Source organism: Mustela lutreola, chromosome 3, assembly GCF_030435805.1.
Source record: "Mustela lutreola isolate mMusLut2 chromosome 3, mMusLut2.pri, whole genome shotgun sequence".
Classification (NCBI taxonomy): Eukaryota; Metazoa; Chordata; class Mammalia; order Carnivora; family Mustelidae; genus Mustela; species Mustela lutreola.
Genome location: NC_081292.1, coordinates 84,018,897 through 84,163,075, shown reverse-complemented (window position 1 = coordinate 84,163,075; position 144,179 = coordinate 84,018,897). Strand labels below are relative to the sequence as shown.

Here is a 144,179-nt window from a genome sequence, read left to right as displayed (position 1 = left end):
TTATTCTCATGTTGCTTATTTTTCAGTTATATTTCCCTGCCTAATTTCTAGTTTAACCTTCATGTTCAGGTTTCAATCATCAGAATTCTTTAAAAATGAAGTCTCCACATGTACTTGGAAAGAATTTGTATTCTATTGGGTATAAACATCTATAAATATCAGTTAAGTCAAGTGAACTGATTGTATTGTTCAAGCCTATACATCCTTACTGAATCTCTATTTTTTCTATCAATTACTGAAAGAAAGAATGTTGACATTTTCAGTGATGATTGTAGGTATGTCTGTTTCCTTTTACTTCTATACTTTTTGCTTCATGTATTTTGAAACTCTATTATAATGTACAGCATTTAGGGCTGTTAGGTGCTTGTTCTGAATTGATGCATTTATCATATTAAATCGTCCCTTTTTATTCCTTTCTTTTGAATGGCATTTGTCTAATCTACCTTCTTGCATCCTTTTCTTTTAACTTATATGTATCTTAATATTTAGAGTATCAATTAAAGTCTTGCTTCTCTTGCATTCAATTTGACAATATCTACCTGTTAAGTTAGGTTTTTAGGCCTTACATATTTATCACAACTTGTGTTTATAAATTGAGTTTTAATGTGCCATATTGATATTTGTTTTATTCTCTTGTTATTTGTTGAATTATTGTAATTTTATTTCTATGTATGCTACAAACCTCACAATATGTTATTTTACCTTTGTTAGGTTCCACCATTTTTTATCAAGTGCTTACTACATAGCAGACACTTTGCTAGGGGTTTTCCGTGCTATGTCAATCAGTTTTTTTATACTTACATATAACTGACATGTAACACTGTAATAGTTTTGGGTGTACAACTAAATGATTTGACATTTGTATATATTACAAAATGGTTACCACAATGTCTAGTAAGCATTGATCACCATACATAGCTACATTTTTTCCCCATGATGAGTACTTTTAAGATCTACTCTCTCAGCACATTTCAAATGTGCAATGCAGTATTATTAACTATAGTCACTACACTGTATATTACATCCCCACAACTAATTTATTTTGTAACTGAAATTTTATATGTTTTGATTTCCTCCACCCATTTGTCATCCTCCCCATGCCCTGCCTCTGGAACAGTCTGTTCCTTGTACTATACATACTTGGTTATTTTTTGTTTGTTTCCACATATTGAGATCATAAATTCCACATATAAGTAAGATCATACAATATTTGTTTTTCTCTGACTTATTTCACTTAACATAATGCCTTCAGCATCCATTCATGTTGTCACAAATGGCAAGATTTCATTCTTTTTATGGCATATAAAATTTGTCAATTCAGTGTATACTTAGGTTGCTTCCATTCTTGGCTATTGTAAATTGTATTGCAATGAACATGAGGACACAGATATCTTTTGAAATTAGTATTTTTATTTCTTTGGATAAATGCCCAGAAGTGGAATTGCTGAATATATGATAGTTCTATTTTAAATACTTTGAGGAACGACTATACTGTTTTCCATTACAGCTGTACCAATTTATATTCCCACCAACAGGGCACAGGGACTCCCATTTCTCCACATCTTCACCAGCAGGGGCTATTTCTTACCTTTTTGACAATAGTTATTCTAACAAATGTGAGGTCATATTTCTTTTTTATATTATTTGTATTTCCCTGATGAATATTGATGTTGAATATCTTTTCATGTACCTGTTGGCCATTTGTATGTCTTCTTTTGAATAAAGTCTAGTCAGATCCTCTGCCCATTTTTTAATCAGATTGTTTTTTGTTGTTGAGTTATATGAATTCTTTATATATTTTGGATATTTACCTCTTATCAAATATATGATTTGCAAATATTTTCTACCATTTGATTCTCTCATCAAATATCTTCATGTGTTGACTTTTCATTTTGTTAATGGTTTTCTTTCACATGTTTATTTTGGTTTTTGTTGCTTTTGCTTTTGAATTCAGATCCAAAAAATTATCTCCCAGACTTATGTCACGGAGGTTACTGCCTATGTTTTCTTCCAGGAATTTTTTGGTTTCAGGCTTTACATTAACGTCTTCAATCCATCTTGAGTTGATTTTTGTGTGTGGTGCAAAATAGAGGTTTAGTTTCATTCTTTTGCATGTAGCTGACCAGTTTTCCCAAAACCACTTATTGACGAGACTGTCCTTTCCTGTTGTCTATTTTTGGGTCCTATGTCATAAATTAATTTACCATATATACTGATCTGTCTGTTTTTATGCCAATAATGTACTGTTTTGATTACTAAGATTTTGTAGTTTGAAATCAGAGAGCATGATACCTCTAGCCTTATTCTTTCTCAGGATTGCTTTGGCTATTTGTTATCTTTTGTGGTTTCATATAAATTTTATGATTTTTGTTCTATTTCTATGGAAATTGCTATTGGAATTTTGATAGGAATTGCATTAACTCTGTAGATTGCCTTAGATAGTATGGACATCTTTACACTACTACATCTTCTAATTCACAAGCATGGGGTATCTTTCCATTTACTTGTGTCTTCTTCAATTTCTTTCATCAGTGTCTTATAATTTTCAGTGTACCGGTCTTTTACCTTCTTGATTAAATTCATTCCTAGATGTTTTATTCTTTTTGATGCAATTCACTTAACTTTTTTTTTTTTTTTGAATGGCATTTGTGCTGTGCATAGAATTTTATGTTGGCAGTAATTTTATTTCTCAGTTACAAACTGAGGGTTTTGTGGGTTGGGGGGGGTTGAGTGAGCCTGGTGGTGGGTATTATGGAGGGCATGTATTGCATGGAGCACTGGGTGTATAACAATGTATTAACAATGAATTTTGGAACACTGGAGAAATTTTTTTAATTGTCTTTTTTTTAAACAGAGAAAAATAAACAACTATTATGTTGCTATTTTCATTTTTAATATATCAATCGAAACCTAATCTTTACTAGTACAACAGACATATTATTGAAATAATGACCAATGACAATTCAAGAGAAAAGAAATAAGAAGGCTGGTAGAAGGGAGAACTCAGAAGACTCAATAAATCAAAATCTTTTAAGATTTAAGAACAGATCTAAGGAATCAGATAAGCAAAAGAGTTGAAAGGATGGAAATTTGCAATCAGAGAGTGGAATTCTGGAATTGGTGATTTTTGAAATGTTACAATTTTGAGTAAAGTGGCCATTCCATGGAAGCGGTGCATGAGCATTCCTTAAAAAAATGAGAGGTTGGTGTGTAGGTAGGTTTCATATGCAGCAATAAATAATGAATACAAGAATGAAAAACAATTTAAAGATTTCAAAATTTTGATTCTCTTGCTATTTATTATTTTGTATAAGAATTATAGTATACTGTATATACACTATCAGGCAGACATTTCAATAGATTTGATTTTATGTCGTTACTTATTTTTTTTCTTTTGTTAAGTTGGTTGCTTCACTGATTATTTTTCAAAAAATCTACCCTTACAGATCATAATGTTCTCAAGGGAATGGCTGTAAACTAATTATTGCTGACAGAGTTACATTTCCTATTTAAAAATATATATATATATATATTTTTAGAAGGAGACACCTAGAAGTGACAATACAGGTACTATCTATCTTTTCATAGATGTAAGTAGCTTTTTAAAAACAGCTTTATTGAGGTATATTTCATATTTTATAAAATTAATTACCTTAAAATGTATGAGTCAATGATTTTTAGAAACTTTACTGAGTGCTACAATGATAACTGTAAATCAGTGTTAGAACATTTCTATTCCCCGTAACAAGATCTCTCATGTTAATGTACAGGTACTATCTGTTTGTATTCCTCTCCCCAAGCAATCATTAATCTACTTTTGGTCTCTGTAAATCTTCATTTATGGACATTTCATTTAAGTGGACTCATACCATATGTTGTTTCTTGTATCTGGTTTCAGTCACTTCACCTAAATGATTTAGAAGTTCATCAATCTTATAGCATGCAGCAGTACTTTATTTCTTTTTAAAGAAATATATAATATTTCATTATATAACATTTCATTATAATGATATAACACAATTTATTTAGCCATTCATCAATATTCTAAAGGGGGCAGATTATTGATTTGAGATCTTTCTTCATTTCTAATATAGACATTTAAAGCATTTTAGAAAAACTAATCCTGCTTCAGCCATATACCCTAAATGTTGATTTGTTGTATTTTGCTCCTATTTAAATAAAAGCTTCTTATCTAGCTGGCAATTTCTTCTTTCACTCATGTGTGGTTTGTGTTGCTTAGAAAACTACTGTTTAATTTCCAAACATATATGCTCTCCCCAAATTGTCCTCTGTTATTGATTTCTAATTTAATTTTATTAGAATATATTTATATATTTTGTATAATTTCAATCCTTTTACCTGTATTAGGACTTGGTTTATGGCTTAGTTGAATGGTCTATACTGGGACTATTCCATGTGTACTAGAAAATATTATATACCCTGCTACTGGCGGAGAGCCCTAAGGTGTTTATTAGTTCATGCTGGTTTATAATATTCTCCTTTTACATCTTTGCCAACTACCACTGTTGCTCTCTGGAAGCCATAATGTCTATTTCTTTGTGTGTCTTAAAATATTTTGTTGAAAATTGGACATTTAGATAACAATGTTGTAACTCTGGAAATTAAATTCTCATACACCTCTTCCCCACAAACACACACACATACCCCTGCAGGATTTGTGGTTATTGCTGTTTTATTACTTTTCTTTATTGACTTTCTTGGGTTAAGTCTATGATGTCTGCATTCCCTGTCTTATGTGATCACTCACATCTGCTCAGTTAGTCTCATTTTTAGTTAATGATTGCTCAGTGATTTCCTTAGATGCCTAGGGCCAGTGAGTCTTCCACTCCTTTCCAAGGTGGTGTGAGTGTGCGTGTGTGTGTTTGAGACAGAGCTAGAGTTCTAACATTCAAGTACTTTTGACAATTACTCCTTAACTTTCAAGTTTGCTTAAACCAAGCCTCAAGGTCAGCTAGAGGTGACAGGGGCTGCTCAGGACTTTCTTGTATATGCACATGGCCTTCTATACCCCAGGAATGTATTTGCATTTTAAAAAGCCCTCTTTGAACATCTCTTTCCCCAGATCATTTTTTAAAAATTTTGGCTGTGCACTTGTTTGCACAAACTGGTATTGGCCTTAGGCAGCTGCCAGTGTTAAACAATTGCAGCTGAATATTTTCAAAAACTGCCCCAGGGACAAAGCTTTTCAAAAGGCCAAAATCTGAGTCAGATCAAATAATGAAAACACTATGTGAATGTAGCTTTTCTAAGGAGCTTCAACAGGTCAAATAGTAGCAATACTCTGGGGATAGGGGTTTTCAAGTGTTCCAGGCCTGGCCTGTCCCATCCTGTGCTACCAGGCTCCTAGTTCTTAAGACAGCTAAGGAGCAGGGAGAGGAGGAATGGAAAGTGAACAATTAAAATGCTATGAACCTCCCTGTTGCTACTGAGGTTTGGTAGTTTTTCCTCAATAAATGCTCTTAAGATTGTTCTAGGCCTTTGGTTCATTTCCAGAGTTCTGTAAAAAATGATTTGTTAATTTACTTAGTATTTTGTTGCTTTTTATGTGAAAGCATATGCATTGACTTGTGATTTCTCCATGCCAGAAGTCCTGCCCACATGTAGTTTTTAAATACAATATCAACTTATTCTCTTGCCAGTGTATTTAATATTTGTAAGCTTCTGCTAAGAATTTCTATTACATTTAGGATTCACTTATGTTTAAAAATAAAGGTAGCAGCTTTAAATCCAAAGATACTGAAAATATGATTAATCTTAACCTGAAGAGATACCATATTTTAATATTGGACAAATATAGCTTGAAACTTCTTTTTTTTTTTTTTTTTTTTTTTTGCTTGAAACTTCTTTAGGGAAAACTAAGAAGAATGAAAATAAGATGAACATGAAGTGAAAAAAAAAGGAGCAGTTATAAGGCAAACAATGCAAATGCAAATTGGCTGACTGTCAGAAAAATAAATCATTAAAAATTAGTTGATGGAAAATTAAAAAAGAACCCTCAAAATAATATATGACAGTTCTCAAAACATATTCAGTGAAACAATGGATGGGAATCAAGTTGAAAATTGAAGTAAAATTATTTCAAATGGAAAAGAATAATGATCATGAAATATAAGATGAATATGGAAATAAAAGGATTTTAAGTACTTTTTTAGGGAGGTAAAAATTCTGAATTTAAGCAGGAGAAGTAAGTAAGGAAAATGCTTCTGCATAGCCCTGAAGTACTAATTCAGGGATCAGACTAATTCATCTTCTTCTGTTATCTGACTCATTTCAATCACGTCCTATCCCTGCCTTTTCCTATTTCTCTTCATAATCTTTCATCTGAGACCAGGAGGGCAAACAATTGGTCACCCAACATTTGAAATCCTAAAAAGATTTTTTAAAATAATTTAAAATCTGCAAGCAATGCAGTTATTTTGAAAGTCTGTGAGATCAGATACCTTAAACATTTCTAAACATAGCCTGAAATTGAGAGGCAGGACTTTAGGTACCTCTTCGCTGTATTACCAGACATATCCCACAAATGTGGAGGGCAAGGAGAATAAGTTCAGGAGTGGTAGTGCCATCCACCTCCAGAGGACTATGGACCCCAGAGTTGCACACTCTGGCCCTTCTCTTTTTATCCTCATTGTCTCCTCAGTGGACATTTGACCCAGGCCTCCATCTGCCATATGACTGATGGAGTGTGCACTTGCGGGCCTGCTCCACTGGAATAAGCTCCGAACCCAGCCCTGACAGGCTCATGGATGAGCATGGAAGTCTTTTGGGAACCAGAGCAAGGAAGAGCTTACACAAGATGTCTGTGTCTCACCATGCTGAAATGATATTTCAGAAGTAACTCTAATTGCACTTGGCGAAGTCAGAAAAACAAACATCCTGAGCAGCGGCATGGCCTTTCCCCATAGCAGGAGCAGTGCAACTTATTTCACATGCAACTGGGACCATGGCCCACAGTCACAGGAATGCCATTGCTGATTAGAACACTGCTGCTGAAATGTGCTTGTTATACCTATCAGTGGGAACATGAGAGAGCCAATATGAAGAACGAAGAACACACAGGGAATCATTCATTCTGGCTCATTTATTCCTCACTTGGAAAAGGGAGCGATGCCTTATTCACAACTGTGTAATTTCCAAAGGACATAGCTTTAGATAAACTTCCAAATTCTGTGTCATATTCTGGCTAATATATTTTGTAACTCCAGGGACAATTTACAAATAATTTATTTTTAACAACTTATTTACAACAATTTATTATAACAACTTGTTTTGTTTCTTACCTGAACACCAATCCTTAGAAACTATATTATAATTCTACAATAACCAGGGAACTTCAGTTTGACTGTTTTGTGGTGGTGACTTGTCTGAATTAATGTGTGTGACAGTATTCATTTTAATATTTGGACTCCTGGCAGGTCTTTTTCACATGTGGTCAAGAGTTTAGACAGCTTTCCAAAGTAGAACGACAGAAATTTTCTTACTAGTTATTAAAATGGCAATTCTTTGGTGTATGTACCAACAACACTATTGCCCAATAGGGTCTCATAGGGCTATTGTGAAGTTAGTTGACAAGTGAGCATGTGAAATAAGCTAAGGGAAGGTTTTTGTCTCTAAGTGCATTGATTGCAAATGCTTAGGTTTTTTGCTCTTTTTTTTTTTCTTTTTCTGTACAGCTTCTTGAGCTTCTTTTTACAAAATATATTCAGGAATGAGTATTTTGAGAACATGCTTAAATCTTTTTTTTTTTCCAATTAGCTTAGACATGTAGCACAACAATCATTAAGCAATTATATTTCTGAGTTGGTTAGAGATCATTTCACAAAGATAATGCTACTGCTCTACACAAGTGTTTCTTGACCATAAAAATTAAAAAAAAAAATTGAGGTTTGTTTCAACAGAATTTATGGCTTTTATGAAAGTATCCCACCTGATACTCTAAATCCTTGATCAGATCACCCACAAGGTCATTCTGACCAATTCCTCCCCATTCCCTACCCATGACTTCTTCTCTACACTTCTCCACACTCAGGAAGGCTAACCTATGTGGAATGTCCTCCCCAGACTCTTGGCGAGCCAGGTAGGAGACAGTAGGTATGGTAGCAGGAGAAAGAAATCTGGTGTTTCTTATCTCCTCCCTTGCTTCAATCATGCCTCCTTCTGTAAGAGAGAGTTCCCAGGCAGTCTTCCTTCCTTCAAAGTACCAGCTCCTACCTGGTTTCAATATCTCTATTTCCTCTCCTTGTCCCTTCAACCCCAAGTGTAGTGATGGCTTCCTGCTCTCACTAGTCTTGGTGTACTTTATCATCTCTTGTTTGATCATTAACTCTGTACATATCTCTGTGAGCACTCCCTACTTTTAAATATCTTCACTTGAACATTGGGGGTGAAATCTATTTTCTTTTGGGGTCCTGACTCATACAACATCTATTCATTGGCATATGTGTCTTGATACCCAGATAAAAGGTCCTTGGAAACAGAGAACCCATGTATTATTCATCATAGAGTAAGACTGGACTGCAGTAAGAAAAAGTAATTTAAAAAATACTTAATATTGGTAGCTCAAACACAGAGGTTTATTTCTTACTTAAGTAAAATGCCCATTTTAAAGAGATATCTGGAGGCCGCGGATGGGGTGAAGGGAGTTTTTATTTCTTATAGACATCCAGACATCCAGCTGACCATCAGAAAAGAAAAGAAAAACAAAAGTTCCAGAGAGTTTGCAAGAGTAATTAAGTGTCCTGGTCAGGCAGAGACACACATTAATACTCTTCCAAACCATTTGGCCATTAAACAAGTCACATGACCCCACCCAATCAAAAGGAAATCAAATCCTATCATTTTCTCAAAGGGCTAAAAGCCAGAACTATTTGACAAGTAGCACTAATTGCAACTAAAACCGTACAGTTACTACAGATCTAGCTCATTGTCCTTCCCAAAGACAACATATTCTCACCTCTTCCTAAAGGACAGCTCAAGGATGATGTTCCTTACTGCAGACATTTTGGAGACCCCCACCCAGAAGGTGGGGTTGTGCCTTGTTTAGGTTTTAATTTTTCTTCCTGGAGAGCCTTGATTTCCATGATTCCAAAGTCCCACCATGAGAAATTTTTCCTTTTACTTTATCCCCTTTGGCTGTCTGTGAAATAGACATTGGGACATATTTCCTCCGTGGGGACTAAGCAGTTTTTCAGACTGCTACTTTTGCCCATAGAAAATTAGGAACCAATGGTTCTTTTAATTCTTACATAGTCACATTCTCTTTTAGCCCCAGCTGATGGATTCCTTAGGCAAGAAAACTCTCAGAGACTTAGGTAGTTCATCATATATTTGATTCCAATCAACTCTGTGTATCAGTAACCATGCCCACAGTTATTTTCTAAATGGGTTTCTTAAATTTGCTCTATTTCTCTTAATTTTGGAAGCTGAACACACAACTAATCTTATTTCTCTGAGACATTTTTTTTTTCCACTTGAAAGATTTATTTATTGACGACATTTTAACTGGTCGTTGCTCCAAAACGCCTCATTCCATCCTGAGAGTGTGTCAGTGTATGTGGCGTCTATGCATTGGCATATCTTCAATGTTTTTAAATTATTCCAAAATCTGGATTTATCAATGATTCAGATTAACACTTTGGTAGGAACACTTTGGTAAGAATTGATTTGTAGTCTTCCAACTGCATCAAATCAGGAAATACAGCATATTAATCCATTTCAGTGAATGAGAATAAGCTTAATCACTTGACAATCATTTCATCATTTTAAAAACATATTTTCACTCTGTCGGTTTCTGTAGAGGTGTTTTGTGTGTCCCTTCCATGACCTCACCTGCTGTCCTAACTATTCTTACATGGCCCTGACCCAGGAACTAGTTCCAGGAGGCCTAGCAGCCAGGTTAGTGTTGCTGGCACATGCACACTTTGCTCCTGGCACCACCTGTCCTCAGGTTTCCAGGTTTCTAGGCCTGTGTGAACAGGTGCCACCTCAACCCAGCAGGACATCTTCCTGGATGGGGGTCCTGGAACTGTGTTCCTTATATGAGGGTGGGAAGGTCTTTTGAGTGAGACCCCGTGTGGCCCTGTAACTGGCTAGAGGATACTCAGTGCCTCTGTGGGAGTCATGTTTCCCAGGTGCTCTCATTAGTGAACTTCTTGGTTCTACCCTGGACATGTGACCTCAGGATAGCAAGAAACTATTTTTAGAATGGGGTGTAATTTGGCATCAAATTGAGTCCTCCAAATCACCCTGGAACCTTCACATATCATTGCAATTCCCAGACCCAGGGACCTATCCATAGGTACCTAACTGCTGAGTCACAGAGGCTCATGCCTCTGTGTATCCCCTCTAAGCCTGCCAGTAGGCATTAGCCCCCATGGCCTCTCAAATAGGACCCCGCCTTTTTTCCCCAGCTATCTCCCTAGAGCCGCATTTCTCCACACTGTTGCTTCACTGAGAAGGTTTAAGCAGTGGTTACTATCCTTACAGAATGAGAAGCCTGTCTGAAAATCATGATTGCCAGTTATCTCCCATCTCACATACCAATGATCAGGCCCTAAAAGACTTCCAATATGGAGCGAGGTACATTCCAAGTTTCCACAAGAGCTGGAGTCAGGCAAATTGGCTATTCTGTTTTGGAACTAGAAGAAACAGGCAGGCTCATTCCCAACAAGTCCCAAGCTGTTGAACTGACTCATTTTGTCAGGGCCCTGACCCGTGGACTGTTCCTGGGGAGGCCTGCCTGCAGGCTCAAAGCAGCCAGCACATGTGCACTTCACTCCTGGATACCTCCTACCCTCAGGTTTCTAGCCCTTCTAAGTTATGTGAACAGGAGCCACTTCAGGCCAGCAGGCCATTTTCCTGGAGCTAGGGGTGTCCACACTACACTCTTGATGTGGAGAGGGGAAGGTTATCTGAGTCAGACCCCTCATGGCCCTGTCCCTGGGGGTTTTTCTGGGCATCACATCCCCTAAGTGTCACTCATCTATGCACTTTCTGACTGTCCAGGGTGGCCCTCCTCCAGGGTTTTTATGAGCTCTAGCTTCAAGAAAACAGCAAACATTTTGGAGCAGGACAGAATTTGGCATTTCTGTGAGCCTGGAGCCCCCACCAGAAGCCTTGTCCATCCCCACTGATCCCAAATCCTGGGTCAGATCCAAGGTGCCCAAATGCTGTGTCCAGTGGCTGGAGGACTCCCAATTTGCCAACCCGCAGCTATCTGCAAGCGTCAGAACTGCTCTAGCCTCCCCAGCAGTCTTTCTAGAGTGGTCTCTCTCCACACTGCCATACTGGTAGTAGGCATAAAGTATGCAGATACTATTGTGTATTGGTCTGATAGAAGTTCAAAATCTACTGGTTTATAACTTAGGTGGAGTTATTTTAATCCACTTGGTTATAACAAAGACAAAGAAAAAGGGTTTGATAAAATAGTGACATGTTTTTTTGTGTCAGGATGTTATCACCTCATCTGTTCTGTTTAGGACTCAGTAGCTCAGCTGCTGAGGGGCCTGCTGGCATTTACCAATAAAAACATGAAGAGGCAACTGTGGCAAGGGGCCATTTAGACTGTAAATACAGAGAGTTTGTGAGGACCCTCTAAAGTGTTTGGTCTGCGCTGGGCAACTATTTGCTGATGGCAGGAGGGGGGTTCAGTACCCCTGCACTAAGGGTCACTCCCTTACTGGCAGGGGTGAAAAGCTGTGCGGTGTGGCCCCTTGAGGAAGACCATCATCCTGGTCAGAACCATCACCCTTGTTCCCTAGCAATGTCCTCTTTCTTCACATATAAAGGTGAACCTCAGCTAAATTTGGACTTTATTTTTTTCATCAACCCTTGCCTGGAACAACAGTGCAATTATCCTTGATCTGGAATAAAAGTTACTTATTTACTGGCTTTTTTTTTTTTTTTTAAGATTTTTTTTTCTATTTATTCATTAGAGACAGAGAAAGAAAGAGAGCATAAGCAGGGGAAAGAGATAGAGGTAGAGGGAGAAGCAGGCTTCCTTCTGAGCAGGGACCCTAATGTCGGCCTCTATCCCAGGGCCCTGGGATCATGACCTGAGCTGAAGGCAGACACTTAGGCAATGAAACCACCCAGGTGCCCTTATTTACTGGCTTATTAACTGACATTATCCTGTATACTATTGACTTCTGAAATTCACACAGCAAACCTGTGTTAAATAAATTGTAAAGACAAATTCAGTCTCTGAGCACGAATTTGCTGCCCAAAACGAGTTATTTACTACCTTGGCCCAGCTGTCCTTATGGGACCAAGAGCTTGTCTGGAAACCATAATTCCTGGGTATCTTCCATCCTACATTTGTTAGGGACTACATTTAGTCCTGGAATGGCTTCTATCTCACAATATCTGGTCTTAAAACTTACAAGATCCGGCAAGAAGCGTTAGCTACTGGTTGGACCAGGATGGACTATTTGCAGCAGCCCCATTTGACCTCCAGGACTTCTCATGTTAATGGCCTGACATAGGCACTGATCCCAAGTTACCTTGCTGACAGGATTGGGCAGCTGGCCCATGCACACTTCATTCCACAGGTACTACCTGCCCTCAGGTTTCCAGGACCTCTGGGCCTCTGTAATGAATTCCAGGGAGCTTGGCTGACAAAGCAGAGTGCATGCCACATGTGCAATTTGCTCTGCAACTACCCCATGTCCTCAGGTTTTTTAGACTTCTTGGAATGTGTGAATCGGTACCCCCTAAGCCCAGCAGGCCATGTTTTTGGGCTAGGAATACCCCACACTATACTCCTGATGTGGAGAGGGGAAGGTCCTTTGAATCAGACCCCTTGTGTCCCTGTGTTCCTGCACAGGGAGCTAATCAGCACCTCTCTGGAAGGCAGGTCTCCCATGTTTCTCTCACAAGTAAACTTCCCTGCCAGGCCCAGGATGGCACAGCTCAAGATATCTTGTAAAATATGGCTTCAGGGGAACAGGAAATGCTATTTGGGATCAAGGGGCAGTTTGGAATCACTGTGTGTCCCCTAGAAGTCCCTACTAGAATCTTGGGCTATCCCCACAATCCAAATTGGGCAACTGGTCTCAGGGTGTGTGATTGTGGATTTTGCACACCGGTTGACAGGTATAGCCTTCTTGACGATGGACAAGGCCTGCCCTTGCCCACCTGGCCTTATTCTGGAGCAGTGGTTCTCTGCACAGCAGCGTTGATGAGGTTTGAATGGTGGTTACTGCCACACCGCATAAGGGCCTGTCCAGCAGTCATAATACCCAGGTGTCTCCCATCCCACATAACAGTGGTTGGGCTTGCAATGGCTTTCATGATCCCATTCAGATATCCTGAGAGATAAGCTGCCAGGGGAATTAACTACTCTGTTTGGAGCCAGAGAGACCTGACAGCCCCTTGTTTTCCCTATAGGTTCCTACTTGTCACTATGCTAACTGTCCTGACACAGCCATGAACTTGGGACCAATCCATCCTGGGGAGTCTGCCTTTGGGTATAGAGAGGCTAGATCATACATGCTTGCTTTTCACCAGTCTCCTGTCCTCAGATTCCCCAGATCTCTAGACTTATGTAAATAGAGGTCACTTCAGTCCATCAGTCCATCCTCTTATAGCCGGGGTGCCCCACACTGTACTTCCAAAGACAAGAAGGGCAGGACATTTAGGTGAGAATGCAAAGCACACCTGTGGGAATCAGGTTCCTTGGGGGTCTCTCATCAGTGAACTTCTCTACCAGCCAGAGGTGGCAAGGCTAAGCAGTTGCCATGAGACCTGGCTTCAGAGAACTGGTAACTCATTTTTGGAGAGAGGTACCTGGGCATTCCTGTGAGTCCCATGCAAGTCCCCAGTGTGGAATCAGTCTATCTTTACAATCCCTGGACCAAGGAACTAGTGCCTGGATGATTGGTTGTTGAGTAACAGTGGCTCTTACATTGCACCTTGCTCTATGTACCTGCCCCAGGCATCAGGCCCACTCTAGGTGTTAGATAAAGCCCACCCTTGCTCACCAAACATCTTTTCCGAGGAAGGCTTTCCCCACACTAATCCACTAAAAAAAGAGATTAGAATGGTGGAAATGGGGGGGGGGACAAGATGGCGGGAAGTAGGAGGAGGCGCCTTTTCAACTTGTACCCCAAAGTGAGCTGATTACCTACCAAAGAACTCCAATCACCCATGAAATCAGCCTGAGATCAGAATTATACACGTCTGGATCTCTACAGGGGGAGAAGACGCCAGTGGGCAGGTAAAGCGGAGTGGGAATGGCAGACTGATATCGGAAAATAAACAAAAGGGGGAGGAAGCCACCAGAGGTGACCAGTTGGAAAGTAATATCCCAATACGAGCGAGAGGGCCCTGCGTCTGGGGACCAGCATTAACTTGGAGACTGGTTGAAAGCACTCCAAAAGAGCAAAGGATCTCGGAGGGAAATTGTGGGAATCGGGGTGGCTAGGGACAGGGGCTTAAGTCCCTGGTCCCAGGACAGCCTCCCCTGGCGCTGAGGCAGAGAGAGTGCGACGGAAAAACCAGTTCTTCATCCCTAAGCCGCCAGTGCGCCTGAGAACTCGTGGGGTGTTTCCTGTGAGGGGATGGGAGCCACACCAGGGGCAGAACACAGAGCCCTGCTATAGAGCCTGAGATACTCCCCTGAGAGAGGTATAAAGGCCCAGCTGGTGCCCTTTGATACGCGCCATTGTTTCAGAGCCTGCACCAAACTCTCCCCCCAGAAAGGTGCACGAAGGCCCAGCCTGGTGCTCTCGGACCTGCGCCCTGTTCTCAGAGCCTGAGACCCGCGCGTGAACCTCAGCCTCCCCTGAAATTGGTGCGCGCAAGCCGGGCGCTCTTAGACCCAGAAAGACCAGGCACTCCCAGCCCAGGCCAGTGGAAAAATCTCAGTGTGCAATTGCTGCTTGGAACCTCTCTAGTGGTCTGGAGGTGCCCAGAGCCGCTGCTGCCACGGTTTTGGGTACAAGCAAAATATCCTGCATCCCCAGGGACCACGACTTGGAACCTGCTCTGCCAGCGGCCAAGGGGTAACTTATTTGGGCTCTACAGCCAGACGGAGGCTTCTCTCTGAGAGGGAGATCAGGGTGCAGTTTGTTTTCCTCTAAAACTACAAAAACCATCAAAAGCGGTCAAAGTGAGAAAAAAAAAGGGAACAAACATAAAGACCACCAGAGAACAAAAGCCTGAAAACAAACAAACAAACAAACAAACAAAAAAAAACAAGACAAAACAGGGGCACTTGGGTGGCTCAGTGCGTTAAAGCCTCTGCCTTCAGCTCAGTTCATGATCCCAGGGTCCTGGGATGGAGCCCCGCATCGGGCTCTCTGCTTAGCAGGGAGCCTGCTTCCTCCTCTCTCTCTGCTTGCCTCTCTGCCTACTTGTGATTTCTGTCTGTCAAATAAATAAATAAAATCTTTTAAAAAACAACAACAAAAAACAAAACAGTTACCTCAGAGCCCACCCTCTTGAGGGGGGCAGGGGGACTTAAGTAAGGGAACATCATTGACTGAATCCCACGTGGCAGGCCACTCCCCGAGAAAACAAGAAAGAAAAAAAGAGAAAAAAAAAAAAAAAGGACTACAAGAGAACAACCACTACTTCATAGGAAAAATTTATTTTTTATTCATTCCCACTATTCTGTTTCATTTTTATATATATATAGGTAATTTTTTAACCTAATAACCATCAGAGTGAGCTATCCAGTACATCAAATTCCATAATAACCTTCTAACCTGAACTTTTTGATACATACACCTATGTTTTTCTTTTGCATTTCTATTTTTTGAATTCCTTCTTTTTTTAAACTTTAGTTTAGTCTAGTTTATTCCTTTTTATTTTTATCTTCTAATATTGATATAGAGTTAAACTTGAAAGTAATCCCCTTTCCCCAATCAATACTACCCCTATAGGTAAACTAAAATTTTTTAAATTTTTTATTTTTTATAAACATATATTTTTATCCCCAGGGGTACAGGTCTGTGGATCGCCAGGTTTACACACTTCACAGCACTCACCAAAGCACACACCCTCCCCAATGTCCATAACCCCACCCCCCTTCTCCTAACCCCTCCCCCCAGCAACCCTCAGTTTGTTTTGTGAGATTAAGAGTCACTTATGGTTTGTTTCCCTCCCAATCCCATCTTGTTTCATTTATTCTTCTCCTACCCACTTAAGCCCCCATGTTGAATCACCATTTCCTCATATCAGGGAGATCATATGATAGTTGTCTTTCTCTGCTTGACTTATTTCGCTAAGCATGATACACTCTAGTTCCATCCATGTTGTCGCAAATGGCAAGATTTCATTTCTTTTGATGGCTGCATAGTATTCCATTGTGTATATATACCACATCTTCTTGATCCATTCATCTGTTGATGGACATCTAGGTTCTTTCCATAGTTTGGCTATTGTGGACATTGCTGCTATAAACATTTGGGTGCACGTGCCCCTTTGGATCACTATGTTTGTATCTTTAGGGTAAATACCCAGTAGAGCAATTGCTGGGTCATAGGGTAGTTCTATTTTCAACATTTTGAGGAACCTCCATGCTGTTTTCCAGAGTGGTTGCACCAGCTTGCATTCCCACCAACAGTGTAGGAGGGTTCCCCTTTCTCTGCATCCTCGCCAGCATCTGTCATTTCCTGACTTGTTGATTTTAGCCATTCTGACTGGTGTGAGGTCATTGTGGTTTTGATTTGTATTTCTCTGATGCCGAGTGATATGGAGCACTTTTTCATGTGTCTGTTGGCCATCTGGATGTCTTCTTTGCAGAAATGTCTGTTCATGTCCTCTGCCCATTTCTTGATTGGGTTGTTTGTTCTTTGGGTGTTGAGTTTGCTAAGTTCTTTATAGAGTTTGGGCACTAGTCCTTTATCAGATATGTCATTTGCAAATATCTTCTCCCATTCTGTCAGTTGTCTTTTGATTTTGTTAACTGTTTCCTTTGCTGTGCAAAAGCTTTTGAGCTTGATGAAATCCCAATAGTTCATTTTTGCCCTTGCTTCCCTTGCCTTTGGCGTTGTTCCTAGGAAGATGTTGCTGCGGCAGAGGTCGAAGAGGTTGCTGCCTGTGTTCTCCTCAAGGATTTTGATGGATTCCTTTCGCACATTGAGGTCCTTCATCCATTTTGAGTCTATTTTTGTGTGTGGTGTAAGGAAATGGTCCAATTTCATTTTTCTGCATGTGGCTGTACAATTTTTCCAACACCATTTATTGAAGAGGCTGTCTTTTTCCCATTGGACATTCTTTCCTGCTTTGTCAAAGATTAGTTGACCATAGAGTTGAGGGTTTATTTCTGGGCTCTCTATTCTGTTCCATTGATCTATTTGACTGTTTTTGTGCCAGTACCATGCTGTCTTGATGATGACAGCTTTGTAATAGAGCTTGAAGTCCGGAATTGTGATGCCACCAACTTTGGCTTTCTTTTTCAATATCCCTTGGGGTATTCGAGGTCTTTTCTGGTTCCGTATAAATTTTAGAATTATTTGTTCCATTTCTTTGAAAAAGATGGATGGTACTTTGATAGGAATTGCATTAAATGTGTAGATTGCTTTAGGTAGCATAGACATTTTCTCAATATTTATTCTTCCAATCCAGGAGCATGGAACATTTTTCCATTTCTTTGTGACTTCCTCAATTTCTTTCATGAGTACTTTATAGTTTTCTGAGTATAGATTCTGTGCCTCTTTGGTTAGGTTTATTCCTAGGTATCTTATGGTTTGGGGTGCAATTGTAAATGGGATGGACTCCTTAATTTCTATTTCTTCTGTCTTGTTGTTGGTTTAGAGAAATGCAACTGATTTCTGTGCATTGATTTTATATCCTGACACTTTACTGAATTCCTGTACAAGTTCTAGCAGTTTTGGAGTGGAGTCTTTTGGGTATTCCACATATAGTATCATATCATCTGCTAAGAGTGATAATTTGACTTCTTCTTTGCCGATTTGGATGCCTTTAACTTCCTTTTGTTGTCTGATTGCTGAGGTAGGACTTCTAGTACTATGTTGAATAGCAGTGGTGATAAAGGACATCCCTGCCATGTTCCTGACCTTAGCGGAAAAGCTTTTAGTTTTTCTCCATTGAGAATGATATTTGCGGTGGGTTTTTCATTGATGGCTTTGATGATATTGAGGTATGTGCCCTCTATCCCTACACTTTGAAGAGTTTTGATCAGGAAGGGATGCTGTACTTTGTCAAATGCTTTTTCAGCATCTCTTGAGAGTATCATATGGTTCTTGTTCTTTCTTTTATTGATGTGTTGTATCACATTGACTGTTTTGCAGATGTTGAACCACCCTTGTAGCCCTGGAATAAATCCCACTTGGTCGTGGTGAATAATCCTTTTGATGTACTGTTGAATCCTACTGGCTAATATTTTGGTGAGAATTTTCGCATCTGTGTTCATCAAGGATATTGGTCTATATCTATATTGGTGGGATCCTTGTCTGGTTTTGGGATCAAGGTGATGCTGGCCTCATAAAATGTGCTTGGAAGTTTTCCTTCCATTTCTATTTTTTGGGAACAGTTTCAGGAGAATAGGAATTAGTTCTCTTTAAATGTTTGGTCAATTCCCCTCGGAAGCCATCTGGCCCCGGGCATTTGTTTGTTTGTAGATTTTTAATGACTGTTTCAACCTCTTTACTGGTTATGGGCCTGTTCAGGCTTTCTATTTCTTCCTGGTTCAGTTGTGGTAGTTTATATGTTTCTAGGAATGCATCCAGTTCTTCCAGATTGTCAAATTTATTGGCATAGGGTTGCTCATAGTATGTTCTTATAATAGTTTGTATTTCTTTGGTGTTAGTTGTGATCTCTCCTCTTTCATTCATGATTTTATTTATTTGGGTCCTTTCTCTTTTCTTTTTGATAAGTCTGGCCAGGGGTTTATCAATTTTATTAATTCTATCAAAGAACCAGCTCCTAGTTTCGTTGATTTGCTCTATTGTTTTTTTGGTTTCTATTTCATTGATTTCTGCTCTGATCTTTATGACTTATCTTCTCCTGCTGTGCTTAGGGTTTCTTTCTTGCTCTTTCTCCAGCTCCTTTAGGTGTAGGGTTACGTTGTGTACCTGAGATCTTTCTTGTTTCTTGAGAAAGGCTTGTAGCGCTATATATTTGCCTCTCAGGACTGCCTTTGTTGTGTCCCATAGATTTTGAACTGTTGTATTTTCATTATCATTTGGTTCCATGATATTTTTCAATTGTTCTTTAATTTCCCGGTTGACCCATTCCTTCTTTAGAAGGATGCTGCTTAGTCTCCATGTATTTCTGTTTTTTCCAAACTTCCTCTTGTGGTTGAGTTCTAGCTTCAAGCATTGTGGTCTGAAAATATGCAGGGAATGATCCCAATCTTTTGATACCAGTTGAGTCCTGATTTAGGACCGAGGATGTGATCTATTCTGGAGAATGTTCCATGTGCACTAGAGAAGAATGTGTATTCTGTTGCTTTGGGATGAAATGTTCTGAATCTATCTGTGATGTCCATCTGGTCCAGTGTGTCGTTTAAGGCCTTTATTTCCTTGCTGATCTTTTGCTTGGATGATCTGTCCATTTCAGTGAGGGGGGTGTTAAAGTCCCCTACTATTATTGTATTATTGTTGATGTGTTTCTTTGATTTTGTTATTAATTGGTTTATATAGTTGGCTGCTCCCACGTTGGGGGCATAGATATTTAAAATAGTTAGATCTTCTTGTTGGACAGACCCTTTGAGTATGATATAGTGTCCTTCCTCATCTCTTATTATAGTCTTTGGCTTAACATTTAATTGATCTGATATAAGGATTGCCACTCCTGCTTTCTTCTGATGTCTATTAGCTTGGTAAATTCTTTTCTACATCCTCACTTTAAATCTGGAGGTGGCTATGGGCTTAAAATGAGTTTCTTGGAGGCAACATATAGATGGGTTTTGTTTTTTTATCCATTCTGATACCCTGTGTCTTTTGATTGGGGCATTTAGCCCATTAACATTCAGGGTAACTATTGAGACATATGAATTTAGTGCCATTGTATTGCCTGTAAGGTGACTGTTACTGTATATTATCTCTCTTCCCTACTGATCTACCACTTGTAGGCTCTCTCTTTGCTTAGAGGACCCCTTTCAAAATTTCCTGTAGAGCTGGTTTGCTGTTTGCAAACTTTCAGTTTTTGTTTGTCCTGGAAGCTTTTAATCTCTCCTTCTATTTTCAACGATAGCCTAGCTGGATATAGTATTCTTGGCTGCATTTTTTCTCGTTTAGTGCTCTGAAAATATCACGCCAGCTCATTCTGGCCTGCCAGGTCTCTGTGGATAAGTCATCTGCCAATCTAATATTTTTACCATTGTCTGTTACAGACTTCTTTTCCCAGGCTGCTTTCAGGATTTTCTCTTTGTCACTGAGACTTGTAAATTTTACTATTAGGTGATGGGGTGTGGGCCTATTCTTACTGATTTTGAGGGGCGTTCGCTGAACCTACTGAATTTTGATGCTAGTTCCCTTTGCCATATTGGGGAAATTCTCCCCAATAATTCTCTCCAGTATACCTTCTGCTCCCCTCTCTCTTTCTTCTTCTTCTGGAATCCCAATTATTCTAATGTTGTTTCGTCTTATGTTGCCACTTATCTCTCGAATTCTCCCCTCCTGGTCCAGTAGCAGTTTGTCCCTTTTTTGCTCAGCTTCTTTATTCTCTGTCATTTGGTTTTCTATATCACTAATTCTTTCTTCTGCCTCATTTATCCTAGCAGTTAGAGCCTCCATTTTTTATTGCACCTCATTAATAGCTTTTTTTTATTTCAACTTGGTTTGATTTTAGTTCTTTTATTTCTCCAGAAAGGGCTTTTATATCTCCCAAGAGGGTTTCTCTAATATCTTCCATGCCTTTTTCGAGCCCGGCTAGAATCTTGAGAATTGTCATTCTGAACTCTAGATCTGACATATTACCAATGTCTGTATTGATTAGGTCCCTACCCTTCGGTACTGCCTCTTGTTCTTTTTTTGTGGTGAATTTTTCCGCCTTGTCATTTTGTCCAGATAAGAGTATATGAAGGAGCAAGTAAAATATTAAAAGGGTGGCAACAACAGGAAAATATGCTTTAACCAAATTAGGAGAGATCCCAAATCATGAGGGGGGAGAAAGGGGATAAAAAGAGGTTCGAAAAGAAAGAAAGAAAAAAAAAAAGAGAAAAAAAAGAAAAGAGTTAAAAAAAGAAAATGAATAAAGAAAAATATAAAAAAGAAAAAAATATATATTAGATAAACTAGTTAAAAACGTTAAAAAAGAAAAGGGTAAAAGTTAAAAAAATTTGTTTGCAGAAGAAGAGAAAAAGAAATGAAAAAGAAAAAGATTAAGTTAACTGTAAGCCTAAAAAAATCACTGGGAGAAAGCCATGAGTTCTATGTTTTCCTTTCTCCTCCTCTGGAATTCTGCTGCTCTCCTTGGTATTGAAACTGCATTCCTTGGTAGGTGAACTTGATCTTGGATGGATTTCTTGTTGATCTTCTGGGGAGGGGCCTGGTGTAGTGATTCTCAAGTGTCTTTGCCCCAAGCGGAATTGCACCGCCCTTACCAGGGGCTAAGTAATCCACTTGGGTTTGCTTTCAGGGGCTTTTGTACCCTGAGCGCTTTCCGTAGAGTTCCAGAGGACGGGAATACAAATGGTGGCCTCCTGGTCTCTGGCCCAGAAGAGCTGAGAGCCCGGGGCCCCACTCCTCAGTGTGTCATCAGAGAACAGCGCCCAGTTACTCCTGACTTCCTGACCTCCAGCCGCGCTCCGAGCTCACCGAGCCTGTGACCGTTTCAAGGTAACCCCAAGCTGTGATCTTACTGTCCGCTCTGTCTCTGTATTCGGTTTTCCCGTCCCAATACCCGCAAGTTCTGCAACACTCAGACACCCCCGGTCCTTCTGTGACCCTGCGGGACCTGAGGCCATGCTGACCCCGCATGGGCTTCGCCCCGGTTTAGCCTCTGGAGCAATGTCCCTCAGCGGAACAGACTTTTAAAAGTCCTGATTGCGTGCTCCGTTGCTCCACTGCTTACCGGGAGCCGGCCCCTCCCCCCGGGGTCTATCTTCCCGTCGCTTTGGATTCACTTCTCCATCAGTCCTAACTTTCAGAAAGTAGTTGTTTTTCTGTTTCCATAATTGCTGTTCTTCTTCTCTTCGATCTGCCAATGGATTTGCTTATCTTTAGATAAGCTATCTAGTGGATCTCCTGTTAGCTGAAGTAGTCTCAGCCTGCTACTTCTCCACCATCTTGACTCCTCCAGTTCAGGTAAACTAATTTTTAATCCCCCTTTATCTTAGGAAAGTTGAGTCCTTTAACAAAGATATCAAGATACATCCAGAAAGAATCAAAACAAACTTCCTCGCACACACAGAATTTATAACCACTCTCCCATCTTTTTCTTCCACAAGTGTTTCTGTGTTTGCCTGATAGTATATAAATCTTATACTTGGGGTTCTTTTTGAGGAGGTTCTTCATTTGCATATATATATTTTTTCTCTTGTCATATACTTTTATCTTTTTGTCTGTCTGTTTTTGTTTACTTCATAAATCTTACCTTGGGGCCCGTTTGAGCTGAACCTTCTCTTTCATCTTCCCTTTATTTTCTCTCTCTCTCTCTTCTTTTTCTTTTTCTTTTCTTTTGTCTCTTGTTTGGGTGGGGAATCCTGATTGCTCAGAAGTGTTCCAGGGTGCACCTTGACAGCACCATGTTTAATACATCCAGCTACATTTTTTCAGTCATCTCTCACCAAAAAGACTAGGAGGAGGAATGCCCAACAAAAGAAAAATACAGAGGATGGACCTTCGGAAACAGAGCTAATGGATATCAACATAGACAATATGTCAGAAAGAGAATTCAGGCTAACAATTATCCAGGCAATAGCTAGGTTGGAGAAAGCCATGGATGACCAAACAGAATTGATCAGGACCGAGCTGAAAGCCACCAGACAGGATGTGCAAAATGTTAGGGCGGAGCTGAAAGCTACCAGGGAGGAGGTTCACAATACTCTCAAGGAGTTCCAATCTAGTCTAAACTCTCTCAAAGCTAGGATAACTGAGACAGAAGATAGAATTAGTGATCTGGAGGACTAACAGATAGAGAGAAAGGATCAGGAGGAAGCCTGGAACAAACAGCTTAGAAACCACGAAAACAGAATCAGGGAAATAAATGATGCCATCAAACGTTCCAATGTCAGAATTATTGGAATCCCTGAAGGGGAGGAGAAAGAAAGAAGTCTAGAAGATATAGTGGAACAAGTTCTTCATGAAAATTTCCCCAATCTCGTGAATGGAACCAGCGTTCATGTACTAGAGGCTGAACGGTCTCCTCCCAAGATTATATATTCCAAAAAAAATCACGACACCTGTTAGCCAAATAGAGGAATTATAATTGTAGGTATAATCTCTTGAAAGCCGCTAGGCCAAAGAGGCTCCTTACTTACAGAGGGAAGCCCATCAGAATAATGTGAGACCTGTCCACAGAGACCTGGCAAACCAGAAAAGGCTGGCAAGATATATTCAGGGCACTAAATGAGACAAACATGCAGCCAAAAATACTTTATCCATCAAGACTGACATTCAAAATGGATGGAGAGATAAAGAGTTTCCAAGACCGGCAAGGCTTAAAAGACTATGCAACCACCAAGCTGACACTGCAGGAAATATTAAGGGGGTTCTATAAAAGAGGAAAATCCTAAGAATAGCATTGAACAGAAATATAGAGACAATCTACAGAAAGAAAGACTCCAAAGGTAACTCGATGTCAATAAAAACGTATGTATCAATAATCACTCTCAATGTGAATGGCCTAAATGCGCCCATAAAATGGCACAGGGTTGAAGATTGGATAAAATGACAGGACCCATCCATATGTTGTCTACAAGAGACCCATTTTGAACCTCAATATACACCCAGACTGAAAGTGAAGGGATAGAGAAGCATTTTTCATGACAATGGGCCTCAAAAGAAGGCTGGGGTAGTGATTCTCATATGAGATAAATTGCATTTTAAACTAAAGACTGTAGTCAGAGATACAGAAGGACACTACATAATCCTTAAAGGGCCTATCTACCGAGATGATCTAACAATTGTAAATATCTATGAACCCAATATGGGAGCAGCTAATTACTTAAGAAAACTGTTAATCAAGATAAAGAGTCATATTGATATGAATACATTAATAGTAGGAGATAATCTCTCTCTCAGAAATAGGCAGATCATCGAAGCAGAAAATCAATAAAGAAACAAGAGCATTGAATGACACATTGGAAGAGATGGACCTCATAGATATATACAGAACATTCCACCCTAAAACAACAGAATATTCATTCTTCTCAAGTGCACATGGAACCTTCTCACGAATAGACCACATACTGGGTCACAAATCAGGACTCAACCAATACCAAAAGACTGAGATTATTCCCTGCATATTATCAGATCATAATGCTTTGAAACTGGAGCTTAATCACAAGGAAAATTTCAGAAGGAACTCAAACACCTGGAAGCTAAAGGCCACCTCGCTTAAGAATGCTTGGATCAACCAGGAGATCAAAGAAGAACTGAAACAATTCATGGAAACCAATGAGAAGGAAGACACTTCGGTCCAAAACCCATGGTATACAGCAAAGGCAGTCCTAAGGGGGAAATACATAGCCATACAAGCCTCCCTCAAAAAAATTGAAAAATCCAGAACACAGCAGCTGTCTCTACACCTTAAAGAACTGGAGAATTAACAACAAATCAAACTAACTCCACACATACAAAGGGAAATCATCAAGATCAGAGCTGAGATCAATGAGGTAGAAACCAAAGATACAGTAGAACGTATCAATGAAACTAGAAGTTGTTTTTTTGAAAGAATCAATAAGATCAATAAGCCACTGGCCACACTAATCCAAAAGAAAAAAGAGAAACCCCAAATTCATAAAATTATGAATGAAAAGGGAGAGATCACAACTAGCACCAAGGAAGTAGAAACAATCATCAGAAGTTATTATCAACAGTTATATGCCAATAAGCTTAGCAAACTAGATGAAATGGGTGCATTCCTGGAAAAGTATAAACTCCCCAAATTGAACCAGGAAGAAATTGACAACCTGAATAGACCAATATCTAGTAACAAGATTGAAGCAGTGATCAAAAACCTCCCCCAAGACAGGAGCCCAGGACCTGACGGATTCCCTGGGGAATTCTACCAAACTTTCAAAGAAGAAATAACACCTATTCTCCTGAAGCTGTTTCAAAAAATTGAAGCAGAAGGAAAATTTCCAGACTCTTTCTATGAAGCCAGCATTACCCTGATCCCCAAACCAGGCAAAGACCCTACCAAAAAGGAGAATTTCAGACCAATACTACTGATGAATATGGATGCTAAGATTCTCAACAAGATCCCAGCAAACAGGATCCAACAGCACATTAAAAAGATTATCCACCATGACCAGGTGGGATTCATCCCTGGGCTACAAGGATGGTTCAACATTCGCAAATCAATCAGTGTGATAGAACAAATTAATATGAGAAGAGAGAAGAACCACATGGTCCTCTCAATTGATGCAGAAAAAGCACTTGGCAAAATCCAGCATCCATTCCTGATTAAAACGCTTCAAAGTATAGGAATAGAGGGAACATTCCTGAACTTCATCAAATCTATCTATGAAAGACCACAGCATATATCATCCTCAATGGGAAAAAGCTTGCAGCCTTCCCGTTAAGATCAGGAACAAGACAAGGATGCCCACTTTCACCACTCTTGTTCAACATAGTATTAGAAGTCCTAGCAACAGCAATCAGACAACAAAGAGAAATAAAAGGTATCCAAATTGGCAATGAAGAAGTCAAACTCTCTCTCTTCACAGATGACATGATTCTTTATATGGAAAACCCAAAAGACTCCACCCCCAAACTACAAGAACTCATATATCAATTCAGCAACATGGCAGGATACAAAGTCAATGTGCAGAAATGAGTGGCTTTCTTATACACTAACAATGAAAATACAGAAAGGAAAATTAAAGAATCGATTCCATTTACTATAGCAGCAAGAACCATAAGATACCTGGGAATAAACCTAACCAAAGTGGTAAAGGATCTGTACTACAGAACTACAGAACACTCGTGAAGGAAATTGAAGAAGACACAAAAAGATGGAAGACCATTCCTTGCTCTTGGATTGGAAGAATAAACATTGTTAAAATGTCTATACTGCCTAGAGCAATCTATACTTTTAATGCCATTCCGATCAAAATTCCACCATTATTCTTCAAAGAGCTGGAGCAAATAATCCAGAAGTTTGTATGGAATCAGAAGAGACCCCGAATCACTAAGGAAATGTTGAAAAACAAAAATAAAACTGGGGGCATCACGTTACCTGATTTCAAGCTTTATTACAAAGCTGTGGTCACCAAGACAGCATGGTTCTGGCATAAAAACAGACACACAGACCAGTGGAACAGAGGAGAGAGCCCAGATATGGACCCTCAACCCTATGGGCAATTAGTCTTCGACAAAACAGGAGAAAATATACAGTGGAAAAAAGACAGTCTATTCAATAAATTGTGCTGGGAAAACTGGACAGCTATATGTAGAAGAATGAAACTCGGTCATTCTCTTACACCATACAGAAAGATAAATTCAAAATGGATAAAAGACCTCAACGTGAGACAGGAATCCATCAGAATCCTAGAGGAGAACATAGGCAGTAATCTCTTCGATCTCAGCCACAGCAACTTCTTTCAAGATATGTCTCCAAAGGCAAAGGAAACAAAAGCGAAAATAAACTTTTGGGACTTCATCAAAATCAAAAGCTTCTGCACAGCAAAGGAAACAGTCAAAAAAATAAAGAGGCAACCCATGGAATGGGAGAAGATATTTGCAAATGACAGTACAGACAAAAGGTTGATATCCAGGATCTATAATGAACTCCTCAAACTCAACACACACAAAACAGGCAATCATATAAAAAAATTGGCAGAATATATGAACAGAGACTTCTCCAATGAAGACATACAAATGGCTATCAGACACATGAAAAAATGTTCATCATCACTAGCCATCAGGCATAATTTAAAACTACATTGAGATATCACCTTACACCAGTTAGAATGGCCAAAATTAGCAAGACAGGAAACAACATGTGTTGGAGAGGATGTGGAGAAAGGGGAACCCTCTTCCACTGTTGGTGGGAATGCAAGTTGGTGCATCCTCTTTGGAGAACAGTGTGGAGATTCCTCAAGAAATTAAAAATAGAACTTCCCTATGACCCTGAAATTGCACTCCTGGGTATTTACTCCAAAGATACAGATGTCGTGTAAAGAAGGGCCATCTGTACCCCAATGTTTATAGCAGCAATGGCCACGGTCGCCAAACTATGGAAAGAACCAAGATGCCCTTCAACGGACGAATGGATAAGGAAAATGTGGTCCATATACACTATGGAGTATTATGCCTCCATCAGAAAGGATGAATACCCAACTTTTTTAGCAACATGGACGGGACTGGAAGAAATTATGCTGAGTGAAATAAGTCAAGCAGAGAGGGTCAATTATCATATGGTTTCACTTATTTGTGGATCATAACAAATAGCATGTAGGACAAGGGCTGTTAGAGAGGAGAAGGGAGTTGGGGGAAATTGGAAGGGGACTATGAGAGACTATGGACTCTGAAAATCAATCTGAGGGGTTTGAAGTGGCGCGGGGGTGGGAGGTTGGGGTACCAGGTGGTGGTTCTTATAGAGGGCATGCCTTCATGGAGCACTGGGTGTGGTGAAAAAAATAATGAATACTGTTATGCTGAAAATAAATAAATTTAATTAAAAAATAATTTTGGAAATGGTTATACCCCATATGATCTTCCTGTCCTGGCTGGTCTAGAGGCCTATCAGGCAATCATGATTCCCAGGATCTCACACCTGAGATAGCTCCAGTTAGGCCCAGAATGGATTCCAAGTTCCCAGGAAATCTGGTGTCAGAAGAGCAAGCCACTATGTTTGGGAGTAGAGAATGCCCTTTTGGACCCATGTGTTCCCCACAGGTTCCCACCTCAACCTCTCAGTCAATCAGTACATGCCCTGAGGTGGGAGCCAAGCCCAGGGATCCCACTGTGGTTTTGGAGCACCCAGGCCTGCACACTTTGCTCCTGCTACCCCTTGTCATCAGCCCCCCACCCCCGGGAACTTCAAGGCCTGTCTGTATGGGGGTGGTCCAGCCTGGCAGCCCACTTTGCTGGAGCTTTTGGCTCCTTGTGCTGTACCTGTGATGGGGAGAAGTAATGGTCGTTTGGGGCAGACTTTTGAGGCCCTACATGGATGAGTCTCAAGGCCTCCTGAGAATCATTTCTGCAAAGTGCTCCCCATCAGTGAACTTTTGCTATGCCCAAGATGGCCAGGCTAAGGAGTTTCTGTTCGGATTCAGGAAAACAGATAGCTACGTTTGGGAATGGGATGAAATTATGTATTGCTAGAAGTCCCCCAGAATTCCCCACTGGGATCCCTCAATCTGTAATTGCTGGACCGGGAACCTGAGTCATAGTAGCTATCATAAATGCAGTTAGCTAGCCAATCTCTCTTAGCATTTGCATAGGGCCTACATTGGCCTACCCTATTGTCTTCCTGGAGCACTGTTTCTTATGCTGCTGCTTTGATGATGAGATGTGAATATTTGGTACTGTCAGACCCAGATGGCCTTCTTTCCTTATAAGACAAGAAGCCTGTCTGGTGACTGTGATTCCCTGGTCTTCTCTGTCCTACCTAACCCTGCTCAGACTCAGGCTTCCAAGATCACCTGGTGACAGGGGGATTAGCTCCTTGTGTTGGAGCAGGATAGGCCCTGTGGTCCTCACCCGTGCCCCACAAGTACTCGTGGCAGACCCAGGTACACATCCAGGGTGACTGGTGTTGGGTTAGAGTGGCCATAGCATAGCATGCACAATTTGCTTCTAGGTACGTCCTGCCCTCAGTTTTCCAAGACCTCTCAGCCTGTGTGAACAGGTGTTGCTAGATCCCAACAGGCCATCTTCCTAGAGCTAAGGGTACCCCTCATTGGTCCTGTTGCAGAGAGGGAAAACCAGCTGAGTCAAACGCCTGTGCCTGTGTGATACTTAGCACCTCTGTGGGAGTCATGTCTTCCTGGTGTCTCTTTTAATGGCTTTCTCAGCCTTGTGCTGATTGGCAAGGCTGTTATTTGATGAGGTCTGGCTGTTGGGAAGATGGTGGTGTGTTATGGTGTGGGGTGGAAGCTGGCATTGCTGTTAGTCCCATGGAAGTCTGTGCTGAAATTTGGTCTATCCCCTATTCTGTCCACAAGTCCTAGACCTGTGGACATAACTTAGGGTGCCTGGACATAACTTAGGGTGCCTGGATGCTGATTGACAGCAAAAAGCATTTGCTCTAGTGTACCTGTGAGCAAACATCAGGGCTCTTTGGCCTAATGGGATAAGGCCTGCTCTAGTTTTCACAAGCAGGGATCATCAAAGAAAAATGAAGCTTCTTGAGGTATTCAATGTAGGGGGCACTTAAAAACCATCTTAAGCCAGCCAGATGAAGGACAAGGAATTTTGGACTTCTGTTAGGAGAAGAGGAGGTAAGTTATGGGAAGATGATCAGGAAATATGTGGTAAACCAGAAATTTTTAGTAGGATTTTATAACTGAAGCAACATGAGTTTGCTCCTTGGTGAGTCAGAGATAGAAACTACACCAGGTTAGTTTTCTCACAGGCTCTGCTTAAATCTGCTTTGCTGTAGTCTCATAACACAAAAAATAGAATAACGAACATATCTAACTATATCAAAACTGACATGAAGCAATCCATAGTCTGTATGCTCTTTACATGAGATGCACTTTAGAGTCAAACATGCATATTTAAGTTGAAATATAATAAAGACAGAAAAACATATATGATCCATATAACCATAGAAAAGCTGGAGTGGCCACACAGATATCAGACAAAATATATTTTAAACCAAACTAACTGGGGCACCTGGGTGGCTCAGTGGATTAAAGCCTCTGCCTTCGGCTCAGGTCATGATCCTGGGGTCCTGGGATCGAGCCCCGCGTCGGGCTCTCTGCTCCGCGGGGAACCTGCTTTCTCCCCTCTCTCTGCCTGCCTCTCTGCCTACTTGTGATTTCTCTCTCTCTGTCAAATAAATAAAATCTTTAAAAAAAAAAAACAAACTAACTGAAATGTGACTAAAGGTAAAGAGGAAAACTTGATTATGATAGAAGTGGTTCATCTATTAAAAATTGTGACAATTATAAATATATGTTATATTTATAATTTATATTATATTTTATTATTATTATATAATAAATATATTACATATATAATAATAATGCACAAGGAGTTAATCAATGTACTATATTAAATATATTTATTATATAATAAATATATATACGAATAAAGCTCCTACAGGTTCAGAAAAAAGCATTTGACAAAATCCAACACCTTATGAAACACCTCATGAAAACATACCACAGACCAAGTATGAGAGAACTCTTCCTGACCATGGTGAAGAAAATCCATGGAAAAACACAGCTAATATCATAAGTTTGATATTGGGTAATGATGAAAGACTACATAGTTTCCCCCTAAGATCAAGAGCAATACAAAGATAGCCACTCCTGCCACTGGTATTCAACATTGTACTGGAGAGTCTACTCAAGGAAATTAGGGAAAAAAATGAAATAGAAATCATCGAGATTGGAAAGAAAGAATTAAAACTATCTCTATTTGGAGATGACATGACCCTGTTCATTTAAAAATATAATAATTGCATTAGAAATGATTAAAACTAAATAACATGTTAGCAAGTTTTTGTAGGGTACAGATCAATATAAAATAACAACAGTATTTCTATATTCAATCAATGAGCCATTGAAAAAATAAGAAAACAACTTAATTCACATTAGCATCAAAATGAGTAAAATACCTGGGAATAAACTTAACAAAAAATGTATAAAACTTTACTCTGAGAACTATAAAACATCGTTAAAAAATGAAAGTGTTGCTTAACTTTTTAATTTACAGATAGATTTTTGACGAGCCGCTAAACACCAGTGTGTAAATTCATAGATGTATTTTGAAAATTAGTTCTTATGAAACAACTAGTTCTAGTTTGAGCTAAATATGTAGCCTATGCGTAATACATTACATTTTCATTTTCCTCTTTCAAGAAAACTTGACTGTTTTGTCCAAATACTTACTGCATGTTTTTAACTGTAAAGAAATAAATTTTTCTTTTTTTTAATTAAAAAAAAAATGAAAGCCCTCAATAAATGGACAGGCATTTCAGGTACAACAATTGAAAGAAATATCTATTTGTATGTTTCGCCCAGGCAAATATATAGACACAGAAAGTAATGTGGTGATTGCTTAGGGCTGGGAGTGGTTAGGAGGAAATGGGGAGTAAGTGCTAATGAGAATAGTCTGTTTTTTGGATGATCTGAAATAGACTATGGTGATGGTTGCACAACTCTGCCAATATACTAAAAACTATTACATGGTATAATTTTAATGTATGAATTATATGATTTATAAATTACATATGCTAAGCTACTATATATATCTCTTCTATATTATAAAAATTGATCACTAAAAATTTTAATAAGGGATTTTTATATATAGATAAAAGCACCATTGAATATTCATATCAGGTTTAAAAACTCACGATGGGGGGTGCCTGGGTGGCTCAGTGGGTTAAAGCCTCTGCCTTTGGCTCAGGTCATGATCCCAAGGTCCTGGGATTGAGCCCCGCATTGGGCTCTCTGCTTGGCGGGGAGCCTGCTTCCTCCTCTCTCTCTGCCTGCCTCTCTGCCTACTTGTGATCTCTGTCTGTCAAATAAATAAATAAAATCTTAAAAAAAAAAACAAACTCATAATGGGAAAATATTTATTTTATTTTAAACTGTTGAAAATTTGGAACATGCAGGAAATTAAAAATAAAGATGATAAACATTACTTCTTATTTCTCTCCTACTCTCTGTACTTCTCAGAATAAACTGGGTTCCAAGAGTAGGGATGTTACTCTGTCCCAGGAAGTCAATATTTGAATTCTTTTTTTTTTTTTTTTTTTTATTTGTCAGAGAGCGAGCGAGAGCGAGCACAGGCAGACAGAGTGGAAGGCAGAGTCAGAGGGAGAAGCAGGCTCCCTGCGGAGCAAGGAGCCCGATGTGGGACTCGATCCCAGGACGCTGGGATCATGACCTGAGCCGAAGGCAGCTGCTTAACCAACTGAGCCACCCAGGCGTCCCAATATTTGAATTCTCTGTCTTTTTTTTTTTAAGGATTTTATTTATTTATTTGTCAGAGATTGAGAAAGAGAGAGAAAGAGCACAAACAGTGGAGAATGGCAGGGAGAAGGAGAAGCAGATTCCCCATGGAATAAGAAGCCCGATGTGGGATTCAGTCCCAGGACTCCAGCATCATGACCTGAGCCAAAGGCAGATGCTTAATTGACTGAGTCACCCCAGCATCCCTGAATTATTTTTTTCTTAACAAATGAATTTAAAAACAAATGGAAAGAGATATTTTAAAGTGAGATGATAACCCAAATTACAGCTATGTTGGCGTTACAGGAATTGATGAAAATAATTGGAAAGTGACATTTCAACAGATCCTTCAAAGGATAGCTACAATTATGATAATAATATCAGGTAATATTTATTGATAGTGTATTATATAGTAGGTACTCTGATACAAGCACCCCATATATTATCCAACAATTCTTCTGTGTGGTGTGTGTGTGTGTGTGTGAAATATTTATATTTTTTATTGCACATCACTCCTTTATTATATTGATCTGGAAAAAAAGATTTAGTACAGTTACACTCAAAATGAGTACTGGGCCCAAGTGGCAGGGCCAAGCAACTGGAACATGATCAGAAACAGATACAGTGAAAGACACACTTAGACATGATCAAGAGGCATTTCACTCCCATAAAACATTAAGACAGGGGAGAGGGATTCTAAAACATATTAGGATGAATTCGTAGGCCTCAGAAGTCAAGTTGCTCGTCGCACGTTGGTATGAGGAATAACTTATTTTGGGATGATCACATGTGGGACTATTTCAACAGCCACTAGAAATCTCAGAAAGGTTTTAGTTGTGTGTGTGTGTGTGTGTGTGTGTGTGTGTGTGTGTGTGTGTATACAGTAAATGTAATACCTAAAACATTCAGATTGATCCCACTCTCCTGGAGCCAGTTCTTCTAGGGTCAGAGCTGAAATGATCATTTTAGTCACCATGCAAGTTACATTCATCTTCAGGCTAGCTCCTGTCCTACTATCTTGGTTCCATGGAATCCTCAGCCCTTTTGGGGGGCTGAACACTGTCTCTGGCCTCCCCAAGACCACTGGTGGCTTTTTAGGTTGCTGTACTTGAACGGGTAGAGCTGCCAAGCTCAGTCTTCCAGCCTGAAGCACTGGAACCAGAACTTTTACCCAGCCCAGCCGCAGGGAGAAAGAAGAGACGTAGCAGAGAAGTTGCTCCTAGCACGATGCCCTGCACAGAGGAAGAACAAATGCAGGAACCCTGATTCTCCAGTTGTAAACAAAGTGAGATTTTCTTATCCTTCGGGTCCCTTCCCTGGGCTGTATTCTTACTGGTGAGAGAATTCTGTGAACAAAAAGAAAAGGCAGGGCATGGTCTACAAAAATGAATGAATGAATGAATGAATGAATAAATAAATAAATGTCTCCCCCACCACTCCTCCTTGCTTCCCAGTCTCTTGACTACAGAAGCTACAGAGTAGTAGAAAACGGGTTCCTGGGAACACAAATAGGCTTTCTTGTTTCTCATTGGTCACACCTAAGCTGGCTTCTCCCTATCCCCAACTCAAGCAGGTCCTTAGTAAGAAAGCAATAGCAAAAATTCCAGAGTTACTAATGCTCTACTCTTGGATCAGGTCTTTCCTCAGCTTGGACTGAAGCCCAGGCTTCAGAAGTGCCATTTTGACTTGATTATATGAAGGGAGCAGATGCAAGAGACAAAATGGCTTAATAAAATTAGGAGCCACTGGTCCCAGTCTTCAGGTAAAACTTAAGATGCCTACAGATGTGGTCAGCGCGATTTGTTCAAGGAGGACGTGCAGAGGAATGGGATGGGTACGGAGGATGTCCTTGGGCAAGTAGTCTGCCTGTTCTCTTTCACTCTTTAGCTTTGTGCTGGGCAGTTGAAGCTTCTATGGCTTTACCCACTGCTTCTTCATTCCCTAGGAACTGCATGGGCATGATGGGCTTCAAATTCCTGTCCAATTCTTATACCATGGGAATACCAATTGGCAGCTGCAGCTCCGAGATAGCCTCTTTGGAAAGATCCTCCAGACACCTGACAATGTACAGAAGGCTGTTGCCATAGGCTGCAATATGTACCTATTTTCCCTCCTTGATCTGGGAGTATTTCTTCATTTCAAAAGGGCAGAATTCTGGCAATGGTGTACATCAATCAATCACAGGAGGATAGCTGATATTCAGTGAGCTCTGCACACTTGTGAGCCTTACTGATGTTGCTGTGGAATGTCAGGCTCCATCTCAGGTGGTGGGACATCATAAGGGCATGTCCAGATCTTTACCTGGGCTTTGCCATGCTTGGCAGCAGTTTTTGAGGCTGGTTAGAGTCCCATAGTGCCACTCACTGGGGCATTAAGTCCTCAGTACCAGCAGCGACATTTGTCAATGGCATCCAAAACAGTCTGAATTGCTCTCTTCTGTGCGTGGGTAAAGCAGGGGTCCAACTCCTAGCAAGCATCTCACAGTGCCTGGCCATTGTGCTTTGCCTCCTCCTGCCAGAGGGGCTCAGGTCATGTTGTACCAGCCACTGAAGCAGTGCTCCCAGTCCCAAGTGCTCTCACCCTGTCCTCTCCTACCAGTTCGTAGGTGACCATGGCAGCGGCTCGGGGAAAACAGTGGATTCTTTGAGCAGCTGTCCAGTCCCAGCCGCACCTGCGCACTTGCCTAACTTAATTCTTACTTTAACACAAGTTGGTTTTTATGATACCCTTTATGTATACTAGAAAATCGGAGCTTAGAGATGGTGCAAATGTTAACTGCTGGATAAAGTCCCAATTGCGCCATAAATAAATGAGGATGACTTAATGACCAAAAGTCATTTAATAAAAAATATGGGTAATTTTGTCAGATGTTTTAACTCCATTTGAGGGTTATTTATAGAACTAGAAACTCAAGATATCAGATTATCTATCTCTATATCTATCTATATTTATCTATATTCATATTCTATCTACTTTCACTCCTAAATTCATATATTTAAAATATAAATTTTATTAAATTATCCAGAATGTAAAACATATATAGCTCCATTAAAAAAAAAAAAAAAGACTTTGCAGATGAAGCTCAAACTCAGAATAGCATCTTATTTGTGAAAAACTAAAGTTGAGTAAAGTTCTAATCAAAAGCACTTGTTTTTCCAGACATAAGAAAGTGAGAAAGATGGGGTGTGTGGGTGGCTCTGTTGGTTAAGTGTGGGACTCAGTTTCTGTTCAGGTTGTGGGCTCATGAATGGTGAGATTGAACCCCACCTGGGGCTCAGTGGGGAATCTGCTTCTCTCTCTTTCCTTCTGCTTCTGCCCCCAGCCCTCACAAGGTTCTGTCTCTGGATAAATAAATAAATGTTTAAAAAAAATAAGAAAGATTACCGATTAAACAAACAATTACCATTCACTTTCTTTGGGCCACAATAAGGTATGTGTTTCTGTGAAATAGTTTTTAGAATGGGAAAGGAAACTAAGTTACATATTTTTGCTCTTAGAAGATAGGTTTTCCAGGAAGAACCAACTATGAACTCCTTTAGTCATCTGTGAAATTCATGGGTTTGAACTTTGAAAAAAAAATCTGTTTTGAAATTATATGCTATGTTTGCCTTACATAATAGGTATTACATCCTTTTTTTTTTTTTTTTTTAAGATTGTATTTATATGAGAGACAGAGATCACAAGTAGGCAGAGAGTCAGGCAGAGAGAGAGGGGGGGGGAAGCAGGCTCCTTGCTGAGCAGAGAGCCAAATGCTGAGCTGGATCCCAGGTCCCTGAGACCATGAGACCATGACCTGGGCCAAAGGCAGCGGCTTAACCCACTGAGCCACACACAGGCGCCCCATGCATCTTGATATAAAGTCACTCTCTCATATGCTTAATAAAAATTTGCAATAGGTCAGACCTCTATTTGGCATATGAGATTCAAAGAGATTCACAGTGGATCCTATTTCTAGAAAAAGCACTGGGTAAATAAACAGCCATCTATGTAAAAATTAACTTGTCCCATATCTTTAATAGGCCAAATTCTAGAATTTGAAAATGTTTTATAAGATACAGACTTTCTCTTAATATTTATGATAGTGATGTGTTGCCTATACATTGCAATACTTTAAATAACCAAGTTTTATTTCTCAAATGAGGGCCACATTTTACAAAGAAACAAAGCTTTTGTTTATTTCATTTGTCACCTTAGAAAAGTGGATAACTAGAGTACAATAAAACTCCCTTGGATGAAAATGTTGGGTGACTGCTTTCTCAGGAACTTGTCCATTCCTGAGCACTAGCCTCCAGGTCTTTATGATTCAAATTTGAAGTTTGGCAAAATTACAAATGACTGCATCTTCCGTCTTTGTTTCTCAACAAATGGTTGATCTGTGAGAACCAGTGTTCTACTGAAAACTTTTAACACAAATACATATTTATCTTTGTCTTTGGTAAAAATATAGTGGGTTCTGATAAAATTTCCCATGCTCTACTTTATAGGCAAAACAGAGCTCTTGGGGGACAATATGCAAAATATAACCCAAGAGGAAAGCCAGAAACAAACAAAACTTCACATAAAGTGAAAAGAAAATGAGTCTTTCATTTTCCAAAAGATGACATGAGGACTCCCACAAACCATCTTTCTGGTGAAACAACCATAATTAGTGAAAACGATAGGAAAAACAAAAAACAAAACTAAAATCTCTGTACATAGTCTTAAGAGCATTCAGCAAATGGAGAAACATTTGTTCAAATCTATTAAATTTTAGTAAGAGCAGTGAGAGAACATGGCATATGAGCCCTGAGCTACCCACCTCAGCATGACAGAAGCTCAGCATGACAGAAGCTCTACTGGCCAGTCCACTCAGGATACAGGGCTCCCTCTGCTAAGATTGGCTGAGAGATCCTTCCTTCACAAAGCCTCCACAGAAGACAGAAACTCTCTTCCAGGAAGAGTAGGGTGAGAAGAGGGGCCCCATCTACCTCCACATTCTGCTCATAGGGTAGAATTCCACACCAGTACAGACAAACCAAGACAAACAGAGGCCGATAGCCTGCCCAGGGCTCTGCTCATAAAGACTGGTATCACTCAGAAGTGGGCTATTGACCTCATGCCCTAGGGCCATGACTCAGAGACTTTGCCCAGGGTGGGAACAGAGAGCTCTGAAGCTCTCCTCAAGGGAACCAACTTAATTTGGAAAAGTAGATGGGGAAGCTGACACCTAAGCATGGTGTTGAAAACAGTAGAAAGAAAAGCAATTAAGAGGATGCTGGTAGCTCTGCAAAAGCAACAAGCCAAACTATAGTCAGTTAATAGTTACCAGAGAAATCCAGGGAAGGAGAAAAGCAAGAAAAGTCATCCTGGAGTAGGAAGGAGCTTCAAAAACTGGCCTAAAATCTACCACTGTAAATAAATTTGAATTAAACTGGATCAGACCGTGGAGAGATTTATGTACCAGGGCATTGCTGAAAACAATTAGGGCAACTAGCCAGTGGTTAGTGGAAGATAACAACCAGTGTGATTGCATCAGAGGCAGCCAATTTAACAGAGAGATTAGGGAAAAGAGAGAGTCAAAGAAAAAGCAAAAACAGTTTCATACCAGGTTGACCACAGCCATGTGCAGGGCTGGGACTTCTGGAGAGTGGTATCAGAAGCTATGTAGAAAGAGAAACCACTGAACAGTCAATCCAGCTAAGGCACTAACCAAATAACAAATCAAATAAAAAGCAGATAAACCAAATAGATGGAAAATTTTCAACAACATATTAGAAAGCCAAGTTCAACAACATATAAAGTATGATACATTCTGACTAAGTGGGATTTATCCCAGAAATGCAAGGTGGTTTAAAATCAAAGAATTAATTTAAGTAATATTGTAAGGACCTGTTCAGCCAGAGCAGCCCCATCCCGGTTGAACTGCCATTTTGTTGTTTATGCAGTAAAACTTAAATTGACACACCCCCCCCCAGAACTTATTTAAAAGCAAGTCCGGGAAACCAGTCCCAGGTGACAAAGCCCAAATACAAGGGTGGGTCAGGTCAAGTGGAGACATTCAATCAGTGGGGGCGCAAACTGTCTCCTAGCTACCAACGAGTATGGGCCCCGCCCTTGGGGTGCCTTTTCGGTGCCCATTCTGACTAAGGTGATAGGCTAGTTCCTGAATAGCTACAATGGGGTGAATTATAGTTCAATTGGCCACCGGTGTGTGACCTAGCATGACTGTGCAGCTTTCTCTGTGTATCGCAATCTCACTGGCCACCTGTGTTTGGCCAGGCTCAACCACATGGCCTTTGCTCTATAAAAGTTAATCTGTGAGGCAGGGAGGGGTCCCGCACACTCTGTAAGAGGCATGGCCCTGGCCAGTTGGTTTGATTCTTGATGCTTGGTGCGAAATAAAGCTTTGCTTGACCTTTGCTTTGTATCAGTCTCGCTCCTTTAATCATTATTGGGGGACCCAACATTGGGGACCCAACAATATATTGTATCATGGATTAAAGAACAAAAACCACATGATCATCTCAATTGGTGCCAAAAAATGCTTTTGACAAAATTCAGCACCTTATTATGATAGAAACCCAGGACAAACTAGGGTGGAAGAAAGCCTCCTAACCTCATAAAGAACATCTCTGGAAAGCTCACAAGCTAGCATACTTAAGGTGAGTGAATGAAACCCTTTCCTCCTGAAAAATCTGCATTGTTAGAAAGCATCCAAAATGATTCCAATGTAACTGGTCCATAGATCTCCATTTGGCAATCTCTGTAAGATGAGAAAAAGTAGGATTTCTTATCTGATGAAATTAGAACTAGGAATTAGCATTGGCTACAGATAACATCACTAAATGGTGTACACAAACCTTAACCTTTCCATAAATGGCACTTAGTTCAGGATACACCAAAAGTAACAAGACTTTGATGCAAGTAGTTTATTAAGGGACCTGAGGTGCTTCTAAGAAGCAAAAGTGCAGGAACAGAAAGACCAAAGCACCTACACAGAAAGAGTAAAATGAATACCTTGCTATGTGAGTTAAGGTCCCTCTTCACCCAGGGCTTACATGGGTCTGTCCTTTGCCCCCGTGCCTGAGATAAGAAGTGGGAAGACAAATGCGAATTGGAGCCCTAATGACATTTACAAATATTAACCCTGTTCAATAACATAATATTTTATCTTAAGTCATACCAACATTTATTCATTCCTCAATCTTTCAATATTGGATAAGTACCACACAGTTTGGCTTAAATGTGGTTTCTTTTGGGGGTCCTTTGCAACTACTTTAACTTCTCTTCACTTTAGTTTCCTTATAATAACATTAGGATAATTCTAGGAACTCACTTGTATTATAAGGAATAAATAATTATTGCCTATGAAGCTAAGGAAAAATTTGTGACACTTGAATTTGTGACATTTGAATTCTTAATAAATATTATCCTTTTGTATTATAAGGCTAACAGCATTTACCTGTGGTTATTGCATTAAACACAGCCATAATGACTCATACTTTTACTTATTATAAAGTGGATCAAATTTTAAATGACGTATGGAGCAATGAAAATAAGAATGTGTCTTCGTTTTTACAATTTTTATTCAATCCTTTATGTTTGTCCAAACTGCAATTTAATATTAGTGATTTGCCTTCATGGAGTCTTTTTATAACATTCAACACAATTTTTTAATTACTATATTTATTTATATTTTTGAAAGCACAATATACATAACATACATTATTTAAAAAGTGCAGTGACTGGGCTCTCTCCCTTCCCATTCTCTGGGCCTCTCAGGTTAATCCCCAGACTTAGCACCTTTTCTGATTTTCTCACATTTCCTAGTAGAAATAATTTATACTTCCAAATCACTTTATTTTGGTTTTTGTTTGTTTTGTTTTTCTCCACATATGTAAAACTTCAAATTTGTGTCTTTGTATACCAAAGGTAGCATAGTATGAATAAGTTCTGTCATTCCTTTCATTTTTCTCTCAGAGCCTGAAATTTTAACTTTTCTTGGCTTAATATAATTTTTATTGAGATATAAAGCATTGATTTGTGTACATTTGGAGAAATATATTCACCTGACAGAGAAACCACTATCACACAAATCAGTTTTTCCTGTACTTAAGCTTTCTATGCAAGCACAAATGATATTCTCTTGGCTTATTTTGTTCAGCAAATTGGTGGAAAATCATCTCTCTTACGGTTACATATAGTAACAGTCTATTCCTCTTTATTGCTCTATCATGGAATTGCTGTATCATTGGATAGATGACATTTGTAGATACAGAGAGGCAGGTGTTGGACTGAATATTATGGATATAGAATCAGATTATTAAATGAATTTTGAAAAAGTAGAAAAATAAATGTAATGTTACAAGATGGGCTTTTCTAGGTAAAAATGTAAAGGTTAAATATACTTAGGGAAAAATTGACTACACCTAGAGAGGTGGAGATATCCATTTATGTCAATACTTATATGTGTTTTGTTGTCACAAAATGCCAAACTATACTTTCTGTTGGGAGAAAGTTCTTGTTAGGCTTGCTGTTTTTATAAATCATATACCACTAAGCCATAGCCAAATCTAATTGCTCTTTCTTCATATATTGTTACTTAATAGAAATGAGTCTCTGGGAAGAAGTATTTCAATTTATGCATTGGTTTGAGGCAGAGGATTAAATCTGGTAAAACAAGACATGTGCACAAATCACTTTTCATATATCATTTAATTTTTAGGAAATTATTTTTCCTAAAAAGAATGTACATTTTCATACATTAAAAAATTTCATATATCATTTAATTTTTAGGAAATTATTCAAATAGTATTATTATTAATAGTTCTCAGATGAGAAAGCTTATCATATAAGATGTTAAGTAACTTCCCCAAGATCATAAAACCAAATTTGGACACTCAAATCTGGTTTCATTTTTACCTTTTTCCCATATGACTTCCCCAATATACAGCAGTTGCTAGTTAGTGGGAATGTCATTAATGAGTTACGTATTGATTCTGATTGTAATTTATTCACATTCTACTAAATCCCATCAGGATTTAAATGATTTCATAAGAGAAAAGCAGATATATTCAGATGAAGACATTAATATATATATTTTGTAGTACATTAAATGGGTCCCTTGCAACTTGAACTTGAAGCCCTTATTCATGCTGTCTAATTTCCCTCTGCAGAAAAGCTGACTTGACACATATTTAAATTACTGGTCTTTACCAAAAAGAATTAATTCTAATCATTTTCTATCCTGGTTAAAATAAGGTTTGTTTTGAGCTTATTTTGAACTTAAAAAAGTCTTTCTACAGGACTCAGGCCACGTTACAAACACAAATATTTTATCCAGATATGTATTTCAGAATTGGTGTCAAGAGAGTGAAAACTTTTTAAATTTAAATTGAGTAACATTGCCCTTCCTATTGTTAGGCCTAATCCTAATACATCCTTGGCTTTGATGGTTGTTCAAGGAGAACTGGAAGAATGATTAATTCTTTGTATATATCCCATTGGAAGGGATATAAGTTTTATGTAGAAAGAATGGGCTCCCCAAACTCTTTTCCAATTTCTTTTCAGCTTATCAGTTAAATGCATGGTAGGGTTTAACAAATTACTATCACTGAGTTTCCCTACTTGCCTTTTAAACAAATAAGGAAACTACCAAGTGGGTTTCAGCCAGAAGTCACTTTGTCTGTAACTATAGGCTTTTTGTCCCATGTGTTTAATATGAAATAATTTGTCTTTCAAAAAGAGCTGGAAAACAGTAAAATTTGTAAAACAACAATTTTTGCTTTTACATTTTAGTTCATTCATTCTTTCATTTTTAGTCTTTTGATATATTAAGAAATTATAAATTAATTAATTGCCATATTAAGCAACCTAGTCATATGTTTTCTGTGTCCATTTTTTTGTTGTTGTTCATATATTGGAAGCTTTCTTAAAGGCTAAAAAAGTTTTTAAATATATCAATTATGTTTTTCCTAAAGCTTATGGGTTCGCTGGGGATCCTTTAGATACATGAAAAACTGATAGTTCATACCTTAACTTTTTATTTATTGGATTCCCAGAAGGACTGAAGTCTTTTTTCTCATACGTTAAATTACTAGGCACTACTTCTTATTAGTGAAATGATTGTTCATGTCCTTTGACCATATATTTATTAAGATCAATTCTTATTAACTTATATGAACTCAATATGCAAATATTAATACTTTTTTCGTAACCTTTCCTATAAAAGTTTTCCCATATGTATATAAAATATTTTTTGAGATATAGAAGATGAGTAATGGGGTATTTAATGATTAAAGATATATGTTTGGACCTTCTTATGTTTAGATTCAAATCTTAGTCCAATTTATGATAAACTTCGTGACTTTAAAGCAAATTACCCAATGATAAAAATAATACAGCAAAAATATGTGATTTTACTATGTGTATGAATTATGAGGTGAGAAGCTCAAAGAATTTAAGTTGTCCATGGCTAGCAGCTAGTGGTATGGTCAAGAATAGAAACCAGGTATTTCTTAGGCTTATGCTATTAAAAACCATACCAAATTATGTCTATGATTATGCATACTATCATGGAAGAAATTGAAATAACAAGACATAGCTACATTATAAAATGATGAGGTAATATTTATAGAATTTTAGGAAATGTGTAGTGTATAGTAACTCCTCAATGACTTTATCTCACTTATGAATATATATCCATATCTATCTTCTCTATCTATGTCTATTTCATGTTCTCTATTGCTTCCAAAGAAGATTAGGAAGGCTTTTCTTATCCATCTTTTTAAAATTCAAATTAGCTATGTAATTAGAAAACATTTATTGAATTTCTACATTGTGATGCTTCCCTGGAGACCCTCACTGTTTTGAGGATGCCCCTTTTCTAACCCTATTGTCAGTGCCCATCTATTTTTCTCTCCTACACATTCCTTCCAAGTGCTATTCTCACCGCAAGGCGTTCATGGATTACCCACCTGGTATTTACTACAAACAAGCATGTTCATTATGGTTCTCTCCACTGAGTTTCAAATCCATGCTTCCAACTTACTAATGTTTCTCAAAATACAACATATCCTAAACTGAACTTACCACATTGTTGTCTACCCTAAACTTGCCTACACTTTAGTGCTCTGATCCTTTGGAGAACATCAGCCCTGGTTTTCCATCTGAAACATTCCTTCCACCTGTCCATTCCCTCCACCCCATTTTCACCTGACTAAAGTATATACCTGACTAAGTTTCGAATCACATATCCCTTCTGTGAGCCGTCATTTCCATAGTTGTACTTTTCTCTGCTTTATAATTCCTCCCATACTTAGATCAGAGAACTCTTGGTGTCAGACATTATGTTGTGTTCATCTGTGTATCTCCAGCACCTACTCAAAGCTTGGCTGGTCTGAGTAAGTGCCCCAAGTAGCAAGAATGATTTCATTGCCAAAATGCAATAAAACTTTCCAACTGGGATACACCTCAAGGGTCTTCATAATTAGTCTTCCTGATTTCTTTGAGAGTTGCTTCTTCCTACATTTCAAGTGTATCATTATAAATTGATTTAATCAAGAAAATAAATGATAGAAGCTAATAGTAGCAGATCATATGAAAAATAGAAGCTGCATATCTCTTTTACTATAGGTGCAAGGACAGTGATTATATATGGTGCCCAATAGAACATATTCTTCACATTGAACATCTGAAGTCTCATCTGTATACAAGGTCTTGTGTTAGAGTCCATGAGGACAGAGACAACTAAAACAGTTTCCCTGCCCTCAGAGGCAGTCACCATTTAAGAAAAATTGAAAATGGAAATATGAGAAATTCTATAGGACAGACCTGAAGATAATTTGCTGATATTTACCAATCTTGCTAAAGTGTGGATATTAGATATAGTTATATATTCTCCATGTCTCTTACTCTTTTTAAAAAAAGATTTATTTATTTATTTTGAGAGAGAGAGAGAGAGTGAGTGCACAAGGAGGAGGAGGGGGAGAGGAGCAGAGGGAGAAACAGAAAGAGAGAGAAACTGAGCAGATACCTCATTTAACACAGAGACTGACTCAAGGCTCTATGTCACAACCCCAAGGTTATGACCTGAGTTGAAATCAAGTGTTGGATGCTTAAGGGCTTAGTCCATTAAGCATCCAACTCTTGATTTTGACTCAGGTCATGACCTCCAGTTATGAGATTGAGCCCCATGTTGGGCTCTGAGCTCTACACAGAGTCTACTTCAGATTCTCTTTTTCTCCCTCTCCAACCTACTTACACACACATACTCTCTCTGTCTCTCAAATAAATAAATAAAATCTTTAAAAAGAGTTGGAAGGTTAACCCAGGAGCCTCTCCTCCCCTCCCCCGTTTTTTTGGAGTAGTCTCCATATTTCTGAGTCAAGGAAATAGAAGTAACTGGGATAAACACATAAAAATTTCACCTTCCAAACCAGTTTCCATGGAAACGAAACAAAGAATAAGAAAAAAATGTATTATATATTCAACTGCTTTCAGGAACAATGACACAAATCCATAGTTTTAAAATTTTGTTTCAGTTAGAACTCCTTTAATATGTTGAATATGAAAGCATTTGGGTTGGAAACAGACCCTGAAATATGCTGAAATTTTCCCACTTGCCACCAAAGTTTGTAAAATTATTCATTCATTTAACAATATTATTGGGTGCCTAATATATGCCAATTTTTGAAGTTATATTCTGTGAGAACAGTTGCTCAAGGAGAAGGAAGATAAAGGAACTGACAGCTGATGAGCACTTACTTTATTCCAGAGAAGTCTGGGTGATCTGTGTGTACATCATCTCATTCTGTAAAATGTATATTATTATATACATTTTTTAGTGTTCTATAAATGTTATGCATACTTTCAAGATGAGGAAATTGAAAGTGATTTATAGTAAATATATGCCCAAGATCATGTTTTTAGAAAGCAAGCTAACCCATGATTTTCAAATCTAGGCAGCCCATTCTTTAAAGTACTTTCTCTTTGAATTGTTCTGTAATGTCTTCATCAAATTCTAAATAGATCGGTTAAATTGCCATCATTTTGGTTCAGGAAAGGCATCAGGAGGATTGGTGGACAATATTGTACATCTTGGTGATATGCCTTATTTTATAATTCTGTAAAATGTATAAAACATTTCATATATGAAAAAATATTAACTGGAAAATAGAAGTATAACAAAGGTGTTCAGAATGAGTGTCTCCACAATGTATGACTTCAGCATGTGGCTTACATTGAGCTGATGTCAATCAAGGCCCAAAAGACTCAGGAAGAACTTTTACCTCTCTCTTAACTGCCTAAAGAACCTAAATAGAAGGCTGATCCAGGAAGAGAACTATCATCAGAGATGACTACAGAGTCTGAGCTAAGTGTGGTAAGCTCGAGGGAACTGGGCAGGTCTTGGGGATCAATTTCTCTCTCTCTCTCTCTGTGACATGGCAAACATCTGGTTATCAAACATTTGCTCTTCCCATCTCCTTCTGGATTGTTTTCCTCCCATTTGAAGTCCCAGGCCTCTATCCCTTCTCCTTATCTCAGGATGATATATAAGCCTCTATTGTCTGAGTGCCTGAGGATTTCATATTCTTATGGAGCTCCTGCACATATATAATTAGATTTTTTCTTTCACCTGTTAATCTGTCAAAGAAACCAGAAGAATAGAAGAAAAATATTTCCTCCTCAACAATATGAAAAGGAAAGAGTCTTAAAGCATATATATTTTAAAACATCTAGTATAGTACATATATGTTAAATCATAGATAATATATAAATTATATTACATATATATAATTTAAGAACAGTTCTTCCATTTCACATATTTCATTACCTCAACTATATATCAGTGATATTTTGAGAAAATTATACTAAGACACATACCAAAGTTCACCTTTAAGTAAGTAGCCCTACTTAAAAATTAAAGAGATAAAGAGATGCTAAAATTCGGAAGTTTGTTTATTGGAAGAAAGTATTCTAAAAGATTGACATTAATTTGTGGAAAAAAATTTCCACCAGAGGGCAGTATGGATTTATAATCATTCTAAATGTATAAAGAGACTGTTCTTACTTTCTTAATCCAAAAACTGTGCTGAGGTAGATAAAATCTTTAAAAATGTTTGTATAATAACTATTGGAACACATGATATTTGATTACCCAACTATTACACACCCAACAGTGTATAGCAGTGTATAGTGTATAGCAGTGTATAGTGCATAGCAGTGTATAGAGGTCATATATTTTTTATAAACATGGATAATCTGTTTTTGAACCAACCACTGTCTTTGATTTCTGCAAGCCAAAATTCAATCTTATCTGGCTTTCAGGGTTTTAGAATTGCTATACTCATTCATGAATGCATTTCTAATAACATATACTTCTATGAACAAAACAAAGTGGCAGTAATTTCTGTATTTGTGATTTTAAAATAAGCAAGTGTGTAAAGAATCGTAGAAAAAACACTCAGAAAGTCAATTTATTTTCAAAGAATGAAGAAAAGAAGGAAGAAAACAGCAAATATTCACAGGTAATAATTCTAACATCAAATTCTTATCTTTGCTGAGGCAAGTGAATAAAATAGATTTTTTTTTTTTAAGGCTGTTAATTACTAGCAATTTGAGTGTTGGTGAAGGGTGGGTTAGGGAGTAGGTATTTATCTGTAACAAGTTCTAGACAAATCAACTATAGCTAGGCAGCTTCTTTATAGTTAGATGCTGGTAAAACTACTATCATCAAATTTTGGAACTACTCACATGAAACCAAATGGCAAACAATTTGTGAAAGTTACTAATAGCAAGAGCACATTACAGTTTATACTTTTGCAAACATTCTCTCATTAAGTGCTCACACATTTTACAGATGAATAAACAAGCTTAGATTAAATAATAAGCTTGAGGTCATATGGCTTATGCATGATGTGAGTTCCCAAGGGAACAGTTACTGTGTAGGACTAAATCCTAAATCTCCAAATCCTTAATCAGTTAACTGCAGTGGTTGCAATTAGGATAAAATAAATTTAGGCAGAGGAGATCAGTTTTACTACAAGCTAAGGCCTTGGGCTCAAACCACGTACCTAGTCTTTTAACCCGATGAACTAGACTTAACATCATTCTGTTTGTCTTAGGAAAGATCCTCAATCCTACCTGGCCACCAGCATCAGTGGCAGAATATACTCCAAAGAGAAGGTCACTAGGAATAATGAAAGCGAATTAATTCCCAACCTTGAAGGCATACTAGAAGTAAGAAGCAGGCATAAGTAAGAATTTTGCTCCAGGAGAGGCGGCTTTTCCAATCATTGCCTCTGTGTCTCCATCTGGAAACAATGAGTTGAATACTTCTTCTGCACACACCCTCCAGTTCAGAAGTGAATAAAATCAATCGTGCTTTTAATTCAGTTGGGCTTCTGCAAGAAGTCATCCCTATCCGTCCACTTTCCTTGTCAGATAGGATCCTCATAAGCTTATCTAACCAAGTTTCTTAAACAAGTTTAGTGAAGACAGTTCTATTACCAGACCATATGCAACAATTTAACCAAAACATTTTATTGTCACAAGTATGCTCTTCAAAATTGTACATCCTGTAAAAGACTGGAAAGGGCACATCTTTTTTGCAGAGATTAAGTCTTAAAAAGTAGGGAATTTCTTGCATCTGAATCCCCACAGGTGAGGTAAGAACAATTTGGTTCTAAAATATGCTCAGGACTATCTCAGCTGGACCAGTTCCTTTTCAGATTGGTGATCTGAGGAAAGATCATTACCTGGCTGGGGCTGGAGGTTCTGCTTGAGCACGTACAATCTGGGACACCTTTCATCAGCATACATGAAATGCCTGCAGTTCACTCATTCAGTCCAATCATTCAGTAAATATGTATTGAACTCCAGATGGGTGACAGGCAGAGTGCCAGGAAGTGGAATTCAACAATAAATAAAAACAGACATTACAACAATGGATTACTCCATCCCCAAGTCTCTCTGAGGATCACTTTTCCAAAGATGCAAGGCTAATCCAGCTTATAAGGAAACTATCCCTGACCCCACATTTGGCAACTATAGATACACAGCTGAATCCCCAAACCAAAACACTAATCATTCCAGCAGCTTGCAACTTAAATATCCTTCCATTATAGTAGTTCCCAGAAAAGCAAACTAACAAAAAAATCAAAATACAGTCTTTTCACAGGCTTATACATAAATTTGAATTTGGGAGGCAGAATAGTGCAATCATTAGCACACGAGTTCTGGAGTAAGGTGATATGGCTCTGATTCCTGGCTTTGTCTCTTGCTAGTTGCGTGACTTCGGAAAGTTCTTTCATCAGTCTGTTCTGATTTCAGTCTTGCATACTAAGAGGATAATATCTGCATTGTAGGATTGTTGTGAGGATTACATTTACCTGAAGCATTGTGGACTTTTTGCATTTGATTGATATATTGCAATTGTTCAATGGATATAAACTACTACAATTAACAATATCATCTCTGTTGCAGCCATAGAGTACATGTTTGGGAAAAAGTTTAAACAGAGGAAATAGATCACTTTCCTTTTCTAGGTTACCAACCAATCTACACCAGTTGTTCTATGAAATTGAGTGATTTTGAAAACACAAATTCCCTAAATTAATAAATCTTAACAAGTCTTATGTTAATGCATACTTTTTTCTACTCAGAGAGTGGCATCCAGAAAGCGCCTGTTGGCTGTCTAAAATCACAAATTTATGACATCAGGTCTTCCCTGAGGATCCTTTCTTCCTTGTAGAATATATATACTGAATTTGAAGTCTTTCAATTTACCTTCCCATTTGTTTCTGTCACCAGGTCCCCATGTTGGAATACTGGACCTAGGCTCTATTTTGGGTGGGTCACAGTTTACACTTTCTAAGGATAGGATAACCCGTGCTTATAAAACGCAACTGTACAAAGTTCATGGTATGGCACTTCCTGCCAACTTAATCTCCTAATGTGTTCTCTCTTTCTTTAAAACAAGCAAGATCCTTCCCCAGGCTTTAGGATGACAGTGTTGCCATCTACATTTGATGCCCAACCTGCTGCCACCTGTGCAGCACTTCCTGAAGTCTACGATTAGTCTGACCTGTACTTCCTTAAGTCTACAATTTCTTCTTTATTCTTAATTTACTTCAATGGGAGAATTACATTAAAACATTTCTGGAATGGACTTGCTGCTCTGGAAACTTCCTCAGCCCATGCCTTTATGATCCAGGGAAGTTGACCATCCTCTGCCTTGTGATTCTCATTCCTAAAATCTTGCCTTGCCTTCTGAAACTGCTTCTTTCCCCTTTCTTTGTTGTCATGCTCATTTTTCTAGAATGCTTATTCAAGTTATTTCTGCAGGGAGGAAGGATGGGAGGTAACTTTCTGAGCCGTTGGTTGGTGAAATGTCTTTATTTTTGCCCTCATACATGATTAATAGTTTGGTGAATAAAGAACTTTAAGCTCAAATCAGTTTCTTTATAACCTTGCAAACAGTGTTTCATTGCCTTTCAGAATCCATTCTGATAAATGAGAAGTCTCAGAGCAGTGTGATTTGAATTCCTTTGTAGGAGAGCTGTTTTGTGTTCTTTTATATCTCTGGATCTCAGGATTTAAGGATTTTTGCTTCTCTAAAATTTAATAAAGATGTCTTTAGTTTTGTATCACTTTTTTCATATTTCCTATTTATCATTCATCCCCTTCAATCTAAATGTTTATCTTTTTTTTTTGACTACTGAACTTTTTGTGGTTCTTTCTTCTCTTCCATCTTCTCTGCTGAAAACTCATATTAGTCAGAGTTTGACCCATTCATATACATCTTTTATATTTCTTTTCTCTAATATTTTAATGTCCTTGCTTTTTAGGGGCCTTTTTAAATATTAATTTCATATTATTCCCTTCTTTTTTTTTTTTTTCCATCTGCTTAACTTTATTTCTCATTATTCTGCAAGACACATATGTGACGAAAAAATAGTGTCTGTTAATAGTTTTAAGAAGTCATGTCTCCAGTTTTTTTTTTTTTCATTTTTTTTTTAATAATTTTTTTATTTTTTATAAACATATATTTTTATCCCCAGGGGTACAGGTCTGTGAATCACCAGGTTTACACACTTCACAGCACTCACCAAATCACATGCCCTCCCCAATGTCCATAATCCCAACCCCTTCTCCCAAACCCCCTCCCCTCGGCAACCCTCAGTTTGTTTTGTGAGATTAAGAGTCACTTATGGTTTGTCTCCCTCCCAATCCCATCTTGTTTCATTGATTCTTCTTCTACCCACTTAAGCCTCCATGTTGCATCACCACTTCCTCATATCAGGGAGATCATATGATAGTTGTCTTTCTCTGCTTGACTTATTTCGCTAAGCATGATACGCTCTAGTTCCATCCATGTTGTTGCAAATGGCAAGATTTCATTTCTTTTGATGGCTGCATAATATTCCATTGTGTATATATACCACATCTTCTTGATCCATTCATCTGTTGATGGACATCTAGGTTCTTTCCATAGTTTGGCTATTGTGGACATTGCTGCTATAAACATTCGGGTGCATGTGCCCCTTTGAATCACTACATTTGTATCTTTAGGGTAAATACCCAATAGTGCAATTGCTGGGTCATAGGGCAGTTCTATTTTCAACATTTTGAGGAACCTCCATGCTGTTTTCCAGAGTGGCTGCACCAGCTTGCATTCCCACCAACAGTGTAGGAGGGTTCCCCTTTCTCCGCATCCTCGCCAGCATCTGTCCTTTCCTGACTTGTTGATTTTAGCCATTCTGACTGGTGTGAGGTGATATCTCATGGTGGTTTTGATTTGTATTTCCCTGATGCCGAGTGATATGGAGCACTTTTTCATGTGTCTGTTCGCCATCTGGATGTCTTCTTTGCAGAAATGTCTGTTCATGTCCTCTGCCCATTTCTTGATTGGATTATTTGTTCTTTGGGTGTTGAGTTTGATAAGTTCTTTATAGATTCTGGAGACTAGTCCTTTATCTGATATGTCGTTTGCAAATATCTTCTCCCATTCTGTCAGTTGTCTTTTGATTTTGTTAACTGTTTCCTTTGCTGTGCAAAAGCTTTTGATCTTGATGAAATCCCAGTAGTTCATTTTTTCCCTTGCTTCCCTTGCCTTTTGCGTTGTTCCTAGGAAGATGTTGCTGCGGCAGAGGTCGAAGAGGTTGCTGCCCGTGTTCTCCTCAAGGATTTTGATGGATTTCTTTCGTACATTGAGGTCCTTCATCCATTTTGAGTCTATTTTTGTGTGTGGTGTAAGGAAATGGTCCAATTTCATTTTTCTGCATGTGGCTGTCCAATTTTCCCAGCACCATTTATTGAAAAGGCTGTCTTTTTTCCATTGGACATTCTTTCCTGCTTTGTCGAAGATTAGTTGACCATAGATTTGAGGGTCTGTTTCTGGGCTCTCTATTCTGTTCCATTGATCTATGTGTCTGTTTTTGTGCCAGTACCATGCTGTCTTGATGATGACAGCTTTGTAATAGAGCTTGAAGTCCGGAATTGTGATGCCACCAACGTTGGCTTTCTTTTTCAATATCCCTTTGGCTATTCGAAGTCTTTTCTGGTTCCATATAAATTTTAGAATTATTTGTTCCATTTCTTTGAAAAAGATGGATGGTACTTTGATAGGAATTGCATTAAATGTGTAGATTGCTTTAGGTAGCATAGACATTTTCACAATATTTATTCTTCCAATCCAGGAGCATGGCACATTTTTCCATTTCTTTGTGTCTTCCTCAATTTCTTTCATGAGTACTTTATAGTTTTCTGAGTATAGATTCTGTGACTCTTTGGTTAGGTTTATTCCTAGGTATCTTATGGTTTTGGATGCAATTGTAAATGGGATTGACTCCTTAATATCTCTTTCTTCTGTCTTGCTGTTGGTGTAGAGAAATGCAACTGATTTCTGTGCATTGATTTTATATCCTGACACTTTACTGAATTCCTGTATAAGTTCTAGCAGTTTTGGAGTGGAGTCTTTTGGGTTTTCCACATATAGTATCATATCATCTGCGAAGAGTGATAATTTGACTTCTTCTTTGCCGATTTGGATGCCTTTAATTTCCTTTTGTTGTCTGATTGCTGAGGCTAGGACCTCTAGTACGATGTTGAATAGCAGTGGTGATAATGGACATCCCTGCCGTGTTCCTGACCTTAGAGGAAAAGCTTTCAGTTTTTCTCCATTGAGAATGATATTTGCGGTGGGTTTTTCATAGATGGCTTTGATGATATTGAGGTATGTGCCCTCTATCCCTACACTTTGAAGAGTTTTGATCAGGAAGGGATGTTGTACTTTGTCAAATGCTTTTTCAGCATCTATTGAGAGTATCATATGGTTCTTGTTCTTTCTTTTATTGATGTGTTGTATCACATTGACTGATTTGCGGATGTTGAACCAACCTTGCAACCCTGGAATAAATCCCACTTGGTCGTGGTGAATAATCTTTTTAATGTACTGTTGAATCCTATTGGCTAGTATTTTGTTGAGTATTTTCGCATCTGTGTTCATCAAGGATATCGGTCTATAGCTCTCTTTTTTGGTGGGATCCTTGTCTGGTTTTGGGATCAAGGTGATGCTGGCTTCATAAAATGAGTTTGGAAGTTTTCCTTCCATTTCTATTTTTTGGAACAGTTTCAGGAGAATAGGAATTAGTTCTTCTTTAAATGTTTGGTAGAATTCCCCCGGGAAGCCGTCTGGCCCTGGGCTTTTGTTTACGTTTGGAGATTTTTAATGACTGTTTCAATCTCCTTACTGGGTATGGGTCTGTTCAGGCTTTCTATTTCTTCCTGGCTCAGTTGTGGTAGTTTATATGTTTCTAGGAATGCATCCATTTCTTCCAGATTGTCAAATTTATTGCCGTAGAGTTGTTCATAGTATGTTCTTATAATAGTTTGTATTTCTTTGGTGTTAGTTGTGATCTCTCCTCTTTCATTCATGATTTTATTTATTTGGGTCCTTTCTCTTTTCTTTTTGATAAGTCGGGCCAGGGGTTTATCAATTTTATTAATTCTTTCAAAGAACCAGCTCCTAGTTTCGTTGATTTGTTCTATTGTTTTTTTGGTTTCTATTTCATTGATTTCTGCTCTGATCTTTATGATTTCTCTTCTCCTGCTGGGCTTAGGGTTTCTTTCTTGTTCTTTCTCCAGCTCCTTTAGGTGTAGGGTTAGGTTGTGTACCTGAGACCTTTCTTGTTTCTTGAGAAAGGCTTGTACCGCTATATATTTTCCTCTCAGGACTGCCTTTGTTGTGTCCCACAGATTTTGAACCGTTGTATTTTCATTATCATTTGTTTCCATGATTTTTTTCAATTCTTCTTTAATTTCCCGGTTGACCCATTCATTCTTTAGAAGGATACTGTTTAGTCTCCATGTATTTGGGTTCTTTCCAAACTTCCTTTTGTGGTTGAGTTCTAGCTTTAGAGCATTGTGGTCTGAAAATATGCAGGGAATGATCCCAATCTTTTGATACCGGTTGAGTCCTGATTTAGGACCGAGGATGTGATCTATTCTGGAGAATGTTCCATGTGCACTAGAGAAGAATGTGTATTCTGTTGCTTTGGGATGAAATGTTCTGAATATATCTGTGATGTCCATCTGGTCCAGTGTGTCGTTTAAGGCCTTTATTTCCTTGCTGATCTTTTGCTTGGATGACCTGTCCATTTCAGTCAGGGGAGTGTTAAAGTCCCCTACTATTATTGTATTATTGTTGATGTGTTTCTTTGATTTTGTTATTAATTGGTTTATATAGTTGGCTGCTCCCACATTGGGGGCATAGATATTTAAAATTGTTAAATCTTCTTGTTGGACAGACCCTTTGAGTATGATATAGTGTCCTTCCTCATCTCTTATTATAATCTTTGGCTTAAAATCTAATTGATCTGATATAAGGATTGCCACTCCTGCTTTCTTCTGATGTCCATTAGCATGGTAAATTCTTTTCCACCCTCTCACTTTAAATCTGGAGGTGTCTTCGGGCTTAAAATGTGTTTCTTGGAGGCAACATATAGATGGGTTTTGTTTTTTTATCCATTCTGATACCCTGTGTCTTTTGACAGGGGCATTTAGCCCATTCACATTCAGGGTAACTACTGAGAGATATGAATTTAGTGCCATTGTATTGCCTGTAAGGTGACTGTTACTGTATATGGTCTCTGTTCCTTTCTGATCTACCACTTGTAGGCTCTCTCTTTGCTTAGAGGACCCCTTTCAATATTTCCTGTAGAGCTGGTTTGGTATTTGCAAATTCTTTCAGTTGTTGTTTGTCCTGGAAGCTTTTAATCTCTCCTTCTATTTTCAATGATAGCCTAGCTGGATATAGTATTCTTGGCTGCATGTTTTTCTCGTTTAGTGCTCTGAAAATATCATGCCAGCTCTTTCTGGCCTGCCAGGTCTCTGTGGATAAGTCAGCTGCCAATCTAATATTTTTACCATTGTATGTTACAGACTTCTTTTCCCGGGCTGCTTTTAGGATTTTCTCTTTGTCATTGAGACTTGTAAATTTTACTATTAGGTGACGGGGTGTGGGCCTATTCTTATTGATTTTGAGGGGCGTTCTCTGAACCTCCTGAATTTTGATGCTCGTTCCCTTTGCCATATTGGGGAAATTCTCCCCAATAATTCTCTCCAGTATACCTTCTGCTCCCCTCTCACTTTCTTCTTCTTCTGGAATCCCAATTATTCTAATGTTGTTTCGTCTTATGGTGTCACTTATCTCTCGAATTCTCCCCTCGTGGTCCAGTAGCTGTTTGTCCCTCTTTTGCTCAGCTTCTTTATTCTCTGTCATTTGGTCTTCTATATCACTAATTCTTTCTTCTGCCTCATTTATCCTAGCAGTGAGAGCCTCCATTTTTGATTGCACCTCATTAATAGCTTTTTTGATTTCACCTTGGTTAGATTTTAGTTCTTTTATTTCTCCAGAAAGGGCTTTTATATCTCTCGAGAGGGTTTCTCTAATATCTTCCATGCCTTTTTCGAGCCCGGCTAGAACCTTGAGAATTGTCATTCTGAACTCTAGATCTGACATATTACCGATGTCTGTATTGATTAGGTCCCTAGCCTTCGGTACTGCCTCTTGTTCTTTTTTTTGTGTTGAATTTTTATGTCTTGTCATTTTGTCCAGATAAGAGTAAATGAAGGGGCAAGTAAAATACTAAAAGGGTGGCAACAACCCCAGGAAAATATGCTTTAACCAAATTAGAAGATATCCAAAATCGTGAGTGGGGAGAAAGGGGATAAAAAGAGGTTCAAAAAGGAAGAAAGAAAAAAAAAACAAAAAGAAAAGAAAAAAAAAAGAAAAGAAAAGAAAAGAATTTTTTAAAAAAGAAAACACCTAAGAAAAATGTAAAAAAGAAAAAATATATATATATTAGATAAACTAGTAAAAAATCGTTAAAAAAGAAAAAGGTAACAGTTAAAAAAAAAATTTTACCCGAAGGCGAGAAAAAAAAAATGAAAAAGAAAAAATTAAATTAACTGCAAGACTAAAAAAAATCACAGGAAAAAAGCCATGAGTTCCGTGTTTGGCTTTCTCCTCCTCTGGAATTCTGCTGCTCTCCTTGGTATTGAAACCGCACTCCTTGGTAGGTGAACTTGGTCTCGGCTGGATTTCTTGTTTATCTTCTGGGGGAGGGGCCTGGTGTAGTGATTCTCAAGTGTCTTTGCCCCAGGCGGAATTACACCGCCCTTACCCGGGGCCGGGGTGAGTAATCCGCTCGGGTTTGCTTTCAGGAGCTTTTGTTACCTGAGCGCTTTCCGTAGAGTTCCGGAGGACGGGAATACAAATGGCGGCCTCCTGGTCTCCGGCCTGGAGGAGCCGAGAGCCCAGGGCCCCACTCCTCAGTGCGCCCCCAGAGAACAGCGCCCAGTTACTCCCGTCTGCCTGACCTCCGGCCGCGCTCCGAGCTCACCGAGCCTGCAACCGGTTCAAGTTAACACCGAGCTGCGAGCTTACTGTCGGCTCTGTCTCTGTAGCCGGCTTTCCCGTTCCAATACCTGCAAGCTCTGCGACACTCAGACACCCCCGATCCTTCTGTGACCCTGCGGGACCTGAGGCCACGCTGACCCCGCGTGGGTTTCGCCCCGGTTTAGCCTCTGGAGCGATGTCCCTCAGCGGAACAGACTTTTAAAAGTCCTGATTTTGTGCACGGTTGCTCCGCTGCTTGCCGGGAGCCGGCCCCTCCCCCCGGGGTCTATCTTCCCGTCGCTTTGGATTCACTTCTCCGCCGGTCCTACCTTTCAGAAAGTGGTGGTTTTTCTGTTTCCAGAATTGCTGTTCTTCTTCTCTTTGATCTGCCGATGGATTTTCAGGTGTTTGCAATCTTTAGATAAGCTATCTAGCTGATCTCCGGCTAGCTGAAGCAGTCTCAGCTTGCTACTTCTCCGCCATCTTGACTCCTCCCTCATATTATTCCCTTCTTATTGGCACTTTTATTTTAGCAATCCTACATTTATACACAAATTTTCTTTCTTGTTCTCTTAGTTAATAAATGCAAACACTCTTTAAATCTTATTGAGGATGGCAGTTACAATTTTTTCAATGATTTCTTGGGTATTCTCAGTTATTTCTGTTTCTATTTATCTAAACCAATTATTTTTAGGCTATCAATTGTTTGCAAATGAGATCTTTGACTTTCTCATCTGTTATGACTTTGTTAAATTAACACTTGTTAAGCAGAGAACAGGGTACCAGATGGTGAGCCATGGTTCAACAACAGAGCACAAGACAAATTAAAATATAAGAGGTTGTTACTCACAGGTCCTGGAGGGAGGACACTGCATTCCTCAAGGGGGCTATACAGGGAGGTCAAGGCAGAGCATAGAGAAAAAAATAAGAGACCTGTAATGCATGTTTTTATTAGGATCCATGGGTGGAGTGCTTTAGAGCTCCTGGGCTAGTGCTGGATTGGTCAATTCAAACCAAAAGAAGGTAAGAACCACTGGAGTCATATCTAAACAACACACAAGGCATAAGGCACTGGGAGGCAGGGACTGTTTAGGATTCATATCAGGAACTTACAAGTTTGTGATTCTATGGGCTGCACTTGTACAAGGGAGCTAATGTCAGTTTCAGGTCCTTCATGGCCATTTGGCCAAACTAAATGGATGCTGGGGCAGTAATGCCATGGAGAAGCTTTGCTGAGCTGCTAATACATTCACATTCAGTAGCTGTGGGCTCTGAAGACACACACAAAGCACATTTGCAAAGTTGAGATAGTGGCAGTATCTTCCTCATTGGCGGGTTCTAAGAGCAGAGGTATCCTCCAGCACTGTACAAATGCACTGGTGTCCCAAACAACTGCTTATTGAATTAGTGTCCTGGGTTTGGTGCTAGGGAAGAATGCACTTTGGGATAAACAGGTGAGAAGCTGTCCATTGGATGGGAAATCTGATTGCTACCATGTGGGCGGAAGGCTTTATTCTCCAATGCCAGAGCCACACTTAGCTACAAAGCCATTCCTAATTAATGCTTTAAGAAATGGTTGTCCACTTTATTTTGTGACAGTGCAGTTTTCAGGAACTCTTTGCATCCTAGTGGTGGTAGTAGTGGGTTGTTAGTGGGGACTGTTTGCGCTACTCTATAAACAGACATAAATCCTCATGTTTTCCAGTTTACTTTTCACACCTGTGTTCTGATCTGTCTAGGGCTTTCTGGTAAATCAAACCTCTGCCTCCTCTCCAGGAGGCATTTCTGTGTTATGGCACCTTAAACTCCAATTCATCTGGCAGTGTTTTCCTTTGTCCCTAAATTAGTTCAAGCCTACCATCCGCTGATTCAAGCTTTTCTCCTTCTGTTCATTTCTCGGTTATTTTGGAACTATTTTTGGTATTCACTCTCATTTCCCAGAGGTATTGCATGGATTAGGAGACAAATACACTCCTGCTGTTCCTTTTCATAGTACTCTCCATGGAGCACACCTGCCATCCCTAGTTTTACTCTCTGGATCAGTTTCATTTTTATTTTCCTTGGAACACAGCTATCTCCACCCTTCACCTGCTTTTATTCCTCCCAGGAATCTTGAATTATTGATTTAATTTCTCTTTTTGATGTTCTAATACCTGGAATTGTAGCTCTGTTGTCTACCGTTTTGCTCTTGATTCATTCAGGAATTAATTTTTCATCCTTAATGTAGCAATAAGCATGTATATGGAAGGACTGTATCTTGTTAACAATAGTCAGCAGCAGTGAGAAAGAAAACCAGATTTTGATTACATTCCTATGTGTGAGGGTTTTTGTTTTGTTTTGTTTTTCTAGGTTTTGCTTATTTATTTGACAGAGAGAGAGAGCTCAAAAGGGGGGAGGGGGAGAGGGAGAGGGAAGCAGACTCCCCACTGAGTGAAAAGTCCCACCCATGGCTGGATCCCAGAACCCAAAGATCATGATCTGAGCCAAAGTCAAGTGTTTAACTGACTGAACCACCCAAGTACCCCATGAGGTGTTTGTTTGTTTGTTTGTTTAATTTATGTTATAGTCCTGTGACACTAGAATCCTATCTCTGTTCCTTATCACCTGCCAGCATAAATACAAAGTTTTTCACTTATATTCCTTACTATAGGCTCCTTACATAATTTACAACTATGCTTTAACTCACTCTTTAAAGGTATCATAGAATTAATCAGAACTGGAGTATTTATTTTCACTGACCAGACCGGTGCTTTTAAACTTTTTTGTTCTCTAACGTTAGTGTTGATTCTTGGAATATCTTTTTCTACAGTGAAACTTAGCTGAGCTCTTAGCCAGTACATTACAGTGGTTTAGAGAGACTCAGATTTAGGCTGAGTTTGAATCCTGATACTACCTATGTGATGCTGGGTGAGCCACTTTTCTAGACCTGTTTTTCATTTGTAAAATGGGGATAATGAGAGTACTTATTGATTAGGTCGTTATTAATATTCTCTGAGATAATCTATAGAAAGCTATTAGCTCAAAGCCTAGAAGGAAATACACTGACTACAATGTTAGTTATTATTAACTAGCATCATACTAACTATCACCAGGAAAAAATGCTATTACATGAATATAAAAGGGTCAGTTCACCAAGAGCACACTATAATCCAAAATGTATATAAACAAAACAACAGAGCTTCAAAATATGTGATTAGAGTGATAGTTCTGACTTTGGAGTTTACCTTATCTGATATTAATATACTCAGTATTGCCTTCATTTGATTAATATTTGCTGTAATGTTCATTCATTTTACTTTCAAGTACTCTGTAGTGTTATATTTGAGATTTTTTTGTAGACAGTATCTATTTGTTCATGTGTTTTAACTGCTGTGCCTGTCTGTCATTTAGTTGTATTTTGATCATTTATATTTAATGTAATTATTGTTACATTTGTAGCTTATGACTACTAATTTATTTTTTGTTTTCTCATTGTTCTCTGTTTTCACGTTTTGGTTTTATTTTCTTACCTTGTTATGGGTTAGTGAAAAATTTATTGTAGAACAATTTTGATTCATATACAGTGTTTTTGAGTATATCTCTGTATGGCTTTTTAGTGATTTCTCTGGGCATTATATTATATTTGAATAACTTACTACAGTATACCAGTGTCATCATTTTAAAAATTTGAGTGAAGTATAGAAAAGTTACCGTCCTTAATACTCCTTTACAACCTTTCATTTATAATATAATTGTTTGAAATATTTCCTGTAAATACAATTAGAGCTACATCACATAGTGTTATAATTTTCTTCAATTTAAGCATAATCTTGGAAACTCATTAAGAGAAGGAAATCCATATTTATTCATATCATTCCTCTTTCCAATGTTCATTCTTCCTGATATTCCAAGATCCTATGTTTTATTAATCTCTGAAGAATTCTTGACAATTTTTTTAATGGTGTATCTGCTGGTGACAAATTCTTTTAGTGTTCTTTCATCTGAGAATGTCTTCACTTCTTTTTTTTAAGATTTTATTTATTTATTTGACAGAGAGACACAGCAAGAGAGGGAACATGAGTAGAGGGAGTGGGAGAGAGAGAAGCTATCTTCCCTTGCAGCAGGGAGTCCAATGCAGGGCTCAACCTAAGGACCCTGGGATCATGAGAAGAGCTGAAGGCAGATGCTTAACAACTGAGCCACCCAGGTGCCCCATTTCTTCTTTATGTCTGGGAAAACAAAACAAAACAAAACTTATAGCCAATAAAGAATTCTGGGCAGAGATTTTTCTTTTAGCCATTAAAAAATTTTTTTTGTGCCAGTTCCTTCATCCTTCCCTGGGTGAATGCAAAATATGCTGTCATTAGAATTAATAAAATTAATTTTAAAGTCAATAAAGCTGGCCAATTAAGACACATTCATGTAATGGAGAAATAATCAACTATGAAAAGGAACAGATTATGCAACAACTTAGATAGATCTCCAGAGAATTATGCTTTGTGAATAAATCAGTCTCAAAATATTACAAAATGCATGTTTCCATTTACATAATATTTCTGAAATAGCAAAATTATAGAAATGGAGAGCAGATTAATAAATTCTAGGCTGAAGGTTGGGAATGGGGGTGGCAGGAGTAGTGGCAGAAGGGAAAATGATGTGGCTATGAAAGTGAAACATAAGGGATTCTTGTAACAGAATGGTTCTGTACCTTGCCCATATTAATGTCACCATCCTAGTTGTGAAATTGTACCATGATTTTGCAAGATGTTGCCATTTGATGAAACTAAATAAAGGATATGGAATTTCTCAGTACTACTTATTAAAACTGGATTGAAAAAGAAATGATCTCAAAATAGAAATTTTGATTAAAACAAACTTTCATGAAGAGTAAAAAAAAACACATAAGGAGTTAAATATACATACACCATTTTTTTCAAAAAATATTGTTTTACTTACTTACCTTTTTTAAAAACAAAAATTTTTATTTTAGAGAGTGATAGAGAGAGCACACAAGCAGAGGCAAGGGGAGGAACAGAAAAAGATGGAGAGAGAGAGAATCCTCAAGAAGATTCCCCACTGAGCACAGAGCCCTGCGTGGGGCTCGATCCCAGGACCCTGAGATCATAACCTGAGCCAAATTCAATAGTCAGATGCTTAACCAACTAGGCCACCCAGGTGCCCCTGAAATATAGTCTTTATAAATTTCAAGTGCAGGACATTTTATTGTTAATTATAATCACCATTGTACATTAACCGTCATTTTACTCTTTGTTACTATGGATTAGACTTTTTATATTCTACCCAGAAGTGAGATCATGCAGCATTTATTTTTCCGTATCTGACTAACTTCACTTAGAATAATGTCTTTGCATCCATTTTACCACAAATGGTATGATGTCATTATTTTATAAAGTTGAATAATATTCATTTAATATATATATTCCATTATATATACACACAATTTCCTTACCCATTCATCCATTGATGGTTCGGAACTTAGGTAGTTTCCATATCTTGGTTACTGTGTAGATTGCTTCAGTGAACATGGAAGGGCAGATATCTCTTGCAGACAGGGAATTTCTTTCCTTTGAATATATGCTCAGAAGTGGGATTGCTGAATCATGATAGTTTTGTTACTAATTTCTTGGTGAACTTCAGTACTATTTTGTGTAATGGCTGAAACAATTATATTACCACTAGCAGTGTATAAGAATTCCTTTTTCTTCACATCCTTACCAATACTTGTTATCTTTTGACTTTTTCATAGTTGGCATCCTAAAGTGTATGAGATGATATCTCATTGTGGTTTTGATTTAGATTTTTCTGATAATTACTGATGTTAAACATCTTTTCATACACATGTCAGTCATTTGTGTGTCTTTTTTGGAAAGACATATGTTGTCTATCAGGTTGTCCATTTAAAAATCAGGTTGTTTATTTTTTGTTACTAAGTTGTAGGATTTTTTTAATGTATTTTGGGATATTAACCCTTGTCAGATATATGGTTCACAAATATTTTCTTTCATCTGATAAATATATATCTATGTAATGTTATTATTGTTAAGATTATATATATAAATATGTATAATTTTTAATGTAAACATTAAAAATTGCAACTTTTTTTTTCTGTGCAGACAGCTTTTTAGTTTAAATTAATCCCATTTCTTATTTTTTTCTTTTGTTATTTGTTCTTTTGGAGCCGAATACAAAAATTAATTGTCAGGACCAATGTCAAGATGATGTCCCCCTAATGTTTTATTCTAGGCTTTTACAATTTTAGGTCTTATATTTAAGTCTTATAAATTTTGAGCTAATTTTTGTGAGTGGTGTAGGATAGAGGTATAGTTTCTCTCTTTTTTTTTTTTCTTTCTTTTTTTTTTTTCTGTGTGGATATCCAATTTTCTCAACACCATTTATTTATTTATTTTTTAAAGATTATTTTATTTATTTATTTGACAGAGAGAGATCACAAGGAGGCAGAGAGGAAGGCAGAGAGAGAGAGGAGGAAGCAGGCTCCCTGCTGAACAGAGAGCCTGATGACTCAATCCCAGGAACGTGGGATCATGACCTGAGCCAAAGGCAGAGGCTTAGCCCACTGAGTCACCCAGGGGCCCACTCTCAACACCATTTATTAAAGAGACTATATGTGTTCTTGGAGCTTTTGTCAAAAATTAGTTGTCTGCATGTCTATCTGTATATATTAGTTGATTGGCTATATTAGTTGACCATATATTCATAGGTTTATTTCTGGGTTCTCTATTCTCCTTTATTAAATAGTGACCTCATAGCTTCTTCTCCTTTATTTTGGTTTTTATTTGCATGGAATACCTTTGAAATATCATGGAAAAGTAATAAAGGCTCTTGAAGTGGATTCCTTTGGGTTTATCTGATTTAGGTTCACTCATCTTTAAATTCTTTGTGTCTTTCAGAAAATTTGGGACATTCATCCATTATTACTTCCAATGTACTTTCATTCCTCTTTCTTTCTCTTTTTCTTCAAGACTGCATTGATATGAATGTTGGATCTTTTATTATTATCTCACAGGGTCCTGGCACTCTCTGCATTTTTTCTTCATCTATTGTTCATATTGGACTATTTCCATTGTTCATCTTCAAGTTCACAAGTTCTTTCCTCTGTTGCCTCCATTTCTCTGTTGAGCCCATATATTGAAATTTTTGTTTTTATTTTTACTTGTTACTGTTTTTTGTTTGTTTGTTTTTTCGTTCTATATCTTCCATTTAGTTCCCTTTTATAATTTCTACTTCTTTGGTAAGACATAACCTTGTCACTTGTTTCAGGAGAATTTGTGACTGTTAAAACTTTTTCTGATGGTTGATTTTAAATCTTTTAGATTATCCCAACCACCTAATTTGTTGAGGTCTTTTCAATTGAGTCTTTTCTCATTTCAAGTTGTGATTTTCCTGATTTTTATTATGATGGGTGATTTTCTACTACAACCTATACACTTTATTATTTTAGGTACTTCTGGGTACTATTTAAATATTTTATTTTAGTAGACAATCATCCTCTTTAGGTTTAGCACATGGATCTTGGGCTATTTTTGTGGGCTTTGGTTATAATGGTAGTTTAATTTCCAGAGTCTTTGCAATGTAATTTTAGTCTTTTTTATTTGTATAATGGTGTTGGTGCTTTTAGAGGTCGCTGCTAGTGTTGCCTGAGGGGACAGAAGAGGTTTCTATGGGCTGACCTCAGGTATCTATCTGTGAGGGTAGGGGAGTCTGAGATTGGTTGTCTCAGTGGGCTTTTCTGGGTGGGTGCTCATTGTGGTTGGATCCCCTCTGCTATTGTCACTGGTTTCCCTCTTCTTTCTGGGTACAGGATGAGATGTTCAGGTCCACAGAGTCAAAAAGGCTTCTAGAATTGGGCTCTTACATCTAAGTCCTTCTTAGTATTCCCTTCCATCTGCCTTCAAAAAACTGTGCTGAAGAGAGTATTTGGCCCATTTCCAGAGCTCATAGTTGTAACTCAGCAGGGAGAAGAGGAAAGAAGTGAGTATGATTTCTTGTCAGGACCAGAAGTCAGTACAATTAAACACAGTACAATTTAGCTTTTCTTCTTCTCCTTCTCCTCCTCTTCCTTCTCCTTCTTCTCTTCCTCCTCTCTCTTCTTCTTATTCCTCCTCCTCCCTTCTTCTTCTTCTTTCCCCTCCTTCTCCTCCTCCCCATCCCCCTTCCTTCTCCTTCCTCTTCCTCCTCCTCCTTCTTTTCTTCTTCTTCTTCCTCCTCTTCCTCTTCTTCTTGTTCTTCTTTTTTCTTTCTTACTCTTCTTTTTAAAATTTTATTTATTAATTTGATAGAGAGAGTGAGAGATCACAAACAGGGGGAGTGGCAGAGGAGAGAGAGAAGTAGGTCCTACACTGAGCAGGGTGCCCAATGTGGAGCCCAATTTCAGGACTCTGGGATCATGACCTGAGGCAAAGGGCACGTAACTGACTGAACCATCCAGGCACCTCTACAGCTCTTCTTCTAAAGATCAGTTTAGTGACACAAATTCTCAAAGTGCTAAGAACTCATAGGGTTCCCTGTGCCACTTTCAAGAGGTCTGCCAAGTCTTTATTTTTGCCAACTACATGTATATATGAAGCCAAACTTTTTCACCTTCTTCAATAAAAACAACATGACACTACAGATTGAATGAAGAAACAGATATGAGAATCCAGCTGTCTTCTATTAAGCCCATCAGTAAGGAGTTTGCAAATATGAAAAACTGTCACTCATATCACTAAATGTTTATTTCTTTTTGGAATGTTTTTGTATATATATGTTACATTAATATCTAGTGAATCTATGATTGTTAGTTAAATGGACAAGTAAATCTATATTTTAAAATTTTGTTTTAAATATTGAATATGGTAAATATTGAAGATATGAATCACAGAAACATAATATCTTTAGGGAATTAAAAAGTTTTCAGAGAATAAAGGCCTATAACACAATGACTGAGAACAGCCAATCTGATCAAGTCAAATAGAGACCTAGTTAATTCAAGTCAGTGGCAACACTGACCACATATAGTCATATTGTAATTGCTTATGACATAGAAATTATTACTTCTAAAATCACTACACTACTTACATAAGGGTATAGATTTTGATCAAATAACTATCTTATAAAAATGTTCAGTTAAAAAATTCTTTTAAGTATTTAATCATAGAGCAAAGGATTCTGAGACAAACAAAATTTTTACTGTTCTTCTAACTATGTAATTTCATTCAGTTGAATTCAATTAATCAAACATAGCACACCTACTATGAACTGATATTGAACTCTGTGGACCTTAAGATGAATTAAAAAATAGTATTTTTTCTTTGTCAAGTTGCTTATAAATTACTAGGGAAGGTAAAACTGAATAAATACACTCTAGAGAATAATCAATGTTCTAACCGTGAAGGACAGCTTCTAAGACTGGAAGAGTACAGGTTCTTCTGAGAGCAAGCTATATCTGAGATGTCAATGGATGTCGTTCCTTGTTCTCTAAATATAGGTTTGACCTACTACCCAACACATCCCTTCTATATCTGGGACGCATTTCTTCAAAAGCTAGAGGTATAAGACAGAGTGTATGATTGAGTGTGTTCAAATGGTTAGGAATGCCTGAAACATGGCTGTGAGGGAGAGAGGAATAAAGGGTGAGATCATGCAGAGCATTACAAAATTTAGTCCCAGGAAGGTTAGTTTTCAGCAGAGCATTCTAAGCATCAGAATAAAGGATCAGAATTATATTCTAAAAACATAACTCTGTTTGTGTCTCTAAACATTTGACTAAATTAGAACCATATGCAGAAGACCTTTTGGGTGACTACATTAATTTAGTGTGAAAAGATACATGCCTGAGTGAGGATACGGTCCTTTTATTCCATCTTGTTCCTACCATCATACTCACATATTTAGAGAAATTCCTTTCTTCTGGATTGATTGTGATTTTCTTTTTATTTTTATTTCTTTTCTTTTCTTTCTTTTTTTTTTTTTTTTTTTTCAAATTTGCTACCATGTTTTTGTGGCTGAAAACATTTCATGTGCCCTAAAAAAACACTTCAACTCTCTTCAGTACTGATGGGAACATGGCAGTTAGGAACCTCATGATTTTGTCCCAAGTACATTCACAGGCTTATTTCTCATGGTGATGGAGACAAGCTTCTTTTGTGTTCCAAAGTCATCATAGCAAAAATTGAAAGTTCTCAAAATTGCACCTGAAAACAAATTGTATCACATAGAAAGGAATATATGATTTTGTTTATGATAATTTTTATGCAAAATAAAGTTTGAGAACTACTGAACTAGAAAAAATAAAAATATTCTTATGTAGATACCACTTTACTCTTAAGATAACTATGAGTATATAAAATGTAAAGGGGGAATGGATAGAGAATTCTAATTCTCCTGCTTAATAAGCAGGGTTTATTCCAATTTTTAAAATATTAAAGGTCTCTAACTTGAAGTGATGGTAACAAATACATTGTTTATGTCAGGATGCAAGGAGACAGTATGTATTAGTCACTTAATCCAGGGCCAGACACACACACATAGTAGGTACTTTTATCTGTGTTACTAGCAGAATTTTTGCTGGATTTATATCTGAAGCTTCTTGAGTCTCTCCATTGTATGCAGTTCTCTAAATGGTGAATGAAATATGGCTCTAGGTTTTTGTCCTTCCAAGCTGTTTTCTGGAGAACCCCACTGAACAGTAGGCTCAAAGTTGTGCTGACACTGGACTCTGAGGTCTTACAAATTAAATGGGGCATTGATCTCTCATTTACTTTTTTCAATCCTGCATCTACAAGGTTGCCTCCTTCCTATTGTGTGCTGTGGTCTCTGACGTGCTTTCCAAGCCCTATTTACTACAACTTTTCTCACAAAATTCCCTCCTTCTCTTCTAAAGATGCCTTTCTTTTCAAAGCAATGCTTCTCTTCCCAAAGCAATGAGGTCCTCCAAAGTTCTTTAGTAAATATAAGAAATATAAGTCTTTTCTCAATTAATATAGAGTACATTTTAACTTTTCTTATAATCTTTATTGAACTCTCTTTCAAAACTCTTTTTAAAGTTTTTAATCCATCTCTCAACTACATTTGTAGCTCTGATGGTCTGCAAAGAGTAGATGATTTTTTATTATTGATGGGTTAAAGGAAAGTGACAGGTTAAGGAATTCACTCCAGAAATCTCAGACCTGCTGTACCAAATAATGTTTTCAAAACACAGTGCTGGGTTGGGTGTTTGCCTTCAGGTCAGGTCATTATGCCATGATCCTGCGATCAAGCCCCATGTCAGACTCCCTGCTTCATATGGATCCTGCTTCTTCCTCACTCTGTGCACTCTTTTTCTCTTTCTCACTCACTCTCTCTAAAATAAATAAACAAATTAATAAATAAACAAACAAACTCTTAAAAAAAACCCACAGTGCTAAATACTTTTTTTTTTTCAGTGCAAAATAATTTTCAACACATCCAATAAATACTTTTTGAAATGGGATAAAATAATATCAAAGGTAAAATTAAAAACAATATTCATGTTCTGAATTGTCAGGAAAGCTTTTCTGCTTCCTAAGAATTGTAGGATTTCCCAGTAAGAAGAATTTGCTTCAAAATGTTTTAAATTTCTAGAAGGAAAAGTCCTCGGACTTCTTGTTATTATTTCCATATATAGTTGCATTGTAATTACTTATGAATATAGCAAAGTGTTAGTTATTTTAAGCTCAAGAAGTATAGCAATTAGGGGTGCCTGTGTGGCTCAGGCATTAAGTGTCTGCCTTCAGCTCAAGTCATGATACCAGGGTCCTGGGATCGAGCTCCACATAAGGCTTCCTGATTGGCGGGAAGCCTGCTTCTCCCTCTTCCATTCCCCTGCTGTGTTCCCTCTCTTGCTGTGTCTCTCTCTGTCAGATGAATAAATAAAATCTTAAACAAAAAGAAGTATAGTCATTAAAAGACTCATATTTTTTTTAAGTACCTAAATTTGAATTATCTCTGACTTGCAAGCAATAAAATGTAAAGGAAATAACAGAATACCAAATGAATATTATAAAATATAAACATGTTGGGCTTAATTTATATTTTCAATTCAGACAACAATATGATGATACATTTGATACTTAGAGATTTTTCTTTTTTAGTTTTTGAGTAATTCCTGTAATGTTCTGCATGCCTCTAAAATAGTGATGTGAATTCATATTTATCTGATTGTTATTAATCTTTGCCATTTGAAATAGTTAAAAAATGTGGTCCTTACAAGATTTGTTTTTGAGCATTGTATCCAGGTGGAGAGCAAGTCAAGACCTGTGTAATTTACTTATGAAAACAACTGTTCATGCCATTCACTACGAGTGACTTGAAAGCTCCCATGCTACCTATGTGTAATTGGCCCATTTTATTTATTTATTTTGATAAGTGAATACCTATTTAAAAGTTTATTAACTGACATGTTTATAGAAATTAACTTTCCACTAAAAAGGAAAGTTTTATTTATTTATTTTTTTTAACTTTCTTTTTTTTTTTTTTCCAGTTTTACAGGGTTCTTTTTATTTCTTCATATAAATGAACTGAGTACATAATGACATATTTCTTTAATGTTTAACTTAAAATGTTTCTAAAATCTTAGGTTTTTAAAAATATTTAAAATACATTTAAAAAATAAAAACTGAAATATAACCCTAGCATTATTACTTGAACGTAACTCACCTATTAAAATACGTGCATGGAAACCCTTTGTTATTTCTTTATCTTTTTTTTTTTTTTTGAAATTTTAATATAATTTTTTATTTTTTATAAACATATATTTTTATCCCCAGGGGTACAGGTCTGTGAATCACCAGGTTTACACACTTCACAGCACTCACCAAAACACATACCCTCCCCAATGTCCATAATACCACCCCCTTCTCCTAAGTGACTCTTAATCTCACAAAGTTTTATTTTTTGACTTTTTTTCTATTTCATGAAAGTTAGACTAGAATCTGTAGTACAGATGACTTGTTTTTTGTTAACATATTCATTTATTTTTATTTAAATTCAATTAACGTATAATATATTATTGTTTTCAGAGGTAGAGGTCAGTGATTCATCAGTCTTATATAATGCCCAGTGCTCATTACATCACATACCTTCCTTAATGTCCATTATCCAGTTACCCATCCCCACACTCCTTCCCCTCCAGAAGCCCTCGGTTTGTTTCCTAGGTTTAAGAGTCTCTTATGGTTTTCTCCCTTTCTGATTTTTGTCTTGTTTTATTTTTTCCTCTCTTCCCCTATGATCCTCTATTTTGTTTCTTAAATTTGGCATAACCTCAGGGTCATATGATAATTGTCTTTCTCTGATTGACTCATGTCACTTAGCGTAACATCCTCTATCTTGTTCCATCCACATTGTTGCAAATGGAAAGATTTCTTTTATGATGGCTGAGTAGAATTCCGTTGTATGTGTATATGTGTGTATACATCTTTTTTATCCATTCATCTGTTGATGGACATCTGGGCTCTTTCCATGATTTGGCTATTGTAGACATTGTTACTATAAACATTGGGGTGCAGGTGTCCCTTTGGATCACTATATTTATATCTTTGGAGTAATTACCTAGTAGTGAAATTTCCAGGTCATAGGATAGCTCTATTTTCAACCTTTTGAGGAAGCTCTATACTCTTTTCCAGAGTGGCTACACCAGCTTGTCTTCCCACCATGAGTGGAAGAGGACTCCCCTTTCTCCTCATTCTCACCAACATCTTTCATTTCCTAAGTGGCTAAGTTTACCCATCTGACCATTGTGAGGTGGTATCTTATTGTGGTTTTGATTTGTATTTCCCCAATGGCAAGTGATGTTAAACATTATTCATGTTTGTTGACCATTTGTACATTTTTAAAATTTTATTTATTTATTTGACAGAGAGAGATCACAAGTAGGCAGAGAGGCAGCATTTGTACATCTTCTTTGGAGAAATGTTTTTTCATGTCTTCTGCCATTTCTTGACTCAATTATTTGTTTTTTGGATGTTGAATTGGGTAAATTCTTTATAGATCTTGGATACTAGCTCTTTATCTGATATGTCATTTGCAAGTATCTTCTCCTATTCTCTAGGTTGCTTTTTAGTTTTGTTGACTGTTTCCTTTGCTGAGCAAAAAAGCTTTTTATCTTGATAAAGTCCCATATTTATTTTTGTTTCCCTTGCCTTTGGAGATATGCCTAGTGAGAAGGTGCTGTAGTTGAGGTCCCAGAGGTGGCTGCCTGTATTCTCCCCTAGGATTTTAATGGAATCCTGTCTCACATTGAGTCTTTCATCCATTTTGAGTCTATTTTTGTGTGTGGTGTAAGGAAGTGATCCAGTTTCATTCTTCTGCATGGGACTGTCTAATTTTCCCAGAAGATATTGTTCTTTTTTCCATCGGATATTCTTTCCTGATTCCATTGATCTATGTGTCTGTTTCTATGGCAGTACAATGCTGTCTTGATGATTGCAGATATGTAATAAAGCTTGAAGTCTGGGATTGTGATGCCACCAGTTTCAGTTTTCTTTTTCAGCATTGCTTTGGTTATTTGGGGTCTTTTCTGGTTCCATACAAATTTTTGGATTATTTGTTCCAGCTCTGTGAAAAAAGTTGATATTTTGATAGGGATTGCATTGAATATGTAGATCATTCGAGGGAGTATAGACATTTTAACAATATTTGTTCTTCTAATCCTTGAGAATGGAACCTTTTTACATTTCTTTGTGTCTTCCTCAATTTATTTCATGAATATCCTATAGTGGTCTGAGTACAGATCCTTTGCCTCTTTGGTTAGGCTTGTTCTTAGATATCTTATGGTTTTGGGTGCAATTATAAATGGAATCAACTCAATTTCTTTTTCTTCTGTCTCATTGTTAGTGTGTAGAAATGTAACTGACTTTTGTGCACTGATTTTATATCCTGGGCACTTCGCTGAATTCCTGTATGAGTTATATCAATTTTGAGGTGAAGTCTTTTGGGTTTTCTGCATAGAATTTCATATCATCTTCAAAAATTGTGTTTGTTTTCTTTTTTGCCTATTTGGATGTCTTTTACTTCATTTTGTTTTCTGATTGTTGAGGCTAGGACTTCTATGTTGAACAACAGTGGTGAAAGTGGACATCACCATTCCTAACCTCAGGGGAAAAGTCCTCAGTTTCCCCCCATTGAGAATGATATTCATTGTGGACTTTTCATTCACCAGGGATATTGATCTATTATTTTAAAATAACGAAAGTAGTCATTGTCATATTAGTTCATTATCAGTAGAAATAACAAATAAAATTGTAAAGTAATCACAAAGGTTAACAATTATAGATATTGTTTATTTTCTGGTGGCAAACATGACATCCTGAAGTTTTATTTGGGTGGATTTGGAAATAACCAAGAAATTCTAGCTCCTGAACTCATCTTTGTATAAGTAGCTACTACAGGGATAAAGCCCTATCTATATCCAAAACAATTCCATTCTCTTTCTTTCAAGGATTAGTAATTATAACTTTTTTCAACAATAATAAATAATATTCTAATTTACATTTATTAAATAATAATTTAAGTTATGTGTATTAAAAACAAAATTCAAATGAGTAAATTTTAAAGATATTTTTGGTTTTGTTCCATGATTCACAAATTGTTCAGCATCCAACCTATAGCAGAGATAAAGGAGCCCAGAGGAGCTTTAGAAAATGAGTCTTTTATAGGCAGAATGGAGTGGAAACTAGGAAGTTATTCCGAGTAAAAGAGTGAATTGGTTATGGCAAGGTCACTTTCCTCTAGGGAATGAAAAGAGTTTATCAGGCAGATTTTCAAAATTACTGCTAAGAGCCAGGCAACTTCTGACTAACTGGTTTAAGATTCCATATCTGGCACAGCCAAAACTGTAATTAAGTCTCAATTTGGTGACATGGAGCTTACCGTAAGTGCCTCCATTTTGGGTCTGTTGTCTTATATTTAACCTGTGTAGTAAATAAGACAAATGTATGTATTCGTGTGTGTATGTGAGCATTATGCCTATCAATATTCAGCTGTTATATTAGTAATTAGTTTTCACACATTTATATGTTATTGACCAGCCTAAAATACACTCATATTTTATTCCCATAGCAATGCATTAAAGTGGATATTTTCATCCCCACTTAACAGCTTGGAAACTGAGGACTAGGGAGCTGAAATGACTAGTCAGACATCTCACACCTGATTTTGAAATCCACACTACCTCCATTACTCCACTGTGAAAAAGGACTGGAAAGCCTAGGGTGACATTCAGAATATTATAGTAACTCACTTAGGTAGAGTCACACATCTAATGATAGCAGTGTGTGTGTGTGTGTGTGTGTGTGTGTATGAAAGAGGGAGAGAAGAAGAGAAAGAGAGAGACATTTTAATGTCCTCAGCATTTAAAATTTACTATACTTTCACTCTAATCTTCATTGAAAATCTCACATCTGACTTAGGTATTGGCTAGTATTCGTTACAAGTGTAGGCACCCACAGTTTGATGCAAGCTTAAACAGACACCTCTAGGTAACTTGATTATCCAAGTGATGTCTCATCTTATTTTTTGACATTTATTTCTTAACCATATTGCTTTGTCATTTTTAATTGGCTGCCCTGCCAGGCACATATTCAATTTAAAATAAAATTAATCTCTGTGACATATTTGTGGACCAATATGGCAATGATGTCTCAGAGGAAATTTGTGAGTACTGAGAAATTTGATAAGTGACCTGGAGACCTTACAAATCAAAATAACGTTAATCACCTATGAAGCTTTGACATACAAGAGACAAGTCCCTTAGTAGTATCAAGTGGAAAGCAGGAATTTGCTTCTAGGTGTCTGTGAGATTGAGTTGCATCTTTATTATTTTTAGGATATCATCTTTGGAGATGTTACAAGTCATTGCAAGATGTTAAAAGAACCATTTTTGCATAAGTATCAAATGATATCTATTAAAAATGGACTGGCAATTTAGTAATGTTTTTTTCTTGAAGTTTGTGATTTCCAATGGAAGGAGACATAGAGAATGGTTTTTAAGAAAGGAAGGTAGGTCTGAGAGCAAGTTTGTCACACTAAGAGGAGCAGTCTAGCAGTTTCAGGTTTGAACCTCAGGATTGGAGATGAGATTGGATTTTCTCATGTACCGTGTTATTATATTTTTGTCATAGGTGGTAGCTCTTCTCTTTTGAATGATGACTACTTTTATTATAGCTTTCTGAATCATTTTTTTCCCTGTGGGGTTTATAATGGAGAAGATGGATGAATGAAACATAATTCCGTCCTTTTATGGGGCAATGGTCTTCACCTATGGTGGGGTCTTCCCACTTTTTTCTGCCTTCTGCCCCTCCCCTAGTCTCATATGTCCTGGGTCCTGCTCTCTAAGCCTCCAGTTGTTAAATGAATAAACTGAATACTATAATTCTACACATGGATAGTTATGTTTTAATGTTTTCAACTTTTCAGATAACACATTTCTATTTTAAATGACTAATTATTAATTAATTAGTCTAAGCATGTTGTACGAATTTTTTCAGACCCCGTTCATATGTGTAGAACATTCATTTATCTCTAAAGAGAATTTGAGATGTTACCTAATTCATCTGTTTTCATTTTTTAGAATGTTAATATTTTACTCAATATCTTGCATGAAGTTCTGACATAGAAATGTACAAATAGAGTGGTTCTGATTTAAAAAAAAAAGGAAGTGAGATTTGGTGTGTCTGGGTGGCTCAATTGGTTAAGCTAAGGTCATGATCTCCAGGTCACACAACAAGCCCCAAGTCTGTTTAAGATTCTCTCTCTCTCTCTCCTTTTGCCCCTCCCTCCCTGCTAACGTATGTGTGTGCTATTTCTTTAAAGAAAATAAAATAAGATAATGAATTGTGAGAATCCAGAAACCAGGCTCTGTCACCCTCAAGGTAATTTCTGAGTTATTCTGAGACTCTGGGGCTTCATGGAACACAATTTAGTACTTTCTAGATCATAAAACCACCTTATTTGGTTTTATGAGAGGAGACCTCAGTTCTTAGGAGAGAAAAATGACTCACACATAAAAAAAAAAAACAGTTAGTAGAGGCAGAACAAAAACTAGATTTCCAAGAATGTGGTCTCTTAGCTAATTGCCTCTTTCAGATACCAAATTCGTTGTCTATTTGATTTTTTAAAAAATATATTTAGATTGAAGATATTGACATAAAACACTGCATAAATTTAAGGTGTGCAGTATTTTCGTTTGGTATATTTATATATTGTAATATGATTGCCACCCCTGTTGCACTCCATAATTATCATTTCTTTTTAGTCTAAGCATGTTAAGTTCTAGTCTCTTGGCAAGTTTGATGATTATAGTAACACTAAGGATGTTCCTCAAAAAGTTAAAAACAGATCTACCATATGATCTAGCAATTCCACTTCTGGGTATATTCCCAAAGGAAATGAAAACAGGACATTGAAGAGTTGTATGCACTCCCATGTTCATTACAGTGCTATTTACAATAACCAAGATATGGAACCAATCCAACTGCCCATCAATGGGATGAATGGATAAAAATGTGGAACATATATTTAATGGAATATTATTCAGCCACGAAGAAAAAGGGAATACTGCCATTTGCAATATATGAATAGACCTTGAGAACATCATGCTAAGTGACATAAATCAAACAGAGAAAAACAAGTACCAAATGATATTGTTGATGTGTAGAGTCTTAAAAAGAAAATTCATAAAAACAAATAAAATGATGGTTATAAGAGGATGGGATTTGGAGGGATAGGGCAGATGTTGAAGTATACAAACTTGTGATGAGTTGTAGATAAGCCCTAAGGATGTAATAGGTGCAGTACAATGAATACAGACAACGATATTGTGTTCTATTTGCTTTTTTAAGGGTTTGGAGTTCTTAAGGTTGTCCTCATATGTAGAGATTTCATTCCTCAGAACTACAGTAAAATATAATTTGGGGGACAAAAATTATTTTCTTGGGGGACAAAAATATAGTCGGTTTCTAACCACATGTATTTGACTGTCTAGTAAAGAAAATAAGATATTTACAAAGAGGAAATTGAATAAAACACACAGCATGGCTTATAGGGGTTGGTTGTGAATAGCTACAGTGTGCTTTGGGGATTGACTACAGGGAGGGATCACATTTTTGGGGGTGGCGTATAATCAGGGAAGTTTCATCAGAAACTAGGCTTTGTCTCTCCTCCTTTGGAGGAGTCAATTTTTATTTTCAAACTTTAGAGGTTACTAGGATTTCAGAACATAGAGAAAGAATGTGTGTGTGTGTGGGGATATTCTAGACAAAATGACCTAGCACTCCCAATCTCTCCACCTTATCTGGTTTTGCTCATTTTATTCCATTTTAGCATGCTACATCGCGTTTATTGTTTATTATCTGTCTCTTGCCCCCATGAGCACAGGGGGCTTTGCTTGCCATACTACAATATCCTAATTGGCTGAAATAGAGCCTGGGTTAGGAAATTCAATGCCATGTTGATGAGTGAATGGATGAGCAATCTGGTGGTTTAGCACATCTTCAGAAGAGTGGCTAGTGTTAAGCAGGAAGTCTCTTGGAAGCAGGGTAGGAGTGTCATTGGATTTCTGTTGGTAAGCCAGGAATGCAGACATGACACATGAGTGGGCTCTACCTTTGCCCAGTGATATACCTACTTTCCTCTAACTATGGAAGAACTGCTTCCCCTCTTAGGCCAGAACAAATGCTTCACCTGTACACTGGATATCAACCATTCCTTCTTGCTTGTTAGTGTAACGTTAGTCATCCCCACTCATTCCCATGCATGATCACTTTTCCTTATTTATCAGATCATTCTCAACATCATAACGACATGCTGCAATTTCTCTCATGGTAAAAGAACCACTTTTTCCTTATAAGTGTCACCCCATTTGTTTTTTTCATTCTATGAAAATACTTCTGTGATGAATTGTAAATGCTCATGGTCCCCAATTTCTTGTGAAATCCATTCTAGCAGAGCCTCTGAAAATTGTTCTTATGAAGTTCAATAATGGCCTGTACATCATTAAATCAGTCTTTAATTCCCAGTCTTCATCCTGGTGACGAATAAATAACATTTGGCAAAGTGATCACTTTCCATCCCCTCACCTTTTTTTCAAAGAGGTGGGGGGCAGAGGAAGAAGGAGAGAGACTCCTAAGCAGACTCCCCACCCATCACACAATCTTGAGATCACAATCTGAGGCAAAATCAAGAATGAGATGCTTAATCACTGAAACACCCAAGTGCCCCTTCCCCTTCTTAGCCCCTGGAGTTTCAAATTTGTCCATTCTTCATTTGTTTTTACTTTTGGTTTTGTATTTGGATTGTCTTTTATCTTATTTTTGTCTCCTTCTTTTCCCAGCCCTTATCTTCTCTTTCCCCCCACCCCTGTACTTTTTCTCCTCCCCTACCTCCCCTCTCATCCCCTCTGTTCCTTTCCTTTCTCTTTCCCTCCCTTCATCTCCACCCCTTCCTCTAGCCTCTCTGGCTTCTCTGAATATCCTTTGCTGGCTCCCACATATCTTCCTACTTTCCAAGCCCAGCACTGCCTCTGATCTCAGTCCTTGATTCTCTCTGCCCTGTTTTATGCCTATCTCTGCTCAATCTTTTTTTTTTTTTTTCAAGATTTTTATTTATTTGACAGAAAAAGATCACAAATAGGTAGAGAGGCAGGGAGAGAGAAAGGAGGAAGCAGGCTTCCTGCTGAGCAGAGAGCCAGTTGCAGGGCTCCATCCCAGGACTCTGGGACCATGACCTGAGCCGAAGTTAGAGGCTTTAACCCACTGAGCCACCCAGGCGCCCTTATGTCTGCTCAATCTTAAGATACTCACCCATTCTTCTGGCTTGAAATGCCTCCTATACACTGATCACTTCCATATTTGTATCACTACTGGGGATCTCTCCCTTAACTTCTAGACTGCCCTATCCAACTGCCTTATTCATAGATTCAAATAGATATCCTGCAGGCATTGCAAACTTACCCTGCCTGGCCACACCTGAGAATCAGGAACTGCTTCCCAGGCCTCCTCCTCTTGTATTCCTCTCCGTCTCACTTTAGTGGAAATTTCAACTGACTACTCAGGTACAACCCACTGTCAGCTTCCACTAGGATTATTGCAACTGGCTTCTAAGTGCTTATGCAGCCAGGGTTATCCTGATGAAGTGAAAAGTTGGGTCAAAATCTTGTAGCTTCTGCCCCCGTCAGAGGAAATACTCAAGTCTTTCTTTAATTTATAGGCTGCATGCCATGTAACTGCACTCTTCATTCTCTGACCACTCACTGCACCCCCTCTCTCTGCACACTCTGCTCAGCCAACTGATCTGGGGATCTTTAGGAACATTGTATTCTCTAGCCTCAAGGCCTTTGATCACACTATTTCTTCTGGAAAATGCTAGGAATTTTTCTCTCCAGTGTTCACACAACTGATCCAAACAGATCAGACAGTTCCTTCTTGACTTCAGTCAACTGTCTGCTTCTCTTCCAAGACATACCAGTGAATCTCCCTGGACACTTACTTACCTTCTGTTTTATTTAATCTCCATGTATCCAATTTTTACTATCTCGCATAACATATGCTTAATCAATTTAACTTTTTTTCCCCCACATTTTAACAGCTCTGGAATCAGGATGCTTAGGATGCCCTTATAACCCACAGAATTTCAGCTGTTTTAATTTAATTTTTTTTATTGTTGTATCTAATAAAAGGTGACATCTCAGCTTTAATAAAATAGAGTACTTATCTTTTGTCAGTATTCATCCTTGAAAGAAGGATTTTTGCTGTTTTGTTCTCTGATTTACCCCAACAACCAATATAAGTCTTAACTCATTATAGGTAATCTATCATAATAATATAATGAAGATTTTGAGAAAATGCTCAGCATGTCTTTTTAAGAAGCTTTATCTAGGTGATAAGAAATTGAATCATCATGACAACCAGAGGATTTTTCAATGCCTACTTGAGACCAGCTGAGGTAGAGGAGATGATGAGGAGGTGAGAAATTCTTGAAAAGTAGAACCAATTATATCTTGAGTCCCTGTATATTGAAGAAAATGAGGCCATGCAAGGTCCTAAAGATGACTAAGGTTTTAGTGGGGGTAAGATCATGACATTCCTTCAGTACATGGGAGGTTTAATAGGGAGTCAGGCTTGAGGAATTGGACACATGAATCAGAATGAGAAAATGAGGATTTTGAAATAAGAACAGCCCCCTCCTGCTGGCTGGGGCCACGGCTCTACTGTTTGGGATTTCTGGCCTCTGCTTCCTGCTTCTCTCCTACAGGCTGGTTCTCTCTTCCTTCCTCCCTCCCTACTTCTCCCTCATTGTCTACCTCAACTTTTCTCTTTGCCTCCGTCTTTCCCCAAGTTACCTTGCTTCTTTCCAAGTAAGGGAAATAATATGGCTGTTTTCACCCAGGTATACAGCTCAGTTTAAATAACAATTTCACACTCACCAGTTGCTCTCTTTTAGTCTCAATTACAAATTCCTTGGAGGAGAAAATTTGTTTGGATCAGGTAGAATCAAGCATTCACCTGTGGTTCAGTCAGCTTCAGCCATAGGGTCAAATAGCACAACCATGACCCGAGTCCGACCACAGTGAAGGGGAGGCAGGACATTAACACAGATCAGACACCCTTCAGCATCTCAATATTTCTTATTGTCTTGTTCTTATTACAATCACACATGTCAATTGTGAAATTTCAAACAGTACATGAGTTGATGTGAAAAATGAATGTGCGTACCATGCCCAACCATTGGTCCCACATGGAGGACTGAAACCCAGTCCACATAGTGTCTGTGCCCATGGTCAGGGCCCAACATGATCCTGGGCCACTGGGCCTGGCAGCACACATTTCTACACTTTGGTTTTTATGTACTGTATGAAATTCAATATATTCCAGAAGTCTTTTCATAGCCATAGATAAAACACAGAATTTCAGTTTGTTAAAGATTTTGTTTATTTATTTGAGAGGCAGAGAGAGAAAGGGAGCATAGAGGGAGGGAGGGGCAGAGAGAAAGGGAGAGAAGCAGGCTTCCTGCTCATTAGGGAGCCCAACATGGGGATCCATCCCAGTATTCTGGATTTATGACCTGAGCTGAAGGCAGGAGCCACCAACTGAGCCACCCAGGAGTCCCAAAATTCCAATTAAAAAAAATATATATATATATTTATATATATAATGTTATGTTAGTAATCATATAGTACATCATCAGGGCACGTATTGCACAGAGCACTGAGTGTTATACATAAACAATGAATCTTGGAACACAACATCATTTTTAAATAGTTTTATAGAAGTCAATTCTTTTTTTTTGAAAATTTTATTTATTTTTAAAGATTTTATTTGTTTATTTGAGAAAGAGAGAGAGAGAAGCTAGGAGGAGGGGCAGAGGGAGAAGCAGACTCCCTACAGAACAGGGAGCCCAATGCAGGACTGAGATCATGATCTGAGCTGAAGGGAGACACATAACCAACTGAGATACCTAGGTCCCCCTGTAGAATTTAATTCTGTGAGCATACACAATTTATCTATCCAGCTCCTTACTAAGGCACACAAATGATGGATTTTTTTTTCCCTTTCATTGTTTTCATCATTTATTTGTTTTGCTACATAAATGTGATTACATCAGTTTTAGAAATTCCTGAACTTGGGATTGCTGGATCAAAGAGATATGCATGGAAATATTTCATGGTTTTTTCATCTTCTCCTCCAAAATGGTGATACATAAACATGATCAAGTGTATTCTTTCTACCTTAATGCTGTGTAATATTAATGTACAGCATTGCTAATCTGATAGATTATAAATTTCAATACTTTTAAATAAGAATATCCTTAATGAGGAATAAGCTTTAAGTCATTTCATTTTTTTTCATTGTCTATTTTATTTTATTATAATTTATTTATTTTCAGCATAACAGTTTCATTATTTTTTCACCACACCCAGTGCTCCATGCAATCCGTGCCCTCTATAATACCCACCACCTGGTACCCCAACCTCCCACCCCCCCGCCACTTCAAAACCCTCAGATTGTTTTTCAGAGTCCATAGTCTCTCATGATTCACCTCCCCTTCCAATTTACCCCAACCCCCTTCTCTCTAACTCCCCATGTCTTCCATGCTTTTTGTTATGCTCCACAAATAAGTGAAACCATATGATAATTGACTCTCTCTGCTTGACTTATTTCACTCAGCATCATCTCTTCCAGTCCCGTCCATGTTGCTACAAAAGTTGGGTATTCGTCCTTTCTGATGGAGGCATAATACTCCATAGTGTATATGGACCAAATCTTCCTTATCCATTCATCTGTTGAAGGGCATCTTCATTCTTTCCACAGTTTGGCAACCATGGCCATTGCTGCTATAAACATTGGGGTACAGATGACCCTTCTTTTCACTACATCTGTATCTTTGGGGTAAATACCCAGGAGTGCAATGGCAGGGTCATAGGGAAGTTCTATTTTTAATTTCTTGAGGAATCTCCACACTGTTCTCCAAAGAGGCTGCAACAACTTGCATTCCCACCAACAGTGGAAGAGGGTTCCCCTTCCTCCACATCTTCTCCAACACATGTCGTTTCCTGTCTTGCTAATTTTGGCCATTCTAACTGGTGTAAGGTGATATCTCAATGTAGTTTTAAATTGAATATGCCTGATGGTAGTGATGATGAACATTTTTTCATGTGTCTGATAGCCATTTGTATGTCTTTATTGGAGAAGTGTCTGTCCATATTTTCTGCCCATTTTTTGATATGATTATCTGTTTTGTGTGTGTTGAGTTTGAGGAGCTCTTTATAGATCCTGGATATCAACCTTTTGTCTGTACTGTCATTTGCAAATATCTTCTCCCATTCCGTGGGTTGCCTCTTTGTTTTCTTGACTTTTTCCTTTTTTTGTGCAGATTTTGATGAAGTCCCAAAAGTTCATCTTCGCTTTTGTTTCCTTTGCCTTTGGAGACATATCTTGAAAGAAGTTGCTGTGGCTGATATAGAAGAGATTACTGCCTATGTTCTCCTTTAGGATTCTGATGGATTCCTGTCTCACATTGAGGTCTTTTATCCATTTTGAGTTTATCTTTGTGTACGGTGTAAGAGAATGGTCGAGTTTCATTCTTCTACATATAGCTGCCCAGTTTTCCCAGCACCATTTATTGAAGAGACTGTCTTTTCCACTGTATATTTTTTGCTGTTTTGTCGAAGATTATTTGCCCATAGAGTTGAGGGTCCATATCTGGGCTCTCTACTCTGTTCCACTGGTCTATGTGTCTGTTTTTATGCCAGTACCATCTGTCTTGGTGATCACAGCTTTGTAGTAAAGCTTGAAATCAGGTAACGTGATGCCCCCAGTTTTATTTTTGTTTTTCAACATTTCCTTAGTGATTTGGGGTCTCTTCTGATCCCATACAAATTTCTGGATTATTTGCTCCAGCTCTTTGAAGAATACTGGTGGAATTTTTATCGAAGTAGCATTAAAAGTATAGATTGCTCTAGGCAGTATAGACATTTTAACAATGTTTATTCTCCCGATCCAAGAGCATGGAATGGTCTTCCATCTTTTTGTGTCTTCTTCAATTTCTTTCATGAGTGTTCTGTAGTTCCTTGAGTACATATCCTTTACCTCTTTGGTTATGTTTATTCCCAGGTATCTTATAGTTCTTGGTGCTATAGTAAATGGAATCGATTCTCTAATATCCCTTTCTGATTTTCATTGTTAGTGTATAAAAAAGCTACTGATTTCTGTACATTGTCTTTGTATCCTGCCAAGTTGCTGAATAGCTGTATGAGTTCTAGTAGTTTGGGGGTGGAGTCTTTTGGGTTTTCCATATAAAGAATCATGTCATCTGCAAAGAGAAAGAGAGTTTGACTTCTTCATTGCCAATTTGGATACCTTTTATTTCCCTTTGTTGTCTGATTGCTGTTGCTAGACTTCTTATACTATGTTGAACAAGAGTGGTGAGAGTGGGCATACTTGTTGTGTTCCTGATCTCAATGGGAAGGCTGCAAGCTCTTTCCCATTGAGGATATTTGCTGTGGGTTTTTCATAGATAGATTTGGTGAAGTTCAGGATGTTCGCTCTATCCCTATACCTTGAAACGTTTTAATCAGGAACGGATGCTGGATTTTGTCAAATGCTTTTTCTGCATCAATTGAGAGGACCATGTGGCTCTTCTCTCTTCTCATATTAATTTGTTCTATCACATTGATTGATTTGCAAATGTTGAACCATCCTTGTAGCCCAGGGATGAATCCCACCTGGTCATGGTGGATAATCTTTTTAATGTGCTGTTGGGTCCTGTTTGCTAGGATCTTTGAGAATCTTAGAATCCATATTCATCAATGATATTGGTCTGAAATACTCATTTTTGGTAGGGTCTTTGTCTGGTTTGGGGATCAGGGTAATGCTGGCTTCTGGCTTCATAGAAAGAGTCAGGAAGTTTTCCTTCTGCTTCAATTTTCTGAAACAGCTTCAGGAGAATAGGTGTTATTTCTTCTTTGAAAGTTTGGTAGAATTCTCCGGGTAATCCATCAGGTCCTGGGCTCTTGTTTTTTGGGAGGTTTTTGATCACTGCTTCTATCTCGTTACTAGATATTGGTCTATTCAGGTTGTCAATTTCTTCCTGATTCAATTTTGGGAGTTTATAGTTTTCCAGGAATGCATCCATTTCATCTAGGCTGCTTAGCTTATTGCTATATAACTGTAGATAATAACTTCTGATGATTGTTTCTACTTCCTTGGTGTTTGTTGTGATCTCTCCCTTTTCGTTCATAATTTTATGTATATTTGAGCTTTTTCTCTTTTCTTCTGGATTAGTGTCACCAGTGGTTTATTGATCTTATTGATTCTTTCAAAAAGCCAGCTTCTAGTTTCATTGATATGTTCTACTGTATCTCTGGTTTCTACCTCATCAATCTCAGCTCTAATATTTATTATTTCCCTTCTTATGTATGGAGTTGGTTTGATTTGTTGTGGATTCTCCAGTTCTTTAAGGTGTAGAGACAGCTGCTGTGTTCTGGTTTTTCAATTTTTTTGAGGGAGGCTTGGATGGCTATGTATTTCCCCCTTAGGACCGCCTTTGCTGTATTGCATAGGTTTTGGATCGAAGTGTCTTCATTGTCATTGGTTTCCATGAATTGTTTCAGTTCTTCCTTGATCTCCTGGTTGATCCAAGCATTCTTAAACAAGGTGGTCTTTAGCTTCCAGGTGTTTGAGTTCCTTCTGAACTTTTCCTTGTGATTGAGCTCCAGTTTCAAAGCATTGTGATCTGGGAATGTGCAGGGAATAATCTCAGTCTCTTGGTATCAGTTGAGTCCTGATTTGTGACCCAGTATGTGGTCTATTCTGGAGAAAGTTCCATGTGCACTTGAGAAGAATGAGCATTCTGTTGTTTTAGGGTGGAATGTTCTGTATATATCTATGAGGTCCATCTGTTCCAATGTGTCATTCAATGCTCTTGTTTCTTTATTGATTTTTTGCTTCGATGATCTATTTCTGAGAGAGGCGTGTTAAGATCTCCAACGATTAGTGTATTCATATCAATATGACTCTTTATCTTGATTAATAGTTTTCTTATGTAATTGGCTGCTCCCATATTGGGGTCATAGATATTTACAATTGTTAGATCCTCTTGGTGGATAGTCCTTTTAAGAATGATATAGTGTCCTTCTGGATCTCTGACTACAGTTTTAGTTTAAAATCTAATTTGTCTGCTATGAGAATCGCTACCCCAGCCTTTTTTTGAGGCCCATTAACGTGAAAGTTGCTTCTCCATCCCTTCACTTTCAGTCTGGGTGTATCTTTAGGTTCAAAATGGATCTCTTGTAGACAACATATGGTTGGGTCCTCTCATTTTATCCAATCTGCAACCCTATGCTGTTTTATGGGTGCATTTAGGCCATTCACATTGAGGGTTATTATTGATAGATACGTTTTTATTGACATAGTGTTACCTTTGAAGTCTTTCTTTGCGTAGATTGTCTCTATATTTCTGTTCAGTGCTATTCTTGGGCTTTTTCCTCCTTTAAAGAAGCCCCCTTAATATTTCCTGCAGTATCGGCTTGGTGGTTGCATAGTCTCTTAAGCCTTGCCGGTCCTGGAAACTCTTTATCTCTCCATTCATTTTGAATGTCAGTCTTGCTGGATAAAGTATTCTTGGCTGCATGTTCTTCTCATTCAGTGCCCTGAATATATTTGCCAGCCCTTTCTGGCTTGCCAGGTCTCTGTGGACAGGTCTGACGTTATTCTGATGGGCTTTCCTCTGTACATAAGGATCTTCTTTGTCCTAGATGCTTTCAAGAGGTTCTGCCTACAATTATAATTATTTATTCTTACTATTAGGTGTCTCGAGGACTTTTCGAGAATCTGTAATCTTGGGGGAAAACCTTTCGGACTCTATAACATGAACGCTGATTCCATTCATGAGATTTGGAAAATTTTCATGAATAACTTGTTCCACTCTATCTTCTAGACTTCTTTCTTTCTCCTCCCCTTCAGGGATTCCAATAATTCTGACGTTGGAATGTTTCATGGCATCATTTATTTCCCTGATTCTGTTTTTGTGGCTTCTAAGCTGTTTGTTCCAGGCTTCCTCCTGATCCTTTTTCTCAATCTGTTTGTCCTCCAGATCACTCATTCTATCTTCTGTCTCAGTTACTCTAGCGTTGAGAGAATTTAGACTAAATTGGAACTCATTGAGAGCATTGTGAAGCTCATCCCTGGTAGCTTTCAGCTCTTCCCTAATATTGAAAACATGATCTCTGGTCGTTTTCAGTTAGGCCCTAATCAATTCTGTTTGGTCACCCATGGCTTTCTCCAACCTAGGTTTTGCTTGGCTAATTGTTAGTCTGAATTCTCTTTCAGACATATTGTCTATGTTGATAGCCATTAGCTCTGTTGCAGAAGGTCCATCCTCTGTATTTTTCTTCTGTTGGGCATTCCTCCTCCTAGTCATTTTGGTGAGGGATGGCTGAACAGGTGTAGCTGGGTGTATCGACTGTGGTGCAGTCAAGGTGCACCCTGGAATGCTTCTGAGCAACCAGGGTTCCCCACCCAAGTGAGAGGAAAAAGAAAAGGAAAAGAAAAAAAAGAGAGAGGGAGGGAGACAGTAAAGAAAGGTGAGATAAAAAGAAGGTTTAGCCCAAATGGGTCCCAAGGTAAGATTTATGAAGTATACAAACAGACACAGACAAACAAAAAGACTGATACAAGTGCATGACAAGAGAAATATATATATATATATATATATATATATATATATATATATATATGCAAATAAAGGAAGAACCTCATCAAAAAGAACCCTGAGTGTAAGATTTATATACTATCAGGACAAACACAAAAACACAGAAATACTGGTGGAAGAAAAAGATGGGAGAGTGGTTACAAATTCTCAGTGTGGGTGAGGAAGGTTGTTTTGATTCTTCCTGGATGTATCTTGATATCTTTGTTAAAGGACTCAACTTTCCTAAGATAAGGGGGGATTAGGAATTGGTTTACCTATAGGGGTGGCATTGAGTGGGGAAAGGGGATTACCTTGAAGTTTGACTCTATATGAATATTAGAAAATAAAAATTAAAAAAGGCATAAACTAAACTAAACTAAAATTAAAAAAAAGAAATTTAAAAAATAGAAATGCAAAAGGAAAACACAGGTGTATGTATCAAAAAGTTTAGGTTAGAAGGTTATTATGAAATTTGATGTACTGGACATCTCACTGTGATGATAAATAGGTTAAAAAAATATCTATATAATAATAAAAAATTAACTATATAAAAAATGAGCCAAAATAGTGGGATCGAATTAATAAGAAAAATTGTCCTATGAAGTAGTGGTGGTTGTTCTCTTGTTGTCTTTTTTTTTTTTTTTTTTCCTTTCCTGGTTGGTTTTCTGGGGGAGGGGCCTGCCAAGTGGGTTTTCAGTCCCTGAAGTTCTCTCAGCTAAGTCCTCCCACCCCCCTCAAGGTGGTGAGCTCCGAGGAAACTGGTTTTTCCAGGCTTTTGTTCTCTGGAGGTTTTTATATTTGTTCACTTTTATTTTTCTCTCTTGCCTTGACTGCTTTTGATGGTTTTTGTAGGTTTAGAGGAAAGCAAACTGCACCCTGACCTCCTTCTCAGAGAGAAGCCTCAGTCCAGCTGCAGAGCCCATATAAATTCCCCCTTGGCCGCTGGCAGAGCAGGTTCCCAGTCACGGTCCCTGGGGACTCAGGATTTTTTGCTTGTACCCAAAACCAGGGCAGCCGTGGCTGTCTGGGCAGCTCCAGACAGCCAGAGAAGTTCAAGCAGCGATCACACACTAAGATTTTCCTGCTGGCCCGGGCTGGGAGTGCCCGGTCTTTTCGGTCCAAGAGCACCCGGCTGGCATTTGTGTGCACCTCTCTCAGGGGAGGGCACGGGGCACGACTCTGGGACTCTGAAGGCACAGCAGGACACTTGTGTGGGAATTGCAAAAAGGCTGTGCTTCTGTTGGCTGGCAAGGTTCCCAGCCCCTCACAGGAGCCAGGCACCACGCACTCTCAAGGGCTCTGGCAGTTCAGGGACTGAGAACTGGTTTCTCTGCCGCACACTCTCTGCCTCTGTGCCAGGGGTGGCTGTCCTGGGTCTGGGGACTTAAGCCCCGACCCTAACACCCCGATTCCCGCAATCCTCCCCTCCCCGTGATCCTTTGCTCTTTTTGAGTGCTTTCTACCAGACTCTTGAGTTAATGCTGGTCCCCAGGAGCAGTGCACTCTCGTATTGGGGTATTACTTTCCAAGGGTCGCCTCTGGTGGCTCCCTCCCCCTTTTGTTTATCTTCCAATATCAGTCCGACTTTCCCACTCAGCTTTACCTGCCCACTGGCGTCTTCTGCTCCAGTAGAGATCCAGATGTGTATAATTCTGATCTCGGGCTGATTTCGTGGGTGATTGGAGATCTTTGGAAGGTAATCAGCTCACTTTAGGGTGCAGGTTGAACGGGCGCCTCCTCCTACTTCCCCTCCATCTTGTCTCCCCCTCAAGTCATTTTATTTTTAACATTGTTACACTTCTGTTTGTGATGGTTAAATAATTAGTATTTGCTTAACACATAGTATATAATAAATATTATAACTATCATAAAGACATAAGCACATAATAAGCTGGCAGAAATTATTTTTAATTGATATTCTTTATGTAATATAGAAGCTTATTTTTACATTTTATATGGACAAATTTATCAAAATTTTCTTTTATGGTCTCTAAATTTCATAGTTTTCTTAGAAAAGATTATCAATAAAGTCAATGATTATATTCAAACTACTTGACATTATAATCATTTCAAGTGTTATGAACTGTATACATTAATATTTAAACTTCCCAAATTAGTATGAGTTAAATAAGACAAACCCTCTCCTCTTAAAAGTTAGAAGAAATGTTTTTTAAAGGATTATTTTGAAGATCTTGGTCTCTTTAAATATTTAAATAACCTACTTATTTTTTGAATGTTTGCTCTAATACCCATTCTTTCTTTTTTCTTTCTTTCTTTCCATTTATCTTGATTAAGCAGAGACATCAGAAAGAAAAACAATTATTTTTGTGATTTTTTTTTACTATGTGAAAGATATTTTCAATATATAAACAATATATAAAATTTCCCTCTACTTTCTCAGATTCATTTCTCCTAGATTTAATAAAAGAATCAAGTATGATTTTTTTAACTGAACATTTCAAAGGATATGCCTATACATACCTAAAAAGCTTAAAAGTTGAAAACATAGAAATTTAAACATGTTTTATGAAATGTATATAGTCAAATAAAAGAGCTTATACTGAAATTGGACACATTACAATATGTCACAACTTTCCCAAACTAAGTAATCATTCATTTTACAACTTATCTGGAATTGTATAGTTTAATATAAGATGATTTAAACATATGTTAAATCTCTTTTAGATGATTTGGGCATATATTATATCTCCTGGGGAACATTTCATCATTTTATTTATTTAATATTTGGTGTTTTTTGTCTTGTCTGTGTTGAATAAAGGTTTTTCATTTTGAAAATTTTTTGTTATAAAGAAATTTTTAATAGAGCAAACTATATTTTCAAGAAACAAAGCCAAAGAAAATAAATGAGTTTTTTCTTTAGTTACAAAGGCTAAAATAGTACAGTTTTTTCCTTAAATATTCCATTGAGGTTCTTCTCTCTTTTCTTTTTTTCTGATGAAAAGATGACAGGTAATACACATAATAAATACTGGGGAAATAAATTCTTTTTAAATATTCCTTTCTTATAGCGAGAAATTTGAGTGATTTAATTCTTCAGTGATTTTGACTACAAAATGAAAAGTCACTGGAGGACCAGCCAAACATGATACATAATAAATACCTAGGCTCCACACTGCCTCTCATACCATGGTATAAAAACCACCAGGTGGTTAAAACGCATTGGCCCAGATCCCCTTCAACATGTGCCCAGAATCTTATCTTATAGTTTTAGTGTGCATTTTACACAAGCACCTAATTGTGGTTATGTTTTGCATATCTTTAATAATGTGTACAATCAGTGCAGCATTGAACATGTTTAATTTATGAATATTTTTATATATGCTGGGAGTATATGCTCAACACATTTCAGAATTCAGTTTGAAGATGAGTGCTCTAAAAGGTTGCTTTTACAGTATCCCAGATGAATGACTGGAGATTTCGGTTGAAATTTTCTGGGTAATTACTTCACCACACATTGCCCTCTGGCTAACAGAATATTCTTCGAAGTTTTAGTGTAATATTTTTCTTAAGATTTTATTTATTTATTTGTCAGAGAGATAGAGAGAGCACAGGCAGGCAGAGTGGCAGGCAGAGTGGCAGGCAGAGGCAGGCTCCCTGTGGAGCAAGGAGCCTGATGCTGGACTCTGATCCCAGGATGCTGGGATCTTGACCTGAGCTGAAGACAGCTGCTTAACTGATTGAAGATTAACAGGCATCTTCTTAGTGTAATATTATAAGTACTGCTTTCAAAGAGCAAATTTTCCCAAGATATTGATCTCCCTTTTCCATGGAACCTGAATATCTGTGTGGGAGTTTTGTAACTTATGTAGCAGCTGTCCACAGAGTTATTGGTAATGACTCAGGTTCATGATTTAGAAACTGTTTTCAATTATAGCGTATAAGGGATTTAGGCTTCTCCCCTCTCATGAAGAAATGTAATAATCTAAGGGAATCACTGAATTGACATCACTCTCAGAAACGTTGTCCACTTGGAAATTCTCACAATGTTATAAAATTTAGGGGCAGACACATCTTACAAAACTGTTGTGTTTCTGGATCTAACCACAGAAATCATGTCTTTTTTGAACTGTAACTTTAAAGCTGGATGGACATAAACTCCCTTCAATCCTGTCATTAGAGCGGTCCCATGGGCTCCAGAGCTCCCCACTTTGCATGCACCAGGAGACTTTCTCCCATCTCTATCCTTCTGGGTTTTGTGATTTGGGTGCTGATTACACTCAGCGAAGCATCATTACTTTGCAACCAGCACATGTAGAATCCCTTTCATTCTTCAGATTAGATATCTGCAGTAATAGGTAGCCTTGATTAGCAGAAAGTCTGGAAAGATTGGAGAGATAAAATATTCTTTCAAGTCTCATTGACACTGTCCTATGGTTATTACCTACCTGTGATAATTTTTTCCAGTGCCGTGCTGCTCAATGTTGAGCTACCAGCTTTTAGAAAAGCAAGAGACCTGATTTGTGGTGGTTTGTTTCCTGTGGTGTAAATATTCCCATCAAGGCTGATTCAGGCTTTGGGCACTCACCAGGGCTGAGCTAGAAGATAGTGCAGGTGTGGGGGGCACATAGTTTCTCAGTACTGCAAGCTGGGTGTCGTCCTCTGGACCAGGAAGATGGGGTAGTGACTTTCTAGTTCCTTTCTGTCATCAGCACTACTTACCCCAAGCTTGGGAACAGTATTCAAAATGTTTGCCAATTCCTATGCACAGATACCCACTGTTTAGACTGGTGCTTGGCCTTAACACCTGAAGAACCCAGCTGACCCTCATCTACTGCAGGTTCTCTAACAAGACCCCTCTTGTCAGAGTTCTTGGTGTCTTGTGTAACCATCCAGAGCAGTTTTATGCATATAAAGATACTAATAATATATAGTCTTCCTCCCATTACTTTAAACAAGTGTTGAGATACCATACACCCTCTATAAAACTTTTCTTTTTTCCACTCTACGTATTTTGAATGCCTTTCATATTACTAAGTAGGAATGTTCTTTTTAACAGGCACATGATAATTTTACTATTACATGGCTTGATCACAATTTACTTACATAGTGCCTTACTGACAGACACAGATTAATTTTTAATTTTCTGCTTATTTAAAGTGCTGAAATGAATAAATTTGTAAGTATATTAATTTTTATTTTTGTACATATATGTGGGTTAAATACTGGGAATATGTATTTCTGAGGAATATGCATTTGCAATTAATATATAGTGCCAGATTTCCTCCCAAAGGGGTTGTACAAATACCCAGCTTATCAACAATGCTCAAAGATGCCTTCAATAGAATGTATCATCAAACTTCAGACACTGCAAGTCTGATGGGCAAGATTCTTTGGTGTCTTATACCATGTAAAAGTTTTTATTTGATTTAGTAGAATTTATCAATTTATTTTTTTCAGTTATGGCTTGTAGATTTTGAGGCAGGGTTAGAAAGGCCTTTTCTACTCTGAGATTATATATTATTTTCTTTTTATGGACTCATTATCATCCCATGCCTATACGTTTCTCTCCAGAATATATTCATTTGGTTTGCAACTGATCAGTTCTGTAAGATTGACCAGGCATTTAGATATATTGTATGGCATTGCCTTCCATTTTTTAAAGCCTGGGAGAAGAAAAGACTATAAATCACGAATTCAAATGGTAAATATAGTAGGCAGCACATAAAGAATATGGCAATAGATAATGTTAATGTTAGTAATAATTTTATTTATGGCTAGCATTTGTTGAGTTCTTATCCAATAAATTGAGTAATTTTAATAAATTGAGTAATTTATTAAATAATTTATTGAATACTTAATGCCCTAAATGCTTTACATGATTTATCTAATGAAATTCTCAAACAACCTTATTGGTATTCCTCTTTACAAATTAGAAGACTGAGGTGTAAATAGGCCAAACACTTCCCAAGGTCATATAGCTTCTAAGCAGTAGGCCTTGGTCTCAGAGCCAGCTGTCTTATCCTGCTCCCACTGCCACCAGGAAGAGTGAAACTTCATCCCTATTAGGTCTCTGGGGACTCCTAATAAAGACAGAATGTGCTCTGTCCCTGAAGACAGTTGGCTACAGGTACTGGGGTGATGAAGCAAGATCCTACTTATTGTAGGAAAAAGGGAGAAAATGGGAGACGGTTTGTGGGGGGCATTTGATCTTTGGACAGTTGTAGAGTAGTTTAAGCATTTTCAACATTGGGTAGTGACAGTGTTTTTGGAAAATGTTTTAGGCTTATGTGAACTGGCTTGCCTACTGCCAGCACATTGGATATCAGCAGAGCATCAGTTTGTTCTCTATACTTTTGTTTCTTTATCTTTCTCTCTTATTTTTTTCTCTTTGCTTGTTTGTTTTCTTTCTTAAGTCCCACATATGAGTGAAATCACAAGGTATTTGTCTTTCTCTACTGATTTATTTTGTTTAACATTATTCTCTCTAACTCCATCTATGTCACTGTTAATGACAAGATTTCATTCTTTTTATAACTAAAAAATATTCCATTGTATATACATATATGTATACACATACATATACCACTTCTTCTTTATCCATTCATCAATGCGGGGCTCAATCCTAGGCCCCTGGGATCATGACCAGAGCTGAAGGCAGAGACTTTAACCCACTGAGCCACCCCGGCACCCCCACCCCCCGCCTTTTTCCTCTTTAAAAGCTCTAGCCTCCTTTGTCTTTCTGGAGCATGATTTTGATTTTATTTGACTCTGTTTCCCAGATTACAATACCTAAGACTCTAAATAAATGTACACATTTTATTTTGCAGGTTGTATCCTTACATTTTGTTGCCCTCCATTCAGTTGAAGTTGATTGAAATACACTGAAACAACACTGGACTGTTCTAAATTCATTTAAATTCAGTTGCTTTCTGTAACTGAATGCAAAGGAATTATTTACCACTGGGAACTAAAATAAAATTGTTGGCAAAACTGATTTGGGATTATAAACAACCAAAGGTAATTCAGCCTTGAATAACTCTTTGTAAAACTCCATGACTCTCTATGGACACCAAAGGCAAAGTACTGAAAAACAGCTTTTTATAATTAAGATATCTTTAATCCATTAATTTAAGCACTAAATACACAGGTGACTCTTGGCTCAAGAATAGGTATAAAGATGAAATTCTTCACCTCATGTTCCATTCATGGACCAAGCTGGAGTTGTTGGCCAGGCTAGTCACTCATATGGACAGCACTGAAGTTCAGTGAAGTTCACGGTGATTAATACTCAGGGAAATTCAGTCGCCTGTAACTAACACAACTTAAGTTGACTTCAAATACTCTCTTGATAGGTGACCTTGAGGAAGTCACTTGTATTAATACTTCAGTTTTATTGAGTTTAAAATTTGCTAAATTTTGAATACTTCTATGTCACATGGGATTTGAGAGTTAAAATAAAAATAGCCATTATTTTTAAAATAACTTGTCTAATTTTTTTTAAACCAGAATATTAACCTGGTGATTCACAGACCTGTACCCCTGGAGATAAAAATATATTACATTTTTATAAAAAAATTAAAAATTAAAAAAACCCCAGAGTATTAGCAAGATGCTTAAGCATTGGCTATCCTCTTGAAATTTATTCATTCACTACACTCTTTTTCAAAAAAGGAAGGACATTTTGAAAATTTACAGATAAGGGTTTATAACAAATGGGTAAGGTATAAATAACAATGAAATCAATGGCCATGTGTCTACCATCTGTTGCAGGAAAGAACATCCTGGCTTCTCTCTGTACCATTGTACCAAGTAACCGTTAGATGAAATTTTGCCTATCATTTTCCAGATTTTTTCTATATAGTTTCAAAAGTCACTTAGTGTCTGTGCCTTTATATGCAAGGTATTATACTACTTTAAAGGTAAAAATATTGGTTAGAATAATGAATAGCACTTTAAGGCATATTCTCCAAACAGTATACTTTATCTCATAATGCAAATTTTTGAAGACTGGAAGCATCTTCATGGATCTTCCTCTACTTCATAGCAAAAGATCACCACCCCCCCCAAATACAATGATTTCTTAAGTTGTTTCTAGGAAGATAAGCCAGCACAGCTAAGCAGATTCTGACATTTTCTAAAAAAGCTGGCTATCCTTTATTAGAATTTATCATTTTCTTTCATTTATATTTTACAAAAATAATTTATTGAGATATGTGATTTATGATAAGAAATATGTATTAGGTCTTTTTTTAAAGATTTTATTTATTTATTTCTCAGACAGAGATCACAAATAGGCAGAGAGTGAGAGGGGAAAGCAGGCTCCCCGCTGAGCAGAGAGCTTGATGTGGGGCTGGATTCTAGGACCCTGGGATCATGACCTGAGCTGAAGGCAGAGGCTTTAAACAACTGAGCCACCCAGGCACCCCAATGTATTAGGTCTTTGTCCAGTTTCTGGCACAAAGGTTCTAAATCCCTCAAAATTTCCTCAGTGAGGTGAGGGATAAAAAGTGTCTTTTGTTATGTTAATGAAGCGACTCTTGGAAAACACCAATGTAGGAGAGCAGGTTGCCAGGTGAGTGAGGGTTGAATTTTCAATTCCATACCACTTCCACCTTCAGAGAAGAAAGAAGGGCTCGAGGTTGAACCAATTAATGATGGCCAGTGATTTAATCAATTGTGCTATTTAATGAAGCTTCCATAAAAACCCAAAAGGATGAGGCTCAAGAGTTTCCAGATGGTCAACATAAGGAAATTCAGGGAAAGTGGTGTCTTCAGATAGCATGGATGCTCTGTTCCCCTTTCCACAACTTTTCATTCTGCATCTCTTCCATTGGCTGTCCTGAGTTATACCCTTTCATAATAAACCAGATAGTCTGGTAAATAAAGTGTTTCTTTGTGTTCTGTGAGGTTCTCTAGCAAATTAATCAAACCCAAGAAGGGAGATATTGAAACCTTTGATCTATAACAAGTGGGTCAGGAGCATGTATGACAACCTAGATCTGGGTGTCAGGCCATTATCCTGGGTGATGGGGCAGGATTGTAGGACCGAACCCCTTAACCTGTGGGATCTGGTGCTATTTTGATGTAATTTCAGAATTAAATTGAATCCTAGGACACCAGGCTGGTGTTTCGGAATTACTTGGTGTGTATGGGAAAAGCCACATATTGGTGTCAAAATTGTAGTTTGTACCAGTGAAGTGAAATTTACTAGAATGTCCCTGGTTCACAGAAACATGTGCTTTGAGAAGAGAAAGGATGAAAGGATCAAGGATGAGGAATCTTTGATTCTTGGGTGATTACATGGTTACCAGTGGTATGATACAGCAGCTGTATTTTATAGTTTGATTGGTTTTATGATGACTGGGATATTCATCCCCTGAATATGCCTGTTACCCAAGTTAGGGTGTGTGTGTGTGTGTGTATTATATATATATATATATATGTATATATATACATATATATATATATTAAGATTTTATTTATTTCTTTATCAGAGAGAGGGAGGAGCGAGAGCGAGCACAGGCAGACAGAGAGGCAGGCAGAGGAAGAGGGAGAAGCAGGCTCCCTGCCAAGCAAGGAGCCAGATGTGGGACTCAATCCCAGGATGCTGGGATCATGACCTGCGCGAAGGCAGCCACTTAACCAGCTGAGCCACCCAGGTTGTCCCCAAGTTAGGGTATATATTAAGGCTATAATTAAGGCAGCCCCTTTTGCATGGGTACCCCATTTTGTACTGCTACAAAATCTAACATTTCCAGGCTAATGAAATTTGCTGTCTCAGCTTTCTCACTTGTGTCTTACCAAGAACATTAAGTTAATTAACAAGAAAATGAGGAGAGCTATAGGAGAAAGTCAAGAGACTGACTCTATAGGGTGGAAGTCTTTAGATAGTTGTTAATAAATGGAATTAATCAAGCAGACATCAGTGAAGCTGAAACAAAGGTGTTGATATAACACTATCATAGGCTGGGAGGACCAATTGGGACCCCTTTTTGGTTCCCTGACATTAAAGAGTCCTGAGTAATTTGTGTTATTTATCCTAGTTTGGAGCAATTCACAAGTAGGAAGGCCCAGATTCCAAGGAGAAACTTGAAAAGAAATCAACTGGGGTGATGGTTAAGCCAATTAATTAAGGTAGAGACCTATGTAAAGGCCCAAGGTCATATGCACATGTGTGGATAGAATGGCTGGGGTAGAGAGAGGAGATTTTTCTGGAGCTCTTTAACACAGGAGTCCAATGCACTGTGATTTTGAAGTCTTAATGGGTTGAGGGTATACTGAGAATAACATGAGTATACTGAGTATAACAGATGCAACAGTTGATGGGATTAAGGTGAACTTTTGGGTGAAAATTGTGGTTTTGAACAGATTTTGTGTGAGGTGGTCATATCTTCTTTACCATTATCATTGTGGTGGATATGATGTCTGTCTGGGAATTGCTTCTGCTACCTATATTATAAAGTGGAAGACATGTAAGCCCACCCTAAGGCCAGTTTCAATTGGGCATGCTAAATGAGAAGCACTAGAACTGCTCCCAAGCCCACATAGGTGGTTAACTTGAAGCACTATAGAATACCTGGTGGGCAAAAGGATATTACCACTTTAATTAATGATACATTAGAAGTTGGAAATAATGGTATCAATGAATTTGTTGTATTGTGTGGCCTGCGATGAAGGTGATGCTCATGGAGACTACGAGGGCTGAAATAGAATGGTACCACCCACAGCTTCAGTGGCTTCAGATGTGGTTCAACAATATAGAAAACATAACAGGCTAACCAAAGCTGCTACTTAGTGACTGACCTTATAAATGCTTCCTTCTCTATCTCAGCCATAGAAAACAGACAGCTACAGTTTGCTTCCACATGGGAAAGACCTTAATTTACTTTTACAGTAGTTTCCCTTTATCCATGGCTTTACTTTCCACAGTTTCAGGTACCTGAGATCAACTGAGGTTCAGAAGCAGATGGTCATCTTTCTGATATATTGTCAGAAGGTCAATTGTAGCCTAATACTATATCACATTCTTATGCTTCACCTCATCTCATCATATAGGCATTTTATTCTCTTTCATCATCATATGGTGAAGACTAAGTACAGTATAATAAGATATTTTGGGAAATGGAAGGGGGGCTACAGTTACTTAAGTTTCAATTTACTATTATAATTGTCCTATTTTGTTATGAGTTATTCTTATTAATCTCTTATTGTGCATAATTTAAAAATTAAACTTTATCATAGGTATGTATGTATAGGAAGAAACACAGCATATACAGGATTTGGTACAATTCAGTATTTCAGGGCTCCACTGGGGGTTTTGAATCGTATCTCCCTTTATAAGGGGAAACTGCTATATTGTGCCACCATAGTACTACCTCAACTTAGCAGCTTACTGTCATGATTTGGTCAAAAGGGATTTGAGCTTCATGCAGGTCTCAAGTGCAATAGTATGCCATATTTGTGATAGTGTGATAATATCAGAAACTAAGAAGAAAGCTGGGATTGATTCAGATACAATGATGATGTACATGGTAAACCAAAACTGCTTAAAGCAACAAGCAAAGATTCCAGGGCCCACCCAAATGGCAAAATTCTTAGGAATAATCTGGGCAAGAACCATGTAGGGTATTCCACAAGTGACAAAAAAATAAATTGCTATCACTAAGCAACCCCAAAACCAAACCAGAAGCCCAGCATTTGGTTGTTTTTATTTGGATTTTGGAGAAAACATTTTCAACATTTGGGAATATTGCAAGCTCCTATATTTAAGATTAACTGAAAGAAAGTAGTATTTCAGTGGGAGCCTATATTTCAGGCCATGTCTAAATTACAAAAAAATTTAGCTGTCTCAATGCCATTGGGCCATTTTGACCCCCATTCATATTTGACTTTGGAATTGTCTGCTATGTATTCATGCAGACCAGAGTTTATGGTAAAAACCCATGAATGCCTCTCAACAGCAACCATTGACTGTTGGATGAGAAAATTCCCAGATGCTGCTGCTGGGAACACATCATTTGAGAAACAATAACTAGACATTAATTGAAACTGCCTCAATGACAGAAGGACACAACATAATCATGAGGCCTGAGATACCTATAATGTCTTGGGTGCTATCAGAGGAACATTCTAATAAGAAAGACAGTGCTCAGAAGAATTCCATAATACAATGGCAATGGTTCATAAAGGAGTATGCTTCCAGGGGAATTCAAGGAGGCACCCACCAAATCCCAGAGCAGGTGCTATTTTCCTTCTAGGACCAACATTAGAGCTACCTGAGGAATTGCTAGAACCCAGAGCCTTGTGGATAACTCTCAGTTGAACAACAAAGGGATGTTTGGTTACTGAAGATAATTCCAGGGTAAATAACCAGTATTCTGTTTGCATTTCTACCAGTCCGTGGTGGCTGCCTAGGAGGCTCAGTCAGTTAGGCTTCAGCTCAGGTCATGATCCTGGGATCCTGGGATAGAGCCTTGAGTTGGGCTCCCTGCTCAGTGGAGATTCTGCTTCTCCTTCTCCCTCTGCCCCTCCCTCCACCACCCCACTCATACTCTTTTTTTTTTTTTTTTACCTTTAGAATAAATAAATAAAAATAAAACCAACTTATTTTTTTTTCATTTTATTTTTTTTAAAGATTTTATTTCTTTATTTGACAGATAGAGATCACAAGTAGGCAGAGAGGCAGGCAGAGAGAGAGAGAGGAGCAAATAGGCTCCCAGCTGAGCAGAGAGCTGGACTCAGGGCTCGATCCCAGGACTCTGGGATCATGACCTGAGCCGAAGGCAGAGATTTTAACCCACTAAGCCACCCAGGTGCCCCTAAATAAAACCAACTTATTTAATGTATATTGTTGATTTATTACCATTGAAATCACTGTTAACAGCACCATAACTTGGGGCACCTGGGTGGCTCAGTGGGTTAAAGCCTCTGCCTTTGGCGCAGGTCATGATCCCAGGTCCTGGGATCGAGCCCCACATCAGGCTCTCTACCCGGCAGGGAGCCTGCTTCCTCCGCTCTCTCTGCCTGCCTCTCTGCCTACTTGTGATCTCTGTCTGTCAAAAATATAGATAAAATCTTTTAAAAAAAAGCACCATAACTCATGCCTAAACAAATCCTATCGAACACATATAATTTCTTCACAAGCACATCACAATCTTGTCCTTAGGAACATTAGAAAACATTCAGCACTATGCTCAGGGAATGTTTAAAACAGAAAAATCAAAAGCACAAAAATTCAAAACAAAACAAGACACTTAATAGACCATAAAGAAGATACTCATTTAGAGTATGAAACCTGAAGCAAGAAGACAGAGAGATACACCTTGTTTGACTTCATTGGGAAGGCGCTTATCAGGTAACTCAAATGTTTTGCTCCTACAAGCACATTCACAAATGAAGATAAAAGTGCCATGACTATTGATTTGGGTGTTGCAGGTTGGCTATTGGGGTTGCACTCACATATATGGATTCTGTGAATAATTATAATTGACTAAATATCTTTATAAACATAACTTTCTCATAAAGAAAAAGGAAAGGAAAGTAATACTCCCTCATCTGAGGATGTAGGTAATAATTGATTATTACAATTTTATTCTTATACTGTTGAAAATTGAATAACATTAAATACAGTAGATCAATCTTAATCTATAGCTAATTTCTTATTATTTATAATTGAGCCATTTGATTATTTTAGGCCATTAGGATCCATTTGGTATGTGTGCATCTATTCTTGCTGAAGACCTGTCAAAGGCTATTTTCTTTGTTAGAAATGAACAATATTGCCCTCAAATAGCTTACTGATGACTGTTTTCATTTAACATAGCTTTCAGGAATTGTGGCAAGTAACATGTCAGACACTTCATAAGAAATATACCCCTAGTTCTTATACAGTCTTATTATTGGTCTCTTGAGTTTATAGATGAAAGACTTAAGCAACAAAATGTTAAAAAAAACTTACCTAATGTCACAAACAAATAGTGAGCCCAGGATTCAAACCAAAAAGTATCAGTCAAAGATTCAGCTTTGGCTCCATATTCTACATAACACTCACTTTAAAAACGTTGAAATATAGTTGACATAAAATGTTATATTTATTTCAAGTGTACAACATAGTGATTCAACAATTCTATGCATTACATTATGCTCATCACAGAAAGTATATTTAACATCTTTTACAATAATATTACGATATTATTAACTATATTCCCTATACTGTATTTTTATCCCTATGACTTATTTATTTCATAACTGGGAGTTTATATGAATCAATCCCCTTCAGCTTTTCCACTTTCCCTGTAACCTCCGCTCCCTGGCAACCACCAAGTCTATGGATTTATGATTCTGGCTCTGTTTTGTTTGTATGTTTGTTTTGTTTTTTAGATTCCACAAGTAAGTGAAATTGTATGGCATTTATCTTTCTCTGTCTGACTTATTTCATTTAACGTAATACCCTCTAGGTATATCCATGTAGTGGCAAGTGGTAAGGTCTCATTATTTTTAATACCTAAGTAATATTCCTCTGTGTGTGTGTGTGTTTCTTATCTTCTTTATCCATTCATTTATCAAAGGCACTTAGGTTGTTTCCATATCTCGGCTATTATAAATGTTACTACAATATACATAGGGTACACATATCTTTCCACGTTAGTGTCTTGTTTTTTTGTTGTTGTTTTGTTTTGTCTTTTTTATTTGTTTGTTTTTGAGAGGGGAAGTAAATAGTCTTGCTTTTGAAATCATGGACTAATCCCAGAGTTCAGAAGTCCAGAACATCCCATGCCCCATATTGTCATTGTCCAAAAGATAGCATGTATTTAAGCCCTAGGAGCTTCTGTCTAAGGGAAAGCCCATTGCTGACCAGTTTCTATACTGAGACCAGGAATAGAAAATCTGGTAGAATTAGTACCCAAATGGATATGTGTTATCTCGCTGTCCCTATGTCTCTTCTTTATTTCTACTAAACAATCTTCCTGGAAATCAGTTGTTGTAAAAAGAAGGCATAGTGCTCTTTACCTCTGATTATTAGCTGAACAGAAAAAAAAAAAAAAAAAAAGTTTTTTGCTGAAACCCATACTCTATTAGCCCAGGAATCTCAGGAAGGTGAATTTGGTTCTATGTCTGACCAAGTGCAGAACATTAGTCTGTTTTAAGCAGACTTATGAAGGGAAGTTATTTCTCAAGATTTGGGCTTCAATCATGTGGAACATGTTGCTGTCAGATTCTAGGAAAATTGTGATTAGGCCTAAGGTCATGTTTAAATGCTCCCCTTCTCTCTCTCAAGTCAATGAAGCTGCTAGCTACAGATGGTTTTTACTCATAGAGCATAAGAATAATAAAATTTTAAACTGAAAATTACTTAAAACTTTTTATGTGTTTACACGTGTATGTGGGTATGACAACATAAGTGCATGAATTATTTGTGTCATTTTAGCTACTTAGTCCTGGTGAGAACTAATGTTGAACCAGCCTTAAGTAGTTTTAGAATCACCAATCTTGAAATATGAGAAACCCTCTCTTTAGACTTGTTTTTATGAAGTCAGCACTATCACACCGTGTCTAGCGATCTAAGAATGAAGAAGTCAGAAGAACCGATAGTTCCAACGTAGGGAAATAAGTTTAAAGACCAGCTTCCAGTATGCACTGGAAATGCAGAGGAAGGATGTGCAACCCAGCTGGCCAGTCATAGGTGGCTACCTAGGCAGATGAAGTCTGAACTGAGGCTTAAAGGCTAAGTAGGAATGATAAGGTAGGGTCACACAAAGCAGTCATTTTTATAGATCAAAAGTGACCAAGCATCAGTAATTTGTATAGCTCAACCAAATCATGAAGGTATTAACATCCAGACAGAGGACAGAGGACACCACCACATTCATAAAACTTAGAGGAGAAACAGGACATGTGCATGTTACCACTGCCCCTGTTCCCACTGTCTGAGGCCCATGGTGACACAGTCTCTGCAGCCCCAGCAGCTTGACCCCACCGCTTTCACTGCAGCATGTGACCAAGGAAGCCAGAGGCCCTGTGCTCTTTGCATTAGAAATGCTTTGCTCTTCACTAGATGCAATGACAATGAGCCTTTCTTCTGCTGTTACAAGTCTGGGCCACAGGAAAGGTAGTAATGGGAGGATGAAGGGGGAAGGGTTCCACCCTCAACAGTTTCCTTCTGGGCTAGAGGATGAATTTACTCAAAAGATACATTTTCTAAATTTAGTATTTCCTGAAACCCCATAAAAGACTCAGAATGTACCAAATATCAAGAAGCAGGTGCAGTGAACTCATATGTGAAGCACTGGCTAAACACATGTCTGTCGCGGCCAGTGCGACGAATCGACCAGGAAAACTTTGAAGGCTAAGAGGATGGTGAAAAGAAATTAAGAGACAAAGAGATGGGGGCAGGAGGGACACTGAAGATGATGTCCAACAGTGCTGATTTTATTCCACATCTTACAATCATTTATAAGGCAGACCAGAATAGAAGGAACATTATCAGTACATAGTCAGATGACCACAAGTTTCTATAACAAGTTTACATTTACTACAAGCAAACCTCATGACTCCAGGTAGTTTCGGCTAAAGCCATTAGCAAGGCAATCAACCAGGGAGTGGGTTATAGGAGGTACAGAACAAGAAGGACTAACTAAGAACTCAGGACCCTGGCCACATTTTTCCCTACTGTAGGGAGAGCCTGTGGGAAGTCACGTAGGTGAGTGCATGGCACATTGCCCAGACCCTTTCTCAGTGCACTCAACTTTCCCGTCCTTAACCTTGTCAAGGTGGCCGGACTTTGAAGGAGACACAAGTCAGGGCCTGGTTTGGTCCTTAACTCCAACCATGCTGTAGCCTCCAAAACATGTCTATACCCAGAAGCCAGGTAAGCACATGAAAATATTTTCTCCTAGGAGGTCTGTAATACCTAAATTAATGTTCTTGCCAAAGGCATGATTATATGCCTTAGCTTGTAAATGGTATATGACTAATACCAATTTCTACTTCTTATGTAACTGACCTTTTATTGCTTTGAATTTTAAGAACTCAATCCCCCCCCAAGGAATTGCAACTTTCTTCCATCCCAGGGACTGCTGTATCTCCTTGCATCCCCATCTTCTAAGAAAGGAGAATAGGAAATAAATTCTTGTGTCAGCACTGAGTAGGTAATTTATATGCCTTAATCTTTAAGATCTTCAGAAGTTAGTATTGTTATAGTTACAGATAGCTGGGATTCGAGAGATGAAGAATTGTGCTTATCACGGCAAGTGGTAGAGCCAGGATTCAAACCCTGTTCTGTCTGAGACCAATGCTGCTGCTCTGCTCTGCTGTGTCTCACATACTGCCTCTAGTACAAGGCCTCCGGGGCAGAGGACGTTGGCTAAATGCTTGCTGGTCATATAAGTCCAATTTTACTTTTATTTGCTTTCAGTAACACCTGGATAGTATTTGGACTTTGTTATGTGCACAGATTATTTTGAGAGCAAAGTCATAGCAGAATGCACCACTTCCCTATGGTTAGTCCTTGGTAAATATATAAGGTTATAAAGCTTATAGTTAAGTTAATAAAAACTATGCTAGCCTAGACAGAAAGAACAAGAGAAATTCCAGCTCTGAGAACTACACTATCAAAAAGTTTTCTTGGCTTATTAACTTTGAATATGGTGAGGTACTCCCAGTGAATCTATATAAACTAAAGGGGTTGATATTATCAATAGAAGTATGCTTTCTCCATGAGTTGGCCAGCAGCTGTCTGTAATGAGGACTTCAACGGGGCGGGGGGATATGTGGGGGGAAACTTTGGCTTTCAAAATTGCTCACCAGGTAGGTTTCATTCAGTATCACCAGCTAGAATTTTTGGTTTGACAAAGTAAGCCTGATTTCCTTCTGAGACTGATGGAATGGGCATCATTCTTTTATGTTGAGAACCCTGCTGATACCCAGAGGTGAGTGACTCCCTCAGACCTCCCTAAGGCACACCTAGGAAAACCCAGAGAAGGACCCAAGCCTGACCAGTGTACAAATGTGTCTGCATACTGAAAACAGGGTTTGAAAATCATCTTTGAAAAAGATGGCTGTGTTTGAAAGGCATATTGGTCCTGACCTCTATGATTCTTAGATTCAAAGAGAAAACCAAACCCCATTCTTCCCCATTCAAAGAAGGGGATTCTAAAGCAGCCATGTAAGTAAAAGAAGGTGGTGCCCTACTATCCGTTAGTCCCCTCTAAATGAGGTGGAAGATAAAGCAAGTGGAAAGATATGAACAGCTTCCTACTATGGACAATCTAATTTGTTTGCACTTACATCATTTGTGCCAGCAAAAATATCTTAGCACTGAACTAATGTGCAATGTTTTGTTTAGTGCTTCTATGTCTACCTGTCAGCAATCATTCATATCACAACGTTTTCTATCTTCTCCTATGTATAGCCCCTTTTATTTATAAGTCTATCTTCTTTTAACAGGCTGAAACATATTTCCATTATCTAATAAGGCAGCTATTTTTGCCCTAGGGAATCCATGTATTTTTTAAAATTATTTTATTTATTTTCAGCATAACTGTATTTTTAAACTAAAAGCTTTCTGGTCTTTTAAGACTCTTTTTTTGTTTGTTTGTTTGTTTGTTTGTTTTTTGTTTAGTTGGAATCCTTTTGTGGCTTGTCAATATCTCTAAATTTGGAACTGTGCTGCAAATTTCCAAATACATCCCCATGTCCATCCCATTTACATAAGCATGAATAAGTGAAGCTACTTGTAAAGAGAACTAGACATTTGAGGATAAAAAAACTACCTTTCCACTATGTTTTTCAATTTGATCATGATGGACAGGCCATTCAGCTGTCTTACTATCTGGTTAAATTTGGATCATAGTCAGAGAAAAAGCATAATAATCACAGCTATCATCCTTTTCATGGCTGAGATAAAGCCACCTGGACATGGGATGCTGCTGGGTGCAGAGTTCCCTAGGGTTCTCTCTCATGGTCTATGCATGAGAGTGTGTTTGTCCCTGTATGCATGTGCATACATGTGTGTATGTCAACTTAAGTGACGAATAGTAAGAGAAATGTCTTTCTATTATGTATAGAATGTAATGAATAACTGTCTAGCTAGGGCATTCAATGACTCAGCCACCGAACGATTTCATCCAAACATCTAAAACGATTACAGCACATAGGCAGCTATAATAAATAGAGAATAAAAATTGTTTTAGAATCCATATCCTATTTAACTTATAATATTCAGAAATAATAAGTTTCATGTTGTCTGGCCATAGATATTAGGTCAAGCCTTATTGATCAGTTGGATGAGCATCTCTTCATGAATTGGTATTTTAGTAATGGCTTGCATTAGCAAAATGTAGTCCAGCTAATACTGGTTGTAAAGTCTATAATGATGCTGCTCTGAGCTACTTTCTTTGGGAGAATTATAGTGGTATGAGATGATAAGCCCAAGGCAAGTATTTTCAAGCCAGTGTCTCTGACTCTGAAAAAGAAACAGAGGCACTGGCCCACAGGTTACCAGCCTCTGTTGGTTAGGAATGCCCTCCAGGCAGCCCCTTGTTTATATAGGCTATGATGCAGGAGGGTGGGCTCTCTCTGCCATCCCTCATGGTGGTGCCACAAAGTGAGAGGCATAATGGAGCTCAGATGGAGTGCTGTTAGTTTATTCTTGGGATTCTTAACCCGGGACAGTTGTTGTAGTCCCCAGGGAACATTTTTATTATGTTACATGGTCGGTCCTTATGATGTGAAGGGGTGCCTCTGGAGAATGGAGGCAAACCAACCTCCCATCTCCAACATAGAATTATCTGGCCCCAATGTTCACAGGGCTGGGCTTTGAGAAAACCTGGGAACTTTTCTTAAAGGGTTGTCAGAGCAATGGCTGCAGTCACAGGTGGTCAGTGAAAGCACACAACAGGGCGAGGGGGTGTCCACTACAGGCCCTCACACAGTCTGAGTGGTGGGCACACAGACAAGAATGTGGGTCACAGCACAGAACACAGATTCTTGAATGATAATCCTCAGTTTAACAGGTGAAACTGGCAAGCAGCCCTATTTCAAGGGAACATTTCAAAGAAGCTAAAGCTCTGATGTGGTAGAGCCTCTACTGAAATGAAGTGTTAACATTTAGATATGAGAGACTGAGAAGTTCAGAGAGTGACAGTGGGCAAGAAACAAAAGGGATGTCCCCAGTCAGAGTGTGTGAGGCATCCAGAGGCAGTGAGCTTTCATCAGATTTCTCACCAGGCAGGAACTATTCTGTTAGACCTTTCAGTCTGGGTTTAGTGAGAAGAAACTGAAGTTTTGTGAGGAATCACTGTTATTCGTGGTTATTGTATATGATTTAGTCTCATCTAAATAGGGAAGTTTAGTTAACCTGTGTGAGTCCTGAAGCATGGGCCAGCACGGGTGTGATCACTGAAAGCTGGCACCAGGTGGTTTGGTGTGAGCAGATCAGCAATTCTGTGCCACCAGGCTTTCATCTGTTCAGGTGAGTCAGGCCTTGTGTGACTGTACCAGCCAATAATCCCATTTCACTATTTTAAGAAATAATAATTGAGGAGAGTATTTAATGTATTTGAAAAGATGAAACATAATCACTTTGAATTACATGGTGCTTTAGAAGTATAACTTTACTGGTCCTTTTCTATTTGAATTAAAACAACAAATTCACTGAGCTGCATATTGAAGTGATTTGACAATGGTAAAAGCTCTGGGGGTTTTTAATCTTCCTCACTGAAAAATAACTTGAGAGATAAGATTTATCCTGATGGCATTTTCCCCCCTGTAAAGCTCTTTACTCCCCTCCTTTCCATTACAAGTTGGGCATCTTTGTGCCAGAAGAGCATCCATATACAAATGGCTAACAGACACATGAAAAAATTTTCAACATCATTAGCCATCAGGGAAATACAAATCAAAACCACATTGAGATACCACCTTACACCAGTTAGAATGGCAAAAATACACAAGACAAGAAACAGCAAATGTTGGGGAGGTTGTCAAGAAAGGGGAACCCTCTAACACTGTTGGTGGGAATGCAAGTTGGTACAGCCACTCTGGAAAACAGTATGGAGGTTCCTCACAAGGTGGAAAATAAAGTTACCCTATGACCCAGCAATTGAACTACTAGGTATTTACCCTAAAGATATAGATGTAGTGAAAGTAGGGTCTTATGCACCCTGGTGTTCATAGCAACGATGTCCACAGTAGTCACAAGGAGCCAAGATGCCCTTCAACAGACAAATGGATAAAGAAGATGTGGTCTATATATAAAATGGAATATTACTCAGCCATCAGAAAGGATGAAAGCCTAACATTCGCATGAACATGGATGGAACTGAAGGAGATTATGTTAAGTGAAATAAGTTAAACAGAGAAAGACAATTATCACGTGGTTTCATTTATTTATGGAGCATAAGGAATAGCATGGAGGACACTAGGAGAAAGAAGGGAAAAATGAAGGAGGGGGAAACAGAGGGGGAGATGAACCATGAGAGACTATGGACTCCAGGAATCAAACTGTGGGTTTCAGAGGGGAGGGGAGAGGGGGATGAGTGAGCCCAGTGATGGGTATTAAGGATTGCATGTATTGCATGGGACACTACATCAAAAACTAATGATATACTGTATGGTGACTAACATAACATAATAAAAATTATAAAAACAACAACAAAAACAACAAAAGAAGAGCATCCACAGATGTTGCAAAAGCAGAGAGTTTGAGAGTGATGTTAGCAGCTGGGGTTTGGAATAGGGGGTGCAGAAAGCCAGGGAAAGAAGACCAAGCCAGCAGGTTTGAAGGGAGAGAGCACAACACCCTATTTCTAGAGGTGTGTATGGGGCAGGCTATCCGTCAAGTCCCAGGAATTTTGCTGACCATGATCACAATCTGTGTATCTGGTGACATTGGTCCTTGAGTAGCCTTTCTACAGATGTTGGCAAAGATTTCTGGGACAGAAAAATCCTAAGGAAAGGAACGCACTTGAATGTTCGGGTTAGGGCAGTGGACAGGGCAAAGGGAAGTGCTGGTTCTGAGCATAGTCTCCTCAGGCTGATTAACTGTAGAACTAAGGCATGCATCAGTATGGGAAGGCTGTATTAAAAAGTGCAGAAAAATTAAAAATCCAACTTTGCTGAACTCATCCACAATGCACTGAAAGTTCTGGGTGCTAGTGCTTCTGCCGCAGTGGACAGAGGCAGTGCCCTCATTTTCAGTCACCAACAGCCTTGGTGTCAAGGAGTGGGCATCTGGAGTCCCTGAGACTGGGAAGAGGGAGATTACCCTTGGACAGAATGACTCGTCTTTTGTTTCAGGAGCAACAAGTGTGGTCATGTGAATCCACTAGATTTTAGGAAAAATAGAAATTTGGCAGGCATTGTTTGGAAACAAATGTAGTGTACCTGGGGCATATCTTTGTGCCCCTTGCCTTCTCATAGTTTCCCTCTGTACCCCAGTATGGGAAAGCCATTCATATCAGGTCTGAGAAAGTAAGAGGGTTGACTTCTGGACACATGTCTGCTTGAAACTGACATGTAGGTACAGAGGTAGATAGATAAGAGATAGATGATAGATGAGTGGATAGATAGGTGATAGATAGATAGATAGATAGATGGATAGATGGATGATAGATAAAATTGAGTAGCATCAAGTTAAAATATATATAATGTAAAAAGCAGGAAGAAAACCATTGTTTTAATAGTGCATATGAAGATTGATGAAGATTACAGATACTTTCTCAATATACAGTGTTTTTGGACATAAAAATTATAAAACTGGCCTTATTTATGAACTACAACTGTGGGAAGCATAATGCAAAATGACAATGGTCAGATTACTTATATTGGTCATTTTCTTGCTTTAATTTAGAGAAATAACACTTTTCATTACAGAGTAATATAGAATGGACTTCCTCTTACTTTTCAAAGTCGGAAATCATTATCTTCTGAAAGGTTAATATAAAAATAATTTGGGATCCTGATTATTTTTCCATTATGGTATAAAATAACAGGAAGTGTTCTGTAGATAGTTTTATATATTTAAGAATAAATATAAAATATATTTATAAATATATTGTATTTATAAATATAAATAATTCAGAGGAAATAAAGTTTCCTCTGAATTCTGGTATTGAATCTGTTTTTCTTCAGACACTGTTAACAGATTCAAAGAAAGGGCTCTTAAAGTTACAATTACTAGTTACTAATCGTTACTTCTATATATTCATGTGCTCTTTTGAAAGCTTTGAAGCAATTTGTTCATATTATTATTGTTATAATTTTTGATGAGTGCTAATGTGAAACAGATTGCTTTTTTAAATTTTAGAGATGCAAAGTGCAATATTTCTTAATTGAATCATATCTCTGTTTATAAGGTAACTAGTCAAACTGGTAGGATTAGAAATGTGTCTGCTTCTAAGGGAGATCATATTTCCAACCCCCACAAAGCACACTTAGTCATAAACATCAGCTGATAATAAGGTACTTAAAAATTTAACCACTGGGGCACCTGGGTGATTCAGTGGGTTAAGCCTCTGCCTTTGGCTCAGGTCATGATCTCAGAGTCCTGGAATTGAGACCCTCATTGAGCTATCTACTCAGCAGGGAGCCTGCTTCCCCTTCTCTCTCTGCCTGCCTCTCTGCCTACTTGTGATCTCTCTCTCTGTGTCAAATAAATAAATAAATAAATAAATAAAATCTTTAAAATAAGTTAACCACTGAAGAAAATCCAGAATATATGAAAACACATTGTTTAATATTAATATTTAATGAAAATAATTTTGATGGATCATACATCAAACATGAAATCTAAAGGCGTAAAACATCTACATAGAAATATCTTTACAACATCGACATAGGTTAAAAATCTTAGGGAAAACACAAAAACATTATACATAATTTTTTAAAAATTATTAATTGGCCTTTGACAGAATTAAAAACTATGGCTAAAGAACCCACCAAAAGACATCATGAGGAAAAAGAAAAGGGAGTACACACATTGTCAAAAAAATTCACATAGAAGAAATGTATTTAGAATAAATAAAGATCTACAAATCATTAAAGGACAAACAACCTAGTAAAAATGGGCAAAAACTTGGATACTTCACAAAAGAAAATATATGAATGGCCAATAGACACATGAAAAGGTGCCCAGCATCATCTATTACTAGGGAAACACAAATTAAAAGCATAATTAGATAACTCTTCATATTTATAAGAATGGATAATATTTAAAATCCTGATGATAAACATCAGGGAGGGTAGGAATCATACACTATCCCATGACCTAGCAATTCCATCCCTAAGTATTTACTCAAGAGAAATGAAAATGCTTGTCTTCAAAATGACTTGGAAATGAAAGTTTATAGCAACTTTACATACACACATATAACTGAGTGATATAACTCATATAAAATGAGTGATAAGAACTATTCACAAAAGAATATGCATATTTCCATTTATATGATATTAAAAACAGGCATAACTAATCTGTAGTGATGTAATTCAGAACACTGGCTATTTGGGGAGGACATGGGTGACACAAAGGGGTGATGAAGTGCTTTATAAAGCCTTGACTGGAATGGTGTTTATACAGGTGTACACATTTATCAAAAACCATTCATTTACACACTTAAGGTATGTGCCTTCTACTCTATGTACATTTTACCTCAATAAAAAGTAATGAAATTGTAAATTATTAAAACAACATGTATTATCTCAACTTCCCACAACAATAACTGTTGACATTGTAAAACAGGTTTGAAAACACAATTATGTATCGTACTGGAGGGACAAGAAGTGAATTAATATTTCTTAAGCATTCATACACCAAGTGCCATGGTGAAATTTTCATCTACCTTGTCATAAGTAATATTTACAGAAACCTAGTGAAGTTTGTTTAGTAATCCTCACTCAAAAGAGAAGGACAGCAGGTCAATTGCCAGCTCTAAAAACACAGCTAGCCAGAGGGAAAATCAGAATTCAACCTCAGTAAGTTTGCACAGGATTGATCTCCTTTCCCTATAGCAAGCTAGAGTTCCTTCATGCTCAAATAACCAATATTTGTTAGAATTCTGTGTTTGAATATAAACTATTTTTTTAAGAAAAAAGTATATATTAATACCCTTCTAAATCTGGTTTTCTCTCTCTTTTTACCCCAGTGGTGGTAACTATAGATTACCTATTCTCCAGGCACAGATTTGGAGCCAGATTGAAGAAGTTTGGGAAAGATTAAGGCAAGGGAATTTAAAATACCTTATCATCACCATTCAAGAAGCATATAACATATAAATCAATTAATTCTCTCAACCTTCTCTTCTGTGTGCTCTAGGGCAGGCTCATTTTGTCCAATGCATTCTTGAAATGTTGGTATTGGTGTTGTGTAAAGTTCTGTTTGTGTGTGTTTATCTTTTAACCCTGGCTTGAGGCCAGTTTTCTAGATTCTTCACAGCTCCATGTGTGCTTCAAACACCTCAATATAAATAGATTTAAAATTAAACACAACAACTTTTCCTAAAATGAGATTAATTCTTTGTGTTTTCTGTTCAGAGAATAGCACCATGATCTCATTCTGCAAGTCATCTTGACTCTATGGTCTATTGGCTTCTGAGTTCTGTTTTATTAAATAGCCTTCATTTATTTCCCTCTGTCCATCTTCTTTGCTATTCTCTTGTTTCAGTTACTGAAAGTCCTCACTATGTCTCACCTAGATCTCCTGTGGAGTCATCAGTGGCTTCCATATTGCAAATTAATGGCAACTGCCTTATCTTCCTTCTTCCTACCTTTTGTCTTACTTTATTCCTCAGATGCCAAATTTGTAAAATATTTTACTGTGTTGTTTGCTCATACCCCATTTATTGTGCTGGCTTCTGCTCTTCTTGATTTCTATGTGTTGGCTTAGTCTGCCATAGGCTCAGCTTTCCATGTTTCCTTCATGTCTCTGTACACCATATCACTAGATAATCTGATGGTGTTAACTACCATGTTACGTTAAGAATACCCAGAATTGGAATCTCCAACCTCATCTCCATTTGAACAGACTTTTTGAATTTATCCAAAATAGAACCTTTGGTCTCTATTCTCTGATACAGAAGACTCTGGACTCAATTTGTTGTTATCTATAATTGATTTTGTCAGTGACATCATCAGTTGCTCAGTTGCTAAGATCTTGGAGTCTTTTTTGTTTATTTATTTTTTGTTTGTTTTTTGGGTTTTTTTTTTTTTTTTAGTCATTTACTCCCTATGCTAATAAGCATTTTTTAAAATCAGTTCCACTTTTAAAATATGAAATTTGAGCTCTAACACAATCATTTTTGTCCATGCTCCTATTTTCTCTTAGAGGTTTGCCATAACCTCCTAACTTAACTACTTGCTTCCACTTTGACAATTTCAGTCTTTTTTCCATAGAACGGCTTTTAAACATGAAAATCAGATATGTCATGCATCTAATGAAAACCTGTAAGTAGCAGCCCATTATGTTCACCATAAACCAAAATCAATGTTCTTCAAGTCCTGCCAGTCCACGTGTGAACTGGTTTCCACTCACCTCTCTGACTGCATTTCCTATTACTTCCCTTCTCTCCATCTCATCCAACCAGTTAAGTCTATAACGGTCTTTCCTTCTCTTTCTGAGCTTTGCACTACCTCAGAGCTTCTGTAACTTTTCTTGTTGTCTGGAATTGTTCTCAAACTAATGTAATATATGAATTGGCTCTTTCATTTAGAGTTCATCCAAAGAAGTCCACCTCAGAGACGGTTTCTCATGACCATACCTAAATTGGTTTTCCTCCAACACTCTTTCTGCTTGTTTATTTTATTTGTGGCATGCTTTCCTACTAGAAATTATATTATTAATTTTTTTAAAATTTTTTTTTATTTTTTCAGCGTAACAGTATTAATTATTTTTGCACCACATCCAGTGCTCCATGCAATCCGTGCCCGCTCCAATACCCACTACCTGGTTCCCCCAACCTCCCACCCCCCACCCATTCAAGACCCTCAGGTTGTTTTTCAGAGTCGATAGTCTCTAATTTACTTACTAACTAGAGTCTACGAGATCAAGGGCTTTGTCTTATTAACCTTAGACATCTGCATGATGTCCTAGTATATAATATACACTCGAAAATTTCCTGGAATGAATGAATGACTTGATGATCATTAGTATCTGTGTGGTAAGGAACCCAAATACTGAATAGGTACTGAGAATTTACAGATAGAATACTGGCTTTCACCATGTTTATAGAACAATATCCAGGAAACAAAACAAAAGCAGGATTTCAATCCGTACCTTTCCATTCTACTGTAGATAGGGAAGTGACATTCGATTAAATGTCAATATTCTTAAAATCTACAGGAATCTTGGAGATAAAAATAGCAGCATAATGCCTGCCACAGAGCAATCACTCTATAAATAACTATCACATTGAACTACATGTTGGAAAATTTGTTCTAATCTTAGTCTGTCATTCAATGATGCGCAGACCCATGATTTCTAGATTGTAAAATTAGTTCCCCACTACTGTTTTAAGATTTGATCATTATTATCTTTAAACTTGGTATGATAATTTTCTTTCCCTCAAATTTTCTGAAAGATTTTGATGATATGTGGGAGTTATAGAGTCATTAGTACTGCTCCTAAAATAATAATGTTATTTGAAGCACTGTTGATCCTAAGTAGGCATTTGTGATATATGTTCTGAAGGAAAAAAACAAAAAACAAAAAGCTGAATATTTGTCAACATATGCATGGTTTTAATTCATGGACATTATTGTGGCTCTTGAAAGAATTATAAAGTGGTTCATTTTGGTTTGTTTTTTGATGAAATATTCATAAACTCTTTTATGAGTCTGAATGAAGGCTTGTGAATTTTGGACAATGAGTGTTCATAAATATTCATTGAAAAATCATAAACACTTCATCCCTTGTATGGAAAATTTAATTAATTAAAAGTTAAAACAAACTCAGAGTATTCCCATTAGATATGAGAGTGGATTCTGTTATATTTACTCTAAACCCATTACAGATTATATTTTATAAAATAATAGTGAATTTGAAGTCATTATATGTGTTGATAGCATAAGCTCTGCAGAAAAGATATGGTAATTATGTTAGTCATTCTAAACAAAATCTCAAATTTCAGCGTAGGATGCTTCACAAAAGGGCTACATTCACCAATAAAAGCTGCTCCAAAAGCAAACTGTATTTTAATGATCAAGAAAAGTTAGTTTTAATGAAGCTTGCTGAAGGAAGCCATTCATGTCCTATAATATGATTATAAACTCTGGTAACCTAACTCCAGGAGATCTATCCTTCTGGGGATTTGCTAAAAGAGGCTGCAAATAGTTCATGATCTTTCACAGATGTCTAATGTACAATTAGAGATTAATTTAAAAGTAAAAGGAGAACACTAATTGGGTTAAATTGGTAACAAGTGGTATAATGTATCATGCTTTCCAAATGCATACAATAATGTAAAGATTCCTATATATAATACTTGGAAAGCTATTTAAATTTTAATAGCTCTATTTTCACACACACACACAAAATGTAGTGTAGTTATTTGTCATCTTGCTTACCCCAGCACATTTAGACAAAATCCAGACCAAATGGACTAACTTCTGAATTTCATTAGCTTTCTTTACCAACAGATATAAATGAAAATTAAATATTGTGGGGATTAAATACAAGGACATTTTTCTTGGTTTATATGATTAATTTAAAGTTGAAAACTCTGACTTCTTTCAATCCTGAAATCTGAATTGCATTTTTATCCAATTCTGTGCAATGTAAATAGTCTTACTGAAAATATTAGCAATTTATAACCAAATCATATATTATACATCATTTATTAAAATTTGCAATTCTATGATGTGTTATTCAAATTCGGTGTTTAGACATTCTTCTGTTGCTTGGGGGTCCTCATTTGGAATATGTGAGAGATGAAGACAGTGAAAGCATCCCAAGTGAGATACTGAATCAATGTATATGCCATCTTGGAAACCAAACAGTAAAATATCAGCTTGCTTGAGGTATTTAATCAATCTTACTGAGCATATTAAATGCACATTCAAAGAAAAATGTGTTTTAATTACAGCTTAAATGCAGTCTGAATACTAATATGACAAAGATTGAAACACCTTATTTCCCTTAGTTCCATATTTTACAGTTAGCACATTGCTTGCAATGGGATATCTAAAGCATTGCTTTATCTACAAAGGTTTCTGATTTCACCATAAGAAAAGTCACCAGAAAGGATGATTGGTTTATTTATGTAATAAAGAACTTCAAAGAAATCTTAACCTTAGAAATATTACTTCAGGAAATTTGCTAGCTCAGCTCCATACCAAGACTCCCCCTATGCCTCTCCCTCAGTACCCTGAATGCTACCTTCACCACTTACAGATTCTTTTCAAAGGATCTTCTTTCTAGGTGACTGTGTGTAAAATTATCTCCAGCCATTGGACTATAAATACTGTAATGTGAGGGGTGTTTCTTTTGCTTCCACACTATGCTTGAGAAATATTGTACAGTCAGAATAATGATGTGGACTGAACAACTTTTATTATGGCTCCATTAGAAATGGAGCCATACATTCCACAAGAATAAAGTATCCATCTCTACCTACTTTAATTAGAATGAAAACACTACAAACATGAAAGCTGTATTTTGTCTCACTCTTTTACTCTTTCATTTGCCCTTCAATGTTGTTTTCTTGTTTCAAGATGCTAGATCTAGATGTATTCCATGTTGTCCCAGGTTGGGACAGGAGGGTAAGATAAAATAGAGGAAAACCCCAAACATCTGACTCTAAATAAAGTGGGGTAAGTGTAAGGTGATCATAGTAGTAGAAAGGAATGTGTTGGGGAGGGAAACACAGCTTGGTGAAGAAATACTAAAACCTCAAAATATTTGTACAAATTCACCAACCATTTGAAATGAGTGTGGAATCATGAAAGAACATCAAATTTTACCTTTGAGTTCAGTGTTACAGATGCACATATAGAAGATTGTGCTGTATGTTGAGACATCTATGTTTTCAGCAAGTGTTTTACTAAAGTTTTCCCTAGATTGTAAGTAAAACTGTTGTTTCACAAGCATTTACTATACAAACACCTAAAATTCCATATATCTTTGCATTTTTTGTAATTAAGCATAGGCATATAAATACATATAGATGTAATAATTTAGAAAAGTGCTCTGTCAGTAACTTAACATTGTGCCTTTCTACTGTTAACTATATAATTACTTTGAACTACTGATCTTTATTATAAAAAATATACGACATTTTTATAAGTGTCATAATGGATTTGCAATACAAGTGAGTTTTCTGTGATTTCTGGAAATAGCTTCTGAAGATACTGCCAAGTATCTTCTTGTGATGAAATGCATCAAGATACAAAGCTTTCCCTGGGTTGAAATTCAAATTCCATCTTGAGCTTTGGATTATCTATAAAAGTTAACATTTAACCTGAAAGTCCAGCAGTGTGTATTTCCATAAGAGAAAGGGGAAAAAAAGGATGGGAAGCGACAAAACACTGTAGTTGAAAATTATATCCTCAAATAGGAATAAAGAATGAAAAGTACAAAAAAAATCACAGTGTTAAAACTATTCTTTCTTTTTATATGTAGGTCTTACTTAAAATTTTTATTTCAGATAAATAATGTACAATCTAATGCTTACATCATCGTGCCTTGATTTGGGTTCTTTGCTAATTACAGGAAGTTATTAAAATGTATTTTATATCTCTACCTCTAAAGCTCATTTTGTCTGGTTTTAATTCAGAATACAAAATTGTTTTGTGTAAGTTTAGTCAAAAGATCAGTGCAAAAGATGACTTCAGTGCATGAAGTTTTATGGTAGAAACTATGTATATTACATTCCAGCAATAGCGATGCCTATATTTATGGATAAAGATAACAAAAATTTGTAAAATTCAGGACATTCAATTAAACAGATAATTCATGTCCAAAATTAAAAATCTTATCCTTAGTGTACAATTAGTGTTTAAGATTTTATTTCTATTTAGTTAAGTTGTCTGAGTGATATTATAATGTAATTGATGAAGAGCTAGATGGTTCGAACAGATGATGCTTATTCCCTCTGGTGTGCCCTATAAACCTCCCCAAGTGTATCTCAAAGTCTACTTCACAGGAAACCCAGCCAAAGACAGTATGATAGCAAAGCTGAGATTTTGAAGCTGGATCACCCTTCAGCTGGCTGTCAATGTAGATCCTGTCATTGGTGATAGATGGAGTGATAATACTACCTAAAATGGTTTAAGCAGGTTGTTATAGGATGAACTGTGTTCCTCTAAAATTGAAGTTCTGATCTCTTATATCCCCTATTGCCTGGAGACAGGCCTTTGAAATATGTAACCAAATCCAAATGTATCATTTGTGTGGGCCCCTAATCTAATATGATCAGAGTCATGTAAGAGAAACAATTTGAACACAGACACATACAGAAGATGGGAAGGTGCAGAGAGAAGACAGCCATCTATAGGTCAAGAATGGGGGCCTCAGAAGAGACCAAGTAAGCAGACACCTTGGTTTTGGACTTCTAACTCCATAGCTGTGAGAAAATAATTTTGTTTTATTTAAGAAAGATAAAATAATTTTCTTTTATTTAAGATATTTTGTTATAGAAGCCCTAGCAAATGAAGAAACAGGACTACTGTTAAAATGTCTACCAGTAGTGAACTGAAATAGGATAATGGTGGAAGGGGATGCACTAGCATTTTCTCTAGTGTCTGAGAGGGTCAGAGGAAATAATAATCGGGCTATGGGATGAGCTGTCTGTTAGCTGTGTATCACTGACACAGTGGAAAAGAAAATTCTGTGAAAGGAGGAGAATGATTATTAACTGATGTAGTGTAGAAAGAGAGGAAGTGTGCAAGGCGGGGAGGGGCAAAGGGAGAGGATCTCAAGTAGATTCTCCACTGAGTACAGAGCTGAATGCAGGGGTTGTTGCAGACTCCATCTCACGACCCTGAGATCATGATCTGAGCCAAAACCAAGAGTCAGATGCTCAACTGACTGAGCTACCTAGGCACCCTTAACTGGTATAAGGTAAATGATGAAAGTCAGATAGCTCCTTGGCAGGATAGAAAAGGTATATTATCTCTTGCAACTAAGTGGCAGAAAAAAAAGCTGAGGTCAAGTCTCAAAGACTTAATTATAAAGGGGTCAGAGTTCAAAGAAAGTTGAATTCCCAACCCTGGCAATTCTGATTCTTCAAGCTCAGGGGTCCAGTTGTAAAGAAATATTTGTAATAAGGACATCCGAGCCAATGCACTATAAAAATGTTGACTGTCAGGATCATCCCAAAACTCTGTGTCTATGGAAATGGCCAACACTTCTTTCTTAAAGTCAGAGGACATTAGGAGGAGGAAAGGAGAAGTGAAGGGAGGGAAATTGGAGGGGGAGATGAACCATGAGAGACCGTGGACTCCCAGAAACAAACTGAGGATTTTAGAACCCACCTGGGGGGATGGTTTGCTCCAGTGATGGGTATTAAGGAGGTCACATACTGCATGGAGAACTGGGTGCTATATGTAAACAATGAATCTTGGAACACTACATCAAAAACTAATGGTGTATTGCATGGTGACTGACATAACACACAAAAAAATTTTAAAATTAAAAAAAAAAAAAGTAGGGAAGGAGAATATCTCCTAGCAAGAAAAAAAAAAAAAATTGGAGTCCCTCTTTTGCTTGAAGGTGATGCATAGGCCTCTTGCTTGAAAGACACTACATGTTCCTTCAGGATATCCCCCTACGTCCTATCTCAGTCATTGGACAAGGAACTCAGGTCAAGTATGTTAGCTTGCTGAGGCAGCTGGGCCTGCTAAGGTACAAAGGGAGTATACTCTAAAGGAGTTGCAAGATTTTCCAACATGTACATGGGTGCATACAAATGGAACTAGGTCCTTATGGTACTGGGTCAAGGAATTCTTGTCATGAAGTTAGTGAATAGGAAAGTCTATTGGTAAAGGTGATATTTCCCATGATATAGAATCTAACACCATGGCAAGGCCACCATACAAAGGTAATATGTTGTCAGGAAGATTCTTGGAAGCAAGAATGACCCCTACAAAGTAAAAGAAATTCCAGAATTGCTGTGGAAAATGGTTGAAATAGAAATAGGCATGCTAGAGTGAATATCCTACTTAAGGCCAAAAGACCCAACTGACTACAATTCCCCTTTCACAAAATGAGAAGGAACACATTGGAGAGAAGAGCATCAACTTCACTGAGAGGCACAGTGAGGACTTTTCTATAGGTCAAGTCTCAGAATAAAAGGTGTTGTTAGAATTGACTCCCTTATTGCAATGGGGATAACAAGATCCCCAAAAGAAGGCAGGGTGACGACACTTAGCCATTAGAAGCTCAGTGAATACAACTATCAGAACAGGAATAAGGTCAGAGTGGCCGCAAATGGAGCCTTACTTACAGTGAGATGGCTTATAGAATGTGGTGTTCCTAAGGCCAATATAAATAAGCAGGATCAAGAATCTTGCTTAATTGTACGATTAAGATAAAATCAAGGATTGTAACAGCAGCTCATCAATAAATACTCATGATCCCTATTCTAGTGTCTGGATCTTAGGTAGTTCTCATACCTGGAACTGATTGGTCTAAGGAGTGTTGGGTTCCCATGACTTATGATCCTGTGAGATCATGGAATCTGAAAAGAATCTCCCCAGGGCTGCCCCAAAAGGAAGGCATTCATACACCATGAGATAAGAATACATACACATTTTGAGGAATTCTAAACAAAAGGACTATATTGAAATTGATTCCCAGGGATCAGAAACATCATTGTTAGAGTGAAAAGTATAGAAGCCAGGTCATTGGGGCACCTATGTGGCTCAGTCATTAAGCGTCTGCCTCAGGCTCACATCATAATCCCAGGCTCCTGGAATGAGCCCCATATCCAGCTCCTTGTTCAGCAGGAAGCCTGCTTCTCTCTCTCACACTCCCCCTGCTTGTGTTCCCTCTCTCTCTGTGTCTCTGTCAAATCAATTAATAAAATATAAAAAAAAAAAAAAAGAATCCAGGTCATTAATAGAGCCCTGACCCAGGTCTGGGTCACACTTGCTCTGTCCACTGGACCTAATGGTCATTTTCTTGGTGGACAGAACCATCATAATTGTCATTATCCTGTAGTATAGGACTTGCTGGGGGTAAAAGCCAGGTGGAAGCCTCCAACACTGCCCCACACACACACCATGGCTAAGACAGTAAGCTTTTAAAATTGTGGCTTGGGAGAAATGGTTGATATTAATTCTGCTTCTAAAGGTATGAAGAATGTATGAGTGGTGGTAGCTATGATACACTTATTTATTCTAATTGCCTGGTCCTTATAGAAACCAGATCGATCTTGTAGGTGATGATGGACTGCCAAAAACTCCCCTGTTTAGGATAAGTCTGCAGAAACCAGGCGTAAGCTTCTAGTGTCCCTTCTCACAGCCTCACTTGGAACATACTAAATTCCCCCAGAAAAGATGTGATAACATGTGTGGAGTGTTACCAATCAGGGAAGCTTATCTCAGCCTTGGAGTTCAGGGTTTTTATTGAAAGTCAGTCATGTATAATCCCTGCATGACTTACCTTAGCTACTGAAACCCCAGACCATCATAAATCACTTTATTAGAATAAATCCTCTAGACCACTGGTGCAACTTGGCTCAAGGCCAAAAGATGCAGAACACTCCCACGAGGCAGAACATTCCAGGAGCTCAGTTTCCAGGAGCCAGCCAATGGCCAGTCATAAAAAGAGGTCTTTGAAGGGAATGTGCCTTCTCCACACAAATATCCTCAGCTTATGATGCCATCGCCATACAAACGTCACCACACAAACATTCCCACACAAATATCCTAAATTTAGTAGCTTGTAAAACTCAAAAGATGAAGATTTGGGTCAGTCCTCCAGGTAGAGCATTTGGACTAGCAGAGGTGCTAACCAAGGCTGAGGGAAACACAAGATATAACAGTAAATTATGGGAGCATAGCTATCTGATGTGACATAAGTCCAGCTGCCCTGGCAGGAATTATACTTCTTCCACTCACCTTCCTCTTCTAAGTTTTCCCAGGAAAAGAAGCCCCAAACAGGATGAACTTACTCTTGAAAGCATTTTATTCAAGCAATGTAGGGGTGGCCTCTGGGGACTGGCTGTGCTGCCCAGATTCTCTTCAGGAAAAAGGTGCTCATCCCCAAAAATCATGACTTCTCATTTGTGGGCAGGTTGCAGCTGTCCTCCAGGGATCTGCGTTAGCTAAATGCATTCATCCTTCCACTGACATGTGTCCCCATGGGGCAGCCCATATTCAAAGACTCATTAATGTATAGGGACAAAGACCTGAAGTCTTGCCTCAGTTGGGAACAATGTAGAAGCATCATCTTGTTTTCTTCAGCACATGCAAGGTCATAGGTCAGCTCTTCTTACTATACCTTGTCCATTCTTTTGTAGGTTTTTTGGTATTTATTTATTTATTTAGTGGGGAGAGAGAATTCTCTAGTAAAACTGTATGCAGATGAATCTGTTTTCCTGAGAACAGAGCCAAAGACACCTAGAGGCAGATCATCTGGTACTCCATGCATCAGATTCAGATCTTTGTGTGTATCAGAACAAGCACACTTTTCTTATTCAGGTTTGAGATTTATGAGAAATGGAAGCAATTCAATTAGGACAAAGAAAAAAAGATGTTTAGGAGTTTAATCCGATATTTAAAAGCAATCTAAAATTCAAAAAAATAATCTAATTTTTTTTTCTCTTACAGATGCCAGGGAAGAAATGAAAGAGAAAATGAAAGGGAAATTGTGTTCATGCCTCTAAACTGTTTAATAGGGCTCCAAGTTTTTGTTGTATTGATCATTACTGAGAGAAGATACCTAACTCAGCAGGGATAGGATTCACAAACCAGAGATATTGGCTTAGATAATTAGGAATATTTATCTATGCCTCAAATTATAAAACCAAGAGAAAATTGAAATGAAATCCTTTCAGTTCTTGGGTATTTATTACTTTCAGTGCATTTGCTTACCTAAATATCTCAGCATGCAGGAAGACAAAGGCATTTGATGAAGTAATTGCTTTGAATCTCCTCACAAGCTCTCCAGAATCTGACCTACCAGGCCTGGAGAATGTAGGGTGCTGAGCCTTGGGGAGTTCTGCCAGTTATTATGCTCGTTTATATGCTTGCCACAAGAGGAAAAATGCTGACAGCAATTTGGAAACTGACAACTAAGAGAATCCTGAAAAGATTGCCTACTGAGAAATGGTCTTTGCACCAAGAAAGACATCTATCTTCTCCTGTCTATGAGTTAGTACTGAGGAAGGATCTGGTTGCTGCCCTCACAGGTTTGGCTATTACAGATGGTGGCTTTGCATTGGTGAGGGGAGCCTCAAGAATCAAGACCAGTGCTTATTAATAAGTGATCAATCAATGTTTTTACATTGTGAGTAATGTTTGGAGACAAACCAGGGAGAAAGTGGCCCAAAGGTAAGAAGGAACTGATTTTTTTTTTTTTTTTTAATATTTGACTATTTGTATTACTGGCAACTGACTCATTATCCCACCTAGCAGTTACACAGACATGAAGAAGTCATTGAGCTCAATTCTCCTTTGCTTCAAGGAATCAAGGAAAAGAGACTTGTAGGTCAGGGAAACGGTACATAGGAACATGTGGTGAGGGTGAGTTGCTTTAGTGGAAGAAAGTTTCTAAAACTGCTCAATAAAGACAGTTGCATGTTAAGAAAAGGGATAGCAGGGTGTGCTTGTGACCTCATCTCTTATACCTGGAAGTCCAGCATATTAGGATCCATTCTATTTAAGGGATCCTTGCACTCTATACCACTCACTACAGAGGTCAGAGTTATTTTAATGGTCAAGGTGCAGTGTAAGTTAAATAACAGTAACAAGTTACAATAACTAAAAAGAGAACTTCATTTCATTCTAACATAAGAACAGTTGTGCCACCCTGTGAGTTATGACCCTTACTTTTGTGCAAAAAGTTCAAGTCAAGTGGATTGATCTTTAAAGAGATGACCCTAAGGATGAACCACTCACTTCTCACATCTTACTGGCCCATGCCAATCCCTAGCTGGTTGGGAGACTGAGAAATGTAGTCTCCAGTTGGGTAGACTATGCCCAATAAATATTAAAAAGAAAAGGAGAGAATAGTTCCTGAAGTATGGTTAACAATTTTTGCTGCAAGGTTATGTTGTCTTTTTATGCAGCTTGATGTGAGCACATGACCTAAACTTAGTCAATAAGGTCAGTTCTACTGGGAGCTTTAGCTTGGACAATTAGTCATAGCTGAAAGAAGACCCCTTACTGTATTCTGTCTGGATGTGACCTGAGCAGGTGCTTCCCTGATCAAGTGTATTTAGTTCTTGCCACATTCTAAGACTGATTCCTTCTGGGTGGCTTCCTAGTAGTCCAGTAGCTCTCAGGTCAGTGTGCCCAGTGTATGGGTTGAGAAATAGGATTTGTTGCAAAAGTTTATGAGCAAAGGGTCAGTGAGAGAAGGCTTTCTTAACCTCACGCTCTCATTATCCCTGTAAAAGGCATACAGGGCAAGGATTTTCTGGTGAACATGCTTCAGTATTTCGTTCTAGCAGTTCTCCCTTCTTAGGAAGCAGGAACAACTTTCTCAGTGCAGAACTAAACACTGCTTGTCAGATGGAAGAATGGATTTGGGGTGCCCACTTTTTAGAGGAATAGTCCAGGAAAGGCAGCAGCTGTTGGGATGTGCACCTGTGGCAATTTGAGCCTCTCGAGCCATAGAAGAAAGCTTGGTTTGGTCACACCTCCTGCTGCAACCGCCACTCAGGTGTTTCGTTGACAAAACCACTCCATGTCAGCTCCCAAAATCTCATTGGATGGTCTTGGTTTTCAGACCACACTTCTCTATGTTTCCTATTGATTTTATGAACTGACCATTATGCTCCCAATAAATTATTTCTCTGCTTCTAGATGGAATTGATTTCTGTTTTGTACAGTCATGAAAACTGACTGAAAGACCATATGTAATTCAGAGAAATATAAATTTTAAACAAACAATTGAATCATATACTTTGGGACTGGATTTGATTTCAAATAAAGTAAAATATTATTATTTCCATTTTATCTATCAGTTGTGGAGGCCCAGAGATATTCAGAGACTAATTATTGGTAATTTTTTCCACAAAAACTATGAAATGAAACTATTTTAATGCAAACTGTCATGCCTTTTTAAAACATCTGCTACACGTTTGTCTGTAGCATTAGGTATTTCTTTTTTAAGATTTTATTCATTTATTTGACAGTCAGAGATCACAAGTAGGCAGAGAGGCAGGCGGTGGGGGGGGGGGCAGGCTCCCTGCTGAGCAGAGAGCCCGATGTGGGGCTCGATTCCAGGACCCTGGGATCATGACCTGAGCTAAAGGCAGAGGCTTTAACCCCCTGAGCCACCCAGGTGCCCCTGTAGCATTTGGTATTAAGCATAGAGTTATAAAGCATGGAGTAGTCCTTTGTCATCTGCCTTTGCCCTGGAAGCAAGGGCAAAAATGAACTATTGGGACTTCATCAAAATAAAAAACTTTTGCACAGCAAAGAAAACAGTTAACAAAACCAAAAGACAACCGCTTAGAATAGGCAAAATATTTGCAAGTGTCTCATCAGATAAAGGGCTAGTATCCAAAGTCTATAAATAATTTATGAAACTCAACACCCAAAGAACAAATAATTGAGTCAAGAAATGACAGAAGACATGAACAAACATTTCTCCAAAGAAGACATGCAAATGGCTAACTGACACATAAAAAAGTACTCAACATCACTTGACATTAGGGGAATACAAATCAAAACCAAATGAGATACTATCTCACACCAGTCAGAATAGCTAAAATTAACCACTCAAGAAATAACAAATGTTGATGAGGATTTGGAGAATGGGGAATACTTTTACACTGTTGGTGGGAATGCACCCCAATGTTTATGGCAACAGTGTCCAAAATAACCAAAATATGGAAAGAGCCTAGATATCCTTTGACAGATGAATGCATAAAGAATGTGTGAGGTGTAGGTATATATATATATATATATATATATATATATATATATATATATATACACACGATGGCATACTAAAATCAAAGTTTTAAATATATTTGAAACTAACTAACATAAGTAATTTTGTGTGGTTTAAGCTGATAAAAATAATAGCTACTAAATAAATTGAAACAGGACTGAAAATCCCTCCACCCTTGTGTAAAAGGGGAGTCCTGATTAGATTCATGATAAACCGAGTCTATAAAATGGCAAAACAGTTCACATTAAGAGACGTTGCAAAAATAGAATATAAATATAACTTTTGAATCAATAAATAATACTGATACAATGTCATAATGTCACGAATTCCCCTCATTACTGATGATTGCCACCTGTCTTTTATCAGTCTTACTGGAATTTCTACCTCACTGTCCATACATTTCTGCAGTGCATGTCCTTTTCCGTAGGACTTCAGTGATTCAAGGAGCTCCTCTTTGTGAGCTATTCCTGTGGCTCTGTTTTGCATCATTATGTCTGTGGGTATGGCCAGTTCCCTCAGCTGACCTGGAGACTGGCTTCCACGGTAACCCACCCACCCCCAACCCCAATGGTACCTAGACTGGTGCTTTCCCCAGTGTGAGATAATATGGAAGGCCAAGAGAATTCATGGGCATCACTTTCCACTCTGCAGAAACCAGCAGTCATAAGCCCTGACCTTTCAGATTCTGTCCCTGCTGCCAGCAGCCCTGGTTGGCACTCTGACATGCTGAGGGGCGGACAGATGAAGAGCTTCACTTCCCTCTGTGGTGCCCACAGCTCAGGTTTCAACCTTCTAAATATAAGGTGTGCTCAGGGGTCCCGGAGCACACCCATATTTGCTGCAGTGTGCTCCTGGCCTGCAGAACTCAGTACTTTCTGGATCACCTCCACTTTTTCAGTGCATGCTTTCTGAGGAATACTTAGAACATGTTTATTTTAAAAGAACAAGTTGGAGAAAACAAATAGGTGAGTGACTACATCATGGCTGTGTTAACGCTTTTTTTTCTGATAGGATTTTTTCAGATCGAGCAAGTTGTGGGCATTTTTTGTAGTTGGAGATACATATATGAAAGGAAACTGTGCAATTAACAACCTCTCTTTCCTTGTCACTGTTTCCAGATTGCTGTTCACAGTGTCTCTGGCGCTTTTGCACAGGGAAAACAATGGCATCAGTACCTTCCACTGGTTGCCTGCTGGCCAAAAATCAGTATTATGGAGTAAGTTGTATCATCACTAGCGTACTATATTCCTAGAGAATGTGACTTGAGGTGATGTTTCTGAGATATTATTAACCTAAATATTGTGTCTTGGTCAGAACTTCAGGGACAAGGCTTGACAATTGTTTGTGAAAGTGAAGAAAATAGGACTAGAACTCATTCAGACCCCTCTGAATCAATATTGTCAAGGCTTAGCTCTTTGTTTAAATTTGTTATATTATAGCATATTGATGAAACCATTACACTTATAAATAAGTGAAAATAAGCTTATGTTTCATAATTGTGTTTTAATTTCATGTATCTTGCATTTAATAGGATACATGAAAAGCTGATAATTTTACATAAAGAAAATACTATGTATTTCTTAGAAAAGAAGGGATAACATGACTGCTTGAAGGATTCTTTAATTTCCATTTTCTCTTGGATGATAGGTCAGGTTCTGTTTGGCAGTTTTATCTTTATTTATCTATCCATCTGTGAATATTCATAGCTGAATAGAAAATCATAGCTTCTTAAGGAAAATTTGGAAATTTCTAGAATGAAGCAGTCGTTTCGGAAACAAATGATCATTTACTGAAAATACACCCACCCATAGAAAATTCTAATTTCATGTTTTGTTTGTAGATAAAAGTTAGAAATGTTTATTGACTTATTCTTTTTCAAAATTGTTTCTATTTACTTAGTGTTATTATACCCATAAAAGTTGTTTTTATATTCTGATAACTTAAAAGACTTACAGGTCTAAGATACAAGTATGATAAAACAAATAAAATGTTTATTCTTTAGAAATAATTCCTTTATTTCTAAAATTGTAACTTTTGTAGAAAATTTAAATGTATGCCCATGTAATGTTTCTAATATTCATTCTTGATTTTGTACTAAGATTTTGAATTTGATGACACTTATATTTTAAATTCTACATCTATATCTATCTAGAGAGACAGCATTGTCCAGCATGGAAATAAATATTCTTTATTAATAGAAAATGTAAGAGTGTGCTAGGAGACTTGTTTCTCTTCCAAGTAACTCTCTTCCAGGCTTGGTCTGGTGGTCAACATAGCCCACAGATATCAGCAAGAACTTGCCCACCAGAAAAGAATGAAGAGATCCCAGAAAATTAGGAAGGGATCTCAGAGAAAGCTGAGAGACTTTGAAATAAAGTAGCAAAACAAGAAGGCAGCTAATAGGTCTATACAGACAAGAGAAAAATGATGACTATCTGGAAAACCCGAGTGTTACTACCAACTAGGTGTATCATAAGCTCTGTCATCATAATTTTGTGGAATGAACATTCATAAGTTATAACATATCTTTAAAAATTATCTTAAACTTAAAAAAATGCAATATGCCTTTTCCAGAACTTCTTAATTGACAATTCAATCCATTTTTTGATTCATGAAAATGATCCAGGAGTAAATGATTTCAGACCATGTTACTTGATAATTGGGAGTTTATGCATAAACAATATGTCTATGCGTGTTTGGCCATTATTTATTTGTTTATTGATTCTCATTTATTTCTTACAGAGGCCAGTATTTCTTCAGTTAGCTCTTTAACTGATTCTGTTAACATCATACTTGATGACAAATCCCAGCAAGGTATTTGGTTTATTTCTTATCAGCATCACTCTCATTATTTTCCTTGTTTCTAATCTTCCAAATGTGTTTGAGAAGGGGGTAATATGACTTTTATTTGATAGGGTTACTGAAAGTGGACGAATCCAGCTGGTGGTTTAAATCCTTTTTCCATTGTGACCCTGTCCTTTCAGATGTAAGAAGAGAAGATCTGTCTGCTAGTGGGTACATTTTGATTTTTTCTCTGATAAAGGTATTTCCTTATCAGAATAAAACAATATAGGTAGTAATTACTATTAACATTAGGGATAAATCACAGTTGTTTCTTGAGGGTGGTGAAGGCTTTAATATAAAGCATACTTGGGGGATTGAGATGGAGAAACCATATGTTCCCCCATTTTTGTTAACTGTCAGTCAAATCAAGAGCACTCCTTCTAATTCTGTCACTAAAGAGAAATTGAAAGTCACATGCTAATTTTTATCATTGTTTAGAGGTTATGGATTGGGAGTTAAAGGCAAAGTTCTAAATTTGTTTTTCCAGTACTTTCAGGAAACATATAACAATTATCTACTCTAATAAAAGGAAAGTTCTTTATTGCAGTATTGCAATTAATAAATGTAGAAGGAATGATAGAGAATTACCTTTTGACATATTTTACAGTAGTAACTGTTCTAGGCAAGGATTAACAATGGGTGCTAAAATAAATGGTGACAAATAAATATTTATAGGGAGTTTCTCTCCACAAATATTTATTAATTTCAAAGGGGAAAATAGTAATTTTCCAATGGAGAAAACTATCAGATACTTCCTTAACAAAAACCAGAAAACAGTTGTTTAGTCCGTGTCCTAGACAACTTAGGTTAGTTCCACTCCTGGCTTTGACTGGCCTCCTTATGGTGCTAATTACAAGATAGAAGATTGAATTGGTGGGTTTGCATACAAGTGCTTCTACATATTTTGAACCCTAACACACTGGATAACACAGTTGTTATTCTAAGAGTCTCTAAAATACTTACTTTTTTACACACTTAACTAATGACTATTTACTAAATAGAATAAAAAGAGTAATAATGGATTTCATAGATCCTAACATAAGGGTTTAATGAATTTTTTACACATATAAATTTGAAATATAATCAATTAAATATTTATAATTTTAAAAATCAAAGAGAAAAAGGTCAGGTTAATTGTTGAAAATATGTATTTTTCACTCTATTAAGTATATTAATTTGAACTACCTCGGTAACTGTTTCACTCATCTTTTCACTTTATTTTGACTATAAAGACAACTTGTAGCTAAGCATTTCTTAGCTAACTATCTGTGTATGACAATTCAATGAACATTGTTGTAATTGCTGACTATTTTATACAGCACTAGTAGTTGATTCTGACAATCAACAAGACTCTACCTGTCAAGGTGCTATATTTGTGAACCACACCTTTCAGTACTAAGCTATTCCAGATGACTTTTCTTCATTATAAGAAGACAGAAGTCTGCTTGAGAACACATTTCTGGGATAGTATCTCTATAGCCACCCATATGGCAAAAGATTAGGCATTTTCCTCATTATACAGACTTGCTGCAAGTGGCATCAGTGCAACATGGAGAACATTGAAAAAGAATGCCTTTGAAAACACGTGCCTTTTTAAAGTAATAAGAGACTTTAAATGTAGTGATCTGTATGAAGTAGACTGTTTTTAAAATCCACATTATTTTTCAAAAAGCTTTCAGAAGTTTCTAAAAATTTTTAGATACTCTATATGTCTGATGAATGATTTATTATACCTTTAAAAGTGAAACTTTTTTTTTAAGTGAAACATTGATGCTTAAGAATGATTTAAATGTCACTGAATTAAGAAATGTAGAGAGCAGTTGCAAAAGTTGTATTTCTAATCATAAACATTGAAAATAGAAAACATCCCCATAAATATATTACCTGTTAAAATATACTCTTGTATATATATTTAATTTGTTATTGTATAGACTTTTACAACTCATGGGTATTGAGGAGGGCATGTGCTGTGATGAGCACTGAATGTTATACTTAACTAATGAATCATTGAAAACTGCTTCAAGAACTAATTATGTACTATACAGTGGCTAACTGAACATAATAAAAAAATAAAATTAATTATTTTAAATAATATTTAACAATATAGAATAATCTATAAATGGTGTAATTTTAGTTGTGTTAGATATGTCCATAATAATAGACTGAGAAGAAATACACCAAAATGGTAATAGTGACTATTTCTGGAGATAGAATTATAGGTGATTTTCATTTCCTTCTCTGTATCTTCTTAAATTTCTAATATATTTTTGCATATAATTAAAAAATAATGGATGTTATTATAAAAAAAAAGAAGCACTGGACACATTTTGCGAACAGAAATATTCCCTACTTTGTCTAGAATATTCCCTCTTTCCTCAATACGCTCAATACGGGGTAGACAATATTAAATGAGTTTCAGCTGAAAATTTTCTATATACTGCTTGCAAATATTTTTCAATGAAGATGTAAGACTTTCAAAATTATGGATGGTGAATTCACTCAGGTTGATGTCACTAATCTTATGTTTCATTAAACATCCAGAGGAACACACTGTCTTAAGACTGTCTTCTTAGCCAGCTGTATAACCATGAGAAAATATCAGGACTGATCATTTGCAGTGATGGACACAACTGACCAATTACTTACTACTCTTTCCAAATGCAACATATGTTCCTTCAATTTTGTGTTTTCCTATCACTTTGCTGTCAATGAAGAGACTCGTATACCTTGTTGGCCCAACAGTACATCATTATTTACATGCTATTGCTTCTCTGGTGGTGCTTGCATTTATAATTTTTTTTTTTTTTGGTAGAGGCTGATTAAATTTTTGGACTATGTATCTCACTTGGTTTTAGTATAAAATTAAATAACAGTTATGGAAGACTAATTTATTTTCTAAAGTGAGTGAAAAATATCATGAAACAATATGGTAAATTGTGGGAGGTTTTTTGTTTTTTCCTTTAAGATTATTAACAAATTCCATTTTCTTAGCCACTTAATGTGTGAACAGACTGTTTAGGTTATTTGATGAATTTTCCCAAATAAGATATCAAGTTGATATTTATTGTGTTCACTCAGAAAGATAGCATTTATTAACTTATACCTTTTGCCTATGTATTTGCCTATTTTTCATGTGTTAGAATTATTGTTTTTATAGTAGTTTAGATTACTGTTACTGTTGTGGAAAGTTATTGTTTAAAGTAGTTGGATTTTACATAAGATTTTTAGTCAAACATAATGACCATAAATAGTGACTAAGCATTTTAGAGTGGTTATTATACATATATATGTGAGAATAGTCGGTGGATGGATGGATGGATGGATGGATAGATGACTAGATAGATAGAAAAACAGATAGATGATAGAGAGATAGGTAGATGATAGAGATCCTGATTCTTTCATAAAAGTAATGTTAAGGTGAATTAAAAAAAAATTGAAAGGATTCCTTTGTGCTATCCCAGAGTTTGTACAGGGTGAGGATGATATAAAGGGAGAAAAACTAAATCTTCTAGATAAATTCTAGTTAGTTATTTCTAATGTAGTTTTCCTACAGTTCAGACACTTTGAGGATATGTTTAAAAGGTACTTCACACATTTATCTCAGCTTAACTGTGTTATTTTAGTTCAAACATCCCCTGCCTGGCTTTGTTATATATTGGCTGGATAAGAAAGAGTGGAGGCTAAATATATTACAGGGGTGCCATAACTCCAAATGACTTGAGATGTGCTATAGTCACTCTAATTTGATATTATAAAATGTTAATTGACTTCGCTGGGATGTCTGTATTAAATGCGACTAAGTTTTGACTATTTCTGTTCAGGTTCTGTGAAATTATATGTTAAAGTTCCACTAAATTTTTTTTTCAATTTTTTATTTTTTATAAACATATAATATATTTTAACCCCCAGGGTACAGGTATGTGAATTGCCAGGTTCACACACTTCACAGCACTCACCAGAGCATATACCCTCCCCAATATACATAACCACAGACCCCTTCTCCCAAGCCCCCTCCCTCCAGCATCCCTCAGTTTGTTTTGTGAGATTAAGAGTCACTTATGGTTTGTCTCCCTCCCAATCCTATCTTGTTTCATCTATTCTTCTTCTACCCCCTTAACCCCCCATGTTGCATCTCCATTTCCTCATATCAGGGAGATCATATGATAGTAGTCTTTCTCCGCTTGACTTATTTCGCTAAGCATGATACCCTGTAGTTCCATCCATGTCGTTGCAAATGGCAAGATTTCATTTCTTTTGATGGCTGCATAGTATTCCATTGTGTATATATACCACATCTTCTTGATCCATTCATCTGTTGATGGACATCTAGGTTCTTTCCATAGTTTGGCTATTGTGGACATTGCTGCTATAAACATTTGGGTGCACGTGCCCCTTCATATCACTACGTTTGTATCTTTAGGGTAAATACCCAGTCATGCAATTGCTGGGTCATAGGGTAGTTCTATTTTCAACATTTTGAGGAACCTCCATGCTGTTTTCCAGAGTGGCTGCACCAGCTTGCATTCCCATCAACAATGTAGGAGGGTTCCCCTTTCTCCGCATCCTCCCCCAGCATCTGTCATTTCCTGACTTGTTAATTTTAGCCATGCTGACTGGTGTGAGGTGGTATCTAATTGTGGTTTTGATTTGTATTTCCCTAATGCAGAGTGATGTGGAGCACTTTTTCATGTATCTGTTGGCCATCTGGATGTCTTCTTTGCAGAAATGTCTGTTCATGTCCTCTGCCCATTTCTTGATTGGATTATTTGTTCTTTGGGTTTCAAGTTTGATAAGTTCTTTATATATTTTGGATACTAGCCCTTCATCTGATGTCTTTTGCAAATATCCTTCTCCTATTCTGTCAGTTATCTTTTGGTTTGGTTAACTGTTTCCTTTGCTGTGCAGAAGTTTTGATCTTGATGAAGTCCCAATAGTTCATTTTTGCCCTTGCTTCTCTTGCCTTTGGCGATGTTCCTAGGAAGATGTTGCTGTGGCTGAGGTCGAAGAGGTTGTTACCTGTGTTCTCCTCAAGGATTTTGATGGATTCCTTTCTCACATTGAGGTCCTTCATCATTTTGAGTCTATTTTTGTGTGTGGTGTAAGGAAATGGTCCAATTTCATTTTTCTGCATGTGGCTGTACAATTTTCCCAGTACCATTTATTGAAGAGGCTGTCTTTTTTCCATTGGACATTCTTTCCTGCTTTGTCAAAGATTAGTTGACCATAGAGTTGAGGGGCTATTTCTGGGCTCTCTATTATGTTCCACTGATCTATGTGTCTGTTTTTGTGCCAGTACCATGCTGTCTTGATGATGACAGCTTTGTACTTTTTCAATATTCCTTTGGATACTCGAGGTCTTTTCTGGTTCCATATAAATTTTAGGATTATTTGTTCAATTTCTTTGAAAAAGATGGATGGTATTTTGATAGGCATTGCATTAAATGTGCAGATTGCTTTAGGTAGCATAGACATTTTCACAATATTTATTCTTCCAATCTAGGAGCATGGAACATTTTTTCATTTCTTTGTGACTTCCTCAATTTCTTTCATGAGTACTTTATAATTTTCTGAGTATAGATTCTTTGTCTCTTTGGTTAGGTTTATTCCTAGTTATCTTATGGTTTGGGGTGCAATTGTAAATGAGATTGACTCCTTAATTTCTCTTTCTTCTGTTTTGTTGTTGGTGTAGAGAAATGCAAATGATTTCTGTGCATTGATTTTATATCCTGACATTTTACTGAATTCCTGTACAAGATCTAGCAGTTTTGGAGTGGAGCCTTTTGGGTTTTCCACATATAGTATCATATCATCTGCAAAGAGTGATAGTTTGACTTCTTCTTTGCCGATTTGGATGCCTTTAATTTCCTTTTGTTGTGTGATTGCTGAGGTTAGGACCTCTAGTACTCTGTTGAATAGCAGTGTTGATAATGGACATCCCTGTGGTGTTCCTGACCTTAGCGGAAAAGCTTTCAGTTTTTCTCCATTGAGAATGATATTTGTGGTGGGTTTTTCATAGATGGCTTTGATGATATTGAGGTATGTGCCCTCTATCCCTACACTTTGAAGAGTTTTGATCAGGAAGGGATGCTTTACTTTGTCAAATGCTTTTTCAGCATCTATTGAGAGTATCATATGGTTCTTGTTCTTTCTTTTATTGATGTGTTGTATCACATTGATTGATTTGAAGATGTTGAACCAAGCTTGCAGCCCTGGAATAAATCCCACTTGGTCGTGATGAATAATCCTTTTAATGTACTGTTGAATCCTACTGGCTAGTATTTTGGTGAGAATTTTCGCATCTGTGTTCATCAAGGATATTGTTCTGTAGTTCTCTTTTTTGATGAGATCCTTGTCTGGTTTTGGGATCAAGGTGGTGCTGGCCTCATAAAATGAGTTTGGAAGCTTTCCTCCAATTTCTATCTTTTGAAACAGTTTCAGAAGAATAGGAATTAGTTCTTATTTAAATGTTTGGTAGAATTCCCCCGGGAAGCCATCTGGCTCTGGGCATTTGTTTGTTTGGAGATTTTTGATGACTGTTTCAATCTCCTTACTGGTTATGGGCCTGTTCAGGCTTTCTATTTCTTCCTGGTTCAGTTGTGGTAGTTTATATGTCTCTAGGAATGCATCCATTTCTTCCAGATTGTCAAATTTGTTGGCGTGAAGTTGCTCATAGTATGTTCTTATAATTGTCTGTATTTCTTTGGTGTTAGTTGTGATATCTCCTCTTTCATTCATGATTTTCTTAATTTTGGTCCTTTCTCTTTTCTTTTTGATAAGTCTGGCCGGTGTTTATCAATCTTATTAATTCTTTCAAAGAACCAGCTCCTAGTTTCATTGATTTGTTCTATTGTTTTTTTGGTTTCTATTTCATTGATTTCTGCTCTGATCTTTATGATTTCTCTTCTCCTGCTGGGTTTATGATTTCTTGCTTGGCTTTCTCCAGATCCTTTAAGTGTAGGATTAGGTTGTGTACTTGAGACCTTTCTTGTTTCTTGAGAAAGGCTTGTACTGCTATATATTTTCCTCTCAGGACTGCCTTTGTTGTGTCCCACAGATTTTGAACCGTTGTGTTTTCAGTATCATTTGTTTCCATAAATTTTTTTCAATTCTTTAATTTCCTGGTTGACCCATTCATTCTTTAGAAGGGTGCTGTTTAGTCCTCATGTATTTGGGTTCTTTCCAAATTTCCTCTTGTGATTGAGTTCTAGCTTCAGAGCATTGTGGTCTGAAAATATGCAGGGAATGATCCCAATCTTTTGATACCAGTTGAGACCTGATTTAGGACCCAGGATGTGATCTATTCTGGAGAATGTTCCATGTGCACTAGAGAAGAATGTGTATTCTGTTGCTTTGGGATGAAATGTTCTGAATATATCTGTGATGTCCATCTGGTCCAGTATGTCATTTAAGTCCTTTATTTCCTTATTGATCTTTTGCTTGGATGATTTGTCCATTTCAGTGAGGGGAGTGTTAACGTCCCCTTCTATTATTGTATTATTGTTCATGTGTTTCTTTGATTTTGTTATTAATTGGTTTATATAGTTGGCTGCTCCCATGTTAGGGGCATAAATATTTAGAATTGTTAGATCTTGTTGTTGGACATACCCTTTAAGTATGATATAGTGTCCTTCCTCATCTCTTATTATAGTCTTTGGCTTAAAATCTAATTGATCTGATATAAGGATTGCCACTCCAGCTTTCTTCTGATGTCCATTAGCATGGTAAATTCTTTTCCACCCCCTCACTTTAAATCTGGAGGTGTCTTCAGGTTTAAAATGAGTTTCTTGTAGGCAACATAGAGATGGGTTTTGTTTTTTATCCATCCTGATACCCTGTGTCTTTTGATTGTGACATTTAGCCCATGAATATTCAGGGTAACTATTGAGAGAGATGAATTTAGTGCCATTGTATTGCCTATAAGGTGACTGTTACTGTATATTGTCTCTGTTCCTTTCTGATCTACTACTTTTAGGTTCTCTCTTTGCTTAGGGGACCCCTTTCAATATTTCCTGGAGAGCTGGTTTGGTGTTTGCAAATTCTTTCAGTTTTTGTTTGTCCTGGAAGCTTTTAATCTCTCCTTCTATTTTCAACGATAGCCTAGCTAGATATAGTATTCTTGGCTGCATGTTTTTCTCGTTTAGTGCTCTGAATAGATCATGCCAGCTCTTTCTGGCCTGCCAGGTCTCTGTGGTTAAGTCTGCTGCCAATCTAATATTTTTACCATTGTATGTTACTGACTTATTTTCCCGGGCTGCTTTCAGGTATTTCTTTGTCACTAAGGCTTGTAAATTTTACTATTAGGTGACGGGGTGTGGGCATATTCTTATTGATTTTCAGGGGTGTTCTCTGAACCTCCTGAATTTTGATGATCATTCCCTTTGCCATATTGGGGAAATTCTCCCCAATAATTCTCTCCAGTATACCTTCTGCTCCCCTCTCTCTTTCTTCTTCTTCTGGAATCCCAATTATTCTAATGTTGTTTTGTCTTATGGTGTCACTTATCTCTCGAATTCTCCCCTCATGTTCCAGTAGCTGTTTGTCCCTCTTTTGCTCACCTTCTTTATTCTCTGTCATTTTGTCTTCTATATCACTAATTATTTCTTCAGCCTCATTTATCCTAGCAGTGAGAATCTCCATTTTTTATTGCACCTCATTAATAGCTTTTTTTAAAAAATTTCAACTTGGTTAGATTTTAGTCCTTTTATTTCTCCAGAAAGGGCTTTTATATATCCTGAGAGTGTTTCTCTAATATCTTCCTTGCCTTTTTCGAGCCGAGCTAGAACCTTGAGAATTGTCGTTCTGAACTCTAGATCTGACATATTACCAATGTCTGTATTGATTAGGTCCCTAGCCTTCGGTACTGCCTCTTGTTCTTTTTTTTTTTTTTTTTTTTTTTTTTTTTTTTTTTTTTTTGTGGTGAATTTTTCCACCTTGTCATTTTGTCCAGATAAGAGTTAATGAAGGTGCAAGTAAAATACCAAAAGGGTGGCAACAACCCCAGGAAAATATGCTTTAACCAAATCAGAAGAGGTCCCAAATCGTGAGAGGGGATAAAAGGGATAAAAAGAGGTTCAGAAAGAAAAGAAATAAAAGCCAAGAAAAGAAACATAAAAAAAGAAAACAAATAAAGCAAAAGTATTAAAAAGAAAAAAAATATATATATATATATTAAAGTACTTAAAAACGTTATAAAAGAAAAGCTTAAAAGTTAAAAAAATTAGCAGAAGAAGTGAAAAAAAATTGAAAAAGAAAAAAAAATTAATTAACTGCAAGACTAAAGAATCATGTGGAGAAAGCCATGAGTTCCGTGCTTTGCTTTCTCCTCCTCTGGAATTCTGCTGCTCTCCTTGGTATTGAAACCTCACTCCTTGGTAGGTGAACTTGGTCTTGGCTGGATTTCTTGTTGATCTTCTGGGGGAGGGGCCTGTTGTAGTGATTCTCAAGTGTCTTTGCCCCAGGCAGAATTGCACCGCCCTTACCATGGTCCGGGCTGAGTAATACCATTGAGTTTGCTTTTGGAAGCTTTTGTTCCCTGAGAGCTTTCCATAGAGTTTCAGAGGACAGGAATGAAAATGGCAGCTTCCTGGTCTCCCGCCCGGAGGAGCCAAGAGCCTGGGGCCCCACTTCTCAGTGGGCACTCAGAGAACAGCATCCAATTACTCCCGTCTCCCTGGCCTTCGGCCACGCTTGAGCTCACTGGGCCTGCGACCCGTTCAACGTAACCCTGAGCTGGGAGCTCACTCCTCGGCTCTGTCTCTGTAGCCGGCTTTCCCGTTCCAATACCCGCAAGCTCTGTGACACTCAGACACCCCCAATCCTTCTGTGACCCTGCGGGACTTGAGGCCATGCTGACCCTGCGTGGGCTTCGCCCCGGTTTAGCCTCTGGAGCGATGTCCCTCAGCGGAACAGAGTTTTATAAGTCCTGATTTTGTGCTCCGTTGCTCCGCTGCTTGCCGGGAGCCGGCCCCTCCCCCAGCCTCTATCTTCCCGTCACTTTGGCTTCACTTCTCCGCAGTTCTACCTTTCAGAAAGTGGTTGATTTTCTGTTTCTAGAATTGCTGTTCTTCTTCTCTTCGATCTGCCCTTGTATTTGTAGGTGTTTGCAATCTTTAGATAAGCTATCTAGCTGATCTCTTGCTAGCTGAAGTAGTCTCAGCCTGCTACTTCTCTGGCATCTTGACTCCTCCTCCCCAAAGTTCCACTAAATTTTTGAGAGATGATTTTTTTAAAATATTTTATTTGTCAGAGAGAGTGAGAGCAGTAGGCAGAGGGAAAAGCAGGTTCTTGCTGAGCAAGGAGCCCAAGATGGGACTGAGTCCCAGAACCCTGTGATCACTACCTGAGCTGAAGGCAGATACTTAACCAACTGCGTCACCCAGGCATCCCAAGATACGATTTTGATAGCAGGTACAAAGATACAGAACCCAATTTTTTTTTACAGATAAAATCAGCAACAAGCAATTCATGAATTCTTTGTCAGTTAAAGTTACCTAGCTGGATTTCCAGCCTACTTGGTGCTTTATACCTTATGCAGAAGTTAAGGTTGTAGGAAATAAAATCCAGGAATCCCATTTGCCTATTAAAAAGCAGTAGTGGAAAGTAACTTTTTAAGTCAAATGGAGTAGCCAAACTTCTCACACAGAGAAACTAAAAAAATGTAGAGTCATAATTTATCCATCCTCCCAATGACATCATCCAAATGAACATGCCAAAACCCAGCTCAGGATTGAATAGCTCACAATTGCTTCTTCTTTCTCAGAAAATGGCTATACATTCATCCTAACAAACAAGTTTGTTATTCATGTTATCTGCCTTTAAACTTAAGCTAACAGGGGTGCCTGAGTGGCCCAGTGGGTTAAAGCCTCTGCCTTTAGCTCAGGTCATGATCCCAGGGTCCTGGGATCGAGCCCCGCATCGGGCTCTCTGCTCAGCAGGGAGCCTGCTTCCTCCTCTCTCTGCCTACTTGTGATCTATTTCTGTCTGTCAGACGAATAAATAAAATCTTTAAAAAAAATTAAAAAAATAAACAAGCCAACACCACACCACATGTTTGTGTTTTTTCTCCCCCCCTCTTTTTTTTTTGGATCTACCTACCTATTTGCTTTTCCATAAGCACTACCTGAACCCAGACTTTTATCATTTCTCTTGAGAAAACAGCCATGACATCCTAAATCCCCTTTTTTAGATCTCTCCAATTGAATGTCCTCTACAGGTCAATCAAAGTCTTCTTAACAAAACACAGATCTGATTATACTCCCCTGTAAACACATACACACACCCCAACACAGTAGCACACCCACAGTATTCAATAATCCCATGATTCTCAAGTTTAAGTCACAACTCACAGAAATCCCCACATATCCCAGCCCATGCAGATCTCCATAGTCTATTCTTGTGTCTCTCTCCCCAAGGCATCTTGTGTTCTGACTATGTCAGTTCTCTTTTCAATTTCTCATATGCATCAGCTTCTCTCCTGATGTGTAGCTCAATAGGCCTGGACTTTCTTCACTTAATTAATGTCTGCTCATCCTTTAAATCTTGGTTTAAAAGTCTCTTCCTTAGAGAAAACTTCTCTAATCTACGTAATAAGTTAGATTTTTTATTATAGGCGTTCATAGGCCATTTTCTCTCCTTTCTATCTCTTCCTACAGTTTTCATTTTACATTTGTTTGTCTAAGTGTTTGTTTTCTCTGCTGCACTATAATACACTTTTCCCACTGGGTCATAATCTATATGAGGGCAAGGATCATGTCTGCTCTACTCAACATTTTATACCCAGCTTCCCACAGATCAACAAATACTTGTCAAAAGAATGACAATGGTTCTTTAGCTACAGCTGGCCCCTCTCTCAAGAAGTGTTATGTTTTGGCAAAGAGTAAACACTAAATCAATAAAGACAACCTTTTCCAGCAGTGGCAAGCACTGTAAAGGAAATGAGTACATTTGTTGGAGAGTGATTGAGGTAGGACAAAGGTTGAGGAAGGGCTGCTTTTTAATTGGTGTAGTTAGGAAAGCCTCACTGAGAATTGGACATGGACTGAATCCTAAAAGAGGGGAAGCAGCCAGTCTGGTGAAAAGCGCTCTAGACAGAAAAAAAAAAAAAAAATAGTGTAATTTACTATGCTCTACATAATGTATCTAATTTCCTGTTACAATATTTTCAAGAAACAGCTGCTTTACAAGAATTTGGTATTTTCTATAGGGATCAAATTGTCTACTGTGTTTCTTTCCAACTAAAATCAGGATAAGAAATAGTCTGGTCAGATTTGAGGTTACGTAATTTTTTCTTAAAGTCCTTCAGTGTGACTGTTGTCCAAAATCACACTGCATAGCAACATTCATGTAAAGTCACCAAACATATCGCACAGCTCTTCAGAATGCCTTGAATCCTGTGGGCACAGTCTCATGAGCGTCTCCAATCCCTGAAATAATTTTCTAAACCACAACATGAGTTTTATCCTGTCATTTTTTCCCCACATCTCATACCAAATGGATAAAAAAGACTATTATTTTAAAGATTATTGCTGAGTTTCATTTCAAAAAACATTTTCCTACAACTATTTCATAAAAATAAAACCAAACCAAACCAAACCAAACCAAAACCAAACCAAACAAACAAACAAAAAAAAAAAACCCTAGCGGAAGAGAATGCTACATAGTTACTTTCCTTCCTCAATAGTTTAGAAACAATGTATTTCAGTTTGGAGGTCTGAAAAATACTCTCCTGTTACAGTATAATTATCTGGTTTCCAAAAGGTGGAGGGAAGAAAAGTATGTGATTCTAATACGGTGCTTCAAACAATTTTCATTCAACATTTTAGTACATGTTAATTAAATTCATTTTAACCAAATATGTATTTCAGCTATTCAGGAAAAATGATTTGAATTTTTTAGTTACAGTTTCATCTAAATAGATCAGATATACAAGTTTTGCTTCACAATTTTTAATTAGATAGATTGAAATTTATTTGGGTCCAGGCTGTAAACCCAAAAATATGTTATATCATTTGAATTATAGTAATTATTTGATTAACAGCCAACTGGAATATAAGCTCCATAAGTATTTTGTCCTTTTTATGTGCCTAGCCGAGGTTTTTAACTCAATGATTGAACAGTTAATAGAACTATGATTTGTCTGTCAACCGACTATAAGGGTTAGGATTTTGAAATTCCTTTGCAAGAAAGAGTGACCAGCATTTTATTTTCAAATAAACTACCTTGAAAATATTTATGCAATCTTAAAAAGCACATTTAGAAAGCTGTCCATCTTCATATTTCAAGCTGAATTTTAGCATGAAGAGAGAAGACAGACAAAGCTCATAAAGTAAACTGATCATGTTGCTTTTTCTTAGTGATCCTAGATGATTTCACATATCCATTTATTTCCTGTTACTGCTGATACTGCTTAATATTCTGGAAGGACACCATATGATTCTTTCTACTCTGCAGAAAGCATCCTTCTAGCTTCCTTATGTCTGGCTGACATTCTTTGCAGTCCCTGAGGTAGAAACACATTTGAGTCCGCTTGATGGCAAATACAGAAATTCAATCTGCCCAGCATTCTGGACTCCAGAAGTAGGAACCCAACCTGAAAGCAAAGCATGCCTCATTCAAAGAAGCAGGGTAGGACTGGAATAGAAATTTGGGGAAATGTGGATGTGAATTAATTTTTCTTACACTTATCTTTAAAAAGTTTAACCAATCTGTAACTGACCAGTTAATTCCAACTCAACCAAGTATTTTCCTTTTGAAAACAACTTTTAACACTATTCTATACTCCTTGCTCCAGAAAATATTAAATTACAAGTCAAATCTCTCTACAGCTAATTATTCAAATTCATTATTTACAATGCTTGGGTGAAACACTTGTGTTTCTTCAAATGGCAATAATAGCTTCTGTAATGCTAAGTAATTAAAATGACAGGTATAGGGTGGAGGCATATCACAAGAGTGTAACAAATCTGTAAGAACCTTGATTGTTGCCTAGAGAGGAAGATACTTGTTTTAGCAAAGCTGCTCCCCTGCAATTCTCAAAACTCAGTGTGCCTAAGAACCATGTGTGGGTTTGATAAAATATGAAAATCAAAGCTCCATTTCCAGGAGTTCTAAATCAATGGTCCTGAGCTGAAACCTAAGAATCTCGTTCCTTAATAAGGCCTCCTGGTAAATTGTATCTGATATATAGAAGGCTTTATTAGGTTGTCAAAACTGCAACTGTCCCTCTCCCAGAACTTGGGAAACAAGCACATGTTTTGCTGTGGTTGTAACTTTAGATATGAAAAGCTCAATTGGCCTGAGAGAGCATGTGAGTAATTCTTGAAGTAAATCACATAATATAGGGTCATTTCAAGTGACAAAGGGTTAGTGGAGAACATGCATAATGAATTGACTTCAAAGACTGAAGAAAGAAAGATTGGGATTTGGAAGGATTTTCTACTTTTGTAGTAGTTTTCTTCTATATCCTCAAATGTTAATGATGACAGAAAACAAATTCTTGTGTTGTTCTTCTTTTTTTTTTCCCCAAAAACTGTGTTTTTTGTTTGTTTGTTTGTTTTGTTTTGTTTTGTTTTAATAAAATTTACTTCTTGGGCGTCTCGGTGGCTCAGTGGGTCAAGCCTCTGCCTTCAGCTCAGGTCATGATCTCAGGGTCCTGGGATCAAGGCTTCCTGCTCAGCAGGGAGCCTGCTTCCCCCTCCCTCTTTGCCTACTTGCTATCTCTTTCTCTCTGTCTGTCAAATAAATTAATAAAAAATCTTTTTAAAAAAATGAACTTCTTGTTCTTCAGTACTAATTCATTTATTATCTATGTTAGAAATAAATGCAATCTAAAAGAGTGATAATTTTTCTTTATCTCCAATGTATATCTGTCACATAAAACACCTAAAGTGCTTATTTGATGTTAATTTTTTTTTTTTCTGTGATTCTGTGATTAGCACTATGGCTTTCAAAGTAAATATAAAAAAACTGGCTTATAAAATCATCTAATCTTCAAAAGTAGTACATGAATATAATTTATATCATTGTAGATTAAGAAGATTACACACAGTGATATTTGTTGTATTCATTCAGTGATTATTTATTTTGTGTCTGCCATATGACAGGTACTCAACTAGACTCCAGTCTTCCAAATTTTTACTTCACTGTGACTTTTGGGCAGGCTGGAATTCACACTAGTTCTATTGTAGAGCTGAGGAAATGAGTCTGCTAAACACCTGCTAATGAAGTTTTCAGAATGTGGAATGGTAGAAGGGAAGAATAACTGGTATGCTGAAGTTAAAAATAATCACTGAGTCTTTAAACTTTAAGAAAGTAGAACAACAGCAATGTTTAAAATAGCTTTAAAGAAGGAAACAAAGGGACGCCTGGGTGGCTCAGTTGGTTAAGCAGCTGCCTTTGGCTCAGGTCATGATACCGGCGTCCTGGGATCGAGTCCCACATTGGGCTCCTTGCTCCACAGGGAGCCTGCTTCTCCCTCTGCCTCTGCCTTCCACTCTGTCTGCCTGTGCTTGCTCTCACTCTCTCTCTCTCTGACAAATAAATAAATAAAATCTTAAAAAAAAAAAAAGAAGGAAACAAAAATGAAAACATGTACTTATGAGTTTTTATTATTGCCTGACATTTTTTCTTTTTTTTTTTTTTTTTGCTTGAGGTTTTATATGATGTATTTTGTATTTTAAGAATGATCTTTTAAAAAAAATTATGTTTTGCATTTTTCCCAAAAGTATGATTTCTAAAATATACTATGCTCATCCAATAGTTCCTAAAAATGGAATAGAATCTTACAACAATTAGGAAATTGATAGGTAAAGAATTTAATTTTGTTGAAAAGTGTTCATACAAAGTTTTCAAATTTCTAATAATTTCCTTTCTTGAGTGGCTCAGTCTGTTAAGTGTCTGCTTTCGGCTCAGATCATGATCCAGGATCCTAAGGTTGAGCCCTGTATGGGTCTTCCTGCTCAACAGGGACCTGCTTCTCCCTCTCCTTCTGCTGTTCCCCCTGCTTATGCTCTCTTGCTCTGGGTCAAATAAACAAATTAAATTTTTATGCAACAATATCAAAAGAAGGAATTTGACATTGATATAAGGTGTGTGTATAGTCCTATGCCATTTTATCGCATGTAAATTTGTGTCACCACCCCCACATTCGAGGATACAGAACTATCCCATCAGCAGTAGTTTCCCTCCCTCCTGCTACCTATACCTCTCCCTCTACACCAGCCTTAACCCTTGGCGATCATTAACATATTTCCATCTCTAAAATTTTATCATTTAGATAATTATATGTATGATAATTATATGTATTAGATAAGTATATATGTGATATAACATTTTGGGATTATTATTATTCAGCATCATTGCTTTGAGATTCTCCAAGTTGCTGTATATGTCAATAGCTCATTTCTTTTATTGCTGAGTGATGTTTCAGTCTCTAAATGTACCAGTTTGTCTCACCATTCATTGCACGAAGGGCATCTTTCCAGGTAGGGTTAAACAAACTTGCAAAAAACATCAGTATACATGTGTATTATTTGAACATGACTTTTCATTTCTCTAGAATAAATGCTCAATGTAACTGTTGGATCATATAGTAGTTTGATTTTATAGGAAATTGAAGAGCTCTTTTCAGAGTGTTGTACCATTTTACATTTCCCCAAGTAATGAATGAGTGATTCAGTTTTTCTATATCTTCTCCAAATTTTTATGTCATCACTTTTTTGTTATTTTAGTTGTTTTGATAACTGTGTGGTGCTATCTAATTTTTGCTTCAATTATCAATTATCATTTAGAAAACTCAATTATCAATTATCATTTAGAAAACAAAAGAGATGGAAAGCCTTTTGTACCTCCTCCTCTCAAATGAGCCAAATGTTAAATCTTTTGTTATAGCTTAACAAATCCTTGAGATTCTGTCCATTTTTTTAGTCTACTTTTTCTCTGTTGTTCATGAAGAGTAGTTTCTACTGTTTTATCTTCAAGTTTTCTTTTTTTTTTTTTTTTTTTTTTTTTTTTAA

At 37.6% G+C, this 144,179-nt stretch overlaps 1 pseudogene; it reads right to left on the bottom strand.

Moving 5' to 3' along the window:
- Positions 1-34,106: 34,106 nt before the first annotated feature.
- LOC131827867 (phosphoglycerate mutase 1-like) lies at positions 34,107-124,812 on the bottom strand (annotated as a pseudogene).
- Between the last annotated feature and the right edge of the window lie 19,367 nt (positions 124,813-144,179).